At 56.9% G+C, this 115951-nt stretch overlaps 6 protein-coding genes and 1 long non-coding RNA gene across 14 annotated transcripts; 4 read left to right on the top strand and 3 right to left on the bottom strand.

The window, feature by feature from the left end:
- Positions 1 to 13770: 13770 nt before the first annotated feature.
- GADD45B (growth arrest and DNA damage inducible beta) lies at positions 13771 to 15898 on the bottom strand. 2 transcript variants are annotated; one of them, XM_045544215.1, is made up of 4 exons: positions 15592 to 15898; positions 15379 to 15480; positions 14768 to 14990; positions 13771 to 14340 (listed from the first exon to the last, which is right to left on the bottom strand). In XM_045544215.1, exons 1-4 carry the CDS (start codon positions 15633 to 15635, stop codon positions 14248 to 14250), a joined length of 462 nt encoding a protein of 153 aa, XP_045400171.1. In that variant the 5' UTR covers positions 15636 to 15898; the 3' UTR covers positions 13771 to 14247. The 2 variants fall into 2 exon arrangements, with proteins under 2 accessions (XP_045400171.1, XP_045400162.1); XM_045544206.1 differs by having other exon boundaries at positions 13771 to 14532; positions 15592 to 15891.
- A 12436-nt stretch (positions 15899 to 28334) lies between these two features.
- Positions 28335 to 48947, top strand: LMNB2 (lamin B2). The gene is made up of 12 exons (XM_045544184.1): positions 28335 to 28665; positions 35867 to 36003; positions 39936 to 40092; positions 40214 to 40339; positions 42467 to 42637; positions 42711 to 42836; positions 43145 to 43365; positions 43477 to 43756; positions 43847 to 43954; positions 44413 to 44532; positions 44702 to 44818; positions 45879 to 48947. The coding sequence occupies exons 1-12, from the start codon at positions 28393 to 28395 to the stop codon at positions 45918 to 45920; spliced, it is 1878 nt and encodes a 625-aa protein (XP_045400140.1). The 5' UTR covers positions 28335 to 28392; the 3' UTR covers positions 45921 to 48947.
- Positions 48948 to 49238: 291 nt separating this feature from the next.
- TIMM13 (translocase of inner mitochondrial membrane 13) lies at positions 49239 to 50271 on the top strand. Its single transcript, XM_045544194.1, has 3 exons — positions 49239 to 49483; positions 49561 to 49629; positions 49823 to 50271. Exons 1-3 carry the CDS (start codon positions 49364 to 49366, stop codon positions 49919 to 49921), a joined length of 288 nt encoding a protein of 95 aa, XP_045400150.1. The 5' UTR covers positions 49239 to 49363; the 3' UTR covers positions 49922 to 50271.
- A 490-nt stretch (positions 50272 to 50761) lies between these two features.
- TMPRSS9 (transmembrane serine protease 9) lies at positions 50762 to 74744 on the bottom strand. Of its 2 annotated transcripts, XM_045544162.1 has the most exons (18): positions 74603 to 74744; positions 70254 to 70381; positions 68859 to 68926; positions 68532 to 68707; positions 67695 to 67736; positions 66831 to 66944; positions 63923 to 64094; positions 62501 to 62775; positions 60961 to 61097; positions 60205 to 60523; positions 59315 to 59486; positions 58565 to 58836; positions 57795 to 57931; positions 55517 to 55904; positions 52892 to 53063; positions 51619 to 51884; positions 51405 to 51541; positions 50762 to 50941 (listed from the first exon to the last, which is right to left on the bottom strand). In XM_045544162.1, exons 1-18 carry the CDS (start codon positions 74742 to 74744, stop codon positions 50780 to 50782), a joined length of 3279 nt encoding a protein of 1092 aa, XP_045400118.1. In that variant the 3' UTR covers positions 50762 to 50779. The 2 variants fall into 2 exon arrangements, with proteins under 2 accessions (XP_045400118.1, XP_045400127.1); XM_045544171.1 differs by lacking the exon at positions 68859 to 68926 and having other exon boundaries at positions 68532 to 68673.
- A 12040-nt stretch (positions 74745 to 86784) lies between these two features.
- On the bottom strand, positions 86785 to 105013 carry SPPL2B (signal peptide peptidase like 2B). 6 transcript variants are annotated; one of them, XM_045544097.1, is made up of 15 exons: positions 104795 to 105013; positions 100135 to 100254; positions 98196 to 98378; positions 96984 to 97073; positions 96664 to 96803; positions 95877 to 96019; positions 95708 to 95804; positions 94913 to 95029; positions 93350 to 93431; positions 92701 to 92775; positions 92502 to 92564; positions 92322 to 92421; positions 91655 to 91732; positions 89755 to 89915; positions 86785 to 88606 (listed from the first exon to the last, which is right to left on the bottom strand). In XM_045544097.1, exons 1-15 carry the CDS (start codon positions 104945 to 104947, stop codon positions 88325 to 88327), a joined length of 1884 nt encoding a protein of 627 aa, XP_045400053.1. In that variant the 5' UTR covers positions 104948 to 105013; the 3' UTR covers positions 86785 to 88324. The 6 variants fall into 6 exon arrangements, with proteins under 6 accessions (XP_045400053.1, XP_045400062.1, XP_045400069.1 ...); XM_045544106.1 differs by having other exon boundaries at positions 95877 to 96016; XM_045544113.1 differs by having other exon boundaries at positions 98256 to 98378; positions 104795 to 104869.
- Positions 104967 to 110481, top strand: LSM7 (LSM7 homolog, U6 small nuclear RNA and mRNA degradation associated). Its single transcript, XM_045544140.1, has 4 exons — positions 104967 to 105017; positions 105104 to 105194; positions 108797 to 108868; positions 110202 to 110481. The coding sequence occupies exons 1-4, from the start codon at positions 105012 to 105014 to the stop codon at positions 110342 to 110344; spliced, it is 312 nt and encodes a 103-aa protein (XP_045400096.1). The 5' UTR covers positions 104967 to 105011; the 3' UTR covers positions 110345 to 110481.
- On the top strand, positions 105201 to 106341 carry LOC123633146. The gene is made up of 3 exons (XR_006733553.1): positions 105201 to 105335; positions 105445 to 105506; positions 105658 to 106341. It is a non-coding gene; the product is annotated as an uncharacterized LOC123633146 (long non-coding RNA).
- Positions 110482 to 115951: the final 5470 nt, after the last annotated feature.

Here is a 115951-nt window from a genome sequence, read left to right as displayed (position 1 = left end):
TGACACCCCTGAAAGGAGGTGAAAGGTCAGAGTCCTGGAGCCCCACCCTGCCCTGGAGACAGAATTCAGATGCGGGGTGTCACGGATTCCTAGAGACCGGAATGTCTGGCTCACCTGGGAACCTGGGAACGCCCTCGAGTGCCCCCTCCCCCCAAAACCAGGAAATACGGGGGGGGGTGTCATCCGTTTCTGGGTCTCCCCCAGGGGCTGCGTGTCCCCGTCTGCCCTCGCTGAGCAAGGCAATCCTTGGGTCAGAGGGGAGGAGGAGGAGAGGGAGGAGGAGGAGGAGAGGCGGGGCGGTCAGCCTGGGTGGAGGAATCCCCAACCCGGCTAAAAATAGCCGGAGAAATTATTCCAACACCTTCCCAAAATAGAAAGCAGCCTTTAGCCCAACAAAAGGCAAGGGCGGGCCAGGAGCTGCGGGTGGGGGTGGGGGTTAGAAAAGGTGGCGGGGTCCCCCTCCCCCTACAACAGCCGCTCCCGGGCCCCCACGGCCCTCGCCCAACAACAGTCCTCTAGGGCGGGCTGCGCGCAGAGGGGCAGGCGGGCTGCCCCTGTGCGTGGGGACCCTGGAAGGTGGCGCTGCCCTCGCCCTCCTCCCCAAGGTTCTGGCCCGAGGGCCGCTGACCTGGGAGGGCCCAAGCAGCCGGAGCTAAAAATAGCCCTCGCCTCCTCCCGGGCTATATTTAGAATCCACTGGCCTTGGCGTCAGCACAAAAGGCAGCCGGCGGGCACACCCCACCGGGCAGCCCGGGCGCTCTGGCTCAGGCCCGGGCACCGCCTCTGGCCACCGCAGGGGCCAGAGCTGGGGAAAGAGATCAACTGTGTGGACAGATCTGGCTTCAGCGCCCAACTTGCCGGGTGGCGCTGGGACACCCGCAGGCCCTCTTTGAGCCCGCTCGTGCAGAAAAGGGAGACTGGGGGTGGGGCCGCTGAAAAAAGGGGGTGCTTCCAGCTCCGCCCCCCGCACTCTGGGCCGGGAGATGAGAACTGAGCAACCGAGTATGTGCCAGGCAGTGCGCCGACCTCAGTTTCCCCGTCTGTGAAATGGGGACATCAAGAACAGCTGCATCATCATCACAGCGCTCAGCCCACAGCCGCGCACGCACTAAGCGTTCTGCAAGTGTTAACCCCAAATCAAAGTCGGTGTCACTCGCATTTCTCCAAGGCCCCCGCACCCCCGCCCAGGCCAGCTCCAGAAACGCAGGGGCTGATGTCATCCCGCAGGCCGGCGCCGCAGTCACGGGCGTTCCTGCGCCAGGGAATCCCGGCCCCCGCGCGGGGGCCCCAGTGGAAACCCATGACGCCAGCGCCGGCCGCAGCCGCAGGTCTTCCGGCCCGCGCCCGGGGAAGGGGGGGGCGAGGCGTCCTCCAGCTTGGCCGCCCCATCCCCACCCCCCACCGCGGCCCCGGGAGCGCGCGCGCGCGCGCGCGGCCTCTCTCCGCCCTCCGTGCTCGCACCCCACCCCACCTCCCACGCGTGCACACTCCACGGGCGCGGGATGCACGAGGCGCCGTGTGTGTGCAGAGTGGGGGCGTGCACGCGTTCACGAGCACGATCCCAAGTGGAACGCGTGGTGCCCAGGAGCGCACGGCGCTGGCTCTACGCAGAGGGTGGGCAACCGTGGCAATGTCAGGTGTTGGAGCGCAGGATGCGCCCTGGCCCGAAACCCTCCTCCCCTCCCCAGCCTGGACACGCATACTCGCTCCCGGTGCCCGTGGCCTCTGGGCGTGGGGCCCCGGCGATGACTGCGAGACTGTTCACCGTCTCCCCAGCAGTCTGGGAGCTATTATAATTACCGCCAGGACGAGACGCACTGGCTGGAAAGATGAACAAATCGCGGTGCGTCTGCAGCACCTCTGGGGCTGCAGGCCCCGCCGGCGTCTGGAACGGGGGCGTGGGGCGTGACGCGGCCCTGGGTGGAGGGCGGGACAGCTGGTGCTCAATGCGGCGTGGGGGAGCCCTGGGCGTTTGCGTGGGTCCTGGCGGGTCTGCGTGAGTGATGGCATCGTGTCTGCTTGTGTGCGCGCTCCTGTGACAGAGAGGGAGTCTGGCAGATAAATATAATGGATCTAATAATAGTCCCAACCCCATAAGGTTATGGGGACCCAGCAACCCCATTTCTCTTGGTATTATGCAAGAGAAATGAATACTTACGACCACACCAAGACCTGGAGGGGAATGCAGGGCAGGTTGACCTGTGTCTGATCACCTAGCACTGGCAGCATCCATAGGCGGGCAGGTAAACTGAAGTCGGTGCATAGGATGGAACACACCCTGTCCATAAAGGGGAACACACTAACCTTGGAAACGTGCTCAGACACAAAAGGCCACATAGTGTGCAATTGCATTCATTTGAAATGTCCCAAACAGGCAAATTCGTAGAGACAGAAAGCGTTTGCCAGGGCCTGGGGAATGGGTGCTGATAGGGACAAGTCTTCCTTTTGGGGTGATGAGAAAGTTCTGATATTAGACAGTGGTGATGGTTGCACAACCTTGTGGATGTACTAAAAACTATGGAATGGTGCACCTTAAAAAGTGAATTTTATGGCATGCGAATTATAGCTCAGTTTTTTTTTTTTAAAGGAACAAACTGCTGATTTACACAACATGGATAAGTTTCAAATGCGTTGTGCTGAGTGGCAGGAACAGGCTCAAAAGGCCACCTATGGTGTGATTCCATGCTGGTGACTTTCTGGAACAGGCAAAACTATAGGGGCAGAATAGATCAGTGGCTGCCCTGCTGGGGCCAGGGTCAGAGTGGGGGTGGGCCTAGGAGTGGGGAGAAAGGACTTGGGGCATAATGGAAATGCCTTTTATCTTGAATGTGTGAGGGTTGCATGCCTACATACATTTGTCAAGACTTATCAAATTGCACACCTAAAAACCATGAATTTGCTATTTGCGAATTAGACCTTAATAAACTTAGCTTTCAAAAATAAATGTAAGGTGATTTAAAAAATGCCTGGCACATAGCAAAAATAATAATAATTTTTTAAAATATGCCTGTAATCCCAGCACTTTGGGAGGCTGAGGTGAGAGGATCGCTTGAGGCCAGGAGTTCCAGACCAGCCTGGGCAACATAGCAAGATCCCATCTCTAAAAAAAATAAGAAAAATTAGTCAGGCATAGTGGTCATGTAGTCCCAGCTACTGGGAAGGCTGAGGCAGGAGGATCACTTGAGCCCAGGAGTTCCAGGCCCTCAAATACAGGATAACTGTTACAATTATTGCCATTGTTATTGTTATATGTGTGCAATGGAGTATCCAGGCCCCATAAAACTAGATCCCTAGTTTGAAGGCTTGGATACCTGGGACACCTGGAACCCTGGAGCTTCCCTCTCCTACACATACATATGCACATCCACTCAAAAAACCACACACCTACATACCCACAAACACACGTGCATACACTCAGGCACACAGAAACCCACACAAGCACATGTTCATGAAACATACATGTGCATATAAACACATGTGCACAAATTCACACAAGCACATGTGTGCATACACAAAGCACCCACAAACACACATGCACACACAAACATCCCACACATAAGTACCCACATACACACAATTATGCACCCACACACACACAAACACGCACACATGCATACTCATACATAAATATATGCGTGTGCACCTACACATATACAAACACACATAGAGACACACCTAAACATACACACAATCACACACACACACTGGCAGGGAAGAGGCCACAGCAGCGCCTAGGAGTCCCATCTGGAGGCTGCAGAAGGGCATCTGCAGCAGGAAGGGCAGATGAGCCTCTGGGTGTCTCAGATTGGGTCTCTGTCGCCAGGTGCTGAGCACAGGTCTGTCTGCCCAGGTGGGGGTCTCTGGGCCGTCCACCTCTTCTGTGTCTCTCTCCAGGACATAGGCCCCTCCTCCCCACAGGGCCTCCCCTCCTGCCTCCTCCCTTTGGCGGGGTCCCCACCTTCCTGCCTTTACGCTTGTGGCCTGGGTACCTACTGTTTCCGGCTGCAAGGGGAGGAGGACGAGGGTGCCCAGCCAGCGCATCTGTTTCTCACAATCTCCCTCCCCAGCGCAACAGGAAGACCCTCTCCTTTCTAGGCCTCAGTTTCCCCTGCTGTGAAATGGGTGGATGGTTTCTGAGAGTATCTGGGAGCCTCTTCACCAAGGCCCCCATCCTACACGGTTCTGACCCCATCAACCCCAGGTGCACACTTTCTGGAGTTTTCTGCAGGCAACAGCCTTAGCCCTAGGAGGGCCCAATGATGGAAAATGTTTGGCGAGTTGGGTTTAGGGATCACCACACTCCGAGGAACCCCTGCAAACCCAGGCATGGATGAATCCCCAGAGGCCTCAGGAGGGGAGGCCAGGAGAAGGTGGCTGGGGAGTAGAAGAGGAGGAAATTGCACGTACAAAAATGTGCACCTGTCCAGTCCACAGGGCCTCTGTGTGTCCACCTGGCTCATTTTCACATGTGAGGAAATAAAAGTGGACTCAGGTGCTTCCTGGTGGACCCACATGTGTACCCACAGGTGTGTGCAGGTGTGCATCTATTCCTACCCCTGTGTATGTGTCTAGAATGTCAGTTCCAAGGATCTTTTGGTCGCTTGAAGATGTACAAATGTCTGGTGCATAGTAGACACTCAGTCCGTATTTGCAAAAATAATGTGTTCATTTATTCATTCATTGGTTCATTCAACAAATATGTACCAAGCGCCAATGGTCAGGCGCTGGAGATGCACAGTGAGCAAAGTAGACAGATATCTCTGTCCTGTGGAGTTTGTGGGTGAACATGGACCCCCCAGGCCCTTGCTTGTGTCATGCAGTTAGTGTGCAACACACATGTGAGCCTGTGTGTGTGCACGTTTACATGTGGGGTACAAAATTTGCATCAGGGTGGCACACACATACATGCGCACACGTGTGTGCACACAGGTCCACCGGTGGCTCTTGTGCGGGCATGTGCAGGCTGGAGCCTGGCTTGTCCTTGGCATGGCCTGCTGGCCCCGCCCATCTCCCTGAGAGTGCCCGGGGCCAGGTGGCTCTGGGCGGGCCGGAAACCTCTCCCAGCTGCTGTGCCCAGTTTCAGGGAAGCCAAGGGCTGGCACCCTGCCCACGAAGACTGCCTGCCCTTGCACCTGCCCCCTGAGTTTCCAGGAAGGCCCTGAAGGCCCAGCCCCCAGCCCTGCTTGCCTGAATCCACTGCCCAGACCCCACACAGAAGAGGGGGTATGCAACCCCCTTTCCCTCCCACACCTCAGAGTCCCTCAAAGTGACGCAAGCAAGGCAGAGTCTCTCCCCCAGTGGGATAAACCGAGGCACACAAAAAGGGCTCTCGGAGAGGGACTGCACACAGGTGGGTGCCCTGCCCACTGCTGCCACCCCAAATCAGCACGTGCACACTTCCATAGATTGTGTGTTGGCACCTTGTGGATCTCTGCATACAGTGGGAGTTTGCAGGCTATGGGGATCTACACAGTGAGCGTTTGAACTTAGAAACGTTTGCATTTCCCTGATGACTACGCACAGCGCACGTCAGCTTGCAGATGTACAGATGTGCGCATAGTGGGGTCTTTACCCACAGTGGGTGCTTGCATAGATGGGGTGTTTGAAAGTAGGGGAGGTCTCCACTAATGGATGTTGGTGAGTGTGTGCCTGTCCACAGTGGGTGTTTGAAAGTGTGTCCGTGTCTGCGCACGGTGGGTGTTGTCTCGCGTGAGGGTATCTGTGCTCTCCCACAGGTGTTTGTATGTGGGTGGATGCCTGCACACAGTAGGTGCTGCAAGTATCAGGGTGTGTGCACACAGTAGACGTTACACGCAGGTGGGGCTCTGCACACAGTAGGCTTGCATGCAAGCAAGGGTCGCACACAGCAGGCATGTGCACGTAGGAGAGGGGCTGCCCGCAGTAGGCCTGGCTGCACCGTGTGGCTGAGCACGCACCCGGTCCCAGCGCCGCCGCGGCCCCGGCCTCCCCCAGCGCCTGGCCAGGCAGGTCAGGCGGCTCCACCGGGGCGTGGGGCGGGCGGCCGGGCAGGGAGGCTATTCCGGGCCCTGGCGCAGTGCCCGGGCCCTGCGCGCCTGGCCGCCCGGGAAGGCGCCGCTCACAAAAGGAGGGTCTGTGCAGACGCCCCGCCCTCGGCCCAGCCGCCCGCCGCCAGGGGCTGGGGGAGGGAGACGCCGCCGGAGCCGCCGCGGGCCGGACCCCCCTCTCCGCCCGGGCGGCCGCAGACACCGCGCCTGGCGGGCACCAGAGGGAGGCTGGCACCGCTGGGCACCGGAGGGGGTCGGCGGCCGGCGCTGGGGGCTCCTGAGCGCACAGGCTGCGCGTCCAGGGCACACGGGAAGAAGCCCTGGTGAGGGTCGGGGGGCCCCCAAGGTGGGGAAACCGGGGGGACAGGTCCATGCATTTCGCCCACTTGAGGATTTCGCTGTCTCTCGCACACCCGCCTCTGTCTCCAATTATCCAATTTAAGGAACGGGGAAGCCCGGACTCCGGGCCTGTCGGGGAGGGAAGGTGGGAGGGGCGTCTGGGTCCGGGTCAGCGCCCCTCTCCACCCCCAGAGTGTCTGGCGGGAGGGTGGGGCACAGAGAGGGCGTAATAAGGGTTCTCAAGGCAGCGCGTTCTGCTAAGCGCTTTGGTGCATGAGCTGGTTTCACCTCGCCACGTGGGAGGGCGACTCGCCTTTCCCTTTTATGGAGGGGGGGAAACTGAGTCACACTTTTGCTGAGCTGCCCCCGGCCAGTGATCGGCAGAGATTCAAACCCAAAGCTAGGCCCCCACCCCTCCCAGTACGGCCTGAACTCTGTCTTCCCCCTACCCCGACCCCATGGAACCGTGCTAGCTAGAGGCATTTATGGCGTGCCTGCTGTGTACGCGGCAGCACGAGCACCTCCTGGCTCGCGCAGGCTCGAGCTCCCACGTGTGTGTGCTCCTGCCTGGGGCGGGGGTGCCCACGTGTGCACTAGGGTCTCGCCTGCTGCACCCCGACGCCCCTCACCCTACCCCAGCCCAGCCCAGCCCAGCCCCGGGGCCTGAGAACAGCCGGCGTCCGGTGGAGGGGGTGGGGTGGGAATGAGGATGAAACAATGAAGGGAAAGAACAAGGGTGAGTCGCAAAAGGAAACCCCCCTGCCCCCTGTGCAGATGTGGCCTCGGAGGACCCTGAGCGCCTGTCTGCAGTCTCCCTGGCGCAGTGCCCTTGGGAGCAGGTCCTTGGGGTCATTCTGGGCCTCTGGAGGTCATCCCTGGTCTCTGTGCGTCCCTGAGGATCTGTAAAGCTGTTGCTCACATGGCCTACATGTCCGGGTGTGGTGGGACTCCGTGCCACTGGGTGGGGGCTGGGAAGGGGGGCACCCGTGTCACTGAGGCTCCCTCTCTGCACAGCTCAGGGACTATCCACTTCCTCCAATTGGACCCACGCTGGCCACTCGCTCACCTCCCCAAAGCCCCACTGGGTACTGCTGGGAAGGGGAAAGTCCAGCAGAGAGACCACACTCTTGCAAGAGAGGTCAGAGAGAAAAGACCAAGGCAGGAAGAGCCCCCCACCACCGCGGGGCACAGCAGGTGGAGGGGCTCCCCAGGGCCAAGGCTGGAGGTGGGGAACGGCTGAGAGTTCTGGGGGTCCGAGGGCCAGGACAGAGAGATGGGACCCTGGGAGAGAGGAGGAAAAGGGGTGACCCGATCCAGTGCAGACATCAGTGTGCCCTGGGACGTCATCCAACCTACCAAACCAAAAGTGTGCTGGGGCTGCCAATGCACCTCGAAGTGTAAGAGCCACTATTCAGAGGGCACCAGGGGCCTGGCCGAGGGTGGGCCACCCCAGAGGCAGCCTGAGACCATTCCCTACACCCCAATAGCTTCTCTCCACCTGGGAGCTTTGTATAATGGCAGAACCATACTCCAGTCCCTCCTGGGTGGGCAGGAAGTACCAGAGAGTCAGCACTCCCAGTTGGCCTATAAATACGTGCCCAGCTCCCTCTGTCACGCCATCAACATCTCTCCCAGTTCTCTGTGGGGTTCCACCCCAGATGCCCACAGTGGTCTTTCATCTCTCTCCTGTGTCACCTCCTGCCTCCTCCATTGTGGGTGCGAGTTCAGCCACGAGGGGAAGGGTCTATGTGCAAGTGCACATGCACCCACGTGTCTTGAGACCGCGTAGCACTGGGTATGTGTTTTGATTCATTCCATATTTACTGAGCCCCTACTGTGTGCTAGGGCCTGTGTTAGTGTTAGAAAAACAAGAGAATGAGGTGAAGAGAGGTGTGTTTGTATGTGTCTGTTGAACGTGAATGTGAGCTCTCAAGCATCTGCATGCATGGCTGAGAACATACATGGCTGGGTATTTCTGTGTGAGGGTGGTAGGGGTCGAATTGTGTCTCCCACAAAAGATGTTGAAGTCCCAATCTCAGTCTCTGGGAATGTGATCTCAAGTTAAGATGAGGTTGTTGGGGTGGGCCCTGATCTAATATGGCTAAGATCCTTGGGAAAAGAGGAAATTTGGAAACAGACATGCGCAGAGGGAAGACGATGTATGGGAGAGGACAGCTGTCTATAAGCCAAGCGACAAATATTTCAGGCCAGCAGAAACTAGGGAGAGTCCTAAAATAGATCCTTCAGGCCTCCCTCCCAGCTTCAGAAGGAACCAGCCCTGATGACCAACACCTTGAACTTGGTCTTGTGGTCTCCAGAACTGTGAACGAATAAATTTCTGTTGCTTACACCCCCTAGTGTGTGGTGTGTTGTTATGGCAACCCCAGGACACTCAATCAGTGGGTAAGTGTGGAATGAGGCTAGGAATGATGGCACGTGCTTGTGTGTGTGCATCCATGTGCATTTGCACATGTGTCTGTTTGCTACCCACGTGTGTTTGTGTGTGTGTATACATGTGGCCATCCATGCTGACAGCTTAGAATAAATAGATCATCCTTGGGTCACCAGCCAGGTCAGATGCTTCCGACTCAGAGGTTATGCCCTGGGGCCACCTTGGAGTGGGAGGTGAGCCATACGCAGAATCTGCAGGGCTGCCCTTCCAAATCAGAGTGAGGTGGGAGGGGTCTACGTACAATCAGGGGACCCCAGTTGGGCAGGGCTCACTGCAGGGACTCTCCATACATGTACATGCATTGCTGGGTTCCCACATAGCAGAACATGTTCTTGTGCCTGAACACACCACCGTGCACACCACCATGTGCAGATTCAGAGCCAAGTTCCAATGCACAGGTAAGTGGAGATGCAGATATTTGTGTGCAGGTAGGAAGGATTGCATGGGGTACAGCCACACCCTGACTCACGTAATAATAGCTAACTTTCTGGAAATGCCACACTGTTCTCAATGCTTTACGTAGTTTAATTAATTTAATGCTCATGACACCCCCGAGAGACAGGCACTGTCGTTAGGGTCCCCATTGCACAGATAAGGAAACTGAGCCCAAAGAGGCGAAGCCACTTGCCCAATGTCACACAGCCAGCCACCTCCATAGGGCCAGGTTCCAGCCTCCTGGAGCTGAGTGGTGTCACTATGCCTGGCCAGGACCCAGCACTTGGCAGGCCAATGTGTGTCCCTTAGGAACGAAACGGTCTGTCCTGGAGCCTGGACACAGAAGGTCATCGATGGGTCAATCTCTAATTGTACAGGACTGGATTGAGTCTTGATGCCACAAGCACTTATGAAGTGCCAGCTGTATCCCATGCTCTGAGCTGGCCACTCAGCTGGGGTCTGGAGGTTAGAAAAATAGACCCTCTCCCATCTCTCTGGGATTGTGCAGCTGAACACAAGATAGACGAGAAGCCAATAATGACAGAATTAAATATGTCATTACAAATGGGGACAGGTGCCAAGACAGGGAGGTGGGCAGAGCTAGCAGAGAGGCTTTGCTGGGTCCTCTGTGGAGGGCTTCCCAGAGGAGATGACATCAGAGATGAGAACAAAAAGGTGAGTAGACATTAACATGGGGAAAGGCAGAGAAGGAGTGATCTAGCACGTGGGCTGGCCGGGGGTTAGAGAGCTGAGTGTGCTAACAATGCGTGGGTCCAGGGTGTGTGTGCGATGCCCACCCATGTGGGGTGCTCACTAAATATGAATTGCGTGCACGCCTTTGAACGCCTGCCTGTGGGTCCTTGTCCGCACATGAGAGTACTAGTGTACTGCTAATGTCCCCTGGCACATTTGCTGGAGACTGCAGACACAGTGCGAACTGTAACTTGGGTGATCCTCCAAAACGGTACACAAGTGAAAGACACGAGACACAAAAGGCCACGTGGTTTATGACTCCATTGATATGAAATGTCTAGAACAGGCACATCCGCAGGGAAAGGAAGTGGAATTGTGGGTGCCAGGGGCTGGGGGAGGGGGGATGAGGAGTGACTGCTCAAGGGGATGGGGCTTCCTTTGGGGTGATGAAAATGTTCTGGAATTGGATAAAGGTGACGGTCGCACAACGCTGTAAATACACTAAAAACCACTGAGTTGAACACTGAGTTCACTTAGGGGGTGAATTTGATGGTATGTAGACTTTATCTCAACAATATATGTTATTAGGTTAATATATATTATAAGTGTATAAATATGCTAAAACAGTTCTAACATTGAATTATTCGGGCTTTGGTTTGGTTCCTGGCTCTGCAATCATCTAGCTGTGTGACCTTGGGCAAATCATCACACCTCTCTGAACCCTCTGCTCCCTTTCTGCAAAAAGCAGATAATAATGGTATCTACCTTGTAGGGGTTTTGCTGGGATTAAGAGAAATAACGGGGTGAAGGACTAGCCCAGTGCAAGGCCAGCTATTATATTATTTCTCCCCAACATCTCTGTTGTATTTGGGCTGTTTCACTCCCTGCTCCCCCAGCTGGCCCCCCAAGTGCCCCGTGACATATTCACAAGGCAGCCCCTGCTTCCCTGGAGTTCAGGGAAACAGCTGGAAATGCATAAACTATTGAGGTGTGGGGACAGGGAGGACATCTGCCTTTACACATCTAGCCTCATGCAAGAGATGACGTGTCCCTGCACATGTGACGTGAGTGTGTGTGTATATACGTGTGAGCATATGTCTCTGGGTGTGCGTAGAACTGTGCAGAGGGGGCGTGTGCGTGCGCGCGTGTCTCAGGCCCGTGGGTGCAGGTGCAAACAGAGGCACGAGTGTGGGCACCACAAGGTGAGCACGAACCCCAACCACATATGCCCAGCTGGGGAAGCCCGGCCATCTGCAACCAGAGGCTGCTGTTGCCAACTCACTCCTGCTCATCGTCGTCCAAGGAACACATACAGCATCTGGCACCCAGTCCTGAGGTTGGGAGCCCGGAGCAGGGCCTGTGCCAGCTGACGGAGCCTTGGTGACCTGTAACAATTTCTCTCTGCCCCAGTGTGAACTTGAGGTGGGGGAGGGGCAGAGCCTGGTGTGGCGCAACTTCTCCCCTCCTCCCAGCCTGAGTCTTCCCCAGTGGCTGGCCAGGCTGTGGCTCCTCCACTCTGAGCTTTGGTCTCTTCTTCTAGACAATGGGACAACAGTATCTTTGATACAGGGCTGTGGTCAAGTTTAAGGGCGTTTATAGTTTATCCCGAGGGAGGACTGAATATATTAAAGGCATAGCTGCTGTTACTCATCTAGTGAAACAGCAGCATTTGAGCTGATTCCTGTACATGCTCGGGCTGGGTCAGGTCGACCGACCGTGGAACACTCTTATTAATGACAGCAGCAACAACGACGACGGCGGCAGTAGTAATAATAATGGGAGAACTACTGTCAGAACACACAAACCACAGTCCTGCACGCTCACAGGGATGACGGTCCAGAGCGCTCTGGCTGCGGAGCTGAGTCAGAACAGCAAATCAGCAATGCTGACTCCGTTTTGATTTACAGTTTTGAAATTCTGTTCACCACAGATTTTTTTTTTTGCACTCATTTGCGTTTCAGAAATACTGATTGAAGACATTCTTTGGTCTTGCCGACGGGTTTTTAATTTTGCACAGTGTGCCTGGCTGCTGGATGCTAGCCCCTGCTCTGCAAATTCCTGGGGTGGCTGGGAGAGGGTGAAAGGTAACCCTGGAAATGCATGAAGCATAATAATAATGTTGATAATAATGGAGAACCTTCTTTTTAATTTTTTTTAAGAGATGGGGTCTCGCTATGTTGCCCAGGCTGGTCTCAAACTCCTGACCTCAAGGGATTCTCCGGCCTCGGCCTCCCAGAGCACTGGGATTACAGGCATGAGCCATTGCCAATGGCTAATTTTTTTTTATACTTTTTGTGTTGGAAATATTAATATAATGGAAGGAATTGAAAAATCCAAGGAACATAGTCAAAGGAATCTATATTTCAGTTAATCTCAACAATCTATTAATATGAGCCAGGTGGCATTATTATACCCACTTTTCAGAGGGAGAAAATGAGGTACGGACAGGTTAGGGTTTCGGCTGAGGGTCTCACCACTGGGGCCCCACCCATGCCCTGTTCCCCCTTGGGGCTTGGGGTCTTGCTCGCACTGTTCAGGGGGCACAGAGATGGGACCAGAGTCAGGATGGGGACAGATCCCCCACACGGAGCCCAGGGATCCCCCTTTACATCTCCCTCCTATCTTCTTACCCCTCCACCCTGCAGGTGTCCTGACTCCTCGGGTTCCCCCCTTACCTCCCCACCCCACCCCAACCCCCTGGGACTCCCTCCTCCCCCTCTGGGGGCTCCCACCTGTTCCCCTCCATTCTCCCCTCCTCCCAGCCCCAGGAGGGATCCCAGCCCCTCCCGCCTCTCCCTTTGGGACTTCCCCCTCCTGCTCCCCCATCCTCCTCCGCCCGGGCTCCCCCCAGCCCCGTGACTCCCAGGGAGCCGTCGGGGTTTTCCTTTCGCGCCCACGCGGGGCTCCGTGGAAAGGTCGTGGCCTGCGGGCAGGCCCCCCCCCGCCCCCCGTCGAGCTCCTCCCCAGCCCCCAGGCCCCGGGGGCTGCGGGACAGAGGGGAGACGCGGCTGCCGGGTACCAGGCCGGGGCGCGCCCACCCCGCAGACCCAGGCGGGAGGACTGAGGCCGGGCGGAAGGGTCGGGCCGCGCCCCCAGCCCGGGGCAGGGGGCGTCACCGCGCGGCGGCGGCGGGAGGACTAGGAGGTGGCCCGGCCGGGGCTCAGTTTCGGTTTAGAGCAAAGCGCAGCCGCGTGCCAAGCCCAGCTGGGCCGTGAGGCCGACTTCCTGGGGTATTTTTCTGCTTGTTGATTTTAGGTTAAGGAAAGAAAAAAAAAATCTTTTTTAGTGTAGGGAAGAGGCCCATCCTGGGAAGGAGAGCGCCAGGGGGGAAGGGAGGCCCCCTCCCTGGAGATCCCCAAAGGAGCTCTTCCTACCTGGCCCGAGCCCACCTCGCTGTGTGGCCCCGGGTGCCCCCTTGACCTCCGGACCTGGGCAGTTAGGGGCTGCAGCCAGCACCCCCCTCCTTTCCCCGGGGCGCGTCTATATGTGCCCAGAGCTGCTTGGGGTTGGCTCAGGTACAGCCCGTAACAGCGGTGGCACGGGGGCCAGGTTTCGTAATAAACCGGTCTCTTAACTGCTACAGGGCAGGAGGAGAAGGGGAAAAAAAAAAAAAGAGTCAAAGATTTGTTGGAGCTGGGTGGTGGCCCGCCTGCCGCGGAGAGAAGAGGCACTGTTTGTGCAAAGGGGCCTGGAACTGCTAACAGGGACTTAAGTCACACTTCCTGGTGAGCTGGAGGGGGGGGCCAGAGTGTCGCTGGAGCACAGGGGGTGTTGGGGGGGCGAGGGGAAGGCAGGGCGTTCTCAGAAGCAGAAAATAGACAAGAATCCAGAGGCTTCAAGATGTTTATTACAAGGCCATCATAGAAATAAAAATATATGTATCTCCAAGCTTCCCATCCCTCTTTCAGTGGTTGGAGTAACAAGTGCAAGTAACAAAATAGATTGTCTATGTCATTTGCAAACTGGGAGTTCGTGGGCACAAGCTACAGCAGCCCCAGCTCCCAAGTCCCAGAGTGTAGTCCTGTCGAGGGCGCACGCCCTCAGTCAGCCAAGTCTCTCGTCTTGCAGACGTCAGCTCCTGTCTCCAGGAGGGTGGGGGACGCCATCCATCTCACCCCACCCTCCAGGTGTGGAGTCCAAGACCCCCTGTGATGGGGGAGGCAGCAACTCCCCCACTCTGGCTTCTGCTCTGTCACAAGGCCTGAGCTCCAGGGTCCCATCTCCTGCTGGCCTGGGGGCCCGTCCTCCTCGCCTGGTGGCCACCGCTGCCGCCGTCCCTGGCACTGCTCCTGGCTCTCTGCCCTAGGGGTGGTCGCACACTCCCCTCTCCTCCTCCTCAGTCTCCAGTGACTCTGCCCCCGATGGTCTCATGGGTTGGGTTGTTTTGGGGTTGTTCTGGGGGGGAGGGGGATCAAATATTTATTTTATTTTATTTTGGCAGCAACTCAACAGGTTCTGATGCTGGAAGGGGCCTCAGCGTTCCTGGAGGGAGATGTAGGGGACCCATTGGTTGTTCCCCCTGCTTTCTTCGCAGTAACTAGCCACCTCCACCAAGCCGTGGCTCTTCCAGGTGTCCGTGTGAGGGTTCTGTGGGAGGGGGAAAGAAGGGGTTTAGTGGGCTCCTCCTTCTTCCCAGGCTCCTGTTTGGGGAAAACAGGCAGACTCAAAATAACTCGCTGGGTGAGGAGGCCCTGGCCGGGCTGCCCACGGGACATGCCAAGCGTGGCTGAGCGCTGAGCTGGTGCAGGGCAGGCCAGCCTGACTTTGTTGACAAACAACGACCCAGGTGCCCAGGGTGGGGCGGGGCAGAAGCCCAGCTCACCGTGACCAGGAGGCAGTGCAGGTCTCGGGCCTCGGTGGTGCCCTGGGTGTCGGCCGGCTCCCCCAACAGCTGTGCCAGGCGTTGCATGCCCGACACCCGCACGATGTTGATGTCGTTGTCGCAGCAGAAGGACTGGATGAGCGTGAAGTGGATTTGCAAGGCGATGTCGTCCTCCTCCTCCTCGTCAATAGCCAAGAGGCACAGGACCACGCTGTCTGGATCCCTGAGGGGTCAGAACGAGGGGGTGGGTCAGCTGGGGGCCGGGGACTGGCCACCGTGCATGCAAAAAGGGAGTGTGCAAGAGCAAAGAGGAAAACTGCACGGGTGCAGGGCATTGCCATTGCAGGCTGATGGAGGTGGGGGGAGGGGGAACATGGTTCAAACTCTTGAGGGGGAGAAGATAGGACCATAGAGAGAGAAAGCACTTGCAAAGAGTGCAGCCTTAAAATACTGCAGCCTCCCCACCCCCCAAAAATAGCCAAAAAGCCCTGATTACACAGTGGGGGCACTTGGGGAAGTCCCAGCCCCATGCAAGACGAGGGTGTAGGGGGAGCGTGCAGAGCGGAGGGGGATCCCCACCCGCGCCCAGCCGGAGAGGGGGTCTGACTCACACATTCATCAGCTTGGCCGACTCGTACACCCCCACTGTGAGGCGGTCCTGGCGCTGCGCGGCCACCAGCAGCTCCTCCACCGCGGCGGTCACCGTCTGCATCCTGAGGCCGGGAGAGAGGAGGCTCAGCGCCCGGCGGGCCACTCCGGTCCGCTCCCCGGGCCCATCCCAGCCTGGCCGACCTCAAGCGGCTGGGGGGGCCCCTGTTACTTACTTCTGTGCCGCGTTGTCGCACGCCACGAGCTCTTCCAGCGTCATGTTGCAGTTATAATCCACAGTGGACGCGGACCCCCTACAGTCCCCAAGGAGAAATTGCAAAATCCGAGCCAGACAGCCCAAAACCTTCCCACGGAGCCGGAGCGCTCGTCCAAGATCTTCAGAAGGCAGTAAAATTCTCCCCCAAAAAAAGACGTAAAAAAAAAAAAAAAAATCGCAAAGTCCTTAGGAACAGGGATTCCGGCAGCCGCAGACACAAACCCAAGCCGTCAGCTTCTAAGATCTGAGCCCCGGGCCGCCGGCGCCGCCTTTTATAGACTCCGAGGGCCGGGGCGTGCCCGTGGTGGGACCGTTCGTCTTTCCTATTGGTGAAAAAACAAAGGCGAGCGCAGCCGGCGCTGCGGTTGGCCGGCGGTGGGTAGGGGGCGGAGCGCCTCGCGGGTGCGCCCACGTGGGGGCGAGAGCCAGGAGGAGGGCGCGGGGGGTGGCCGCGAGTGCCAGAAAAGAAAAAAAAGCAGAAGTTTTTCTCCTGATTTCCCGGCAGCCGCGCCGCGGTTCAGAGCGCGCGCGGGATTTCCAGGGCGCGAGGCGGCTCGGACTTTCGGGGAGTTAGGGGGGCGCCTGGAATCCCCTCCCGGTCCCCGGAGAGTCCCGGGCTCGTGCTTTTCCCAAGCTCTGTTGGGGGGCTGCACTGGGAAGGGGTCCGGTTTGCAGCCAGGCCCCTCCCGGGGGTTGGTAGGGGGCGGGTGGGTGGGGTCTTTCCCGGCTGGGGCGACCCCAGACCCTCGGTTGACTTAACGTCTTCTGGCCTCTGTGTTCCCATCCGAATAATGGGGATGCCGCGCCAGCTCACTGGGTTGGAGAGCGCATTAAATACAATAAGGGGCATACCGGAAGCGCTCAATAAGTACCAGCTGTGCGCCTCGGGGGTCCCTAGTGGTGGGAACTGCAACGCCCTAGGAGCCCTGGGGAAGAGCCCGGACACCCCCTCCTCACCCCCCGCGAGTTCCAGGGGTGCGCGTGGGAGGCGCAGGTGGCGCAGCCTCCCCGGTGCGCCTGCTGTTAGCGCGCCCCCCGGTTTGATCATATGTGCTCCCCTGACCGTGGGGGGAAACCGAGGCCCGGGAGAAGGCACGGCAGGGAATGGCTCTGGCTGGCGCTGCACGCCGCCACCTCCGCCCCGTCTGCACTGGAGGTGCCACTTTTACTTCCTCCCTCGGGGTGGACGCCGGCGCGTGTCCAGTGCACGACGTGCGCCAGGCGCCCCCTCCTCGTACATTGGATTCTATGTGACCAAGGGCCTGTAAAGCAGGGGCGAGGCTTATGTGCATTATGCAAAAGGAGAAACTGAGGTTTGGAGAGGCCGCCACTGCCCAAAGCCACAGGCTGGTGCGTGCTGCGGCCACGCGTGTGCGCCAGGCAGGGCCGCCAGGCTCCCCCTCGCCGCCCCGGGACTGTCTCCCACGGTCGACTGGGGGCTCCCGGCTGACTCACATCTGCGTCCCCTCCTCCGCCAGCCCGGGACCTGGCTTTGGCCGCGCGGCTCGGATCCCTCGGCTCCCCGGCTCCCCCGGCTCCCCCGGCCGGCGGGTCCGGCTGACGCATCGCGCCGCCTCCGCGCCGCCCACCCGAGGGCGCGAAATGTTCCCCCCACGGCCCCGCTGCGAGGCGCGGCGGCGCCACCTGGTGGCCACACGAGGTCCCTGCGTCCACGGAGCCGGAAGGGCCGGACCTGCTGGGGCAACAGGGCTGGGGGGGGGTGCAATGTTTTATATACTTTTATTATACAATATTTTACACGTAAAATATACATTTCATATTTTATAGATGCAATTTCTTAAAAATAATTAAATCAACAACTTACTGTCTGGGCACCTTTTTACTGCTATGGTAAAATATACATACAATAGTTATGACTTCAACGCTTTTTAAGGGCACAGCTCAGTGGCATTAAGCACATTCACGTGGTTTTGCCGCCATCACCACCCTCCATCTCCAGAACTTTCTCATCTTCCCTAACTGACACTCTGTCCCCATGAAACACTCACTCCCCGCCCCCTCCCCAGCTCCTGGCACCCACCATCCTACTTCCTGTTTCTGTGGATCTGATGACTCTAGGGACCTCCTGTGAGTGCAGAACCTTCTGTGTCTGGCTTCTCTCACTGAGCACGATGTTCTCAAGGTTCATCTATGTGGTAGCCTGTGTCAGAGCTTCCTTCCTTTTTATTTTTTCCTTTCTCTAGAGACAGGGTCTCGCTCTGTCACCCAGGTTGGAGTACAGTGGCGTCATCACAGCTCACTGCAGCTTCCAACTCCTGGGCTCAAGAGATCCTCCTGCCTCAGCCTTCCGAGTAGCTGGGATGACAGGTGTGCACCACCAGCCTGGTCAAGCACACATTTCTTGAGAGCTTACACGGTACTAAGCATTTCCTCCTGCAATGCCCACGAAGCAGCACTTCTGCAACTGTTCTCATTTTTCAGAGGAAGGAATCAAGGCTCGGGAAGATAATGTTCTTAGCTCAAGGGCACAGAGCTCCGAGTTTTCTGGGGATAGTCCACAACACCTGGAGTCAGGACTGGGGAAAGGGGGTCACCAGGTGTTTGGGGTCTGGAGAGAGAAGGCCGGAGGATGGAGGGCCACATGGTTGAGGGCAGTCAGTCTGGGTGGAGACAAAGTCGGTGTTGATGGATGAGTGGTGTTTTCCTGGTGAAGACGGGAAACGCAATCCCAGGCAGAGGAAACAGCCTGGACAGGAGCCCAGCCTCTCAGGGAAGAGGTTATTATGGCTGCTATGACGGATGTGTGCGAGGAAGGACTTGGATGAATATTCTTTGAGCCTCCGCCTGCCCTCTTTAGCAAGAAGAGTGAGGTACAAAATTTAAGGGGGTGCCGAAAAAACTCAGTTGTCATGATAAGTCATATTTTCCTGGCCGGGCGTGGTAGCTCACGCCTGTAATCCTCACATTCTGGGAGGCCGATGCGGGCGGATCATTTGAGCTCAGGAGTTCGAGACTAGCCTGAGCAAGAGCGAGACTCTGTCTCTACTAAAAAAAAACAAAAATAGAAAGAAATTAGCTGGACAACTAAAAAATATATAGAAAAAATTAGCCGAGCATGGTGGTGCATGCCTGTAGTCCCAGCTACTCGGGAGACTGAGGCAGTAGGGCTGCTTAAGCCCAGGAGTTTAAGGTTACTGTGAGCAGGGCTGACACCATGGTACTCTAGCCCGGGCAACAGAGTGAGACTCTGTCTCAAAAAAAAAAAAAAAAAAACAAATTTCCTTTCTGATTTTTTATTGAGTTGTAATTCACATACCATAAAACTCCCCCTTTAAAAGTGTCTGATTCGGTGAGTTTTAGTAAGATCATGAGTTTGTGCAACCATCACCCCTAATCCGGAATGAGATAAATAATATTTTAATGCAGTCATTTAAATCAAAATGAATGCTGATGACTGGACCCAGTGGCTCGTGCCTGTAATCCCAGCACTCTCAGAGGCCAAGGTAGGAGGATCGCTTGAAGCCAGGAGTTTGAGACCAGCCTGGGCAACATAGTGAGACCCCGTCTCTACAACAAATAATTAAAAAGTTAGCCGGGTGTGGTGGTGTGCACCTGTAGTCCCAGCTACTCAGGAAGCTCAGGCAGGAGGATCTTTTAAGCCCAGGAGTTTGAGGCTGTAGTGAGCTATAATCTGTCCTGGGCGACAGAATGAGATGCCAAAAAACAAATTGGTGATGAACTAAATATTAACATTTTTCATTAAGACAGGATCAATAACAGTGTCATCTTGGAGCCTCAGCTGAGAAAACTAATCAGTACGAGTGATCCTGTCTTGATTTAAAATTTTGAAAATTTATCTAGCATGAATTTTTTTTGCATTCATTTAGATTTTTTTCAAAATTGTGTTAAAATATTTGTCATTGTGACTGAGTTTTGTGATGCCTCCTTAGCATTTTTCCTCCAACTCTTAGCACACTGCCTTTAACATCCCTCCTCCTCACCTGCCCCAGCACACCTGGGAGGCAAGGAGGTTGTTCCCATTGGACAAAGGAAGAAACCATGTCTGCAGAACATTGAGGGGTTAGGGTTAGGGTTAGGGGGTGGATCCAGGGTTCCTTCCCAGCATGGTGGCTGGGACTCTGCAGAATTAGGAGTTCCAGGAGTGGGGAGGGATGTTTGAGAGAGGTGGGTGCAGAGATAGAGGCCTCCTGACATTAGAGGAGGTGCTATGGACTGAATATGTGTGTCCCCTCCAAATCCATATGTTGAAACCCTAATCACCAATGGGGTGCTATTAGGAGGTGGGGCCTTTGGGAGGTGATTAGGTTTAGAGGAGGTTATGTGGGGTTCTTATGATGGGATTAGTGACTTTATAAGAAGAGAGGCTAGAGTTCACTCTCTGTCCACCCTGTGAGGACACAGTGAGAAGGCTGCCTTCTGCAAACCAGGAAGAGAGCCCTCATCTCGGGAACCAAACTGGCCAGCACCTTGGTGACAGACTTCCAGCCTCCAGAATTGTAGGACATAAATTCCTGTTGTTTGAGCCACCCGGTGTATGGGGTTCTGTTCTAGCAGCTGGAGCAGACTGAGACAGGAGCAGTGTGAGGGGCTGGGGTGGGAAAACAGGGGCAGATGGGGTCCCCCAAACAGTATGTGGGGAGGGATCGGGGGGTGGCCAAGGAGGCTTCAGACTACCTGGGTTTGAATCCCAGCTCCCCTCCTGACCAGCTGTGTGAGCTTGAGCATGTCATTCTCCCACTATTTGTGCCTCAGTTTCCCCCTCTGCAAAATGGACATAATAACATTATCTGGGATTGTTCTGAGTGTGAAATGAGTTAATTCTGGTCCACACTAGGAAGAGGGCTCTGTGTGGAGTAAGTGCCTTGGAACTGGGGCTGTCATCTGACTTTCACATGTACTGGTGCCGACTGGGTGCTGATTTGGTATTAGTCAGGGCAGTACACTGCTACTTCAGATGCAATGGTCAGGGCGGGACTCTCTGAGGAGGTGACATTTGAGCTGAGACCCTGAGTGGGACCTCGCCTGGCATATTGGAGGAATCTGAGGAGGAGGAGGCTGGGGTGGCAGAGTGAGGGGGGCAGAGCGGGGCAGAGATCAGAGAGGCGGGCCTCGGGGGCTGCAGGGAGGGGTCTGGGCTTGACTCCGGGCGCAGCCAGGAAGCCGTTGGCAAGGGCTGCACTCTGACATCATGCCTTTTTGCAAAGATGAACAAGACATGATTCCTGTCCCCAAGGAGAGGTTTCTGGATGGAGGTGAGTCATCATTTGAACTTCGAGACATTCGTAAGACAGGCAGGGGCTGGGAGGAGGTGGGAACAAGACACCAGGTGGCCCTGATGACCAGAGCAAAGGCCGGAAGGCTGAGGCACATCTGGGAAACACAGAGGACAGTGGAAGGGTGGGGGCGGGGGAGATGGTGTGTAGCAGGAGGGTGGGGTGTCTGGGACCGTGTCTGGCAGAGAAATATGGTTGGCAGGGAAGCTCTTCTCTGAGGTCAAGTTCGCCTCGGTCACATCCCACCTGCACCCCTCATGAGCTGTGTATCCTTGAGGTAGTGACTTGACCTCTCTGAAACTCCCTCTTTTCATGGGAAAATCAGGATGCAAAAAAGATGACCAAAAACAATGAGCTAGAGTGAGCTTGGCACTCATACACCTTCTCTGCTGCAGTTCCCTTCAAAGTCACTCGAAGCCATGCCCATTCTTCCCTGGACACCCGCACCCCTCCCGCCCCAGGTGGCTCTCCCCACAGCACCCAGCAGCTTCCAAAACCTAAGTTGGGCCAGGTTCCTCCTCTGTTCACCCTCCCAAAACAAAACAGCACCGGAAAACACTTCCTGTTGTTCTTTGAATGAGCCCGGGCGCATTCCTCCCTCCAGCTTCCTCAGCTCCTCTCCCTGAACACCTCTCCTCACCCCATGTCCTCACATCCCTGTCCCCGCCTCCCCGCAGGGCTTCCCCGGCCACCTCCCCAATTCCCACGAGTCACATCCCTTTCTTAGCTTTGTTTCTTTTTCCTTGGTACTGAACAGGATCTAACATACTACCTAGTTTACTTATTCACTCAAATTCTCATTTCTGTGCCCTTTGCTAGAATGTCAGCTCCACGGGGGCAAGAATTTTATCTTTCTGTTTTGCTTATTGCTGTAGTCCTAGTGCACAGTAAGTGGTTGGTAACTATGGGCTGGCTGCGTGCAGTGACCCCCACCAGCAGTCCCAGCTACTCGGGAGGCTGAGGCAGGAGGATTGCTTAAGCCCAGGAGTTCGAAGCTACAGTGAGCTGTGATGACGCCACTGCACTCCAGCCTAAGTGACAGAGTGAGACCCTGTCTCAAAAACATACAAAAAACCCAACACCCAAAACAACCCCCCATAACCAAAAATGACTCAATAAATAAATTAAATATAGGCTGATTCAATGAATGAATAGGTCCCTGACCACACTTTGAGGGGCTGAGCATTATGTTAAAGGATACATTTTAACAATAAATAGAAAGGAAGAAGCATGACTCTCATAGGATACAACGAATATATCAAAGATTGTATCCAACACATTAATGAATGAGGAAACTAGTTAGAATGTTACCCTCAGGTCAAAGAATTCAAAGAACCACATATTTTATAGGCCACTGGGATGTGAGAATGAATTTGCTTGGTAGATGCAAAATTATATCAGGCAATCTTTAGTTCTCCAGGAGATAATTTGTATCACTATGGGTGCCTGGAGTTTAAGCAACTGTGTGGTCAGTGGATACAGTCCCCACAAGACATGGCCATTACTTCAGACACCAGCTGCAAGTTTGGGGGTCCCCAGACCTCCCTCAGCTCAGACCAGCTGGCTACAAACCCAGGGGTCCCCACAGACATGCTCAGCCTTGATAATTAATTCTCTAGAAGCACTCAGCCCCCAGAAAAGGACTCCACGTACAATGACAGTTTTATGAGAGTAAAATGACACAAGTTACAATCCATGAGCAGAGAGAGCTGCAGAGCCCAGGAGGGACTCAGAAGCAGCGCTTCCAATTGCCAGTTCCTCCCGGAGTCCTGGGTGGGACGTGTGACAATGTGCACAGAGTCTTCCCAAGCACCAGGAAGCGTGCCTGAGCCTTCCGTGTCTAGCTTTTTATTGGGGCTCAATCACATACCACCGGCATGACTGGCCTTTGGTCTCCAGCCCTCCCGGAGGTCAGTACTGACACAGCATGGCCCCAGGCCCTGGTCACACGGCCTATTGTTAGACTGGACTGTCCAGAGGCCAGCACCTCCAGGCAAACAAAGATATGCAGATCCTGCAGGGCGTTCCAGGGGCCTAATGGTCACCTCCCAGCAGCTGAAGACCAGACCTCTCTTTGGGCGAGGTTACATTTCTTACTACACAATGGACAGGAATCATTTACACGTTCTGTGTTTTATACCTTGCACCCTTGTAAAAGAGCTCAAAGACAATGAGAGAGGCTGGGACCCTGAGAATCGGACAACACAGACAATGCTAGTGGGGTGGGCAGCTCCCAGCCTGCTCCAGTGATTTCCCCGTGATGGTTAATTTTATGTGTCAACATGACCGGGCCATGGCACTCTGTTCCTCGGGCTGGAGTACAGTGGTGCGATCACTACTCACTGCAGCCTCCAACTCCTGGGCTCAGGTCATCCCCCCACCTCAGCCTCCTGAGTAGCTGGGACTAGAGGTGGGCACCACAAAACCCAGCTCATTCTTAAAGACTTTTGTAGAGTTGGGGGTCTCGCTATGTTGCTCAAGCTGGGTTCAAACTGCCTGGCTCAAGCAATCCTCCTGCCTCGGCCTCTCAAAGTGCTGGGATTACAGGGGTGAGTCACATCGTGCCCAGCCTGGCATTCTCGTCCTGATGGAGACGCCCACCTGGCAAGGAACTGAAGGTGGCCTCAGCCAACAGCCAGCAGGAACTGAGGCCTTAGTACAACAGCCCACAATGATGTAGATCTTGCAAACATCCCCTTGAATGGGTTTGGAAACAGATTCTTCCCCAGTCGAGCCTTCAGGTGAGACCTCAGCTCTGGTCGAGAGCTTGACTGCAGTCTTGTGGGAAACCTTGATACAGGCCACCCAGATTCCAGACCCAGAAAAACTGTAAAATAATAAATGCTATTATTCATAACTATATATTTATTACATGTAATTATAAAACATAATAAATGATGTTTCAAACTTCTGCACATGAGGTCATTTGTCACGCACCAATAGCTAAGTAATCTACCTAGTTTTCCACTGAAAGGCACCTAGTACATTACTGGTATCCTTCAACGTTCTTTCATAGTTTTTCTCTACAGTTGATTCAGGGACAGGGTATGAGTGTCCTGGGGCTGCCATAACAAAGTGCCACAAACTGGGGGGTACTTAAAACAACAGAAGTACATTGTCTCCCAGTTCTAGAAGCCAAAAGTCTGAAATCAAGATGTCCGCAGGGCTGATTCCTTCCGGAGGTTCTAAGGAAGAATCTACTCCACGCTTCTCTCTGGTAGTTGCCAGCAGGCTTTGACTGCATTCGTTTTCACTGTTGCATAATATTTCACCATGTGAATCTATATCAAGGTACTGGTCTATTCTTATCTATGGATATTTGGGTTGTTTTCAGTTCTTATTTCCCTGTTATCACAAACAGTGAAGGTTTCAAAACCTAAATCAAACCCTCTCTCTTGTATGATAAGGAACTGAGATAGCCCCAGACAACAGTGGGCAGGGACCTGTGGCTCTCAGTCTAGCAGCCTGCAAGGAACTGAATCCTTCCAACAGTGTATGAGTGAGTTTGGAAGTAGGCACTGCCCAGGCTGACACTTTGGTGGCAGCTGTTGAAGCCTGAGCCAGGGGACCCCAGCCAGCTAAGCCACCTGTAGGTTCCTGACCCACAGAAACTGTGAGATAAGAAAAGTGAATTGTAAGCTACTACTATATTTCGGGGATGTTTGTTATGCAGCAATAGCTAATACACTGATGTTATATGACGTGTATTTCTTTGTTTTTCTCTTTTTTTGAACTTTTTGTTTGTTTGTTTGTTTGTTTGTTTTTTGAGACAGAGTCTCACTTTGTTGCCCGGGCTAGAGTGAGTGCCGTGGCGTCAGCCTAGCTCACAGCAACCTCAAACTCCTGGGCTTAAGCGATCCTACTGCCTCAGCCTCCTGAGTAGCTGGGACTACAGGCATGCACCACCATGCCTGGCTAATTTTTTCTATATATATTTTAGTTGGCCAGATAATTTCTTTCTATTTTTAGTAGAGACGGGGTCTCACTCTTGCTCAGGCTGGTCTCGAACTCCTGAGCTCAAACGATCCACCCGCCTCAGCCTCCCAGAGTGCTAGGATTACAGGTGTGAGCCACCACGCCCGGCCTGAACTTTTTTTTTTTGAGACAGACTCTCACTCTATTGCACAGGCTGGAGTGCAGTGGCATCAGCCTAGCTCACAGCAACCTCCAACTCTTGGGCTCAAGTGATCCTTCTGCCTCAGCCTCCCAAGTAGCTGGGATTACAGGTGCCACCACATCTGGCTAATCTTTCTATTTTTAGCAGAGACGGCTCTCGCTCTTGCTCAGGCTGGTCTCAAACTCCTGAGCTCAAGTGAGCCTTCCTCCTCGGCCTCCCAGAGTGCTGGGATAATAGGCGTGAGCCATCGCCCACAGGCAGTTCTCATCCATTGCCATATCCACTGTGTCCAGGAAACAGACTTTGCGCTGGCTGTTCCCTCTCCCTGGAATGCTTTTCCCTCCTTTTCCAAGAGCCCCACCTTATTGAAAAATGCAACCTCCTACCCCACACACTCCCCAGCCCCCTTGCCCCACTTTATTTTTCCTCTGTGCTTACCATCTCCTAGCACAACATATAACTCACTGTGCCTCTCCAGTGCCTGCCACAGAGCAGATGCCGCCAGTCCGTATCTGTTGATGTCACTACTATGTCCACTCATTTCACAGACAGCAGCCAGCCCCAGTGCCCTGCCTGCCTCCCAGATCTTTGCTGGGATTACAGGGCTCCAGTGCCAGGTCCCTGAATTCTGTCTGATCCTAGATTCCAGGTTTGGCCTCCAGGCTCCAGAATCCCGGATCCGGCCTCATAGTCTGGGCCAGGAGCCAGCGGCAGCCAGCCGTTGGGCTGAGATTTTTTAAAAATCTGGCGCCAAAATCCAGCGCTGGGCGAGGCTGGCGGCGCAGGGGTGGAGGGAGGGACTGTTGAGGACTGGGGCCTTCCCGGGCCTGCACAGCCCTCCAGGTCGGGGATGTCTCACCCTGCACCCCCTAACCCCAGAGCGGACAGCAATTAGCCATTAACTTTGTAGCGACCCAGGGCTCAGAGGGTCCTGCGTTCGGATCCCGCCTCTGCCACGCCCCTGCTCGGGTTGGGGGAGTGACGGGGTCCCCATTGGTCCCTAACCTCCCTGTGCCTCAGTTCCCCGTCCCGTCGCATGTCGTGCTTGGGGAGCCCGCGGAGTGGGTGGGCCAGCTTTGCGGGGTGTCCCGGACCCCTCGAGCTCCCCCCAGCCAGGGCAGTGGGGCGGGTAGGGAGATAGGGGTGGAGGTGACCCCGGCCGCAGCTGTTGCCGCCCCTCCGGCTGGGCGCCAAGATTTGAAAGTTGCCAGACGCCTCCCGAACTGCTTGCGCGGGGCGGGTGGGGGGAGCGTGGAGGCTGGGGGCAGTCCAGGGCCCCACCCACGGGAAGCGCAGGGTTTTCTGGGACTTGGAGTCCAGCCCCCGGGGGAACTCGCGGGGAGGGCTCCCGGTACCCCCGGCCCCTGCCCAGCGCCGAGACGTGGAGGGCGGAGAGTAGGTTCGAGACCCCAGTTTGCAGAGCGCAAGACTGAGGCCCAGGCCCATGCAGTCAGCACAGGAACGGCGCTCCTGGCGTGGGGAACAGCCTAGGCAAAGTCCTGGGGAGGCGGGGGCATCGGAGTGGGACATGGGTGGGACCTGCAGGGCCTCAGATGGCAGGTGAGTGGGGTTCAGGTCGGCCTGTGCCCAAGGCGGTGGTCAAGAGGAGCTGTGATGGGGGGGTGCAGATGGAGGGTGGGAAAGGGACCCCATGCCATCTCCAAACCTGTCATTCTTCTCCCCTCTGGCCCCCGACTCCTGTAGTATCATTTATTATATTTCATATTTTGCTTTAAAGCTTCTCATGTTTTACCAACTACCTTCATATTTTGTATTCCTGCCCTTATGAGGGAATGAAACAGTATCAGGGCCTTAGATAGGAGGTCACAGTCTAGCCAGGCACCCCAAGACTGGGGCCCATTTGGTAAGATGGGAGTGTTAGGCAGTGAATATTAGGTATCCAACGCAGATGGGCAGCAGGTGGACACTTTCCCCTCGGTCCTCAGTAAGTGCTCAGCGTGTGACTTGTCGGGGTCCCTGAGAGAGGCTGAGCTGAGCTCCCCAAGGGGTTAGGGTTAGGGTTAGCGGGAAGGAGGGGTTCTCCAGGCAGGAGCACCAAGCCAGTTCCAGGGCAAGAAGAACTGATTCTCCAAATGCGGGCAATTTTGCCCTCCAAGTGACATGTAGCAAAGTCTGGAGACATATTTGGCTGTCATAACTGGGTGGAGGGTGCTTACCCCCACACCCCACAACAGCGAGGAACCTGGTCCCCAAACATCATTAGCATAGAGTTGGGGAAGGCCATTGTTTTGGAGTAAGCTCCTGCACTAGTCCCCAACAGACCAGACCCAACCAGAATGGAGTCATTCCTGCTAGGTGATGGAACTAGCAGGAGAGATACATAATCAAACTGAACTTCAGAGGATGTAAGTTTTCCAAAAAACCCAGGATGGCTGGGTCAATGGCTTATGCCTGTAATCCCAGCACTTTGGGAGGCTGAGGCAGGAGGATTGCTTAAGGCCAGGAGTTCAAGACCAGCCTGAGCAACATAACAAGACCCTATCCCTACAAAACATAAGAAAAAAAGTGGCTCACGCCTGTAATCCTAGCACTGTGGGAGGTCAAGGTGGGAGCATTGCTCGAAATCAGGAGTTCGAGATCAGCCTGAGCAAGAGTGAGACCCCATCTCTACTAAAAAATAGAAACAAATTAGCTGGACAACTAAAAATATATAGAAAAAATTAGCTGGGCATGGTGGCCCATGCCTGTAGTCCCAGCTACTTGGCAGGCTGAGGCAGAAGGATTGCTTGAGCCCGGGAGTTTGAGGTTGCTGTGAGCTAGGCTGACACCATGGCACTCTAGTCCGGGCAACAGAGCCAGACTCTGTCTCAAAAGTAAATAAATAAATAAATAAATAAATTAGCCTGGCATGGTGCACAATCCTGTAGTCCCAGCTACTGGGGAGGCTGAAGCAGGAGGATGGCTTGAGCCCAGGAGTTGGAGGCTGCAGTGAGCTACGATGACGCCACTGCACTCCAGCCTGGGCGACAGTGCAAGACTCTATCTCTAAACAAACACCCTAGGAGATTCATAGCAACCAACTCAGAGGGCCCCAGCCAACGTAAGCAGCCATGATAAGGATGCTCCTCGTGCATTTAATCCTATGAGGAAAGTAACTAAACCAACCCTCCACCAATCTATTTTTTGTTTGTTTGAGTGGGGAAACTGAGGCATTAGACAGGAAAGCAATGCTGCCTCCTAGTGGCCGAGCCTGGAGTTTGCAGTCGCGCCACCGCGCCTCCCGCCAGACTTCTTAACCGGGCGGGAGCGGGCCAGAGACTACAACTCCCGGCGCGCCCCGCGGTCGGACTACAAGTCCTAGGCTGCCCCGCGGTGGCGGGTGGCGGGCGCGGCGCGGCGCCATCTTGCAGCCGGCGGCGCGGATTGAATGAGCCCGCCGAGCCCGGGCCGCCGTCGGGAGTCGCGCAGGCCGCGAGCCGCAGCCGCCACCGCCGCCATGGCCACGCCGCTGTCCGGCCGAGCGGGCGGGCCCGCCACGCCGCTGTCGCCCACGCGCCTGTCGCGGCTGCAGGAGAAGGAAGAGCTGCGGGAGCTGAACGACCGCCTGGCGCACTACATCGACCGCGTCCGCGCGCTCGAGCTCGAGAACGACCGGCTGCTGCTCAAGATCTCCGAGAAGGAGGAGGTGACCACGCGCGAGGTAGGGGCACGGGCCGGCTGGGCTCCCGGGGGCATTTGGGGGGCCCCGAGAGAGGGGTGAAGGCCGGGCAGGCCCCGCCCACCGCGGGGGACCCCTGAACAGGGGCTGCAGGCGGAGACGGGTCCCGTTCTCAGAGGGGTTCCTGGGCGGTTCCGAATGAGTGGTGCAGGCTAGGCAGGCCCCATCCTCTCGGGGGATTTCGGGGGCCCCCGAGTGAGGGGTGCAGACCCAGCAGGCCCCGCCCACCGCTGAGTCCACGATCTCGGGGGACTTCTGAGCAGGCGCTGCAGACGGGGCCGGTCCCGTACATTCTGGGGTCTTCGGGGGGCCTGCGAGTAAGGGGTGCACACTGGGCAGGTCTCTCCCACCGAAGGGTCTGCGATCCCGGAGGACCCCTGAGCAGGAGGTGCAGAAAGGGAGCCACGTACTCTCAGGCCTCCAAGAGGTTTCAGGCCCCCCCATCCCGAGTGAAGGGTGCAGACCGGGCAGGTCCTGCCCACCTAATGGTATGTGATCCTGGGGGACCCCTGAGTGGGGTGTAGAAGAGGACAAGCCCCATCTTCCCAAAAGCCCCCGAAATGTTTCAGGCCCCCCCCCAGCAAAGGGGTGCAGACAGAGCAGGGTGCAGACCGGGCAGGCTTTGCCCACTGAGGGGGTCCAAGGACTTATTAGCCCCCTGAGTGAGGGCTGCAGAGCAGGATCCTCAGAATTTTAGGGCTGCCTGCGCCAGGGGTGCAGACTGAGGTGCCCTACCCAAAGAGGGGTCCCCTAAGTATCAGGCTGCAGTCTCCTGTATACCTTGTTCCTAGTAGAGTTCCAAGAAGATTTGTGGGACCCCCCCGCGCCTGTGTGGGTGTGAGTCAGGGTATACCCCACCCCTAAGGGTTAAGGGGTTCACCAGGGATGAATCTGGGTGTTCTGGTATCGTGGGGGGAGTTGAGGGGGAGTCTTTGGTCTCCAAGGAGACTGGGGGGGCTCAGGCCCTCTGAGGGGGCTCTTGGGGCATTAGAGGGCATTATGGAGGGGCCCTGGGGTGAGTCACGTGGCCTCAGTTCTCCATGGAACTTTGGGGGCTCCCCCATGAATCCCTGAGAGATCAGCGACTGGGTGGGGGTTAGGCAGAAAGCTCCATCTTTGGGGAGCTGAAGGAGGGGTTCTGATGCGTTGAGGGGTCCCATGAGAAACTTCAGAGGCCCTTAGTTTGACCGTGGGGATACAGGCTGCCCCCAAGGGAAAATGAAGGAAGGGAGTGACATGAGGTCCAGGATCTACTGGAGGGTTTTGGGGTACCAGGTGGGCCTGGGACTTCCATGCAGACTGAGGGAGAAGGAGCCAGGAAAGCCCGCCTCCCAAGAGGATACGAGGGCCGGTGTCTTGGGGTCCTGGGTGGGACCTGTCCTGGGGTGGGGACTCCTGCCACCAGCTTCACTCCCAGGAGGCTTTTTCTCCCTCCCCCCCACCATGCCCAGTCCAAGGGCAGGTCTTCAGAATAAGGAGGCAGGGAGGAGCACCCCCACTTGGCTCCTGCCCTGCGTTGAGGTCCCTGGGTCCCAGTGTCCCCATGGGAGAGCCAGGCTCTACAGCTGGGCTTTACGGCTCTGAGCCTCCACATCTTCATCTAGGGAATGGGCCAAGTAGGGGCTTCAGGATAGAAGCCACTTACCCTCTGTGTGACCTTGGGCTAGCCACTTAACCTCTCTGGTCTCAGTGTTCTCACCCTTAAAGTGGGTGTGATTGTAATACCTGCCTCTTGGCGTTGTTTGCCACAAGGATTGTTTTGTAAGATAAGAGCGGTGAGATAAAGGACTATTCTGTTATCATGGTTTAATAGTGCCCCAGGGACAGAGAGCTCAAAGAAGGCAGCTGTACTTTCTGGGAAGTGGAAGGTCCCTGGCTGGTGGTGGTGTCCTAGATGTTGGGGTCCTTGCTTCATCAGTCTCTCAGAGCCTCGGTTTTGCCCCCTGTCCAGTGGGGGGAGGATTGTCCTGGCTGCAGGACGCAGCTGATTCCCGCCTGCTGGACCTGTGAGCACGTGGGGTCTGAGCTGGTTTCTTGCCGTCTTTGGGCTTCTGTTGTCCCACCTCCAAGTGGAACAGACAACTGCAGGGACTTTTGAGGGGGAGTCTGGTGAGCGCTTAGGAGGCACCAGCACAGCCCCACGGGCCCAGCGCCCTGCCTGAGGGACCCTGGGCCGGCCGCCTGTCTGGGCAGTGCTGGTGTTGTCCTTTGTTGCTGTGCTGGCTTAGGCTGGTTGGGATGTGGGGGAAAAGCGGGGGCCCTAGTGCCTGAGGTGTCATTGCCGCCTTGTCGCCCAGCCGTGTCTGCAGGGGGACAGCTGGGAGTTCGACCCAGTGCCAGTTGTCCAGGAACCAGCTGCTGGGGGTGAGGTAGTGAATGCCCACTCGCCAGTCAGTGGGGGGCGCTGAGAACCCGCTGGGGGAGAAGTGGGGGTGTCAAATGGGCTGTACAGAGGGGGGACCTGGATTGGCTGGGGGCTGCAGTGTGGGACCTTCTAGACAGGTGGGCCTTGTGGGGTTCAGGGGGCCTTGGGCTCAGGCTGGCAGAAAGGGGACAGGGGAGGGGGCTCTGACTAGGAGGGACCTCAGGTGTCTGGTGCCTTAGAGTGTGCGCTTGACCTGCACAGCAGTGGTCTCGCCTGGCTCGGTCCTGCCCCCAGGGGACATCTGACCTGGACTGGAGACATTTGTGGTTGTCAAAACTGGAGGGAGATACCACCTGCGTGGCGTGGGTGGAGGCCAGGGGTGCTCCCTGCTCCACATCCCAAGAAGAGAATTACCTGGCCCAGGTGTCATCAGTGTCAAGGTTGAGAAACCCTGCTGGGAGTGGAGGATCACCTTAGGAATTCTTTAAACATGTCTTTAATGCTTTATAAATGACGACAGGTGTGGTACAATTCAAGTTCTGGTGTAAAAGGTGAACCAGATCCCCCCACGCCCCCGTCTTGCACGTCAGTGCACATCTTGCCCACTTTTTTCCATGTCAGTTCTCTTCCTTTCACACTTACGCACAAAACCAGGACCCCGTGTAGATTCGGGACCTTTCCCATGTGACGTTAGTGGACGTCATTTTTGGCCACATGCAGATGTCACTGGAGGGTGTGGGGGGCTGGCCAGGTGGGTGTTTGTGGGAGAAGGATCCCTGGTTGCTGGGGTGGCGGTGGGAGCAGGAGGGAGAAGCAGGTACCCAGGGAGCCGCCCAGGGAGGTGTTAAGTTCCTGCAGGAGGAAACTTGGCTTTGGTTTCTCTTCCCTTCCCCCGCCCTGGGTGTCCGGTGGCTGCTCAGGGCTACCCAAGGTGGACTCAGGGAGCTCAGAGCCAGGGCTGGGCTGGGGGGCGCGTGGTAGAAGCAGGCGGCTTTTGGGGTGGCCCCAGGCTGGTGTCTGGGTTTTCCCTGCAGAGCTGTAGTTCTTAACCAGGGCAATTTTGTCCCCTGGTGACATCTTGCAGCCGAGTTGTGCCACGCTGTGTGTCTGGGATCCCAGGAAAAGGCCATCTCGGGTTATCTGAACCACCTCCCCACTGAGGCCAACACATGCTGACACATTTGTTGGGATTCTTCAAGCCCGACACTTGCACAGTGTCCCTGTCCCCCTCGCAGCCCTCACAAGTGCGGGCAGTGAGGTCCTGCCGGGCGTGCACCTGTTCCCTGGGCTGAAATGAAAGGGTCTTTGTGAGCCGCATCCCCGTCTGGACAGGAACCTTCAGCATCATCACAGTGCCGTAGACTGGGTGTTGTCGTTGGCAGATGTTTTCTGGAAAGGGCCTGGGAGTCTGTACATTGTTTTTGGCTTTGCAGACGGGGCAGTCTCCACTGCTCAACTCCACTGGCGCAGGGTGACGCTGCCTTAGGCAGTGGCTGTGTGCTGGTAAAACTTTATTTGTACATGCTGAGGTGTGATGTCCGTAGAATGTTACAAAAGATATATTACAAAATATCTCTTTCTTTTTCCTTTCCTCTTCCCGCAAAATATCTTTTTCTTTTTCCTTTCCTTTTCCCACCGGCCTTAAATATGTGAAAACCGAGGGGGGCTTGCAGCGTGGGCAAAAGCTGGCGGTGGTGGGAGCTGGCCCTGGGGCTAGAGTTTGCAGACCTGGCTGTAAACACCTGCCTCATTAAAAGAAAACGCTATGCTCCCAACTAATATCCATCATTTGTTCAGATTTCCTCAGGTTCCCCTGGTTTCATTTCCTGCCCCGGGGACCCACCCAAGGTCCTACTTGACAATGAGTGGTCACATCCCCTCAGGCTCCTCTGGGCTGTGACATTTTCCCAGACCTCCTTGTCTCTGATGCCCTGGACAGTGTGAGGGGGCTGCCCGGGTGTCCTGTAGAACGTCTCTCAGTTGGGTTTGTCTCGTGTTTTTCTCATGGTCAGCCTGGGGTGATGGGATGAGTAATACTTTAATGGAATATTTTTAAAAATCTAAATTAATGCCAAAACTCTGCAACGAACAAAATGTCGATACAGTCATGTGTGGAGTAATAGCAGGGATGTGCTTCGAGAAACGCATTGTTAGGTGACTGCGTTGTGTGAACATCATCACCCAGACCGAGGTGGCACAGCCGACTGCACACCTAGGCTAGTGGTGTGGCTTGTGGCTCTGAGGCACAGGTGACTGTAATGCAGTGGCGAGTATTTGTGTGTCTAAATGTATGTAAACCCAGAAAACGTACAGTAAAAACACAGTCTCATGATCTTATGGGGCCACCAGCCGGGCTCAGACTGGCTGTTAAATGTCAGCCCATCTGGATTTGTCTGGGATGTTCTGGTTTGAACACCGAGTCCCACATCGGGAGCCCCCGGAGTCCTGTGCATACTGGGACAGTTGGTCACCCTACCAAGTGGCGTGTCCTTGGCAGCTCCCAGCCCCCTCTGTTCAGGGCCATTGTCTGTAAAGGGGGAGGTGGCCCTCTTGGGTCCCCCAAGCACAGATGCTCCCTGTTCTGTAGGTTTGTAGGAGTGGTACAGTGTCCCAGGTGGGCCACACTGGGCCTCATTCTATCTGTCATCTTAGAGTCTGTCTGTCCTGTTGGCACCAGGTAGAGCTGTAGCAGTTAGTTACATCTCGTACAGTTCACCCAATTAAACTGTGTAATTGAGTGGTTTTCGTATATTCAGAGTAGTGCAGCCACCACCTCTAATTCTAGAACTTTTTCATCACACTGAAAAGAAGCCTCCTCCCATCAACTGTCACTCTCAGTCCCCCCAGTCCCTGATCTACTTTCTGTCTGTGGATCTGCCTGTTCTGGACTTTTCATATAAATGGAGTCTCACACTACATGTCCTTCTGTGTCTCTCACTGAGCACGATGTCCTCAAGGTCCATCCATGCTGTGTCCTGTGTCAGAGCCTCCTTCCTTCTCGTGGCTGAGTGATGTCCTGTTACATGGGTGGATGGTGTCGGGTTTATACTTTCATCTGTTGGTGCACACTCGGGTGATTCTGCCTTTTGGCTGTTGTGAGTGATGGTGCTGTGACCGTCCGTATACAGGTTTCAAACATACATGGACGTACGTTTCCGTTTCTCTTGGGCATATACCTAGGACCTACGGGGACTCCATGATTAACCTTTGGAGGAACCGCCAGCCTGTTTTCCACGGCAGCTGCACCATGTTACCTCCCCACCGGCCATGTGCCAGGGCTCTGGTTTCCCCACGTCCGCCCAGCACTTGTGCCTGTTTTGGTCAGTGCCCTAGTGGGTGTGAAGTGGTATCTCCCTGTGGTTCGGTTCCACATATTTTTAAACACATTAAGTGCATGGTCTTGTCGGGGCAGAGGGGAGGACAAGGAGGCCACAGAAATTTGAGCCGTGCTCCCAGCTGGCGTGTGCAGCCTGGGCAGCGACGGCACATGGGGAGGCCAGGCAGGTGGCAGCTGTGGTCGTGGTGGGGTTAGTAGGAATAGAGGCAGTCGAGTTTCAGGGGGCTGAGTGTGCATCCGAGTGCCCCCAGAGGGCCCTTGTTAGGGACAGGTTTAGGAGGGCCTGGCTCCAACTGCCAGCTGGGCTTTGAAGTTGGCCTGGTGAGCAGCAGGCTCTGGGAGGGGCTTTCCTCATCTGGTGGCCTGGAGGGCATCTGTCTCTTCTGTCTGCCCTGGCGGCCCCTGGTTTTTCCACGCCCCCCCTTCCCCCCAGCCTTGCTGGCTGGGCCAAGTCTCTGTGGGGACAGGTGGGGGTGGCTGGTGGAGTGGATAGCTGGGGACTGTGACCCCAGAGCACAATGGTGGGAGGCTGGGAGGGTTCTGCCCAGGAGCCTCCAGGTGATGCATCAGCCAGCGCCCAAGGGTTTCCACGTGCCTGCGGGCTGGGACACAGAGGGACATGTTCACCTCGTGGGCTGGAAAGGGAGGGTCTCAGGAAAGGAGGCTGAGCTGGGTCTCAGTGGGGAAGCCCGAGTTTGCCGTCCTGGTGGCAAGAGCTTGGTTGCAGGCAGAGCATCCACAGATGGCCACCCGGGAGCTCGGTGACAGCACCGTCCTCTTGCCTGAGGCACATCACCGTCCAAACAGTGGCTTTTGGAGGAGCAGTAACATTATATTAGACCAGTGGTCGTGACCATGGGACCCTGAGCTATGTCTGGGGACATCTGTGGTTGTTGAGACTGGGGGAGGGGTGCTCCCAGCACGGAACGGGTGGAGGCAGGGACGCTGCTCGGTTTGTGCGGTGCCCAGGATGCCCCACCCCAGAGAAGATGCAGCCCCAGTGTCCACGATGTGGGGAGTGGAGAGACCCTGGATTAACGTTCACACTGACTTTCTGATTGCAGGAATGGGGAGCGTGAAGGGTGTACATAATGAGCAGGCCTGCTGTAGCCATGGCAACAGCTGAGGGGCTGAGTGGCCGGTGGGGCCTCTGGCTGAGGGAGCAGGCGCCATGCGGGTGGGGTGGTGCTCCTGGACCCAGGGCCTGTGGGTCCCACACCTGGGAGCTCCCTGTGCCGGGGCTGGGGCTTGGGGAGGGCAGACAGATCGTCCCCGAGGGTCCCCTCAGAGGAGGGAGTTCCTGGGATTACCAGGACCCGGGGCCCCTCTGCCAGGTTTGTGCGAGGGTGCCATGGGGCTGCTCGGTATCACCGGCTGTCACCTTCTTGCTCTGTGCATTGAGCCTGGGGGGTCTGAGCGGTGCCAGCAGCTGGCCTGGGGGAAGGGTCTCCGTGGCCTTCACTTTGGCTGTGTCTCCCAAGGTGAGCGGCATCAAGGCGCTGTACGAGTCAGAGCTGGCTGACGCCCGGAGGGTCCTGGATGAGACAGCCCGAGAGCGCGCCCGGCTGCAGATTGAACTGGGGAAACTGAGGGCCGAGCTGGAGGAGGTCAACAAGAGGTGAGCGGTCTCCACTGGGCGGGTGCTGGGGCTGGTGTCCCCACGAGACACTGACTCTCGGCCTGGGCCTCCCCTGCCCTGTGTCCCCTGCAAGCAGCTGGCAAGTCACCTTGTTTCTGCTTCTGTGAACGTCATAGATGGTCACCATCCAGAACGCGGCAAACGTAGGTAGTTTCCTGGGGAGACCCGGCTGGGCTCCTCACGGCACAGGGGCACAGGGGCGCACGCACTGTCATTCAAACAGGCCATGCGCAGTGCACGGCAGTGAGATGCTTTTGACCTGAGGGGCCTTTGTGCACGTTTAACTGGTGTCACATGTTCTTTGGTGTTGTCCTCCTGCTGGGTGTCCCGGCATCCAGATGTGTGCCCAGGGCGTCATGGGTCACTTAGGCTGTTCCCTGCCACTTCCCTTTGGGTGACAGCTGTGTCCATTGTCAGGAGCCACTGCCTCCCTCAGCCTTTCCGAGAGACTCACCATGTCCTGGGCACAGGGTGCTGCAGGCAGGCAGTTCAGACAGAGTGACAACAGAGGCATGTTTATCTGCTGGCACCACAGGGGCCCAAGGGACACTGGGCTCAGCCTAGACTCAGGCTTCCCGCACCTGCCCGCGGACACCACCTGCCATTGCCTCCGGCCCAGCATCCACGCACCCTCAAGCACTTCTCCATCTGCCCTTTCCATCTCAGCAGGGCAGGGACGGGCGGGCGTTCCTACTGTCTCCTTGCTCTCCACAGGGCCCTGCACCCCTGCACTCCATGTCCCGCTGCCGCCAGGAGGGGCACGGGCATTCCTGGTGGAGGGTGCCCCAGAGCTGGCGGTGCCTCTGCCATCTAGTGTGGGGTGTGATGGGCAGCTGGTGGCCTGAGGAAGCCCTGCCAGGCGGCTTGGGATTCCATGTCATCCCCGTGTTGGAGTGTGGCAAACATAATGACTGGGACTGCCATGGATGGGTGGTGGGCAGTCCTCCATCTGCCCAGGCCGGCCTCTGTGGGGAGCTGGCTTCCTTTCTCCAAGAGAGGCCACCTGCGGGGCCAAGGCTCCAGCAGGGACCATTTGCTTCCAGATGGTAGCCATGAGCCGGGGACCCAGCGGCCAGGCACAAGTGAGGACATGTGGCCCGCTCTCGGTGTGTCCCATGCGGCGCCTCGTCCCGCAGGAGCAGCTGGGGCTGGCGGCCGGGCCTGAGTGGGCCATGGCTCCGGGCTGTCTGCCTCCCGCACCTGCCGTGGTTAGTAAGTAGCTTTATCGGCAGAGCCCAGGGACTGCGGGACTCTGGTGTAATTATACGACTCAAAGAGGATTTATGGGAGCTATAAAATATCAAAGCGGCCCTGTGCAGGCCTGGACAGAGACAGAGGCCACAGCGTGGGGGACGTTGCAGGCACCTCTGAGCCGTTCACTTAAGATAATGAATTTTACATTCTGTGAATTTTACCCAACTGTTAAAAACTTTTTAAAAAATACTACGTTTTGCTGACCTGGGCGTTGAGGATTCCTGATTCGCAGGTCTTTAGACAGCTGCCGTGCGGCCATAGTGCTGCCATCTTTCTCCACCTCGTTCCCGTAGCCCCAGACAGTCACCTTCCTGACAGGTTGCGTCTCGTGTTTTTCTTTTCCTAACAAATTCATCATCAGAACCCTGGGATGACAGAAGCGCGGGTGGCTCCCAGGGAGCAGATTCCGCCACACAGCCCCCAGGAGTGGCTGGCACTGGGTCAAGGAACCTGCTCAGCACCTTGAAGCTCTAAAGAAACAGGCGCTTAGGCCGACGAGAGCCAGCGCCCCTCCTTTCGGGTCTTGTGGTATAGTTCTGTGGAGCCCTGCGACTTAGACAGGGTTGTGTAGGAATTCCTGGGTTCCCTGGTGTCTCTGCTCCTGTCACCCTGGTTCTGAGCCAGTGTCATGCCTGCCTCACACCAGGGCCCGGTGCACTGCCGTCCCCTCTGCCTGGAAGGCTCCTCCAGGCTGCCCCTCAGGTCTCTGTCCCCAGGGTCACCTGCCAGCACACACACGGGCCTTGTCTTCCTTCCCTGCTCCGGTATCATTGTAATGCAGACTCCATCTGACTGGCAGCTGTGTTGCCATGGCCGCTACCCGGGAGGACACGTGGTGTGATGCAGGGTGTGGTTCCAGATGCATCCCTGGTCTGAGAACAGTGCTTTCCACTCGGCCGGCTCAGGCAGGATTTGTCAGACAGATGATTCCAGTTTCCCCCAAGCCCCTGTGAAAATCTACTCTGGGATGCAGGGTTTGCTGCCCTCTGTGAGCATGAGCCTCTGTGAGCATGACCTTGGGGCTGTCGTGGTCTGCACCCCGAGACCCTCAGTGGAGGTGCACGCCATGCCCGGACATAGGGCTTAGTGTCCCTCTTGGGACGTGATCGGCTTTGTGGCTGAAATCACTGGTTTTTACGCCGCCCCACCTCGCACAAGCTGATGCAGTATCTCCTGTGTTCTGAGAGCCCCCAGCCAGACAGGGGTCACAGTGCCACAGCAGCCGCCAGCCCTGCCCTGGTGGCAAATGCAGGGTGCCGATGGGGCGTTTGCAGTTTGCCTGTCACAGGATGTTTTTACTCTTCAGGAGCCTGATGCCTCGTTTGTCCAACCCCTGACCTGGGTCCCTCACTGGGAAACTTGTTTGCATAGGCGGATGCCCTCGTGGCTCCGGTCTGACACGTGTCCAGATGATGCCCGCCTGACCACCGCTGTGGCACTGGCAGGCTGACCGGGCAGCCCCTGCTTTTTCTGCTGGAAGATGCAAATTGAGCACGCCACTGTGACAGCAAGTTCAGACTTACTACAGATCCCGGGCAGGGAGGGCGCTGTGGTTGGGAGGGCTGTTCTCTGTCCCTGGTTCACGAGAGGCAGGAATGTAGATTCGACAGGGAGAGCGCGTGGGGCTAGCAGTATGTGAAGATATGGGAGTAGCATGTGGGTCATTTTGAGTTAGTGGGCAAATGCCCAAGTGGCCCGTGTAAAGGAAGTGGTGGCAGAAGTGGCAGCCCCAGCTCTTATCTCTGGCCTCGGGCTTGAGCCACCTGGATGTGGCGTCCACTGCTAATGCCAGCAGTGGGCTTTGCTGTGCTGCTCCCTCAGCCTGGGGGGATTCTGTCCCCAGGAGACATGGGGTGACATCTGAGACATGTAGTTGTCACAACATAGGGGGTGTTCCCGGCATGGGGTGGATGGAGACCAGGAACACTTCTCAGCACCCCGCAGGGCCCTGGATGGTCCCCCCCCAGAGAACAAGTGTCAGCAGTTGTGACCTTGAGAACCTGGGTGTCCCTGTATTGCTTGGGAGGGGCACAGTCAGTTCCTTGGGAGCAGGGAGTAAACGTTCAACCCCAAGATTAAGAATTACATTTACAAATGTTCAAGAGCCTAAAGTCCACACTGTTAACGTTTGTGTTAAAATGATCTGGATGTTTGCTATCTCAAATATTTAATATTGGAAGTAATTTGGTTTAATGGAATACCAGGTGAGCCACTTAAAAATGCTTAAGTTTCCAAACAAGACCAACTTTACGAAGACCAGGGTTTTCATTAACTTTAATGGAGTGTACATTAATTTTTTTAAAAACCCAAGTTCTCCCCAAATGATTGCTCCTGTGTCCAAAGTTGGCAGGGAAGGATGTGGACGCCCAGGCCTCGGAGTTGGTGTTGGGCACTTGCGTGTGTGGCCTGCGGGGCTCCCGCAGAGGTGGGGAGCACATGCCCCTGTGGCCCTGGCAGGCGGCTCTGTTCTCTGAGATCGGGTACGTCAGGGCCCTTGTAGCACTGAGTGCCCCAGGCTCAGAGTCCCTGGTGACCTTGTCCTTGGGCTTCCTGGTGCCTTTGCCAGCTTGCCCAGCACTGCCTGAGGCGTTCCCTGGGGCCAGTGGCCCTCATGTGCCCCCACCCCCACCCAGCTAACCTGGCCTCTTGACTTTCAGCGCCAAGAAGAGGGAGGGCGAGCTCACGGTGGCCCAGGGCCGCGTGAAGGACCTGGAGTCCCTGTTCCACCGGAGCGAGGCGGAGCTGGCCGCTGCCCTCAGTGACAAGCGCGGCCTAGAGAGCGACATGGCCGAGCTGCGGGCCCAGCTTGCCAAGGTAGGCCCTGGCAGCTCGTGGTGCCCTCACACTCCCAGCGTAGGTGGTGGCCATAGGACGTCCCAGCAGGCACGTGCAGCAGGCAGATTGTCACCTCCGCTTGCTGTCCTGTGTCTCTCAGGCAGAGGATGGTCACGCGGTGGCCAAAAAGCAGCTGGAGAAGGAGACACTGATGCGTGTGGACCTGGAGAACCGCTGCCAGAGCCTGCAGGAGGAGCTCGACTTCCGGAAGAACGTGTTTGAGGAGGTGAGTCGGCCCCGAGTCAGCTTGGCTCGGTGTGTCAGTGTCCTGGGGCTGCCAGAGCAAAGTGCCACACACCAGGCGGCTTAAAACAGCAGGATCCACTCGAGGCTCTGGGGTCGCGGGGCTGTGTGCCTGCTGGAGGGACCAGGAGGGTCCTTCCTGCCTGCCCAGCTTCGGGGGGGCTCCAGGTGTCCCTGGCTTGTGGCCTCATCACTCTGGTCTCTGCCTACGTCTCCACGTGGCCTCTTCTGTGTCCATCCTTTGTGTGTCTCTTATAGGGACACTTGTCCTTGGGTTCATGGCCCACCCAGATAGTCCGCAATGACCTAATTACATCTGCAAAGACCCTGTTTCCAAATGAGGTCACAGTTTCCGTGGGTCAGGATGGGGACACATGTTTTGGGGGTCGTCATTTGGCCACCACAAGGCCTCCCTGTCAGAGGCAGGGGTGAGGCCCAGCTGCTTCCTCACTCACCCTCCAACCTCATCTCTGGGCCTGCGGCTCCCTGGGTGGTGGTGTGGGAGCCCCTGCCCGGGAGACCCTCTGACCCCGTCTGTCACAGAGCCCATTGTGCTGTCGCTGCCAGAGCGGAATGCCTGGGGCCGGGCTGCTCCTGCGTGCACTGCCCGGGAAGAGCTGCCGGCAGGAGGATGTCCTCGCAGCTCAGGAGGGGGGCCCGGCTGCGGCCAGGCCCAGTGAACTCGGCCACCATGGGAGCTGGGCAGGAGTCCGCGAGGGGCGTTGCAGGGGAGCCCCTGAGCGGACCTGAGCCCAAGAGGGAACCTGGGGGCTCCCCTGTGAGGGGACCCATGAGGAGTCCCGTGAGTGAGCCAGTGAAGACACCGTGGAGGGAGCCTACGCGCAGACCCCTGAGCGCACCTGCCGGCACACCTGCGAGGGGGCCCAGACCCACAGGGGAACCAGTGAGGGGACCCGGACCCGAGCCTGAGCAGGGACCTGGGGAGAGACCCGAGAAGGAGCCCGAATCCGCGGGGGAGCCTGTGAGGGAGCCCGAATCCGCGGCGGAGCCTGTGGAGGCACCCAAGGGGGGACCACTGAAGACACCCGAGAGGAGAGCCTCGAAGACTCCCCTGATGGAGCTCATGCGGGGACCGCGGAGAAGTCCCGTGAAGAAGGGGTCCTTGAAGAAGCCTGCGAGGGGACCTGGGAAAAGGCCCCTGCAGCGACCCAGGAAGAAACCCGTGAAAAGGGGGTCCCTGAAGACCCCCCTGAGGAAGGGGCCCCCAAGGGGCGCGGTGAGCGGCGCCTCCTCGAGTGTGGCAGGGAGGGTGTGTGCTGCTCACAGGCTCGGGGCTGGGCCGCCAGCCTTGGTCATTTTGTTTGGAAAGGTGGCTGCGGCCCTTAGAAGCATTTCTGCTGTTCGTATGAACCAGTCACAGCGATAAGTGACTGATTTCTGTGCTGGAGTTTGGTGCAGTAAGAAGGGGACGTTCCCTTCCCATGAAGCGCGAGCTCCGGGTCAGGCCTCCGTGTGGCTCGTGGGCCTTGGGGCCGGGGCAGGGGTGGGCACCCTCAGTAATTCATTTTCTTAAATAATGGCTTTTATGAGCTCTAATTCCCACACCATAAAGTTCACCTTTTTAAAGTTACAATTTAGTGTTTGTCAGATCTCCACAGGGTTATGCACTGAATTGTACACTTTATTCCAGAACATTCCATCACCCCCAGAGCAAACCCTGTCCCCAGCCCCTGGCACCCACGAATCCACATCCCGTCTCTGTGGATCTGCCTGTTCATATAAATGGAGTCACACCCTGTGTGTCCTTCTGTGTCTGGCATCTCTCACTGAGCACAATGTCCTCAAGCTCCATCCACGCTGTGGCCTGTGTCAGAGCCTCGTCCCTTTTCCGGGCCGAGCGATGCTCCAGTGTGTGGAGGGACCGTGTTGGGTTTGTTCACTGTCCGTGGATGGGCATTTGGGTTGCATCAGTCTGTGGCAGTCAGAGCTGTGCTGCCGTGAGCATGTCGGTGGTGACTTGTGAATGGGGAACCGGGTGGCTGCCTGGAGGTCCTCAGTTGAGACATTGTGAAGCCCTCTGTCAGGCCTTGTCTTGGGGGTGTTCCCTGCCGCCCACCCCAGCAGCTGGGTCACCAGGCTCTGTCCCCAGGAGGTGCGGGAGACGCGGCGACGGCACGAGCGGCGCCTGGTGGAGGTGGACAGCAGCCGGCAGCAGGAGTACGACTTCAAGATGGCGCAGGCGCTGGAGGAGCTGCGCAGCCAGCATGACGAGCAAGTGCGGCTGTACCGGCAGGAGCTGGAGCAGACCTACCAGGCCAAGGTCAGGGGGCAGGCGCGGCGGGCGCTGGGGACCCCAGCCACCGCCTGCCCCTCACCTGCCCATCTCCCCACAGCTGGACAACGCCAAGCTGAGCTCCGACCAGAATGACAAGGCAGCCAGTGCCGCCCGTGAGGAGCTGAAGGAGGCCCGCATGCGTGTCGAGTCCCTCAGCTACCAGCTCTCCAGCCTCCAGAAGCAGGTGACGCACCAGAGACCCCCCCCACCTGCTGTCACCTCGAGTGTGTGGGCTCGGGGCTCTCCTGCCTCTTAGTGGTTAATGTAGCCCGCATGCCACCAGCGATGTCCCCTACTCTTCCTCCCATGTGCTGCTGGGCTCCCCGGCCCCCCAGGCTTGGTCTCCCTTGAGGGGCTGCCTCTCCCAAGGCCCACGTTTCCGGGCTCCGTCTCCCACCGTCCACGCCCTCGGCAGCCCCACAAGAGGCTGAGGATTGGCTGTGCGTCCATCACCTCTGGCCACCCTGACCAGGCCACCTGCCCCATCCCCAGGCGAGTGCTGCTGAGGACCGCATCCGGGAGCTGGAGGAGGCCGTGGCCGGGGAGCGGGACAAGTTCCGGAAGATGCTGGACGCCAAGGAGCAGGAGATGACAGAGATGCGGGACGTGATGCAGCAGCAACTGGCCGAGTACCAGGAGCTGCTGGACGTGAAGCTGGCCCTGGACATGGAGATCAGCGCCTACCGCAAGCTGCTGGAGGGCGAGGAGGAAAGGTGGGGCAGGGTGGGGCAGAGGGACAAGGCGACAGCCTTCCTGACCCTTCTGGACCCGATGCCATCAGGGCTCCCACCGCCAGCCACGCCCTTTCCTCCTCCTCCTCCAAGGCTGAAGCTGTCCCCCAGCCCGTCCTCGCGCATCACCATCTCGAGGGCCACCTCGAGCAGCAGTGGCAGCAGCGTGGCGCTGGCCGGGCGCCCGGGCCGCAGCAAGCGGAAGCGGCTGGAGGTGGAGGAGTCCCCGGGCAGCAGCTCGAGCGGCCTGGGCACAGGCAGCAGCAGCAGCAGCTTCCACCTGGCCCAGCAGGCCTCGGCCTCAGGCAGTGTCACCATTGAGGAGGTCGACCTGGAGGGCAAGTTCGTGCAGCTGAAGAACAACTCAGACAAGGTTCCAGGGTGCTGTGCCTGGGGCGGGGGAGGCCCCTGCCAGCATCCCTGTCCCTGCAGGCACGTGACAAGCATGTGCTGCCTTTTCCAGGATCAGTCTCTGGGGAACTGGAGGATCAAGAGGCAGATCTTGGAGGGGGACGAGATTGCCTACAAGTTCACACCCAAGTACATCCTGCGGGCCGGCCAGACAGTCACGGTAGGTGGAAGGGTAGGGGGTGAGGTGAGGGTGGCCGCTGGCAGGATGAGTTGGGTACAGGAGGGGCTGAGACTCAGGACATAGCCGGGGCTGTGCCACCTTGGTGGTCCAGTGCCGCCACAGTTGCACCACTGGGCCTTCCCAGAGCCTGAACAACATGCCTGGCGTCTGAGTTCAGGCCGTCCAGGCTGGCAGGCCTCTGTGTGAAGCGTGACAGTCACAGCCTGATAGGTCTCAGACCCCAGCTCAGCCCGTTTGCCGAGAGCACTTGGCCACTGTGAACCGTAGTCTCTTCTTCTGTACCCTGGGGACTGTCTTCCCTGGACAAGCCCAAGCCAGGCTAGAAGGGTTGAACACCCAAGGCATTTTAAAGGGAGCTGTGTGGTAGGGGGCCAGTCGCTGGCCCATGTCCCCAGAATAAGAGGTGGCATTGATGGGGAGTATTCTTGGGTCCCCAGGTGTGGGCAGCTGGTGCAGGGGTGGCCCACAGCCCCCCGTCGACCCTCGTGTGGAAGAGCCAGACCAGCTGGGGCGCCGGGGAGAGCTTCCGCACCGTCCTGGTCAATGCCGATGGAGAGGTGGGTGCAGGATTGGGCTGCAGCCTAGGGGCCTGTGGAGCCATGGCAGCTGTGGGCCTGATCCTAGGATGGTGTCCGCAGCCAGGCAGTGCCCCAACAGGAGCATCTAACGTGGGCTTGGAGTCTGGCACCGGGGGTGTTGAGTGTCGGTGGCTCTTGTCTTGCACAGGAAGTGGCCGTGAGGGCCGTGAAGCAGTCCTCGGTGGTGCGGGAGAATGAGAATGGGGAGGAGGAGGAGGAGGAGGAGGAGGCGGAGTTTGGCGAGGAGGATCTGTTCCACCAGCAGGTAGGGCCCATGCCCACTCGCAGCCAGGGCAGCATCAGGGCAGAGCGAACCAGGGTTACACACGTGTACGTGCACACACACGCCACGTGCGCACATGCTATGATTGCTGGACCTCTGGAGAGATGCTTGCTGGGCCCCAGGGGCTGGGCTCTGCTGAGCCCCAGCACGGGTGGGCTCAGGTGGGGAACTGTCCCTGCCCTCTGGGTCCTGCCATCGTGTGGATACAGGGACATCACAGACCTCAGGGTGCTGGCCTGGGGTCCCCTGGGAGGCGGGATATTGAAAAGCCAATTGTGGCCAGGCGCAGTGGCTCACGCCTGTAATCCTAGCTCTCTGGGAGGCCGAGGCGGGCGGATCGCTCGAGGTCAGGAGTTCGAGACCAGCCTGAGTGAGACCCCGTCTCTACTAAAAAATAGAAATAAAAAATTATCTGGACAACTAAAAATATATATAGAAAAAATTAGCTGGGCATGGTGGCGCATGCCTGTAGTCCCAGCTACTCTGGAGGCTGAGGCAGTAGGATCACTTAAGCCTGGGAATTTGAGGTTGCTGTGAGCTAGGCTGATGCCACGGCACTCACTCTAGCCGGGCAACAAAGTGAGACTCTGTCTCAAAAAAAAAAAAAAAAGAAAAGCCAATTGTGCCGCATAGTGGTGCTGGGTACAGCTCCCAGACACTCTGGGACCACACGCCCTCTAGTCTAAGACACCAGTCACCAAAGTGGCTTTGGAGGGAAAGGGAAAGAGTCTAGAAACCACACCTGTATTAAATGCACACATCATAGCACTCTTGATTTTTGGAACATAAAAAAGTGACACATGTAGCCCACAATCAGGATAATGGAGAAATGGAAGGTTCTGGAAATAGGGGCTGCTGTGGCAGAAGCTGCCGAGCCTGTCACCTTGTGAGCCGAGTCTCCTGTGGTGCTCGGCCCCCCAACCTGGTGCAGCCCCTCCCCGATAGGGAGAACTCGGTGGGGACAGCCAGCTGCGGGCCTGGCCAGGTGGGCCCCGTCCCTCCGGCTGGCCTGACCGCTGTCATCCTTCCATCTTTCCTGCAGGGGGACCCGAGGACCACCTCAAGAGGCTGTCACGTGATGTGAACTCAGCACTCCTCATTCACACATCTTTATTTGCCCAGAGCCACTGAAAACTATTTTTATATCATTGGCTTTCTTTAGTTCTTGATACATTTCTAGAGAATTTTTAAGCAAACTGCCAGGATGTGGGTGTGGGCCTCTGCTGATCTTTCCTATGGTGGGTGCCCTCGGACCCTCCCTGTCACCCACCCACCACTAGCCAGGAGATCTTTCTTAGTACTTTCCCCCCCCCCGATTTCACCATGTGGTTGAATCTGAGGCCCGGGGCTGGGAGGGGCCTGGCTGGGAGGCGGGAGGGCCGGTGGGGCTGCTTTGCTGCCTCTGCCTCTGTAGGCCAGGCTGGGAGGGGACAGGAGATGGCCCCTTGGGCCTTGCAGGGGGTAGAGAGCAGAAACTGCAGAAGAATTTAGTGGTTGTGGGTTTTATTTTTTTAAAGCTTTTTAAAAACCAAATTCAGAGTCCAGGTTCTGACCTGGCGGGGCAGGGGCTCGGCCTGCATCGTGGCTGCTGCCTTTTGGACAGCGGGAACCCACCACGCGACCAAGAGTCGGGTGCTGATGGTGCGGGATCGGCCTGGTCCCAGGACAGATGTATTCAGTATGTATTCAGGGAGTTGGTAGCGGTTCCTGCTCTGACGGCACGGGCGCAGGCTGGTGTCACTGACCCTTGATTCTATTTTCTGGGCCTTGAGTCTGGAGCTTTCTACAGTTTACTTCCTAACCCTGCAGGACCAACAGGGCAGGAGAAAGGACACACAAGAACAGTCCTACTCTAAGACTTGCTAGGATGATAAATGGGAAGGGGACGAGCTGAGGGGACACGATGGCTGACCCCGGAGCAGAGGCCTTGAGCTTCACAACTGCTGTCTGTGGTACTGCCAAGTCCTGACCCTTCCAGAGGAGAGTGATTTAGGGTAGGCCCGGCTCCCCGCCCCGCACCCTGGCTCCCTGTGTGGCTCTATGTGTAGTGTGGTCTCCTATATATACATACGCATATATTGGTATTGTAGTTTCTATCTGTAACTTTCTCGCTGATATTATGTTTCTCAGACAGACATGCCAACGCCAGCTGCCTCCCATCCCCGCTCAACCCCAGACCAGCTTCCTGGCCACCCAGTGCCCCCCCCCTTTGGCAATAGCTTCCTGTTTACGCCCCCCACATAGATACACAGAAGTTATTTTTTTAATGGATATTTATTTTTTTACATTGGTCAGTACACAGATTGCCGGGACCCCACTTCAGGGGCTCATACCAGGGCCTCAAGGGCAGGCTGGCCATCCCCCCAGGGGGAGGCGCTGGTGCGGGGAACCCCCACCCCCATGACAAACTTCCTTCAGAAAGTGCAGCTGAGTCTTAAAGACGCAACACTGAGCCACGTGCGCTGCCCAGCTTGGCTGGGCCTCGCGGTCATTGCAGGGCAGATGGCGCTGCTGAGTCCGCATGTCTTGCTTCCCTGGGGACTTGCTTTTGGTGAGGAGGGAATTGGAGGCCTGAGCCCCAGGCCAGGAAGGTGCCAGTGGCTGACAGCAAAACGGCTGCTGCTGCTGGACCTACACCTGCACCCAAGGGTGTCTGCCAGCTGCCCTTGCTTCCAGAAGTTCCCAGTTTTTTCTGTGGTGACTCTGCATTCCCTGGGCTGTGGCTCTTTCCCGGTGTGGAGGGAAGTGTGTTTTACCAAAGCAATTCCTTGTGAAAGGTCCAGACAGGATTAACTACTATGCTCTGAGTCAGACAGGTTTGTGGGGAGCTCTCCCTGCCCTGGCGTGTGCATCTTCCCCTATCCTACGGAGAGTGTATCCACCAGGGCTGGCAGGGCTCTGGCCACTGAGAAGCAGGAACGCTGGTTCCAGGTGCTACCCCCCCTTCCCCACCCTCACCAGCAGGAACTGCCCACACCTGACCAGCTGTCCTTCGTGCAAGCAGGGGTTTTGGAGGGTGGGTCTTGGTGGTCCTGACATGTAGGGGGTTTGGCGCTAGCTTCAGTCATATCCTTCTACGTATTTTGGGGCTCTGGGGGAGCAACACCATAACCTGGAGTTGGGTCTGTGATTTGCTGAAACAGACTTGCAGACTGGGCTTAGGGACAAAGGGAGAAGGCCCAGCAGGTTCAGGTGTCCAGAGAGACTGCCAGGCCCCTCCTGTGGCACAGCCCCCATCCCGGGGCCACAGACACCCTCCCCTGACCCCTGGGTGCACAGGTTACTCTGGGCAGAGTCTGACCAATTCCAAGCTGGTCTGGGTCTTTACCCCACATTTGCATTGAGTAGAGCTGGAAGTTGTCCAGGTGCTTAGGGTGCCCTTAGGTGGTGGGGGTGAGGGTGGGGAGTTAATTGGGTGGCCAGTTGGTGATTGGAGCTTAATGACGGTCACTGGTAATCAAGTATTTGGAAACAGCAGAATCCAATTTCACAAAGCTGGCCTGGGAAACGGAATTTGCACTTGTTCTCAAATAAGCTTATTAGCTGTGTGCCACTTAGAACGACGGACGCGGTGCAAATGGTCCCTCTGTGTGAGTCCCTATTGGGCGACTCCCAGCACAGTACTCTTCCTGAGGAGGCTTCAGTCTGGGGCATCCCTGGCCAGGGAAGCCCTCTGCTGCTGGAGCAACAGGCAGGGCTTCAGGGCACAGGCCTGGGTCAGCCCATTGAGCCCAGGAGCCCCGTTGTTGGAACCCAACTTGATCCTGCACCTGTTTTCACGGCAGGGGTGGCTTTGAGTTGGGTTTGTTTTTAACCTGCCTCTGGACAGCAGTTGTATTTATATTAAAGATCCGAGTGGGACTGACGGTCCCCATGGCATCGCCACTTCAGTGTTGTCATCCACGCATCCAACGGAGCATCACAGCACAACTTGCAGGTGGACTCGGACTGCCAACAACTGCGGGCTGGCAGAGACTTCCAGAGATTTCGTTGGTTTTTAAGAAGATGCATGCCAAATGTGTGGTCTTTTTTTCCCCCCAATGATTTGTAATATACATTTTATGACTGGAAATTTTTTTGTACAACACTCCAATAAACATTTTGGTTTTAAGTTCTGCCTCTGTCCCTAATGAGGCGGTCGTCTGGGACCCCAGCTGCCAGCAGTGCTTTGAGTCCTCGGGGCGTCAGTTCCAGTCGAGCCTCCCACACGGCCTCCCTCCGAGTCACGTGATGCGACCACTTCCCGGCTGCACGCGTCCGGCGCCTTGTGCGCACGCGCAGCAGGTCTTGCAGGCTGGGCTAGGAGTAGAGCCAGTGCTGTGTCCCGCTCTGCCCAAGGAGTCGCGACACTAAACAAGCTCTAGTCGGCATTGGCTGGCGCGCATGCGCGGAGTGTCCGCGCGCGGCCTTATGGGAGTTATAGTTGGGTCGCCCTGACTCCGTTTCCCGTCGTGCCCCGGTGGACCAGCTTCCGGTGCGGCTACGGGTCGGCGCGCGCAGCCTCGGCCCTGTTGACTTTGCGGAGCCATGGACGGCGGCTTCGGCTCGGATTTCGGGGGCTCGGGCAGTGGGAAGCTGGACCCAGGGCTCATCATGGAGCAGGTGAAGGTGCAGATCGCCGTGGCCAACGCACAGGAGCTGCTGCAGGTGCGGGGCGGCCGGGGGCGGGGGCCGGGGACGCTCCTGCGGAAAGGCGTCGCGGCTGAGGCCTCGTGTCTCCACAGAGGATGACGGACAAGTGTTTCCGGAAGTGCATCGGGAAGCCGGGGGGTTCCCTGGACAACTCGGAGCAGGTGAGCCCCCCGGGGAGGGGGTCGCGGGGTCGCGACCGGGCGGGCGGCGTCTGCGCGTGCGCGGGCTAACGGTGGGCGGGGAAGGGGCAGCTACGCGTGCGCGGTCTGCAGCCTGGGCGCGGGGCGCAGGGCGCGGACGGTCCCGGGGGTCGCGGGGCCCGGGCTGAGCCGCGCGCCCCTTCCCCACCCGCAGAAGTGCATCGCCATGTGCATGGACCGCTACATGGACGCCTGGAACACCGTGTCCCGCGCCTACAACTCGCGGCTGCAGCGGGAGCGGGCCAACATGTGAGCGGGACGCCCCCACCCCGACTGCGTCTCCACGGACGTGCTTGGCGAGGCGGGACCCGCACCGCACGTTGGTCCTGCCTGCCCTGGTTTATGGGGGTGGCACCGCTGCTGGGACAGATGGGACTGTGTCCCCCACGCCCGGCCCCTGCCGGCGAGTGCAGCCTGGGTCTGGGGACGCCGAGCCTTCCCAAAGTGGCACCTCCTTCAGGCCTGGGAGTCGCTGGTGTGCCCAGGTCAGCCTCACGCCCTGGGCAGGGAACCCTTGTTTGGACCTTGGAGTGGGGGGTGATCAGACCCCACCTGAGCTGTGATCTCTTGAGGACTGACTAATAAATTGCTGGGGCGAGGGCAGAGAGAGCCCTGTGCGTTTTCCCTCCTGAAGGATCTCTGGGAGGAGGTGTGGGTGTCCCCAGAGCCGCAGCCCAGACTAGGCCTCAGCCTCCCCTGGGGCGGGGGAGGGGGTGTCTGTGTCTCCCGTTAGTGCTGCTGTGTGGGTCAGGGGGATTGTGGTGTGCAACACAGAAGGGGGCCTTGGAGGTGAGGCTGCTGTGCCCCTGCCCCAAAGGCTAAGGGGACAACCCTGCCCCTGAGGCAGGGGCTTGCTCCATCCCACCTTCCATCTCTGGGCCCCGGGGAGGGAGGGCAAGTGGTCCTTGTGGGGCCATGGAGGTGCTGAGTCGGCAAGGTGGGGTGCAGGGGCTGTGTTTATTGGAGAAAGTATGCAGTCATACTGCACCCTGGTACCCACAGCCCCCCACTCCCTGCCCACCACCTGGACATCCAGCCAAGGAGGGCTGGGTGGTGGGTGGGTCCTGCTGCCTTCACATCTGGCGTCCGGGCCTGGGCAGCCACGTGGTGGTCACTCCTGAATGTTCTGCCCTATCCAGCCTCTCACAGCCGACACTCGGGTGTAGACACCTGGGAAGTGGGGCCGGCCACAGCCATAGCCCCAGCTGGTGACCCCAGTTAGCACCCACCGGCCAGAGGGCTCCCTGCAGGCCAGGGGTCCCCCAGCATCACCCTGAGAAGGGAGAGAAGAAACGGCACTCAGAGAAGGCCAGTGCCTCCCCCATAGCAGCCCTTGGGCCAACGGGGGCTGGCCTGAGCCTTGCACCCCAGATCACTGGCCACTACAGGGCTGACCCCCAACTGAATGACTTCCCCTGTGGGCCTCACTTTTATTATCTGGGAAGTGGGTTCAGTGCTAGGATGATCCTTCATGATGCTGTCGGGCATTTGTGGAAACCTCCTACGGGGTCCCCGAGTGGAACAGGGTCACATGCAGCCAATGCCAGCCTGTCTGCAAGGTTCAGGGGTAGGGTGAGTGGCTTGTGTGTGCCCAATAGACGGTTGTGTAGTGAAAATTCCTCCAGAACCAAAAGGTGCCCTGCTTGGTCCAGCCTTAGTGTGCAGTGGAGGCAGGTGCCTGCCCGTGGGCTTCGGAATCCCAGTCCTCCCCAGGTGGGACGTCCCGGGGCGCTCACCGAGCAGCTGTCCACGCCGCCCTGCGGGTAGCCGGCGCACAGCATGCGGCTGCTGATCTGCACCGGGTAGAAGCGGCGGCACGTCTGCTCGCTGAGGAGGCGCACGGCAGCCTTCTGCAGCTGACGCGCCATCGAGCCTGCGGGCGAGACGGGCCGGTGGGGGCGCACATTGGGGACCTGCCCGAGGATCCGCCCCGCGGCCCGGCGCGCCTACCTCCCTCGCGCACCGAGCCCCAGCCGGTGATGACGCAGCGCGCGCCGTCGGGGGCCCGCGGCGCTGGCTCAGGCAGGCAGATGGGCCGCACCAGGCTGCTGCGGCGCACGGGCCCCGCCAGCTCGAGCAGCGCCACGTCGTAGTCGAGCGTGTAGAGGTTGTAGAAGGGATGCTTGTAGATGCGCGCCACGCGCTCCACGTGCCCCTCGGCACCGCTCAGGAACGGCGTGCCCAGGAAGGCCGCCCACTGCTTGGGGTCTCCGTAGCTGCAGGGCGTGGGGACAAGCGTTGGCTGCATCTACGTGGCCCCGCCCTCTTGGGGCTTCCCTGGCACCTTGGGCAGGGTTCTCGGGCTGCTCATCTAGAGATGCGCTAAGGCGGCCTGGTGCGGTGGCTCACGCTTGTAATCCTAGCACTATGGGAGGCCGAGGCGGGCAGATCCTTTGAGCTCAGGAGTTCGAGACCAGCCTGAGCAAGAGTGAGACCCCGTCTCTACTAAAAATAGAAAAAAACTAACTGGACAACTAAAAATATATAAAAAAAATTATGCGGGCATGGTGGTGCTTGCCTGTAGTCCCAGCTACTCGGGAGGCTGAGGCAGGAGGATCGCTTGAGCCCAGGAGTTGGAGGTTACTGTGAGCTAGGCTGACGCCTCCACATCTAGCCCGGGCAACAGAGTGAGACTCTGTCTCAAAAAAAGAAAAAAAAGGAAATGCACCAAGGCCATCTGGGAGGGTGAGGGGAGGCTGGACCAGGAACGCACCCAGTCCCACCCGCAAACACTGAGGTGACACCAGGGGCTATATCCATGTTCACTAATATTAGTGCTCTCCAAGGGGGACTCTGATGGTCGTGAGGGCCCTGCCCCTGCCTGCCCACACTCTCTGACCCCGAGCCCCAAAAGGCATGGGTTGTGCACCCTGAGCTGGGTGTCTGCTCTGCAGGGCCTCTGGCCCTGTCAGGCCCTGGGGAAGGGGGCTGGAGTCAAGTCCCAGCCTGGAGGGCTGGGAAAGGAAGTGGCCCCATACCCCCCGACCCCCACAGCCTTGGCCAGGAGCTGAGAGAGCCTGCAGCCCCCCCAGGTGGAGGCCCCAGGGCTGGACCCTCCCCAGCCCTAGGCAGTGTGGGTGGGCAGGGGAGGGCTTGGGGCAGTGGGAGCTGGTGTTGGGGAGGACATTTCCGAAAAGGAGGGGAGGTACATTGAATTTTCGGGCCACAGTTTGGTCCCAGGTGAACTACAGAGATGGGCCAATGGTGTCTGGGGGGGACTCACACGTCGAAGCAGTGCGCTGCCGACAGCAGCCACCTCTCTGCCACTAGCACGGCCCCGCAGCGGTGCTCCCGGTGCCACAGCCACAAGCTCACCTGCCACGGCCATTCCCCGAGGCCCGCGGCACTGCCACCCACAATCCTGGTCATCGCTGCCGCTGGCGCCAGGCCACAGTCTGCAGGGAGCCAGGTGGGTGGGGAAGTGGACCCTAGGGCGCCTCCTCTGCGCAGCCCACCGGGCGTCACCCCTCAGAGCATCCCCGCATATGAACCCGGAGTGTGGGTGGGGGGACCTGCCCCTGGAAAACTGCAGAAAAGGACATTGGCCTGGCACTTGGTTCTATAAATGAGCCTTTTCTGGGATTTTTGAATCCGTTTGTTTGTTTCTTGTGACCTCAGCTTTGGGGCTGTCCCTCCTCCCTTGCGGGGGGCCAAGCCAGCATCCCCTCCTACCCCACCAGCTCTGGCATCTGTCAGTCCTCCGAGAGCGGGGTTCCCTCCACCGCAGGGCCCTGGCACACAGGCGCCTACTCCAGCTGATCTCTGGAGCCCTCCCACGGCCCGCCCTGGCCCTCTTTGCCTGGATCCTTGTTTTAGAGACAGGGTCGTGCTCTGTCACCCAGGCTGGAGTGCAGTGGCACTAACGTAGCTCACTGCAGCCTTGACCTCCTGGGTTCAAGTGATCCTCCCGCCTTGGCCACCCAAAGTGCTGGGATCATAGGCATGAGCCACTGCCCCACCTTGCCTGGATCCTTCCCTGATACCTCCTCTGGGCTGTGACACCTCCCCACCTTGGCAGGTCACCTCCTCCTAGGATGGTGCCAGGCACAAGGTATGTCCTCAGAACAACTGTAGAAAGATGAACGGTTTCCTGAGGTGCTCACAGCCCACTTTTACCACCCACGGAGTGGGCTCTGCTTCCCCCTGATAACTCCCACGGGTGACTTCCTCCTTGGGGGAGACCCCCCCCCCGCAAGCTGGCTTCCCTGCCTCAGCTACAAAGGCTCGGGAGGAAAAGAAGGGGCTCAGTGTCTCCACCTAGAAAGAGAGGAGGGGGCAGGTCCCTGCCAGCCCCAGTGTGCCCAGAGCCTCGCAGCCCTGGGCAGACGCCAGCCTCCTGGCACCATCCTGCCCTCACGCAGGACCAGGTGGCCTTGGAGAATCCGCCAGGAGCTACAGCCCCTGTCCTCAGAAACACTCGCCACCTCCACGCAGAACCTGCCTCTGTTTTGGGGGCTTCTCCACCTCTGTGGGGCCCCAAGTTAGGAGCTCCCAGGCTGACCTGTTGCAGAGTAAAACTCAGCTCAGTCTGGGAAGGTGAGAGCAGAGACCCAGCCGAGGGCAGCTGCAAGGTTAACGAGAAACACCCTTCTCCCAACGACACGCCACAGCTGCAAAACGTCAAAACCACCTTCTCTGAGCCGTCTCTGCTTTCACCTGGCGGAGAAGCCAGACCATCAGAAACTGCAGTTAGAAGTCGTGGCAGCGTGAGGCAGGAAGAGAATGTGCCTCTGTCCCCTGCTGCTGCCAAGCTCCCCATGGAGGGTTTCCGCACACGACGCCCCACGGCTTCCTGTGCTCGTAGTTCCCAAGGAGACGGGACCAGGCCCCATGTTAACCCCCCTGCACAGAGTCCTGCTCTGTCCCCGAGCCCCGCAATCCCCCTACTCTCCCTTTGTTCGGTGAACCCCACGGTTCCTGTGGGGCTCAGACTCCCCGCTCACAAAGGACCAATCACCCTGACATCGTCAGCTACGGGTCTGTGCCTGTGCCCGATGGGGCTTTTACCTTTGACCTCCAAATACAGCAGTTCCGTATAGTTCTGATTAATGTTTAATAAAAATCAACTCAGCATCGTAGCTGAGAATGGAAAGATGGCAAAGCCACCTTCGCTGTCAGTATCTCCCTCCGGGCCAGTTACTGCCGAGTCCCACTGGGCTCTAGCAAGTGCCCGCGGGCGGCCAGAGCCTGCAGGTGTCCCCTTCCCGGCCACCCTGAAGCCCCCTGCTCCTCCCCACACCCCACCGTGATCGCGGGAGTGTCTGTTTCCCGAGCCTCGCACCCCCTCTGCCGCCCCGCAGGCTTATGAACAGCGGGTGGAGTGAGTGGAGACCCTCCTCCCACCCCAGAGCCCTGAAACAGGAGACAGGGTCAAGGGACAGGGCGTTTGCACTAGACAAGGTGTGTCTGCCCAGTGTGCTTGTGTGCGTGACTCTCGGGGCCCATTAGGGCTGAACTGTGTCCCCCCAAATTCGTATGTCAAAGTCCTAACCAGCCCCCAGAGCCTCAGAATGTGACTGTATTTGGAGACAGGGTCTTTAAAGAGGGGATTAAGGTAAAATGAGATGCTTTGAGTCCTAATCCAGCAGGACTGGTGTCTGGATTAGGACACAGAGACTCACAGAGGGACGACCGTGTGAGGATGCAGGGAGAAGGTGGCCGTCTGCAGCCAAGGACAGAGGCCTCAGGAGGAACCAGCCCTGAGGGCACCTTGACCTCAGACTTCTGCCTCCAGGACGTGAGAGAATAAATGTCTTTTGATTAAGCAACCTGGTCTGTGGTTGTTATAGGACTCACGCAAGACCCCGCCACTCTCACACGCCCCTCCATTTCCCATTTTTCACGGTACCTGGTAGCTGGGAGCGCATGGTGGTCTCAGGGGCATCTGGCAGAGGCGTCTGTCCCCTAGCAGTGGTGCTCCTGATGGATACAGTTGCATTGGCAGGTTGGCTGGTGGCCCCGGGGGTGGGTCTGAGAGTGGTGATGCCAGGGACTGTGAGGCCTGCTGTCATGCTGGGGAGGTGGCTGGTGGTGGCCAGTGTCCTTGTAGTCAAGGGGAGAGACATGGGGACAGGGCTGGAGGATATGGTCTCCAGGATCCAGCCCTTCAGCCTGGTGATCCTCACGTACACACCAGGTTTCTTGGCCTGCGCACAGCCGATCCCCCAGCTCACAATCCCCGCCAAATAGAACACGCCGGGGGTTTCCTCGCAGGCCAGGGGGCCCCCAGAGTCACCCTAAAAAGGAAGGACCAAGTGCTGGTTGATCATTCGGATTCCCTCTCTGCAGGCCCTTCCGAGTCCCCGCTAGTGGGTGAGACCCGACGGGAGCGGGAGGACGCAGGTCAGGGACTCGGGAGGCCTGGCTGTGTGACCTCAAGCGAGTCACTTTTCTCTGAGCCTCCCTCGTTTTTCCTTCTGTTTTGGAGACGTAAAACAGTGTGGAAAACTCTAAAGAAAAAAATAATAGCCAGGGATAGGCCCACGGCCTGGCATTAACCACTGCTCATTAGCTGCCAGTCATGGGTCTGTATGTGTCAAAAGAATTACACCATAACATACAACTTTTCTTTAAAATTCTAGAATGTTAGAAACAAAGCATAGGCCATATAGCAGGTTGTGTTTTCTAAACATGGCCACAACAATGTCTCACATACAAGAAATGAGGCCTTGACACTCCTCCCATTGAGTGTGGGGAGGGTCTATGTCCCTCCCCTTGAACCTGGGCAGACCCCTGTGACTGCCTTCACCAACAGAGTTTGGGGGCAGGGATTTGACTTCCAAAGTTAGGTCGTAAAAATGCCATGTGTTTCCTCCTTGCTTCCATGGGGCTACTGGTTCTTAGAAACTGGCCGCCATATTGTGAAGAAGCCCAACTACCCAGGCGGACCCCATGGAGAGGCCGTGTACAGTGAGTAGCTGAGATCCTCCCGGGGCCAGCGCCAGGCGGCCAGTAGAGCTGCCTCCCCATCCTGCTGGCCATCAGCCATTGGGCACCCCAGTCTTTGAATCTTCCCAGTCAAGGCCTCATTGTGTGACATGAGCAAGCCAGCCCCCCCCCCCCCGCCCCATGCCCTGCCTCAATTTCCATCCCCTGAGATCTATGATCAGAATGAAATGGTGGTTTATTTACTGCTAAGCTTTGAGATGTCATGTGATGGCAGTAGGGACTGATACAGCCCTGTCACCTCCCCAAGGGTAAACACTGTAAGGATTTGCTGTGTTTTCTTCTAGGCCTTTTCCTCCACTATGTGTTTACATTTATATTTTTAGAAAATATATATTATTATTTTAAAATGTATATAAATACGTTACATGTAACATTTTGCAACTTCATTCAACATTGTTTTCAAGATAACAAGCTAACTGTTATGAATTGGCCATTTATGTATAGAATAAATAAATAGAATAATAGATATTTTTATTGTTAGATATAAAGAATAAATGTAACGAATACATAGGACAAAAAGAGTCTGTGCAAGGCACTGTTCCCACAGCAATCCTAGAACATAGGTATTGCTAGGATCTCCACTTTACATATGAGGATCAGAGGACCAGAGAGGTTGAGTAACTTGCCTAGGGTAACACAGCTAGTAAGAGTTTGAGTCAGGAGTTAAACCCCAGAGTCTGGTTCCTTAAACTGGACTGGTTAGTTAGATTCCCATTGCATTTTTACTTTTTCTTTTTTCCTTGTTTTTAGAGACAGGTTTCACTATGTTGCCCAGGCTGGTCACGAACTCAAGTCATTCTCCCACCTCGGCCTCCCAAAGTGCTGGAATTACAGGCGTGAGCCACGGCACCCAGCCAACTTTTCAGTTAATATATACTGTACATCTTTTAAAATTGATATGTGTGTATTTTGTATACATCTACCACACGCTTTTTAGCTGCTGCCTCATCTCCTGTCTTGACACTGAATTCCTTTAACCAATCTTCCATCAATGGACACCGGATAGTGGACATTCCAGGTTTTCCCTCCTCAAACTCCGCTGCACTGAGAATTCTTTTACCTCCGTGTTTGCATGCTCTGAGCACTGCAGAAACCTAGACCCAGATGTAGGCTTGCCAACGGAAGGGGCATTTTCATTTCGTCTAAACACCGCCCAATTTCCATCTTTGAATGCTGACCTGGCAGGAGTCGACTTTGCCTTCTAGGAACCCGGCGCAGAGCATGCGGTCTGTGAGGGAGAAGTTGTAGAGCGCACTGCACGCCTTCTGGTCTAGGATGCCCACGGACGCCTTCTGCAGAAGCTCAGGCTTCGTAGCTGCCGGGAAAGCAGAGCCCACAAGGCCACTTACACAAACCACGTTCCATTTAGCTGATAACACCCTGACGGCGAGGCCTGCCCTGTCCTACAGACAATGAGATGGAGGCTCACAGAGTTGCAGGAATCGTCTAAAGCCACAGGGGTGAGAGGCCAACCCCAGCTCCCCAACTCAGAGCCACTGTCCCCACTGAGTGACCTGTGGGAAGGCCATTCTGAGCTTTCAAAGGAAGTGTCAACTCTTGGGGTGGGGAGAGGTCTCTGGACAGCATAGCATGAGTCAGCAAACTTCTTCTATAAAGGGCCACAAAGTACATATTTTCAGCGTCCTGGGCCCGTAAGATTCCATCACGACTGTTCAACTCTGCTGTTGTAGCAGGAAAGCAGCCATGGACAACCAGTCAGTGAATGAGTGTGGCGTGTTCCAGTACAACTTTATTCATACAAACATGGCATGTTTTAATAAAACTTTATTCATACAAACAGGCCATGGGCTGCATTGCGCCCCTGGTGTAAGGGAAGGGTGAGCAGTTTGCAGGACCAAAGGCAAACGGATCTGCCGCAGAGGTCCCTACGCGGTCCAGCTGGTTTAGGGCCCAACTCTAAAGCCACCCCTCCCCTCGCAGGGCTCACCGTTTCCTTCCTGCGTGTTGCCCCACCCGGAGATCATGCACTTGCGGCCCACAGGGAACTTCTGGATGGCCAGGGGCAGGCAGACGGGCTGGATGTACTTGTTGAAGACCACGGGGCTGGCCAGCTCCAGGACGGCCAGGTCAAAGTCCAGGGTGCCAGGGTTGTACAGTGGGTGCAGCACCACCCTCCGAAGCCCGATCTTCACCGGGCTGCCGCCCAGGCCCAGGAGGGACACTGTGCCCAGGTGGGCCCGCACTTGCTCCACCTTGGTGCTGGGAGACAGGGGCCCTCAGATGTGCCACCCGCCACCCAGGGGGCCAGGCGGGGCTGCCCGGGCCAAGGGCCACCCCTCAGACCCTGGCTCCCAAGCTGGGGGACATTGGGCAAGCCAGGGAACCCGTGGGGCTTCATCGTCTACACCTGTGACAAACGTTCCCCCAGCTATATGAACTTAAAGACAAATATTACCCGTTTATCAGGCAAAACGGGGAGCCTCCTCCACTCCCCGGTGAGGCCCCCTGGAGCCTGGGCACTGCTCTCAGAGCCCCATGCTTCTCTTTGGGGGCTCCTGCTGTCTGGGTTGCAATCGGACATTCGGACACCCTCCCAGAGAGCCCCGAGGGAAGGGCTGCCCTGCCTGGGCCCACACGGCAGCCCCAGCACAACGGACACATCAGACAGAGCAGGTTTCTGACTACACAGCACAAGGAGGGGACATCGGGCAGCCCTGCTGGGGGAGGCGGGCCTTACTGGTTGAAGCAGTGGGCAGCAGACAGCAGCCAGCGGTCCCCCACCACCGTGGCTCCACAGAAGTGCCGGGAACCCTCCTTCAGGCTGACCTGCCAGGGCACCTCCCCGGACGCGGCTCCGAACCCGCCCACGATCCGCGTGGGCTTCTCCATCGCAGGTCTGGCCCCGCACTCTGCGAGGGAACGAGAGAGAAGGTCCGGGCATGTTGGCCACTTAGAACTCCCACGACCTGGGCCCCAGAAGGGATCTCTGGACTAAGGAATGAGTCTCCTGGCTCCAGCCCGGCTGGGGCAGGCAGAGATTCTGCCTCAATGTACAACCCGGGTACAGAACTTCGGAGAAGGGGCTTCTAGACACCATATTGTACGTCTGTTTAACTTTGTGGTTCCTATGGACCCAGGTCCATGCTGCAGTGAGACCTGATGTTGCACCACGTTTCATTTCAATTCCACCCCTACCCCAGTCTGCCCCAAATCCAGTAACCAAACTCTTCCCTCTCTGTGAGCCACTCCATGAGTGCTTCAAAGGACACCATCAAGAATGTGAAAAAAGGCCAGGTGTGGTGGTTCACGCCTGTAATCCCAGTGCTTTGGGAGACCAAGGTGGGAGGATGGCTTGAGCTCAGGAGTTGGAGGCTGCAGTGCACTGTGATGACACCACTGCACTCCAGCCTGGGCAACAGATAGAGACCCCCATCTAAAAACAAAAAAAAAATAAAAAATATAAATCTGAGGATGACCAATCCATGAACTTCCTATATGTCTGTGCTCATGGCAGACATCACTAATCAATCACCAATCTCTTTCCCACCAAAGAGGGAAAGCCAGTACCAACCAATCTGGCCCTGTACAGGGGTGGATGTTACTCCTACCTGTCTGCCTGGAAAATACCTTGTGGCTTAGGGGTGGTGACGGGGTCTCGAGGCACAGTGCTGGGGGCCGGCGAGGGTTTGGTGGGGGTGTTGACCACAGGGCTCTCAGGGATTGTGGGCCAGGCAGCATCAGGGGTGACAGGGGCAGGAGCCACTGTGGGGGCCAGAGGCAGGCTTGCCATGGTGGTTGCTTCCAGGATCCAGTCCCGCAGCCTGGTGACGCGGGCATAGACCCCCGGGCGCCGGGCTTCTGCACAGCCGATTCCCCAGCTCACGATGCCAGCCAGAAAGAACCTGCCAGAGTGCTCCTCGCAGACCAGGGGGCCTCCTGAGTCACCCTAGGGAACAGAGGCACAGCCTCGGGGTGGGCTGGGGCTCTCCGGCTGCGTCTGCTGGAACCTGCCTGAGTCCAGCCTGTCGCTTGCTCACAGCGACTTACAGCCCAGGGGCAAGAGACCACAGGGTTTCCATAGACCAACCAACACTTTCCCCCTACAGAGGGAGAAACTGAGGCCCGGGCATGGACTGGCGTCATTCATACAAGAGGTGTGGCGTGTGTACCAGGCCGGCTGCGGGGGACGATGTCCCTGCCCCCACGCAGGTCCTGGATTAGAGGGGGATTTACACAGGCACCCCACTGTGGGCAGCCTTTGTGGCGCCTGGCGACTGTCAGGACGGCAGAGGGGAGAGGGCAGTCAGGTTACAGCTTTGTAATATCCTCAAGGCACCACCCGGCGCTCAGTCCCAACTGCTTTAAAGTTCCCCTGGGGCTCACCTGGCAGGAGTCCACCTTCCCGTCCAGGTAGCCGGCACACACCATCCTGTCCGTGAGCGAGGGGCCGTACAGGCCGGCACACAGGGCCTGGTCCAGCAGCTCCACAGTGGCTTTCTGCAGCACCTCGGGCTTGACCACTGCTCCGGCAGGAAGAGAAGAGTGGGATGAGAGTGCCAGGGCCCCAGCAGCCACCCTGAGCCAGGAGGCTGAGGAACGGCTCCTCTCTGAGCCTCAGTTTGCCTAGCAGCAAGCATGGCTGCAGCAGCACCTGGCCCAGAAACTAGCAAAAGGTAAACACCCCACAGATGCCCCCGATAACATCTCAGGGGGTCTCAGCTGCCTCCTCCCAGAGTCTTAGGCCCCAAACTCCAGGACAATTTCAGATCTGCTCTCTCTGCATCATTCTTCTCAGTTCAACCTCCAAATACACCCAACACCCACCCACGTCTCTCTGCTGGGCCAGGTGGCCGTCGGTCCCAGCCTGGGTCATCACAGGCTGTTCTTACCCGCTTCTGCAGTTCCTCTGGTGCTGCCCTGCTAGATCCCTTCCCAACCTGGCAGCCAGTGCCACCCCTGCTGCATGTGGAGTCAGATCTTGCGGGCCTCTTTGCTATTCCTGCCACCCCAGGGCCTTTGCACCTGCTGTTCCTGCTGCCCGGCCTGCTTGTCCCCACAGAGTCTGCCCCACTTCCTCCTCCATCTCCTCTCTCCGGGAGACCACCCTGACCTCCCTGTTTAAAACTGCAGCCACTGGCCAGGTGCGGTGGCTCATGCCTGTAATCCTAGCACTCTGGGAGGCCAAGGCGGGAGGATCCCTCAAAGTCAGGAGTTCGAGACCAGCCTGAGCAAGAGCGAGACCCCGTCTCTACTAAAAATAGAAAGAAATTATATGGACAGCTAAAAATATATATAGAAAAAATTAGCCAGGCATGGTGGTGGATGCCTGTAGTCCCAGCTACTCGGGAGGCTGAGGCAGGAGGATCGCTCGAGCCCAGGAGTTTGAGGTCGCTGTGAGCTAGGCTGACGCCACGGCACTCTAGCCCCAGCAACAGAGTGAGACTCTGTCTCAAAAAAAAAAAAAAAAAAAGAGGCTTTACTGAATATATGTATTGTTGATTCATTAGCATAAGGCGCTATCCGTCCTGCCTGAGTGAAGCTTCTCTGACACACGGATTTTCTCACGGCCTCCTTGCACTGAGGACCACGAGGCGGTACGCTTGGGGGACATTCTAAACAGCAAAACACCAACTAAAAAAAACAAAAATTCAAGAAAGCTCGTGGCTCTCCATAGATCTGAAAAAGGACACTGTTGGCATAATGCACACATCGGGCGAGGCAAATTTTCCACCGTCCTGTGCACGTCGGTGAACTACCACAAAAATCCCACGCGTCTTGACGTTGGGGTTACAAATGAATTTTAGCAAGTGGTCAAATCCGAGAACACAGAATCCACGACTAATGAGATCAACTGTGCCTTGCCGCCCGCCTGCCTGGGGTAGGGGACGCTCATCTCCATGTCCTGGCCGGGGAAGATGCTTACGGAAGTCTTCCTTGAGGTAGCCCCAGCCCGAGATGAGACACTTCTTGCCGGGCGGGAAGACGTGCGTGGCGGCCGGGAGGCATGCGGGCTGGATGTCCCTGCTGAAGGGCAGAGGGCCACTCAGCTCCAGCACCGCCACATCAAAGTCGGCCGTGTCCGGGTTGTAGAGGGGGTGCTTGACGATCCGGGTCACCTGGGCACGCACGGTGTTGGCCTCCGAGCTGCTGAGGTAGGTCGTGCCCACGTAGGCCACCCACTCCGTCGGGTCTTGGAACCTGTGGGGGCAAACGCCAGCTTAGAGGCCACCGGGCGGGATACTCACCCCGGGCAAAAAATTTTACGGGGGGGTGCCAAAACTCTCAGTCGTCAAGATGAATCATGTGACGCCATATTTTGAAAAAATGAAGCAAATGCAAAAAGTGCCCATGATGAATAAAATATTGAGCAAATATCATTAGTCGTCAGAGAAACGGCAGATCAAAACCACCGCTTCACACCCATCAGGATGGCTGCACTCAGAACAGAAAACAAGTGTTGACAAGGACGTGGAGAAATTAGAGCCTCCGTGCACTGCTGGGGAGGATGTAGAATGGTGCAGCCGTTATGGAAGACAATCTGGTGTCTCCTCGAAAAAGTAAAGATAGAATTACCCCGGGACCCAGCAATGCCACTTCTGGAGATCTGCCCAGAGGAAGCTGGGGATACTTGCACGTCCGTGTGCACAGCAGCACGATGCGCAACAGCCAAAAGGCAAAGCAGCCCAGGTGCCCATCGAAGGAAGAATGGACACACATGACGTGGTCCATCCACATGGTGGAATATCACGCAGCCATGAAAAGGGATGAGGCTCTGACACAGGCCACAGCGTGGATGGACCTTGAGGACATCGTGCTCAGCGAGAGACACCAGACACAAAAGGACAAATCTTGTGTGATTCCACTCACAGGAGGTCCGTGGAGTCGTCAGATCCACAGAGACAGGAAGTAGAGTGGTGGGTGCCAGGGGCTGGGGAGGGGGCGGGGAGTGAGCGCTTCATGGGGACAGAGCTTCAGTTTGGGAAGTTGAGAAAGTTCTGGAGGTGGAGATTGGTGATGGCTGCACAACAATGTGAATGCACATACTGCCGCTGAACTATAATGGTTAAATGGTAAATTAAGTCACATATATTTTACCACAATTAAAAAGTTTTTTTAAAAAACAATGCATTCAGATTCAACAAAAAAGCAGAAAACAGAAAGCAAGGAAGAGAGAGGAGAGAAAGAGAAAGAAAAGAAAAAAGAGCTCCAAAGGGCCCATTCTAAGGAAACCCAGGAACAGTGAGGCCCCCGGAGTGCGAGAGAAAGTGCGGGAAAGACAGAGGTAATGGGTTTGGCACTGAGCCCGCAGGGATGTGGGGGTACGAGGCTGGGGGCAGGGGCTCACTCGTTGAAGCAGTGGGCGGCAGACACCAGCCATCTGGCACTGATGATGGTGGCCCCGCAGAAGTGCTCCTTGTTTTCTCGAAGGCTGACTTGCCAAGGGAACTCCCCCGGGGATGCTTCCATGCCACCCACGATCCTGCCGGCTGTCCTCCGGGCGGGCTGCAAGCCACAGTCTGCAAGGTAGAAGGTCACCAACCAGGACCCCAAGAAGGCAGGACCTCGGCCTGAGCTCCCTAGAACATCTGTCTAGAGTCCCCAAGTTCAAAGACATGCTCATGTGTCCCCCCACCACACTTGGCTTTTCTGACTGCTATGGGGTCTCCCTGTCCCAGGCTCGTGGGTCAAACACCCAAGGTCACATGCACCAGCTAGTGGCTGAGCAAGGTCTCCATCCAGGAACCTTTTCTCTGCCCCAGCATGAAAGCCGTGCGGCCTTCCCTCTGCCAATCGCACACTATCGTACTGTTGACGACAACATGCCAGGCACAGGGTGGGAGCTTCACAAACATGTCTGACTTGAATGTGGGCTGTACTGACTCATAAACCAGAGTTGAGTCCTCGCTTTCTCGCATTTCTACCTGCCTGATGGACAATTTCTTCCTCTTCCTCCTCACACCGAATACTCCTTCTGACATCTCAACTTCCACTAACATTGCCATGCAGTACAGGTTAACTCAGCAGGCCTGGATTGTCCAGACCCTGCACATCTCAAAGAAAGGTCTGGTCCTTGACCAAATCCTGGCAGGTAATCTCTAAGCCCTCGAAATCTGGCCTGAAAACAGTGTTTTTCTTTACCTGGGGGCTCGGACCACTCCAGAGAGTTTATACTGACGATAAGATTTGTGGTGGGGGCCTTGGGCCGTGTTGGCACCCAGAGGGGCTGGAGACTAAGTGTTGTGGGTTGAACTGTATCCCTTCCTCTGAAATCCTAACCCCCAGCACCTGTGAATGTGACTTTATTTGGAAATAGGGTCATTGCAGATGTAATTAGCCAAGATGAGGTTGTACGGGAGTAGCGTGGGCCCTGCCCCAATGACTGCTGTCCTTATAGACAGGGAATATTTGGACACACACACGCACACAAGGAGAAGGCCAAGGAATGCTGAAGATTGCCAAACACCACCAGAAGCTGGGGAGAGGCCTGGGACAGGGTCTCCCTTGTGGCCTCAGGAGGACCCAATCCTGCCGACACTTTGACCTTGGACTTCTGGCCTCCAGAACTGGGAGTCAATCAATTTCTCTTGTTTAAGTCACTCGGTCTTAGTACTTTGTCACAGCAGCCCAAGAAAACAAATACCCCTGGAGGTAGCTCTGCAGGCAGCAGGTGCCTCTACGACCAGCCCCCAGTAAAAGCCCTGGACACCTAGGCTCGGTGAGCTCTCTGGCTGGCAGCTGTTCGTGAGTGTGTGTAGTCACATAGCATTGCTGGGAGAACTAAGCACAGCCCCCCTGGGAGAGAACACATGCAAGTTCCCGCCTGGTTCCTCCTGGACTCCCCCCAATGTGCCTTTTTCCTTTGCTGACTTCCATCTCGTCCTTCTGCTGGGATTTCACTGTCGCTGGTATTCAAGACATCCCTTTCCCGGTAAGAAGCTATAACTGTGAGTACAACAGCTTTTCTGAGTCCTTCCAGTGAATTGTTGAACCCAAGGGTGACCTTTGGGACTCCCAACCAATTTTAATCAGCCTCCTACAGGTTGAGGACACCTTTATGCCTTTTTGTCATTGTCATTCTCCACATCCAGGTACTAGATTCTATGAATGTTCTTTTCACCAATTTGCAAGTTTCAAAATTATTTATACAAGAGTCCCCTTATCCTTGAGGGACACATTCCAAGACCCCTAGTGGATGCCTGAGACTGCAGATAGTACCAAACCCTATATATACTATGTTTTCTCCTGCACTACACAGCTATGATAAAGCGTAATTTATAAATTAGGCACAGTAAGAGATTAACAGCAATAACTTATAGCAAAAGAGAACAATTACAGCTGGGTGTGGTGGCACATGCCTGTAGTCACAACTGCTCAGGAGGCTGAGGAGGGAGGATCTCTTGAGCCCAGGAATTCGAGATCGGCCTGGGCAATATAGTGAGATCTTGTCTTATTAAAAAACTGAGGAAAGTGAACCTGTGGGTAAGGGAGCTACTGTACGTATGTGTTTGTATAGGACGCCACATCTATCTGCTTATTTAATCTACTTTTATGTTCTTTGGGAAAGTTGTATAATTATAGATAATTACTATTATAGGAATGACACATGTTTATAAGTTTAGACCTCAACATTTTATTTTTTTGTTGCTATTGATCGTGAAGGGAACTTTTTCCATTGTATCTTCTAATCTGTTATTACTGCATAGAATGATAGTTTATTTATGTATAGATATTTATCTTATACTTCCCTGATTATTGGACTATCTTATTTTTAATAGCTTTTTAGTCCATTTATTGATGTGTTTTAGATAGATAATTATTTCAACTGCAAATTATGGAAGTTTTCCCTCCTCCTTTCCAATATTTAAACTACTGTTCTTAGCCTATTACATGGGCTAGCATTGCTAGAAACACGTTGACTACTCTTACAACATTTTAATTGTCTACATCTGTTGCTCAAATCCCTTTGGCAACCCCCCATTATTCATATAACAGAGCTCTAGTCCCTGGTATTCAAGTCTTCCCACATTTTGGCCAGAACCTGTCTTCCACCTACTCACCCGAGGACTCTCCACTTCACACACTTGGGCTTTTCCTTTTCTGGGTCTTTTGCTCACGTTTTCCCTGTACCATGAGCACCTCTGCCCAGCTCTAGTAAACGCCAGGCCCATGTGCCCATGTGCATAGGGGGCAGAGCCCACAGCTGACCCTGTGAAGAGGCCATGGCCGAGACCAGGCCAGACAGGCAGACTGACCACAGTGCGCCTCATCAGATCCATCGGAGCAGTCTACTCTGTCGTCGCACTCCGGGTTCACTTTGGTCATGCACTGGCTGTTCTGGCAGGAAAAGGCGCTCCCTGGACAATGGCCTGAGGACAGGGAAGAGCCCAGCTCCCGACCTCGCTCTGTCTCTCCTGGCCACAGCGAGACCCCACCCTCCACTTGGAACCCCCAGAGTATGGAAAATATCCCTTATCTGTTTACTCATCTCTGAATATCTCAGAGCGTTTTGTCTTGCCATCAGTACAGAGAGTAACAACACAAAAACGTCGGTCAGCACCAAGGCCAGGGCTGCGCGACAGAAACACACGTGAGCCTCGTGTGTACTTCCAGACTTTTCAGTAACCACATTTTTTACAAAGGAAGAAAGAGTTTAAATTAAAATTTTAAAATTGTGGTAAGGCACACATAACATAAAATATATCATCTTAACCAAAAAGATACAATTTTAACCAAAGATGTGAGATGAGCATGTTTTGATGTGATAATTCAACTTTCAGGATTTTGTAATTGAGGATTTTTCTAAACTGATTTTTTTTTTTTTGGTAAACAAACCAAACATTATTGATTTGCTTTTTGACATTTCCTTTAACAATGGGCTTCCACCTCTTTAACAAAAGTTAATGTTTTCTCATGACCATACACAGCCATGTACACTTCAAAGTATCTCCTCTTTAAATTCTTGGCTCACACAGGACTGTGAATCTACCTCCTGCATAGGAAGCTGCAAAACCAGCATTTACAGTGTTCTGAGGGTTTCTGTTGCTTAGTTGAAAGAAGTCTTAGGAAACCTCTGCAGGTAATTACAACCAGAGAAAATGACAGAGAGAAAAACATACCTGACTTTAAGTCTCTTTCTGCTAATGGCCCCTCCTGGCTTCCTGCAGCAGAACAGAGTACACATAAGCTCATTCTGTGAGGGCGAAATTCCTTGAAAACACCTAACTGCATACTGCTGCCAGGGTAAAGCAGAAAGCTACACCATCCACCACAGAAGCCACTCAAATTCCGAATTAAATCAGCAGCCACAGGGGACTGGTGGCTCCCACATAGGACAATGCAGACGGGGAACATTTCCACCACCGAGGGAGGTTCTGTTAGCGCTGGAGCAGAGGCCGCCAAGACCCCAACCAGCATGTTGGGCGTGGCGGGGAGAGACTCACAACTGTCCTGCACAGAGAGGCCAAGGTGATGAATCTTTAACCTAACAACGGTCTGCACTGGCATCCGGCTCTCCCATCACAACCTGCCGTGCCGTACCACTTTAGAGCACAGCGTTGGCTCTTATTTCTACAGCATGGGTTGGCCAACTACAGCTGTGCGCCAAATCTGGCCCTCTTCTTATTATCAATAAAGTTTTTTCAGCACACAGCCACGCCCATTCTTTTATGTATTCCTGATGGCTGTTTTGGGGCTACTATTGCAGTGTTGGGTGGCTGTCACAGAAACCAAAGGCCCACAAAGATGAAAATAATAACACTTGGGTCCTGTAAGAAAAGAGGTGGCTGACCCCTGGTCTACGCCATGGAGGGGGAAGCAATGTGGGTGTTTTCTTTTCACGGGAAGGGGTGATGACTGAGAACCTAAAATGGAAAGCAACTTGCTCGAGCTCCCCTCCTGCAGCAGCCACCACCAGTTTCCTCCTGACGGTGTTTTGATCTGGATGGGCTGCTCACCCACAAGCTCGGCCGACACGATGGTGCCATAGGCTGCCAGGGGGATGTCATGTTCCCGCAGCCTTGCCCGGATCCCCTGCTGCAGTATCTCCTCCTCCAGGGCCAGGCTTAGTGGCTGCAGGGCTCGCAGCAGAAAGTGTAGCTGAAAATGCACCAGGACACTGGAGTTCCCATTCCTACAGGTAGGAGAAGAGGCCCTTGGAGAGGGAAGGGCTCCTCCCTATTGGAAATATGTCTGGAATTTTCTGGAATCTTCCAGAATCTTCTGGAATCCCCTAGAATCTCCCAGAACTAAGGTTCCTTCACCCAGTGGAGGCTCCAACTCACCTGTAACTCAGCACTGTGCAGCCCAGGCAACTCGCTTCTAACTCCGTCTTCTGAAAGCTACTTACAAACTGCAACAGAAACACCAGCAAACGCTGAGCTGTGCAGCGAAGGCACCCGCCACCACGGAGGCCTGTCATGCATCCGAGGGACCTGGAGAGGGGGTCGATGCCATGGGAAAGCATCTCCTTCTACACTCAATAAATGCAGAGTTCACAGAGCCGTGTAAATGACAGGAATGGGCATTTTGAAATTATTCCCATAAAAATATTGCTCCGTCAGCCGGACGAGGTGGCTCACGCCTGTAATCCTAGCACTCTGGGAGGCCAAGGCGGGAGGATCGCTCGAGATCAGGAGTTTGAGACCAGCCTGAGCAAGAGCGAGACCCCCGTCTCTACTAAAAATAGAAAGAAATTAGCTGGACAACTAAAAATATATAGAAAAATTATCCGGGCATGGTGGCGCATGCCTGTAGTCCCAGCTACTCGGGAGGCTGAGGCAGAAGGAACGCTTGAGCCCAGGAGTTTGAGGTTGCTGTGAGCTAGGCTTACGCCACGGCACTCTAGCCCGGGCAACAGAGTGAGACTCTGTCACACACACACACAAAAAAAAATTGCTCTGTCAACAGATGGATGGTTGCACAAAATAGGGTGTGTCCATACGACTGTATAAATCAGCCATAGCAATGGATAAATTCCACTTCTGGGGATAGACCCAAAAGAAATGACAGCAGGATTGAAGAGACACTTGCACACCCATGTTCACACCACCGGATTCACAATGGCCAAAGGCAGAAACAGCCGAAGTGTCCATCCAGGAAAAAAAGGACAAGCACGACATGGTCCATCCACACATGGAATGACACTCAGCCAGGAAGAGCACAATGTCCTTAAGGTCCATCCACGCTATGTCAGAGCCTCATCCCTTTTCGTGGCTGAGTGATTTTCCACGTGTGGACGGACTACATTGCATTTATCCATTTTTCATGGATGAATATTTGAGTTTTCACCTTTGGGCTATTATGACTCACGCTACTGGGGACATTCATGTAGAAGTGACTGTGTGGACACGTGTGTTCATTTCTCTTGGACAGATCCCTAGGAAGGGAATGTGTGTCACGTGATAACTATGTTTAGCCTTTTGAGGACCCGCCAGCCCGTTTTCCATGCAGCTGCACCATTTTCACTCCCACCAGCTGTGTGTGACGGCTTTGATTTCTCCACCGGAATAAAATGTAAAACCTCTACACGTAGCTTCCAAGTCCTGCAGGAGTCAGTCGCCTCCAGGTACAGCTCTACCGCACGTGCACCAGCCCCGCCACCCGGCCTCATCCTGTGCATGCCAGGGACCCGGCCACCCGCTTCACCTCCCCGGCCCCTAGATGCAAGCCGCCCTCACCAGCGCTTCCAGGGCGGGCGTCAGCACGCGGCGATAGTCCGAGGCCTCCTGCTGCAAGCTGTTGGCCCAGCGGATGCCCCGCAGCTCGGCTGTGTGGTCCACATCGACGCCCTGCATGGAGAGGAAGGCTGGGGACGACACCAGGCCCCGTGAGAGAGCCCACCCTTTGGGACTCTGGGCTCCGCTGAGCTGGCCACCACGGGCCACTGCAGGCTTCTGCCCTCTCTGCATCCGCACAGCCTGGGCAGGTCACTCCTGACAGGGTGGCTGGCGCCTCGTGGTTGTCCTGAACAGCTATCCTCAGTGCACCCTTTCAACTCCCCAAAGTGTCCTGGTTTGGTGATAAATTCTACAGCCACCCACCCAAAGGCCTCAGGTACAGCTGCCTCAGACGTCCCCAGATTTTCCTGGGGAACAGGAATTGTCCCTCTCACGCTCATCTCCCCTGAAGTGTCCAGCCCAGGGCCTGAGCCGACTTCAGGACATAGTGGCTGGAATGAGCTCAGGAGACCCTTGGTCCAGGAAGCGGGACCCCCAATACCTCAGGGCCATGAGCACAGCAAGGGGACATCGGGACCCTTGGGCCACAGCCCCTGGGGCCAGCCTCCAAAACCACACAGGTTTCTAACCATCGGGGACATTGTGCCCAAAGTACACCATAGCAAAGAATGATAGTCATACAACATTTCTAAATAAAGGCTACGACAACAGCCACATAAACGGTGAAAGCATGCATGCAGCTATTGAAAATGCGCACTGGATCGTTTGAGCTCAGGAGTTTGAGACCAGCATGAGCAAGAGTGAGACTCCGTCTCTACTAAAAATAGAAAGAAATTATATGGACAACTAAAAATATATATAGAAAAATTAGCCGGGCATGGTGGCACATGCCTGTAGTCCCAGCTACTAGGGAGGCTGAGGCAGGAGGATCACTTGAGCCCAGGAATTTGAGGTTGCTGTGAGCTAGGCTGACGCCACGGCACTGTAGCCTGGGCAACAAACAGAGTGAGACTCTGTCTCAAAAAAAAAGTGCGCACTGGCAAAAAAAAAGATCGTGATTACAAAATTTAAAAAATGAAAATAGCAACATCATAAACCATGAAAGCTGGGTCCTAATTTCATTTATCCTAAATGGGTAGATATTCTAGATGGATATTTAGATATCCATTTATTCAACAGATAGAATAAATATTCCAAAACAACTCTAAAAATGGTATATTTTCCTGTTCAAGAAACTATATAAAAATAAAGAAAAACAAGCACCCTGGCGTGGAGACAGAACTGCCCCGGCTGTGTCCCAACTCATTCCTTACGTTTTACTTTGAAATAACTGTAGACTCCCAGGAAGTTGTGGAACTATTCCAGAGAGGTCCCGTGTACCTGTCACCCAGCCTCTCCCAACATCTCCGACTGAAGTTTTGAGCTGTCTAGGAAGGGGCTGAATTTTCATTTTCATTAATTTTTTTTTTTATTTTAAGAGCTTCTTAAAGACTTCCCGTGGTTTCAGGGGTTCCTGCTGGAGGTTATACTTATCTGTTGTTCCCAGGATGTATCTGTGTTTATAGAATGCAGGTGTGAAACTCTGCCCGCTTCCTGCCTCTCAGTAGTGCACGGAAGCATCTGCATGCACACACACACACGCACGCACATGCATGCACACGTGCACACACATGCATGTACACATGTACACACATGCACACACCCACACATGTACATACATACACATGCGCACAGTGCACACATGCATGCGTACACACACGAACACGCTGCACACATGTACACATGTAAGTACACACGTGCATACACATGCACGTGCACACTGCACATATGCATGCACGCACACATGCACAAGCCCAAATTGTATTGTACTTGACACCCAGGGCCACTAGGGGGCCTCAGTCAAACATGTCAGGCTGTCAGATGTTCCAGAAGTTCCACAAAATTTTTTTAAAAATTAAGAGGACCCACATAGGATCACCAACTTACTGTTTTGCCACACAAGAGCATTTCCCCTTAAATTATCAGTTACTACTATCATGTCATGGAAGAAAGGTGATTTTAACATCCCCAAAGAGAACTGCAGGAAACCTATCATTGCAGAGTGAGCCTGTCCCAGATCTCCACTGTCCGACAGAACACTCTGCAACGATAGAATGTTCTAGATCAGCGCTGTCCAACATAGCCACGCTCGTGGCGCTGGGTAGCTGGAATATGGCCAGTGGGGCTGAGCAACTGAATTTTAGATGTGATTTTGTTTTACTAATGATTAAAATAGTTACACGGGCCAGGGGCTGCTGTCCCGGACAGCACTGCTGCAGACCAACACCGGAGGAATATTCTGCAGAATCCTCACTGCCGTATTAATTGTGATAGCTAAAATTGGAAATTGCTCTGTGTCTCTCAAGAGGAATTCCTATGTTCTATATATTAGCACTCAGAGGACGCTTAGACAAACAGTGGAATGAAAAAAGGCAAGTTCTGAAAAGTAGGTACACGCTCCCATTCATGCAATGAGTCCATGCAAAACAGTACTAAATACATTTCATTGAAACATATACATGCATGTAAACGTATGTCTTAAAACCACTCATGGCCAGGAACAGTGGCTCACGCCTGTCATCCCAGCACTTTGGGAGGCTGAGGCAGGCAGGAGGACTGCTTGGGGCCAGGAGTTTGAGACCAGCCTGGGCAACATAGCAAGACCCCATTTCTTTTCTTTCTTTCTTTCTTTTTTTTTTTTTTGAGACAGAGTCTCACTCTGTTGCCCAGGCTAGAATGAGTGCTGTGGCGTCACCCTAGCTCACAGCAACCTCAAACCCCTGAGCTCAAGCGATCCTTCTGCCTCAGCCTCCCGAGTAGCTGGGACTACAGGCATGAGCCACCATGCCCCGCTAATTTTTTTTTCTAGATGTATTTTTAGCTGTCCATATAATTTCTTTCTATTTTTAGTAGAGACGGGGTCTCGCTCTTGCTCAGGCTGGTCTCAAACTCCTGACCTCGAGCGATCCTCCCACCTTGGCCTCTCAGAGTGCTAGGATTACCGGCATGAGCCACCTCGCCCGGCCATAGCAAGACCCCATTCCTACAAAAAGTAGAAAAGTTAGCCGGGCTTGTTGGCACCCGTAGTCCCAGCTACTAGGGAGTCTGAGGGAAGAGGATCACTTCAGAGAAAAGAATGGAATGTAGGTTATGCTGCTCTGTGATGACTGGTTATATACTTTTAAAAAATACAAATTTTGGGGCTGAGTGCGGTGGCTCACGCCTGTAATCCTAGCACTCTGGGAGGCCGAGCCGGGTGGATCGCTCGAGATCAGGAGTTCGAGACCAGCCTGAGCAAGAGCGAGACCCCCGTCTCTACTAAAAATAGAAACAAATTATCTGGCCAACTAAAAATATATATAGAAAAAATTAGCCGGGCATGGTGGCGCATGCCTGTAGTCCCAGCTACTCGGGAGGCTGAGGCAGGAGGATTGCTTGAGCCCAGGAGTTTGAGGTTGCTGTGAGCTAGGCTGACGCCACGGCACTCACTCTAGCCGGGACAACAGAGCGAGACTCTGTCTCAAAAAAAAAAAAATACAAATTTTTGAATGGGTGTAATTTGCATACATGGTTCCAAACAATCAAACACTGCTAAAGTAAAGGGTATACGGTGGAAAGTCTCCCTCCTGCACCTCTTGCTCTATGCCCCAGTACTGGTCCCAGCGGCAACCAATTGATGAGACTCTGCAACTTCCAGAAAATATTTATGCACATAAGCAAATATTGGCACTGTTCCTCGCCCTTCCCTTTTTTAAACATAAGCATCTTGTAGATCATTCTATTCAAATATGAAAGGCGCTTCCTCTGTTTATTTATAAAAAGAAAACTGCAGCCCTTACATTGCACAGAGCTGTCAAAACTCTGTGGGTTGTAATGTGTAATAACAGGAATACGATGCCAGTATAAAAAACCCGCAAACAAACAGGACATTTGAGCAATTGTGAATTTTGGGTGGTGGGAATACAAGCGACTGCTCCTTTTTAAATGGTTTTTAGCACTTTTCCAATTTCTTGAGATTTAAAGCGAGTTTGTGTCTCTGTCTCTATTTCCCTCCATCTCACCCCAGTTGTGAAAACTTCCTTCCATTGGGAAGACGGAAATACGCAGTAACTTGCCCACCTGTCCCATCCCTGCCGAGGGGGTGACTCCTGTGTCCCAGGCACCTGACATAGCATCAGCCTTCACTGCCGTGCTGGGACGCTCCGCCCTTTGATCCTGAGATGGTCACAGAGACATCACGGACCCACTTCCAGGTGTCGTTGTGCAGGTCGCCTGGTTTTGCAAACCCAGCCAATCCCACAGCCACTTACCCAAAAGGACTCCCAGGGCGAGGACGACCATGATGGTGGCCACCAGTCCGGTGACAGCCACCCGGCAGCGTGCGGCATCCGGGGCGGGGACTTCCTTGGTTGCCCGGGGCACGAGCTGCAAGTCAGCCACAGTGGGCTCCATGGCTCGGGGACACCCGCACAGCGACCTAGATGCCAGCAACACAGGGCAGAAACACAGGGTCAGAGCTTGCCGGCGTCTGTCTTCCCCTGAGCAACGGTCACAGCAGTGCCCTTTCTAGGGCTACTAGAAAGAATGAGTTTCCTACGGCTGCTGTAACAAGTGACCACAAAGTTAGTGGCTTAAAGGGACACAGATTTATCTTCTTATAGTTCTGGAAATAAAAAGTCCTGAAATTAAGGCATGGCAGGGCAGGTCCCTCCTGGGCGCTCCAGGGAGAACTAGTCTCCGGCCTTTCCCAGCGTCTAGTGGCCGCCTATGTCCCTCGGCTCAGGGCCCTTCCTCCCCCTTCAGAGCCAGCAGCGCAGCATCTTCCAGTCTCTCTGCCTCCGACCCTCCCGCCTCCTCGTGGGAGGACCCTGTGCTGACACTGGGCCCCCGGGTCATCCAGGGTGACCTCTTGTTTCAAGGGCCTTAATTCAATCCGATCTGCAGAGCCTCTTCTAACCTAACCCTAACCCAAGATCCAGAGACTGGGACATGGACCTGTTTCGTGGCCGTTAGGCAGCCTGTCTTTATCCTTTGGCACTCGGGGAACGCACCACTCCCCTGACCCCCTGTCTACATCAAAGCCCCATTTCCACAGACTCAGAGCTGCATGGCTGCACCACTGGGTTTGAGCCTCTGTCGTGGCATAATTTTAATTTATCCGGGCCTCTCCCACTGGGCTCAGGGCTGTGGACCCTGCACAGCGCAGCCAGGCTGGAGGGACAGTGAGATGAATAGTGCTTCTATATTCGATGCGAAGTAGCAGCAGAGTCCTCTCTGTGGGCTGGCAGTGGTGATGACAAGACACTTTAGATAACACAGAGATCCTCAGAACCCCAGCGGGGTGGAGCTGGCAGAGGCTGCCCGGCTGAATGGGCACAGAGTGTGTGTGTGTGTGTGTATGTGTGTGTGTGTGTCCCTGAGCTCATACACTAAATGTCACTTTCCAGCTTTAATCGCAGAAGTGAATCTTGCTGTCTTTTGTTCCTAAAACATTTCATCAAGTGATTCTCAGAGATTCCCTGGGTCCCAGAAAGCGGCTCAGCTCAAGTGTGAGAATAAAGCCCTGAGTGTTGTGCGGCCTGGTCCCCACCGCCCCCGCATCTCCCCATTCCCTCTGGCTCCAGACGGTGGTGGCCAGGCATGGGGCGGCTGTTCCCAGCAGGGACACACACTCCCCTGCGAAGGGGATGTCCCGGCCAGGCCCCAGCATGGGGCTGTCAGAGTGAACAATAAACACCTGGCACACTTAGATACGTTTGTATTTCAGATAAACAACAACTTCTTTTTTCTGCTATAAATATTTCCCAAATACTGCACAAGAGAGACATACTGGTATTAATACTAAAATATATCCTAGAGGCAGGTTCTCCTGAGAAACAGGACCCAGTGGATGGCCACACACACACACACACACACACACACATTGAGATTTATTTTTAGGAACTGGCTCACACAATTGTGGGGCAGGAGTGTCCAGGGCAGGCTGGAGCCCCATGGAAGATCAGATGCTGTGGCTTCTGTCCCTTAGTCACCTAGAGGCAGAATTCCCTCTCGCTGGGGAGTGGCAATCTCTTCTGACAGCCTGAGCAAGAGCAAGACCCGTCTCTAGTAAAAATAGAAAAATCAGCCGGGCATGGTGGTGGTGCCTATAGTCCCTGCTACTCGGGAGGCTGAGGCAGGAGGATCGCTTGAGCCCGGGAGTTGGAGGCTGCAGTGAGCTGTGATGACACCACTGCACTCTGGTCTGGGCGACAGAGTGAGACCCTGTCTCTTAAAAAAAAAAAAAAAAAGGATAAGATGGTGAATTTTATGTTATATGTATTTTACCACAAGAAAGAAACCAGGACAGAGTTGAGAGGGAGAGAGAGGCACTGACACATTCCGGGGACTGCAACGTGAGAAGGAGAAACTGGCGGCCAATGACAATAAGCCCGAGAGCCGCAGGCACAACGGCCGCCCGCTGTAGGACACATTTGGCCTGTGTCCATGCAGAAATATCCAGAATTCGGAGAGCCAGGAGCGGGTATCTATGAACAAATGAGGAAACTCAAGAGAAGGCAGCCCCAGGCGGCCGCGCACCCGAGACGACTCCGGCTCCCCAGGCTCCCACGACAGCTGGGACAGACACACGCTGGTGCATCTCTGCCCTGGCATGACCCCATCGGGCCCTCGGAGGACCCCGGAGAAACCACATCCTGCAATTGGCAGGCCCAGCAGGGAGAAATCAGGCTCCAGCATCTCCCTTTGAACCAAGCGAATCTCAGAAAGAGCGGAGACTCTTCGGTCCAAAGATTGCGACTCTGTCTCTGGGCACCTTCCTAGAAAGGGCATTTTGCTTGGGTCCGATGGCCCCAGTATAAGGTCTCCAAAGACGTCCCCATCCTACTCTCCAGAACCTGTGCATAGGTCCCCTCACACGGCAGAAGGGACTCAGCAGATGGGACTGAGTTCCGGGCCCCAAGATGGGGAGAATACCCTGGGCTATCCCGGGGGCAGCCCTCGGGTCCTGGCCTGACCTTGGGACTGAGCCGGCCAAGTTCCAGGGAGAGGGGATGTGGTGTCGTCTGGGGACAGCAGTGGCCCCCCTGGGCCTGTCTGCTGTCTCTTCAGCGGCTCTCAGCGGCCTTCACTTTTCTTTCCTCATGAAAAAGGCATATTGAGGGAGGAGGGACCGGGTCGTGGCTAACTGCAAAGTCCTGGGCTAACGCAGAGAGCACGGGAGGTGCCAGCAAGGGTCCTGTGGCCCTGAGATCCGGTCACCAGAGGGCACCTGAGCCGACTGCTCCGTGATGTTGGCTTCTGTGGCTTTATAGATGTGGTCGGCAGAATGATGGGCCCCCAAGATGTCCATGTCCTGATCTCTGCAAGCTGTGAATGTGGCACCTCACATGGCGAAAGGGACTCTGCAGATGGACTGAGTTAAGGCCACTGATCCAGGGGCCCATTGTCAGCACGGTCCTCCCACGAGGAGGCAGGAGGGTCAGAGCTGCCCATCCACAATGTCACGTCCTCACGGCCACGTTCCGTGACACCCAGCAAAGTGGCTAAGCTCTCCAGGCCTCAGTTTCCCCAGTTTGTTGATCAGCTCTGTCCCTTCAGTCCTAATTTTCTATGGCATGTGCAGTAACAACGTCACTCTTGTCTTCCCAGCATCCCTTTCTTTGACAAAGGATCACCCCAATTTCCGGGTCCTTGGTGGGGTGGTCAATTGTGGTGCCCCGCCCACCTGGTCACCAGGTCTGCCAATCACAGTGTTCACCTCCTCTCTCCCCATCAGCACTTGGTCCACACTGGACCTGGACCTGCCAGTCACAGTACCCACTCCTCCATCCCCATCAGTGATTGGTCCACACTGGACCCAGACACACCAATCACAGTACCCACTCTTCCATCCCCATCAGTGGTTGGTCTACACTGGACCAAGACCAGCCAATCATAGTACCAACCCCTCCATCCCCTCAATGATTGGTCCACACTGGGCCCAGACACCCCAATCACAGTACCCACCCCTCCATCCCCATCAGGGATTGCTCCAAGGGGTTGCACAGGACTCAAGCAGGGCACCAATTTCTTGGGGACCTTGGGTTTCAACTGCATAAAATTGCCACTTTTAAGACCAAAAACCACAGACCAAGATCCGTGTCGTACGGTTGAGCTAACAGAAGCAGGGGGACGAAGCTTTCTTTCCAGGGGGCTCCTACGCGGCCACATGTGGGCCTGGGCCGTGGCCACCCTCCTGGCCGCCAACAGTGGTCGAGGGTGAGGTCAGCACCCTGAAGGAGGCTCAGGTGCTGCGGGGTGTGGGGCAGGCGGTGGCCGGGAAGGGCCCCGCGGACACCCCAGAGTGCTTCAGACCAGCTCCGCTCAGAGCCAGATCCCCCACCGGACTCTGCTTGGTCAGGGTCCAGGCTGAGCTTCTATTTCCTACGAGATTAAGAGTTATAGTTTGTGGACACACCGAAGCAGGTAGCAGTAACTTCTGCAAGGGCGGCCACTAAAGGGAAAAAAACAAGCGTTGGTCAGGACGTTAAGAAATTGGGCCTGTGATCCCAGCACTCTGGGAGGCCGAGGTGGGAGGATTGCTTGAGGTCAGGAGTTCTAGACCAGCCTGCGCAAAGCGAGACCATGTCTCTACTAAAAATAGAAAAATTAGCTGGGCGTGGTGGCACCTGTAGTCCCAGCTACCTTTTTCACAACATCGATGTTTCTAAATTGAAATAACCTGACCAAGATGTGAAGTCTATTTAGGGTAAAAAAACAAAAAAGGTGTCAGCCAAAACAAATTATTTTGGGTAAAGCAAAAACCAAACCTGCCTGTCTAGGTGGATCCTGCTCTGATCACCGTGATGCCATGGAGACAGCCCATACCAGACACATGGGCGCTTCAGTTCAGAGAGAGGCAAAGGGAGAGAAGGTTCTGGAACATCCTCCACACCGCTAATCTCGGACTACAAAATATCTCCTAGGCTGTGTTTTATTCTTATTTTTTGCAAAGATTGGGGGATGGGAGGAGACGAAACACAAAGGCTGAGTAGAGGGAGAGAAGATAACTGATTAAATGAAATGAGAGTGGACTCGAGAAGGCGACTGCTGGCTCCTGGGGTGACCTTGGGGCGAGACAAAGCCCTTGACAAGATGAGGCATCATTTAGTTTTTTGAAAGCAACAGAGGATAAGTTACCAGCTGAGGTTGAGAGATACATGAGAACACCCCAGACAAACCAAAAAGATGAACGTGTAGCTGGAAAGCAAGAAGAACAATCTGTAAAACTTCCAGAAGCTTCCACACTGTGCACCAAGCTACAGGGGAGAAAAAAGAAGGGTCTTTAGAACAAAAGCCTGGGCAGAGCACACAAGGCTAAATTGTGAACGATCCACACTGATGTCTCCAAATCCAGCTGGAACCAGCCTCTGGCCCCACAGAAGCCAGCACCGCGGCACCCTCAGGCCCAGGTGGGCGGTGGGCTGACCCTCCTCCCAACGCAACAGCCATGGGTTGACACTGAGCAGCTGACGCCCTTCTGGGGTGACCCATCACCCTGGTTCACCCAGGACTGTTCCACTTTTAACCTGGAAACGGACATCTGGTTGATCTACTCCCCTTCCGTCTTCCCCCTCATCGGGAAGTCCTTGCAGCCGTTTGGGGGTCCCCAGGAGGTGCCACCCAAGGACTCTGTGAGCAGAGCCAAGTCACCGTGAATGAGGCAGGAACAACATCTGTTTCCAGCCTCACGAGGAGGCCAGCCAGGGACAGTCTCGGTTTAGGGCCAACGTGTCCTTAATGCCACCCCGAGGCTTGCCAGAGCCTGTTTTCAAAAAAGGCAGCGTGAGCCTTGGGCTCAGAGCCTTCCAGGAGGACACCTGGGGCCAAGGGCTAGGGTAGGGTGAGGGGCCGCTGGCATGGGGGCAAAATTGAAAGGAGTGCCAACAACCTCAGTCATCAAGATACATCATATTGTCTCACAATACTCCCAAAGATCCATGACCAACAAAATGTGAACATGTGACATAAAGACAGGATGTGACCTTGCAGCTGTCTAACCCACACATCACTCACCTGCCCCTGACCTTAGAATGCTGGCACAGTGAGGTCTTTGTTTAAAATGTTGATCTTGGCCAGCCACGGTGGCACACGCCTGTGATCCCAACACTCTGGGAGGGTGAGGCGAGAGAATCACCTGAGGCCAGGAGTTTGAGACCAGCCTGGGCAACATAGCAAGACCCCATCTCTACAAAAAATAGAAAAATTAGCTGGGCGTGGTGGCTGCACCTGTAGTCCCAGCTACTAGGGAGGCTGAGGCAGGAGGATCGCTTGAGCCCAGGAGTTGGAGGCTGCAGTGAGCTACGATGACGCCACTGCACTCCAGCCTGGGAGACAGAGTGAGACCCTGTCTCAAAAAAAAAGAAAAAAATGGAGGCCGTCCTAGAGAAGGCTGCTGTGCCAAGCAACTGCAGGTGGCCTCTAGGAGCTAAGGTGGCTACTACCCCAGCAGCCAGCAAAAAGCCCAGCCTTCAGTCATCTGCCGAAAACCTGAATGAGCTCAGAGGCGGCTCCACCCCAGTTCGAGCCTTCCAATGAGAACGCGGCCCAGCCAGCTGTCTGATGCAGCCTTGTCAGACCCTGAGCGGAGAACCCAGCCAAGCCGTGTCCTGGCCCCCGACCCACAGAAAGCTGTGAGATGACAAACAGGGCATGTTTCAAGTTGCTAAATTGGTGGTAATTTGTAGAAAACAAATACAGTCACCAACAGGCTACTTAAACCTGACACGTACCAAACTGAGTCCCTGGCATCCTGCCTCCATCTCCCCCAAAACACCTGTTCCTCCCTTAGTCTCCTCCAGCCCAGACAGTGGCTCCATTTTCACGGTGGCTCAGATCAAACCCACCTGAGGTCATCCTTGGTGTCCCTGGCACAGCCCCCACCCAGTCCATCTGAAAACACTATCAGGCCACCTCCAAGATATCTCCAGAATTGGGCCACCACCATTGTCTCTAGCGTGGTCCAAGCATGACATTGTCCAGGCTCACAAAACTCGCTGCATCCATCCTCACCTCCCTGGGCCAATCTCTGACTGCCATTCCTAACATTAAGACCAAGAACGGAGAGGACTAGCCTAATGTTTACCTAGAGAGCAAGTTATTTCCCCTGCCCCTCTGGCCCTAAAATTCCAGCGAGTTATGATTTGATAACAAGAGCTGGTGCACCGTTCCTCAGGAGCTGTGATACTGGGAAAAACGCCTTTAATAAAAATAAGTAGATAAGCATTTTCTACATTATGGCCATTGCGCTAAACAATATCCATATGCAATATTTCATTTATTACCACAGCTCTCCTGTGACACCAACTGTATTTTGACTGAAGAGGAGACAGAGTCACAGAGGAGTTAGGCAACTTGCCTGAGGTTACGAGATGTCATGGTTTAAAAAATATGTCCACAAATTCTTTTCTCTCCTCCCTTAGTGGAATATACTTCACCACCCTTTGAGTGTGGGCTAGACTTAATGACTTGCTTCTAATGAGTAGAATGTACCAGAAGCAATGCAATAAGACTTCTGAGGGTAGGCTGCAGAAACACTGTGGTTTTCTTCTTTTCCCCCTTGGACCCCTCACTCTGGGAGAAGCCAGCGGCCATGTTGGGAGGAAGCCCAAGCAGCGCTGTGGAGAGGTCCAGGTGGGGAGGAACGAGGCCTCCCACCAACAGCCACATTAGGGCACCAACTCGGAAGTGGCTCCTCCAGCTGCAGTTGAGCCTTCAGATGAGACAGCCCCGGCCCATGTCTACTGCAACCTCACAAGAGACCTTGAGCTGGAACCATCCAGATAAATCACTCCCAAGTCTTTGACCCACAGAAACTGTGAGAAGATAAATATGTGTCATTTTAATCTGTTAAATGTAGGGACAATTTGTTACGCAGCAACCAGTCACTAATACACAGGACTCCAGGCCCCATAACCTTTCTGTCTCGTTCTCTGTTTTCCTTCCCAATAGCCACACACTCTACTCTTGGTGGCCCATTCTGTTCCCATCTCTCCCTTCTCCTGTTTAGTGCCTCAAACTTCCTCCTGTTCGCCATGAATCTTCTCTTTGGGTTTAGTGGCTGGTGCGGTCTAGTTGGTTAAAACCGTGGTTCAGTCTCTCAAAGGGGGAGCACGGCCTTGAGGTTCCTTTTTTCCCAGGCAGGGTCAACTTCAATGAAGCCCAAAGGTTCACCTCAGTTCCGTCCCTGAGCTTCTAAATTTCTTCTCCTTGATCTCAAGTCTTTAGCTGTCTTGCCCACCACCCGATGTCGTTCTTTCCTTCCCCCTAATTCAAGATGATGGCAGTTTTCAGACACTCCCGTCCCATTCAGCCACCTCTCTTTGGTCCCCCGGCGGCCAAAGCCTGTGTGTGGAACAGGCAGCCCTTGTTTCTCCCTGTCCCCTCGCCTCAGGCCCAAATCAAGCCGAAAAAACCTCCCCCTCCTCCGTGGCCCCAACTTCATGAAATAAATCACTCAGCAAGCCTACAGGAAATTTAATAACCTTGGTCTTTTTTTTTCTTTTTGTCTATGGACTTTTTGTTGGGTTTTCATGGGAAGAGGTGTTTGTGAGGAAACTATTTGCAGCAATGATATCTCGTGTTCTTTCGGCTTTATAATGTGCACAGAGGAAAGAGGAGTCAGCGACCGTGTGGGAGGGAAGATGCTGGTGAACATGAGAGATACTGAGGAAACAGATAAAAACGTGTAGATTTGAAAAATTAGTAAACTTCCAATCATTATGACTTATATCATGGAAGATGAATGCGGCTCCTAAATGCAACATGGGAGCCCAGGTCGGAAGGTAGAACAGAAAGGTTAGTGGGGGAAATGGGGAAGTCGGATAAAGTCTGCTAAGACAGTTGTACCCACAGCCAGTCCTCACTGCTCATCTCTGTCCTACGGGTGGCCTGAGATGTTAACATCCGGGGACTCTCTCTACTGTCTCTGGGACTGAAATTATTCTGAAAACTTTTTTTTTAATTAATAAAGGTAACATGGCTGGGCGCGGTGGCTCACACCTGTGATCCCAGCACTCTGGGAGGCCAAGAGGGAAGGATCGTTCAAGGCCAGGAGTTCCACACCAGCCTGAGAGCGAGAACACGTCTCTACTAAAAATAGAAAAATTAGCCAGGCGTGGCGGCACCTGCAGTCCCAGCTACTTGGGAGGCTGAGGCAGGAGGATCGCTTGAGCCCAGGAGTTGGACTCTGCAGTGAGCTGTGATGACACCACTGCACTCCAGCCTGGGCGACAGAGTGAGACCCTGTCTCAATAAATAAATAAATAAAGGTAACGTATAAAAAAACAACAAAGGGGGTCTCGTGCAGGTATCCACCAATCACGCAGAATGTGTTGTCCTCTGTGTTCATTTTGGAGCCACAAGTGTGAACATAAGTGGCTGGGGACAGCCTGCAGGGCAAGGCACAAGCTGGCATCCATGCCATGTGTTTGTGCCAGTGCAGAAGCAGCAAGTCAATGCCTTGGATGTGGACGGGGCTCACAGGCCTCAGGTAGTTCATCCAGCCCTCCCGGTAAGCCCAGCGGGTGGTGGGTGGGGTTCAGCATGAGTGTACCCATTTTACAGATGAGGAAACTGAGGCTTGGAGAAGCCATCTCCTCTCCCTGTTACATGCGCGGGACACACACAGAGCAATTCTTAGATCCCCCCTCATAGGCTGGGTGGCTTCTCTGTTATGAGACGGGCCCTGTCCTCCAGGTGGGGCAGGTGAGGCTAGAGGGCTGGGGGAAGAGGAGTGCCAAGAGCCCTAGATCCTGCCCTGGGGCAGGAAGGAGAGTGGCATCCACATCCAGGGGTTGGGTCCTGCCTCCCCAAGCACCAGCTACGCCATCCTGCAACAGCCACGCAGAGACGCATGCAGAATCACGAGCCCTCACTCCCCCGCGGCCACCCGTCTCCCTGCCGTGTGTCTGTCCTTCCTTGGCCTTGGTGGGAAAGAGCAGAAACCCAGGCCCACGCACTCTGACACTCGTGCGGCAGCTTCCCAACTTCTCCAGCGTCAGCGGGACTCCTGCGGCAACACCATCAGAGAAACACCTGCCCCTGCTGGCTTGTTCTGCCTCCAAAGCCCTTCACCAGTGGCCGTGACAAGATTCGAATTCTGACACCAAGGCTTTCCAGAAAGCTCGCGCACGGCGCACTAGTCCCCGGCCTTGATAAAAGGCCACACCAACACCGTTTGCCCAAGGACTCTCTGAGCTCCATGTTTTACACCCTAAACATTCAGATTCCTCAGAGAGGACTTTGGACAATTATCACACAAATGCCCATTAAGGACGGGACTCCAGGTGCGCTGCATGGTTCACTGGCTCAGATCCACACGCTGTCCTCAGAGGAGCACAAACATGTCTACTGTCTTTGGCGGGGACAAGGGGGGCTCACGTTGTCTCCTGGTCGGGGCTGCAACTCTCATCCCAGCGTCCAGATGTGCAAAGCAGGAAGGGGGAGTTCACAGGCACAACTTCACACGGCCATCCCCCAAATCACGCACGGTCTCACAATGCAGCCGCACACACGCTACGACACAACCACATGCACCTCACATACGACAGACACACAACCGTACACAACCCCACATACGCAGTCACACACTCACATCCACAATCACAACTACATATAGTCGCACACGCAGCCGAGCACACAGTCTCAACCACATACAGTGTGTGCAATCGCACACACAAGCACAATGACGCCATCATACACAGCCACGTGTGACCACATACAGCCCGCCAGGTGTGCAACACCAGCATCACAGATCTGCAGGGAGGTGGCCACCATCACACCACGTCCCCCGGCCCCCACAGGCCTCATGATCTCGGAGTCTCAAGGCAGCTGCTCACAGGGGCAGGGATGGCAGCTTGGTCTGCACGGGAGCTGGGTTCCCCAGTCTGCAGAGGACCCTCAGGATGCACCACTGAGGAGGTGCTGACCCCCCGCAGAGCCCTGCCTGGCTTTCCTGCCGCAGTTAATTGAAGTCATGAGAGCCCCCCCAGCAGGTGCCACCCCCAGCCCCAGTGTCAGGCCCTCTGACCTCACCCTCTTCAAATTGTCACCCCCCCCAAAAAAAAGTCCTCAACATGTGTTTACTCACAAGGAACGCAGAGGCTGAGACCTCCAGGCAGGAGGGTCTCACTGGGGAGGGAGGGGAGGGTTCTTGGGGGGGGGTCCTCCTTCCTAGGTCTTACCGAATCTCCTCCCTCCGATTCCTGCTGCGCTGCCCCCAGGAGGCTCCAGGCTGAGCTTGGGACTTGGTTTTAGCCAAGTTCACAGGTAGAAAAGAGTGGAAGGGTGTGGATGGGTAGGGGGGCCCCTCCGGGTGCTCCAGCAGCATCTACATATGCTGGCTGCGTCCACACAACCTGGACGGGTCTGCACAGCCCAGCCCAGTCACATCTACACAGCCCCAGCCCCAGGTCTCCACGAACCGAAGCGCAGGGCATGGAGAGCCCCCGACTCACCTGGGTCCGGGCGGGCGCAGAGGCTGCACCGCGGATCCTGCTGGACACAGAGCCACAGCAGTGCGGGGTAGGGGAGGGGCGGGGCGGGGCGGGGGAGCTCTCCCCTCCCCTTTCCTTCCCTTCTCCCTCCTCCTCTCCTCCTCCTCCCCTGCCCCCAGCTGAGCCCCTTCCCTGCCCTGCCCCCACCAGGGTCCTTTACCCCAGACCCCTGACCCCAACCCCCAACCCCACCCCATGGGAGTGGTCCAGGGCGGGGCTGGAGCCTTGAGGAGGAGCCGGCTGGTCTGCAAGAGTCCACATGTCTCTGGCCCCTCTGAGCTGTGCAGCCCTGGAGACCCACTTTCCTCCATGTAAAGGAGGGATCTGTGGGAGCCAAATGGCACTCGGAGTCCCCAACACAGCAATGGTACAGGACAGGCACAAACCCGTGTGTCTGTCGCCCACATTCCTACTGGCCCAGGCTGGGGAGCCTGAGAGGCCGAGACCACACCTTGCCACACAGCTGCTTACTAAGAAGGTCTTTACGTTTCTTATTTTTTTTTAGGGGTCTCACTATGTTGCCCAGGCTGGTCTCCAACTCCAGGCACAAGTGATCCTCCTGCCTCAGCCCCCCGAGTGCTGGGACTACGGGTGTGCACCAGAAGGGCCTTAACATTTCTAAAGTGTTGAAAAATATCAAAAGACAACTATTTTGAGACAGGTAAAAATGCTATAAAATTCCAATTTGGGTATCCACCAATACAGGTATGGTGGCCACAGCCACGCCCACTTTCACACATGGGCTGTGATGCTTTCCAGCGCGACAAGGGCAGAACTGAGAAGCGTGATGGGGACCCCATGGCCCACAAAGCCTGTCCTGAGAAGCGTGGGAGCAAGTAGACTGATCCACCCACGGTGGGGACCAGCCCCCTGCGGCAAAGCTGAGAACCTCCCCCACAACCCGGCTGCCGCATCCACGCCCCACGCCACGGAGGAGGGAGAGGCCGAGCCGCGGGTACCAAAAGCTGTGTTTAATTATGAGACTCAAATGGAAGCCAGGCAACACGTACAACAGAAACTTGAAGAAAACTGCCTCCGATTCCTCAACATCAGCCACACGTCCGACACCAGAGAGAGAAATCCCCACTCTCAGCCCCACATACAAAATGGCTTAAATTAAGGCGCAGTCCGACGGGCATGAGCAAGTCACCAGGCCCCCAGGCTGTCCTCGTCCTCGCAGTGGCGGTAGGGAGAGGTCCACTCGCGCCTGTTCCAGTTCACCCAGAGCTTTTTAAAAAACACACACAAAGGAGACGTTGACCTTTTGCTTTTTTTGAGAAAAAACCCATCATTTTTCCCTGGAAAGATGGGACTGAAGTCTCTGGTGCTGGTATTTTTCTGAATGGATCCCGGCTTGCCCGGAACACCTCCGTCTGGAACGGTGAGACCAAAGCGCCGGGCTGTCCCTCGGGGGTGGGGTCCCTGCCTTTGTTTTATGTGGACAGAAACCCCCTTCTGGACTCAGGTCTGGAGGCTTCATGGGCAGGGAGGGTGGTGCTGGGCTCCTGGCACCGGTGCAGGCGGCCGCAGGGACGCCGCTACGCAAGTGACCACGTGGCGACAGAGGACGCCGGGGCCTGGTGGCCGGCTGTGGCTCGGTTGGTCCCACCACAGGCACCGGTGCCCTGGGCGCCAGAGAACCCCGTCAGTGAGGTAGAAGACCCAGCGCCAGCTCCAGGACATGCCGGCACATTCCGGAGGCCCCTTGCTGTTGAGATGAAAAGCCGCTGCCTGCTTGACGCGGGGGCTGGGCTGGCGGGCACTGGCACGGGAGGGTTGGGAAGCTGCTCGCAAAGGCCAGGACGCAGGGACAACCACAGCAAAACGAAGGCATGGAAGACGAAGTTGAGCGCCGTGCACGGCCAGGCCCCCTCCCTGGCTCCAGGGACCCCGCGCCCGCCCCATCAGAAGGGCAGCCTGAGACTCACACCCTTCGATGCGACACTACCAGAACCAGAAGTCGTGACTTTATTAAAACCAGAAGTGCGTGTGTGGTGCCTCTGGGCCAGGAAGGACCAGCCTGTCCAATCCCTGCAGGCCGTCCGCGGCCCCGACCCTCCTCACGGGCTGTCCCAGCCCAGTGTCTGCTCCCAGTGGCAGGAACCTCGGTCTCAGGTCTGCGCCAGCGGGTATGAGAGCGAATCTGTGCGGGCTGTGGCCAGAGGGAAAGTGGCACCTTCGGGGGCAGAAGCGGCTCCTCCCCCGCCAAGAGCAGGGCCCTGGGGAAGCGGCAGGGAAGCACCAGATGTGGACGCGCCTGGGGCCTGCAGAGTCTGCTGCCGCCAAAGAGGGACCGCAAAGGACGGGGCCAGGAAGACCCCGCTGCCCAGCGCTTGCAGCAGCCACGTGAGCTGAGCGCAAGGCGTGAGGGGCCCGCGAGGACCTCAGGATGACATGAGCACCATGGGGCGGGGCGGCCGGGCGGGTGCAGTCCGCGGGCATCTTGCGTCTGTACTTGTCCTGCGGGTGTGGCGGGTGAGTCCTGCTCCCTCTCCCCTAGGCCAAGGCGCCAGGCTGAGCCTCAGGGTCAGGCTGGGCCAGGTCCCGGCCCACGGGTTCGGGGGTGCTGCTACCCGGGCTCCCGGGCTCCTGGGTGGTGGCTGTGGCCCCCATCTCCTCAGACGTGACAGGTTCCAGGGGCTGCTCGGCGGGTGGGGGAGACTTGGCCAGTTCTTCTTCGGGAGGCTGCGGGGACGGGGACAGGGGTGCGTCCGAGTCCTTGGGAGGCTGCGGGCTGTCGGCAGGGGCTGGGGCCCAAGGAGGCTGAGGTAGGTCTTTCTGCAAGAGAAGGGACACTGGTGAGGGGACAGTAGGGCACCCGACACCCACAGCCCCCAAGGGGACAGAACGAGCCACTTGTCCCCAAAGGGCCTGGACCCAGGCTCAGGGCAAGCAGGAAGGCGTCCCAGGGAGAGAGACGGCGCCCTGGCCACAGGGCTAAGGAGGGAAGTCCGAGGTCTCCTGAGGCAGGGAGCTGACATGGCCACATGGCCGTGAAGAAAGCTCAGACTCCAGCGCCCCTCAGTGCTCAGGTGCCTGGCCTGTCCCTCCTCCCTCTGGTCCCCTGGCTTCTTCCGAGCCTTCTAGAACTGACCCACTCACTCTTGTGGCCAAGGCAACACCCACCAGAAAGGAGACCCTGGCCTCGGTGGCCAGCGAGGGCCAGAGGCCCAACCGCAGCGCCTGCGAGCTCCAGCATGGCACCAGGGTCTCTGCCCGCCCCAGCGCTCTCCCACCCACACGGGAGGGACTGGCTTCGCTTCCGCGGAAACAGCAGAGCAGCACCCACATGACCAGCACCGCTGAGAATGAGCCATTTCCCACAGAGGGAGCTTCATTCACAGGACCATTTATCCGGATGCCAGAGGGTCTGAACAGGTCCCTGTTGCTGCCGCAGCTGCTCCCAGTGTCTGGGGGGCAGGCGCACGTGGGAGGTGTGCCATCGTCCCTGTTAGGTTAACGCTCTGTCATGTAGCAAGCGCCCACCCCTTCCCTCCTGGGTTTTGAAAAACCAAAAGCCACGCAGCCCTGAGCCCCTCCCTGCGTTGGCACATTTCAACCCAGACACCCCGTCATGGGGACACAGTTCCCACACGTGAAGGCCGAGCCAGGGCCACCCTCCTCCCCACCTGTGGTGCTGCATTCACAATGGCAGGCGCAGTGGGGCGTCACTGTGCTCGGGGAGCAGCCTTTGGTGAGCAAACCTACACCCGACAGGCAGCGTGCACCCTCAGATCACCCCCAGCGCGGGAGCCGCACGCACTTGGCGCCCAAAGCAAAACCTTCCAGGCAAGGGGAGACCCGACCATGGAACCCGCCAGGCGCGGGGCTTAGTTAAATACTAGGAGGTCTTACTCAACTTTAACCCTAGTTAGGGCTTATTAGTTATTATTTCTCGCAGACAGTCATAGCAAACTGGTATTCACCGCAAAGCCGCTGCCCGTCCAGAACACGCCCAGCTCCCGGCGCCACAGCGCCACAGTGAAGCTCGTCAACAGCGTGCAGGGCACCAGGTAGAGCAGGGCAGGCTGGCCACGCTGCATGAGGGCCAGGGCCATGAATGTCACCAGGAGGCCAATGCCATAGGCTGGAGGGAGAGAGGGGTGTCACCTTGAGCCTGGTGGGAAGAACCAACAGGGGAGGATGGAGGGGACGCGGGGTGGGAGAGGTGGGCCGTGGGGTCATACACATCCTCAGGCACATGGATCCTTCTCAAACCTCCAGGGACACATGCCTACCCCACCCCCGCCTCAGTAGGTCAGAGGGGTCGGGGGTCATGGAGGTGACAAAAGGGCTGCAGAGAGGGTGTGGTGTGAGGAAGGGGACAGGGAGGAGGCAGCTCTGGGGCAGCAGCCGCAGTCGCAGGAAGAGTCTGGATCTCAGAAGAGGCCAGAGAAGGAGCCAGGAGCTGGGGCCAAGGAGCTGGGTTTATGCACCTTTAGTCAGAAAAACAGTATTACGGAAACATAGTTACGTAGCTAGAAAACCCAGCCTCTGGCCACAGAAAAGGATGCCCCTGTTCTTGATCACGTAAAAGGAAGGACTCAGGGAAGCATTTAGGGGAACAAGGGCACGGTGCCCACAAGCTGCTCTCACAGGCCAGAAAGATGCTGCCAACTTGCGTGTGTGTGCACAAGTCCACACACATGTGCACAGCCAGTGTTCCAGGACCCCTTGGTGACCGAACTCCACAGATGCCCAAGTCCCTGACACAAGTGGCACAGGGTTTGCACGTAACCTGCACACGTCCTCCCGTGTGCTGTCACCTCTGGGTTTCCTGTGAGAGCTAATGCAATGCTGGTGCTGTGTGAATAGCTGCTACACTGATCGTTCAGGTAATGATGACAAGAAAACAGATCTGTCCGTGCTCAGTATGGGGACATTTGGACTCTGAATTTTTTCCTGTGTATTTTGATCCACGTTTGGTTGACTCGTGGATACAGAGGGCGGACTGCATACAAGTACCTATGAAGTCGGTGAGTGTCTAATACGTGAAATGTGAAGAAATGTTAACAGTCAATAAATCTGAGAGCAGGACATACAGGGCTTCTTTGTACTAACCTTGCAAGTGTCAATTTGAAATCAGCTCAAAACAAAAAGTGACAAGAAAATAAATTTTCTACTAGAACACTTTCTCCAAGGAAAAAGGGCTGACAAGTTGTGGTTCAGCAGAGAGGAAAATCTCTGCAGTTGCGTTTTTAAGGATAAAGACTGTAAAACCTCGAGGGAGGACCAAGGTCTATACGACAGGCAGGGAAGACCCGGGGACGTGCGGGGATGTGCGCGCCACTGCGGGAGCCAGGGCAGAGATGCAGACTGAGGGTGGAGGCGCAGCGGAAGGAGGGGTCCAGCGTGTGCTCCCAAGGCCTGGCTCTCCCGCAGTGTGCATGTGAGCACATGTGCACCGCGCAGGAGAAAGCATGTGGTGTGAGAGCCGCTGGGCAGGGCAAACTGCTTTGGAAAAGTTACAGACAACCTGGCCCCCACAGAAACGGCTCTTCTGTGTGAATGGGTTGGTAACCAAAGAACAAGCAGAAGCCGAGGCAAACAAGGAGACAAGAAGAAAAGCAGCAGGAAGAAAGGGAAGAGAACAGAAGCCATAAACTGAGAAAAAAGGTGGAGATGCCGGCACAAGGCCGCGCCACCGAAAAGCCCAGCTTCTAGAGCAGCTAGGGCTAGGGTCAGAGTCAGGGCTAGGGTTAGAGTTAGGGTCAGAGTCAGGGTTAGAGGTAGGACAGAGGCTGAGTACGGGATGTGGGGGTTGCAGTTGGAGCTCCCAGCCCTCAGGCATGGCCTGGGCCCCAAGGGCATGTGTGGGTTACATACCGATAGTGCATGCCACGAAGTACACCCGGGAGGACTGCACCTGGATGTCAAACCTGTGGCAGTAGGCCACAAGCAGCCCTAGGGGGAGGAGGGCATAGACTCACCCGGTTGCCAAAGGGCACCCGGTCTGCCCCCAGAGCCTCGGGACAGCTGTTTCCCTGGGAAGAACCAGGCTGTCTCTGAACGCCTGCCGGGCACACGGCCATCACTGTCATTTCACAGGAGGCCATACCACTAGCTTCGGTGGAGCTGGGATGGTGCCACCCGATACTCTGTGGGTGAACTGAGACAGTGAGTGAGCACGAACCCCACAGTGATCTTGGGGGTGCGGGGCTGGCAAGGACACACTCTGCCTTCTGCAGCAGGGGGTTCCCCACAGGCAACAACGCAGCCGTGACCAGGATGGCCAATGAGCTCCCTGGGCCACCCAGATCCTGGGAACCCAACCAAGGCCCCCCCACCAAGGCACCAGCCCCTGCCGCCCACCCCTGCCAAATCTCGAGCCCTGGGCTCACCTCTACCCCGGCCCGTCACTCCCAAAGGCTGACCTGGGCGGCCCAGGGGCCAGGCTTGGGCTCAGGTAGGCCCTGCCCCACAGGAAGGCTGGCTCAGTGCCCGCTGGGGCCCGTCTGGAGCACGGACCCCTGTGCCCCACCAGCCTTGATACCTGGCACCAAAATGTCTCCAAAGCCCAGCAGGGAGAAGGGCCTGTCACACAGGGCCAGAGGCGAGGAGTTCAGTCTGGGCACCTTCAGGACCATGGGCAGCTGCAGAGAAGGAAGGAGATGCCTCCTCCAGGACTGGCCGCGCCAGGGAACTCCCTGCCCCGTGCGGCCGAGGGACGTACCTTCTCGTGGGTGGCCGAGTCCGAGGGCCCGGTGGCCACCTCCACCATGATGCTGTTCCCACTCTGCACAAGACAGGCCTCACGGTGGGTAGGGGCTCTGGGTCATCGCAGAGCCCCTACCCCGGCGGTGACACAGCCGTGCCTTCTGGGTGGGGTGGGGAACAGGGAGAGGGGCAGCGCAGGACGGCAGGGTGCCTACCTTCGTCAAGAAGGGCGTGATGAACACGAAGAAGACGTCGTAGAGGAAGAGCACCAGCAGTAGCAGCGTGCAGGCCTGGGGAAGCCACGGCCTGAGAGGGGCAGCGCCCGCCCAGGGCACACCCCACAACTGGGACACGCCCCAATGTACCACCAAGGACTCACCCCAAAGGCCCCGCCTGGGACACGCCCCCACCCAGGACACACCCCCACAGAACACGCCCCACTCCCAGGACACGCCCCCAATGTACCACCAAGGACTCACCCCAAAGGCCCCACCCGGGACACACCCCCGCCACCCTCTTCATTTTTCTGAGTCCTTCACAGGAAAATCTGAGCAAAGCAAGTTCAGTCCCCGGGGTAACAAGAGGGAAAGTGGTTTGGAAGCAACTTCAGATCAAGGTTCAAGGACAACACAAGTGAAGAGGGCGGTCCCCGTCCAGTGAGCACCAGCTAACATCTCTGTTTCCTAAAACTCAAGGGAAGCCCTCTCCCGACAGCCCAGCCGATGACCCGCCCGCCAACCCCTGCTCAGCTGGGGTGAGCAGCCCCTGGAGGTCAAGCTGCTTCCTGTCACTCCCTTCAGTGAGAAATTAACCCTGGGTGCCATCGCTGGGCCCATACCCCGCAGCTCAGGCCCCACCACTCACTTTGAACGTGGGAAGTCGGATGGTTTTCAGCATATAGAGGCAGAAGGCGATGCCCAGGGCATCCTGCAGAATCCAGGCCCACCTAGAAGGCAACGCTGTGTCACTGCCAGGGCAGGGGCTCCGCAATGACCCGGGACTCTGGACCCCAGCCTCATCTTCCACCAACCAGCCACAACCCTCAGGGTCCCTCGCTCCTTGGCCACCTCAGCCACCAACTATCCAAGCCACCATCCGCCCTGCCCAGAGCAGGACACTGAGGAAGGCAGGGAGGAACGAGACCCCTGGGAGGGGCCCCTCGTCACATGGGAACAGAGCCGGGCTGCTGACACCCTACACCGAGGGACAGACACAGGGCTGAGTACGGCTGCAGCTTCACAGATGACAGACCATGGGCAGGGGCGGGCAGGAGGTGCATGTGCTGGAGGGACTGGGCTCTGTCTCAGCTACCTATTCAAGTAAAACCTGCACCCACCATCACACGGAATCTCTGGGTGGACAGGCGGGTGCCCAGGGGGCAAAACACAAAAAATCTTCCTCAAGAGACCATGGCCCCCACAGCCTTCCAGCCTCAACCAGCTCTCTCCTCATTCCCCTTCCCACCAGCCCACCTCCTGGATTATGGCTCTGCTTGCCACTAGCTGGGCAAGTCACCTCTGGTGTTCCTCGGAGCCTCCAAGAATCAAATGCTTCATTTGAAAGGGGGATAAAAATATCTCCCGGGCAGCGCGATTGTCAAGAACAAAGAGGCTTCCGAAAGCCAGTTTCAGAGGGCCACGCACTGCACGCTCCCAGATTCAGCCGGAAACCGCAGCCTGTTCTAATTTCATGCAATACAGAGAGTTTCCTGGCTCAGATTTAACTGAAAGAGTTCATTTTCCCTTTGTGTACAAAGGACTCAAAATATTTTCACGTTTTCCTTCTGCCAGTCAAATCTGTTGTGGCTCTGATCGGCGCTGAAGCCAAGAGCATTTGGCTGCCTCAGGAAAGGCTCAGAGAAAGCACTAGATGGTGCCAGCGACAGCGGCGGAGCCAGGCAGGAACAGGCGGCTCTGTCCTCCTTGGCCACGGTGCCAGGAGCGCTACCTCACTGGGGAGGCCGGCCGGAGGCACCCACAAGCCGGTGACACGTGGCAAGTTAGTGCTGTGGGAGTGGCGCCCGCCCCTCCTCCTGCCACTGCTGGGAGGCCGTGGCAGGTGGGACAGGAGGATCAGGTGTCAGCGGAGCCTGGGCCCTGAGCCTTAGGGCCTGCAGTGAAGACGGCGCAAGGACAGTGGCTCTGGGTAGTGTCTCCCAGCCCTGCCCAGGCGTACTTGGAGGGCCGGGCACCGGGCCAGGGGGGTCGAGGCCTCTCCTACCCAGATTCCAATCGGGCCGCATGGCACCCAGACAAACCCAGTGAAACTGGACTCGGGCAGCAGGCGGGGGCCTTTCATCCTGTTCCAGGCTGCCCTGAGTGGCCTCCAGGGAAGGGGAGTCCGGGCCTCCCGGAGCATCTGAGGACAGGCGTGGGAGGGGGTGGTGGCCCGCAGCCCAGCAGGGGCCGGGGAGGGGACGGCACTTACTGGTCCTCGTTGCGGAAGATGCCCCACACCACACTGATGGCCAGGCAGAAGAGTGCCAGGAGCAGCATGCGGGCCTGAGGGCGCTTGTGGAAGTAGGGCAGGCTGTTGTCTGGCACCCTGGTGGGGGCAGGGAGGTCAGAGAGCCGACCCCCACCACCAAGCAGCCCACCACCCCCACCCCGCTGCCGCTCTGCTGAGGCCCCCAGAGCCGCCCCATGACCCAGCCCTGCCCTTCCCTCCTTAGACACAAGACACCCGCGTCACAGAGCAAAGCCAGGGACGGGGCAGGCACGGGGCTCTTGGGCTGGCTGCACCCAGAACCCCCATCCTCGCAGGACTCCTCTCCGAGGCCCTGCCTGTTCCGCCCTCCCTACCCCCTCTTCCGGGACAGGCCCAGCTCCCCAGACACTAACTAAAGACCCTCCAGTAGCCCCCCATGTACCCTGCAAGAGCCAGACCAAGCCCCAGGGCTGCAGCCAGCTGGGGGCCCTGAGCAGGGCTGGCCCAGAGACCCCTCGGAGCCCAGAGAGGCCCAAGTCAGCCTAGGGCACCCCATCCCCCACATCTTCTAACACACTTGGCCCCTGCGGGGGGAGGGGGGGAGTCCGTTAATAGCTTCGCCAGACAGCATGTGAGGAGGGGAGGGGACCTGAGAACTGGGCACCCACCCCGACTGGAGGACAGGCTGGCCCGAGGCCCTCAGCAGGCAGAACCGGAGCTCCAGGGGCTGGGAGACAGGAGAGGCCCAGTGCTGGAGGGCGGGGTGCGGACGGCTGCCTGTGGGGACAGGCTCACCTGCACTTGCAGAACGGCAGCCTCCGCACGAAGGGCGCCAGGCAGCTGTACAGGCCGGTGGCGGAGGCCAGGCAGAAGATCCCGATGACAACGTAGACTGTGGGGACGCAGCCATGAGGCGGGAGTTCCCCAGCCGCCACCCGCCCCCACCCCCGGAGGCCAGGCGCACCGAGGTGGTCGTAGAAGTAGTAGAGCAGCACCAGCATGGAGCAGCACATGACCACGAACACGCAGGTCATGACCGGCGTCACATCCACCGCCTCGTCCTCCTGCTTCTCCAGCCCGTCATCCCGCTTATGCTTCATATACCTTCTTGGGAGATACCGCAGGGTCACAGGGCGCCTGGGAGGGCACAACCCTGGGGCACAGGCAGAAACCCAGGACCAGGGAGGGACGTGGAGCCACTGACCCCAAACATCCCCAGGGCGGAGAAAGAGACAACACTGCTGAGGGTGCCAGGGCCAACATCCATGGGGACGGCCCGTGGGCAGCCACTTGGCCAGGCCAGAGACTGGCGCGGCCCATGTGCCCTGCGGGAACGACCCCCAGATACAGGTGGCTCATCAGGAAGAGGCAGCTGGCAGGAGCCACTGCCCCACTGCCACACGCCACATTGGCCAAATCACTCCACTCCCCCCACACGTCCCTGGCATCCACCTCAACGGGGGCATCCAAAGCCAGGTCCTGCTCCAAGGACCTCACAAGGACTAAGACAGCTGCTCAAAGTCCTTTGGGAAGGGCTGCAGGGAGGGGAGCCCCGACCCACCTGAGGGCCAAAGCTTCAGTGATTGTTTTTGACAGGAAGACAGCTGAACGTTCTCTCCCCCAGCCCCACCCCACCCACGCTGAGGGCGCGACCCAGCCCTTGACTGTCCTCGGGACCCCTCCCAGCTGCCCCACTGCCAGCCTCAGAGCCGCTCGCCTGTCACACGTGCAGGCAAAGCATGTGGACTCACTTCTTCACGTCCCGGCTCCCGGCCCAGTGGCCCCCGATGGCAACGGTGCCCACAGCCATGATGAAGATGACCACCATGTTGTAGTCCAGCACTGGCTCGTTGGGGGCGTACAGCGCCACTCGCACCGCACGGCCGAAACGCTGCCTCAGAGAACACACCAGGTCTGAGTGTCGGGGCTGGGGACCTCGCCCTGCAGGGGCCGAGCCCTCACCCACCACTCCCGACTTCACTGACTTGGGCAAGAACGCCCCGGCAGCTGTCCCAAGGCCCCTGCCCACCCTCCCCCGGGGCCTCCGGCCTGAGCGGGCGGCAGAGCCTACCCTGAAAATGTCCAGCATGTCTTTGTAGCTGAGCAGGGCCACCGGAATGCCGATCTCATCATACTGCGTCTTGTTGCCCCCCGGGGGTACCTGGGCCGAGGAGGGAGGGACTGTCACCTCCAGCACGGTGGCAGGGGCTGAACTGCTCACAGCAGTGGACAGGCTCCAAGCCCTGTCCCCACCTGCCTCCTCTCCGGGGACCCTTGCTTGGAGCTCAGGTGCAGGCAGGGTGAGCCCACACGTCCTACCACTGTACCTGACAGCCTCCAGCCTCCAGCAGGACTACAGGGCAGTGAGGCCCAAGGGCACTGAGACCCGTCCCCACTTAGACGAAGGGCCTCAGGCTTAAAAAGAGCCACCAGCCCTTCCCCTGGGTGCGTGGCTCACTGGCTGCCCAGACACGTCCCCACAGAGGACCTGTGGATCCCAGGCGTGGCCCAGCCTCACCATCACCCAGTGCGCACCCAAGCCTCCCTGAGTCCAGCGCCCGCTGAGGGCTTCCCTCCTGACTGCGCAGCCCCCTGGGGGGAGAAGGCACGCTGCCCCGCCCAGGCCCGCACTGCCATAAGCCCCACCCCATGCCAGGCCCCTGGGATAGCTGGGCCCAGGCCAGGATGCCAGCAAGGACCAGCGCAGGCACAGGCAAGACTGTAAGGGAATTCCCAAGCCTGCCCCTTCCCACTCCAAAACTGCACTTCAGAGGAGGCCATGCACTGGCCCAGCCCCAGCTGCAGCCGCCCTGACAGGGCCCAGCTGCAGCCACAGCCCCACTGTGCAGAAGGGAAACTGAGGCTGGGCTTTGGGCCACCTGGCCGAGACCACAGACGTAAGCCCCCACTGCCAGGCCTGGGCTTGGCCAGTCTACAGGCCAGGGCACCAGAACGCTAGGGGAGAGGCCAGCTTGGGGGCCGTGCCACCCACTCCTCAGAGCCGCCCCAAGTCCACACTGAGGCTGCTGGAGGGTGGGGTCTCCAGCTACCCCCAAGGACTGTTCTTGGACTGGCCCCTCCAGGACCACGTGTGAGGTTCCACGGCCCCAGTAGCCATGAACACTGGCCCCGCCACTGGTCCCCTGACTCCTCCCCACCGCCAGCTCTCGGGCTCCTTCGCACAGGAGGGCCTGCCACAGTGAGAAGCCCCCCGGGGCCCTGGTGAGGCAGGCAGGGACCAAGGCGCGCTGGCCCAGTCCCCTGTTCTCAGGGGCCGCCATACCAGCTTCTCCTTACTGACGACCAGCAGCCCGCGTGCCCCACTGCCCTGCGCCAGCCTCACTTTCTCGTAGAAGGTGCAGTTGCCACGAGCCACCAGCGGGATCTGGTTGCTGAAGCCGTGGGCCGGGAGGTCGGTGGGAGAACAGAGCAGGGAGGCCGTCCAGTTGCGCAGCTGCAGGAGAGACTGGGGGGGACACCACTGCTAGAAGAGCTGGAACGCCCCCTGGAACCATGCTGTCAGGAACAACTGCCTGGACCACTCGCCACCCACCCCCACGATCCCCTGACGCCCGGACCCAAGCTCCCCACGTGGTCTCAGCTCACCCGTGACGACAGGCAGTGGGGCTGGGCAGGGCTGCCCTAAGCAGTCTCCCACCAGCAGGCCCTGTGGCTGGACAGCGCAGGGCTCATCTGAGAGGGCTCGGGCAAGGTCTGCAGGGCCACTGGGGGGCGCTAGTGGCCCAAGGCTCAGTGTCCGTTAGAAAGACTTGGCTCTCCAGGTCTGCCAAGCGGTCCTTAAGCAGGAAGCTCCAGCAGCCCAGGGAGAGGTGCCCACATGTCTGTCCAGTTGGAGGCTGAGACGCCCCAGGTCCAGTAGCCCCCATGGGACAGAGCTGGGCTGAAGCCCACGTCTGCCATCCCAAGCCTGAGGCCCCACGCTCTGGGCCTATGACCTGCTGTACCCCAGAACCTGCCCAGAAGGCCAGTCGCTGCCCATCCCGCTGCCAAGCGGGGAGCAGGGCCAGTGCCTCTTGGGCCCCAGGGTCAGGGGAGGTGCAGCCTGGCTTGGGACGTGTCCATCCCCCTGCTGGCTTCTCTGTCAGTGCCCACACAACACGTACTGACGGGAGGCCCATGTCCAGCCTCACAAGGTCCTAACCAGACTAGAGCTTCCTCTGAACATCTGAGATGCCTGGTGCAGGGTCCCCAGCTGTGGTGGTGTCACCATTCATCCAGCAAGACCAAGGAGGTCCCCACCTTGTGCTGGAGAGGGGTCCCCAAGTGGAGAAAGCAAGGCCCCTGCCAGGGAGAGGTGAGCACATGCACACGCACACACAAGGCACCTGTACATACACACACATGCTCTCACACACAGCACACGTAATAAGCACACATAGGTACACAAGCATGCACACACTTAAAGGCACACATGCACACACAAGACACCTTGCATACATACACTCACAGCACACATGAACAAGCACAAACATGTACACATGCATGCACACAGGCAAACACAGGTGCACGAATACACACATGCACTCGGACGTAAGTGAGCACAGGCACACAAACATACATATCCACATACACGTAGACATACACAAACGTGCACACAGGCACTCACACGAGCTCACACTCACACGAGCTCACACACACACACACACACAGGCTGTGAAGAGCAGACAGGAAGTGGGGAGGTGGCGGTGTGGAGGACACGCCTCTCAGGCCCACGGGAGGGTGGAGGAGGTGGAGGCAGAGGGAGCGGCAGTCTCTGAGGTGAGACATCGTTCGATCGGCATCGACCAGCCATCTGCAGACACTCCCCTGCCAGAGCTTCCCAGCACCCTCCTGGTTGAGGAGTGGCAGCCACACCTCGGAGGGAAGCGGGTGAGGGATGTGGTCTCGTGCCCAGTGCCCCGCCTGCCCTCTGTCACTCCTCACAGGACCTCCTGGTCTTTGCCCGCGCTACAAGGACCCTGGCACAGAGCAGCACGTGCCCGTGCCCAGACACCCCTCTGGACAGCTTTTGTCTACGACCAGGAAAACTGAGGCTGGGGGCTGGGGCCCATCTCAGGACCCCCCAGACCTCAGCAGTCCTGGTGGCAAGTGGCCACCTCTTAACTCTGACCAGACGGCACTCTGTTTCCTAACTCAGGTCTCCCCCGGCAGCTCCCTGCAAGACGGGTCCCTAGAGAGCCCCGAGCCTGGCAGGCACTCACCGCTTTGCCGAGGTCGTGCGGCAGGTGGGCCCACTGCGGGTTGTAGAGGATGCAGTAGTCTTTGCCTTTGGGGCCCCCGGCCTCAGAGATCACGTGCACCATGCCGTACTCGCAGGCCACCTGCAGTGACAAGGTGGTTGTCAGAGAAGCTGGGGAGACACAGAGGCTGGACAGCCCACAAGAAACAGGGCCCAGGCAACCACACCCACAAGGTGGTTTGGGATGTTTCCCTCCCTTCTACGGGACAGGCAGGGTATGACCGCACACAGTCATGTGGCAAAAACACAGAGAAGCATGCCTTCCCCAGGGAGACCCGGGCTCGTGACCACAGGGGTATCAGGTCACCTCTCTGTGGCTCCTGAGTTTCCACATCAATAAACTGGGATTGCACCACCGCAGCCCGGGAAGAACCCTCAGAAGGAGGGACAGAGCGAGCCAGCATATCTGTCCCCAGGCCCTGGGCCATCACTCGCAGCCGGGGGACAATGGTCTGGACCACAAGGCAAGGCCAGAGGCCTGGATGAGCTTCCAGCAGGCAGGTATGGAGATGGCCTTTGACCCACAGGCCTGCGTGAAAACTATCCATTGATGTCCCAGGGCTCACTGGGGCCCCAGTCACATGACCAGTCCACCAGGGCACTGGCCAGGGGGATCCCCAGGCCAGCACTCCTCATCTTCCCTCAAAAGCACAGCAGTTAGCAGGCAGCTGAAGGGGCCACAGGTCCTAAGTGGCTGGGCGAGAGGTGCACCTCCTCCAGGCAGGCTGAGGTCATGCCCATACCAGCAGGACAGATAGCTGTCCCCACTCCTGCTCCCTGCAAGACCCCAGCAGGCAGATTCCAGCTCCCAGATGGGACAGGGCAAGCAGGGCTGGCCCGTCCACCACACGGTCCTGCCTCTTGGTTCACGTTTTGAAGGAGTGGGGAGAAGGTGCCATCTCAGGGATGCCTGTCACCGAGGGGACTCACAGGGTGGGGGCCCAGTCTCGGTGGCTCTGCCACACTGCGCACCCCAGGCCCGCAGAGGGAGGAGGGGTCCCGGGAGAGAAGCCTTGTGCTGGGGACCGATGAGGCCCACGCAGCCCAGCCACTGCCTGCCCATGTGCCCTGGGCCCGTCAGCCCCTCCGGAGAGCCCAGCCCAGCCCCCAGCACCCATCTGCACACTTCAGGCTCCTGTGGCCCCCTCAGAGACCCCCTGCTCCTTCCCTGGGCTGTAAACTTCCTGGGGCAGAGAGAGAACCACACCCCCTGTCGTCTCCAGGGGGACCTGTCACAGAAGCAGTCAAGAAAACAAACCAGCTACGGCCTTGACAATGAACACTTTGGAATGGCAAGGCCAGCATCTCGGGGTCCACACCGCGACAGCCCAGCCCCCACCACAGCAGTGGCTTTGCTGAGTCAGAGGCTGGGGAGGGGAGCTCTGATGTGGCCCAGGGCCTGGTGAGAGCCCACGGCGCCCAGTCCCCACAGCCTGGGGCTAAGACCCCACACCCAACGCCTGGCACAACAAGCCCAGGCGCTAGTCTGCCCCACTAGCAGCCAAGGCCTGTGGGTCCCCAGCCCCATCCTCCCGTCAGCCAGCACCAGCTCTGGGGCTCTGCTGGCTGCGTCATCTTGAGAGGGCCAGGCTCCGGGACCCGCTGTCTAATGAGAACACAACTGTGTCCTCCTGCCGAGGAGCTGAGGGAAGCAGGTTCACAGAGCACTGAGCAGGAGCCAGGTGAATGGAGCCCGAGTCAACAGAGCTCTCAGAAGGCAAAGGCAGGAGGGTGGCCTGAGGCAGACCAGGGTCTCAGAGCACAAGGCTGAAGCAGTTTCCTTCCCCCACCTGCCCCTACCCCTGCCCACCTCCCAATTGGAGGCAGAGCTCGGAGCCCCTTCTTCCAGGCTCTTCCCACCAGACTGCCTGCCCCTGAGGACACCCCCCAGTCTGGCCCTGGTGCCAGGCCCAGAGCATGCCCCTTTCAACACGGCCACCCAGCATTCAGAGGCCTCTGGCGCCTGCTCCAGGAGGGAGTTTATGGGCTGCGGCAAGGGCCAGGAATCTACAGTCCAGAGACAGAACCCGGCCCACCTTCTCCGTTTGTAAATAAAGTTTTATTAGAACATTCCTGGGCGGAGGGTCTCCGGCCCTGGAGTCACAACAGTTGAGTAATTGCAACAGAGACCACGTGGCCTGCAAAGCCCAAGATATTTACTGCCTGGCCCTTTCCAGAAAACACTTGCCAAGCCCTGTTCCACGGGATCAGGGTTTTTGGTGAAAAGTGTCTTTTGTATAAAGTGGGAATTGACATAACTGCTTCTCTGTAAAAAGGGCCTTTAAAAGCACAAAAGCGTATTCACGGATCTTCCTTCCCACAATTTGCAAAACTGGTTTTCCCTCAAAAATATGCCTGCCTGTGCCTTTACCCGAAGCCAGAGAACTCTCGCTCTGCGTACAGTTTCCTCGCCTGCTGAGTCAAAGGAACCAGGAGAGGTTCTTCCAAACGACACAGTTGTAAGAGGGCTTTTAGTTCTAGTAGGGCCTACTGGCACCGGGAGGACCACTGAGGACAGGCTGGAGTGCAGGCAGCCACCTCAGAACCGTCCACAGTTAACAGACCTTAGCTCTGATCTGCCGAGTGACAGCTCCGTCACTGCGAGGGGCCTGTACCAAGGGTAGTAACTGGAGGAGGGGGGTGTCCCTAGGGAGGTCAGACCCCTTGCCAGTGGTCACAAAAGGGTAGCAAGTGAGTTTAGGATTGTTACCAAGCAGCCTCCTGCCCAGAGAAGAGCCAATCCCACGCTTGGGAGCACAGACTCAAATTTCCACCTCCATGAACCACACCCCCAGGGGATGCAGCATCTCCAAGAGTGTGTTTACCACTGACATTCTGGGAAGGGCAGGCGCACCCGCTCTCCGCAATCCCTCAGACACTTCTTGGGCTCCCCTCGCCCAAGATAAAGTCCAAGCACCCCAGCGCCATGAGCCTTCCACCACCTGCTTAAATCTGCCCAGCCCATCTCAGCCTCCAGCCCTGGGGGCCACAGGCTCTGCCGTGCCCTTTATCCTCTGTCTGGAGCCACTCCTGCTGTCACCGACTGGGGCTACTGCCCCTGCCCTCCAGCTCTGAGGGGGAAACCCCAGCCTCCCTCCAGGGCCTGCCTGAAGGGCCTCCTTTGTGGTGACAGCTTTCTTGGGGGTAAACTCTCCCTTTAAGCTTCGTTCCACCCTACCTGCCAGCCGCAGCCACCCCACACAGATGGCCAGCTCTCACACCTCCCAGCCCCAGCTCCAGTTGCTCCCGTTGTCTCCAACACCCTCCTCTCCCACCTGCCCTGGCAAACTCCTTCCCACCCTTCAGAAAACCCCTTGGTCCCACTGCTTCTGAAAATCGTTTCCAGGCAAACTGAGCCCCCTCCACAGTGTTCCCATAGTTCTTCTTCCATCTCTTGGTTTCCCCGCCTTCCAAATGTCTGGAGAGCTCAAAGTCCCTGTCCTCAGACTGCTCACAGACGGTGAGTCAACAGAAGGCTCACACACCAATGAGGGCAGTACAGGAGGCTGGCAGAGGGGCTGGGGAGAGAGAGGGACAGCCCAGCACAGGGCATTCCAGGGTAACAGAAAAGACCATAGAGCGAAGCGCCTGCAATGAACTGTATATGTCCCAGGCAGCCAGAAAGGGAGGTCAGCTTCCCAAGCAGCCAGATCACAAGGGGACGGCTCTCACCTGGATTCCACAAGCTCTGACACACTTTGCAAAGGGTCAGTCCCGCTGTGTTGAGAATGGACTAGGGATGTCGGGGACAAAAGCAGCCACAGGCAGAGGGACTGGAGAGCCCCTGTACGAGTCAGGACTACAGGGAGGAGTCAAGGGTCACATTTGTAGGGATACTAGAGGCACCATTCCCTAAGCCGAGTAACCCAGGAAAAAGGGAGGACTTGGAAATAAAAGATGTACTTATGCCTGTATATATCTCATGGCTATCTCATGGACTGTGCCCCACTGGAACCCATACCCTTGATGTTAAAGAACACACAACTGATACAGCGCACGCAGGTCCTCGACCTCGACACCCTGCGCATCACCTTCTGAATCCACTCCACACTCTTCTGCAGACGGACAAGTAACCCTCAAAGCAAGGAGCTCCCTAGCCCAAGGTCACGGAGTGAAAGACGGAGTGGGGATCCGACCTTGCTCCCGGGCTGGGCTCTCGGCTGCTGGCAGCTGGGGACGCGCGGGATGCCTCCGGGACCCTCACCGAAACCTCCAGGGTCAGGGCTCGCCAGCTAGCTCCGTGCCATTCCCTCTAAGGGGAGAGGGAGGCTCGGAGAGCAGTGGGCAGTCACCTACCCAAGGCCACGAAAGGGGCGTCCCCGGAGGCGGCTGGAGACCCAGAAACGGACAAACAGAACCCCGGGAGGGAGGAGGCCACAAACTTCAGACCCGGTGCGGAGAGAGTGGCGCTGCAGCGGGGGAGGGTTCCCGAGACGAGGAAGGGACAAGAGCCCGGGACGGGCCCGCAAGGTCACTGCCGGGCCCCGGTCGCTAGAGGACCGCGGATCCCTGAGGCTGACCCCCTCACAAGCCGGGCCGGGCGGGGTCCTGCGCAGGGCCCAGGAGCCGAGGACCCGGGGAGACTCAGGCTGCGGGCCCGGCGCGGCCGGTGCAGCGCTCACCTGGGCCGCGAGAAGCAGAAAGGCCGCCGCGAGCCGCGCCAGCACCCCCTCCACCGCCGTCACCGCCGCCATGTCGGCCGGTGCCAGCCGCAGCCGTCGGCGGACGTTTCCCAGCAACGCCCCGGGGCACCGATCCGCGCATGCGCTGCGCATGCGCGTGGGCAGGGGTCAAAGGACGCGAGGGTGGCGCCTGCGCACACTGGCACGGCGCGGCAAGATGGCTGTGAGCGCGCGGCGGCGGGGCCGGGAGCTGGGTGGCGTGGGTCCGGGCCGCCGCTCCCCGCCTCACGCGCTCTGCTTTCCCCGCAGGACAAAGAGAAGAAGAAGAAGGAGAGCATCTTGGACCTGTCCAAGTACATCGACAAGACGATCCGCGTGAAGTTCCAGGGAGGCCGTGAAGGTGAGCTCCCTGCCGCCGGCGCTTTCTCTTAACAACTTCGAATAAATAAACGCGGCAGAGCGACGACGGGCACGGATGCCGAGGCGCTGCTCTAAGTCGGGCTACCTCGTGCAGTCTGGGAACTGGTAGCCCATTTTGCAGGTGGGGAAACTGAGGCACGGAGCGGGGAACAAATGTAACCCAAAGTCACAGTGGGGCAGCTGGGGTTGGGATTCACGGCTTTGCATCTCATGAGGTTCTGTCTCTCCAGCGTTTCCTCCCAGGAGCAGCCCAAGCTCGTTAACGATCTCCCGGCTTATGTTCCTCCTCCCTGTAAGCCAAAGTCTCTCCCCTTCTGCATTGTGGATATTTGGGGCTGGATTATTCTCTGGGGTGGGGCCCTCCTGGGCACTGCAGGGTGCTAAGCAGTGTTCCTGGCTTCCACCCACCCCATGCCAGGAACCCCCTTTTTTCCCTCCCACAGTGTGACAACCAGAACTGTCGCTGGGGGCAGAAGTGCATCTGTTGAGAACCACAGCCTCATGAACCTGTTAAAAACAAATGGAATCTCCTTGCTCCCTGCTGAAATCCTCTAGGGCTCCCCGTTTTTCCAGAGTAAAGTCCAAACCTCCTGAACCTCTGAGTAAGGCATCAAGCTCTTGACTGCCACAGGCTACAAAGGCATATGCTTCCCTCTGCCTGTCATTCTCTTGCCAGGTGAACTCCCAGAGTCACCTTTCTGTTCAGCTCCAGGTACTTGCTCTGGGAAGCCTTCCTCGCCCCTCCATCCCAGGTCGGGCCCCTTCGTCTTATCCTCCTGGTAGCACTTGTCACAGTTTGCAATTTCATTAACATGATGCCTAACTTTGCATCTGACTCTTCCATAGACTCTAGTGAGGAGAGTGTGAGCTCTCAGAGGGCAACAACCAGGTTGGTGCTGCATATTCACGTGGGTAGTGCGGTCTGGGGGTGAGAGCAGCAGCTGGACAGCCTGACCCCTGGGTTCTTGCTCTGGACAGCCCAGGTTAGAACCCCAGCTCTTCCGCTCTTGACTTTGGGCAAATAGCTACTCCCTCTGAGCCTCAGTTTCCTCATTTGTCAAATGAGGCTGGTCACTCAAACTTCTTCACCAGGTGGTAGTGAGAGTTAAAGGGTTAAAGGCATATGTAGCATAACTGAGGTATTTCCTAGCAGGTAGTAAGCCCTTGATCAGTATCTCACTTACTCAACAGCTTCTTTGATCTTCGATTTCTTTTTCTCATAAGATGGGGATCCAAACCCCTTCCTCCCTGAGACGTGGACAGTTGGGTGGCATCAGAGTCGTCGATGGTACCCAAAAGTCCAGGTACCTGGCATGAGAATTTGAATCTGAACAAATGTTCAATCTATGCCATGCCAGCTCCAGAACAGATGAGTAAGATGCCACCCTTGCCTTTCAAGGTGCCTTCGTTTGTTTTCTACCCTGTGTAGCAAATTACCTCCAGTTTAGTTGCCCAAACACAAATCTTGAAGAACGTGTGGGTCAGGAGCCGGAGTACCTCAAACTCCAGGTCTCATGACATCGTAATAGAGGGGTGTCTCTGGGGCCCATCATGTCAGGCTCAGCGTCCTCCACACCCCCTGGCTGTTGGCAGAACTCAGTTCCTTTTGGGTGTAGGACTGGGGTCCCCATTGTCTTGCTGGTGTTGGCTGGGATGCTCTCAGCTTCTGAGGGCTGCCTGCCTTGGGACTCTCCACAGAGGGCAGTTTGCTCCTGCAGTGGTGTAGGTTGAGCAAACGTGTCAGATTCAAATTATTCAGGCCAGAGGGACAATCTCTTCTCTCAGAAAGTGTTCTATCCTTGAAGGGCCCACCTGGTTAGGTCAGGCTCACCCAGGATTGCCCCTCCCTTTAGATTAGCTCAAAGCCAAGCTGATGTGGGCACCTTAACTCCAGCTACAAAGCTCCTTCATCTTTGTCACATAACCTAAGCATGGGGGTGACATCGCATCCGAGTCACAGGTCCCTTCCCACACTCAGGGGAGAGGAGTGTATGCCCAGCTCACCAGGGTGGAGGAACATTGCCTGCCTGCCTGGGGCTCACGTCCCCTCGAGGAGGGCAGACTCAGGTCACTGCGCACCTGGCCGGTGTCCAGTGCCTGAATGTGTGTTGCACCTGACTCCCCGCCATCCCGTGAGACTGTGACCTTCATTTTGCAAGGGAGGGACCCGAGCACAGACTGAGGAAGCCACAGAGCCAGGGACTCAAACGTAGGCAGCTGGATGGAAATCCACAGGGCCAGGCAGGCTTCTCTGGAAAGGACCAGACAGTGAACATTTTCAGCTTTGCAGCCCAGATGGTCTCTGTGACAACTACTCAGCTCTGCTGTTGCAGCAGGAAAACAGCCACAAACAATACCTAACCGGGTGAGCGTGGCTGTGTGCCAATAAAACTTATTTACAAAATCTGACAGTGGAGCAGATTTGACCTGAGGGACATCGTTACAGACCCCACCACACACACCACGGCACGGGGCTGCCCTCGGTGTGGGCAGTACAGCCACAGATGGACGCCTGCTCCCTGCCTTTCAGGGAGACGGGCAGATGGAGTAATGACCCAGGGTACCACTTCCATAGGGCGAACCAGGAGAGGGGCCTGAAAGAGGAGAGGAGTTGGGAGGCTGGGGGCAGATGGTAGCAGGAAGATGCATCAGTGAGCACAGAGGCAGGAACCGCCCCCTCGGGGAGCCGTGGCTGAGATGAACCTGCAGAGGAAGCACAGGGGGGTTCCAGGCAGAGACAGTGTGCGGTCCTGCAGGGCCACCCGGCTGACCCTTTCCCAGGGGCGGTCACCAGACACCGTAGAGCAAGAAGATGACAGAGATCAGGCACCATGTTGTGCAGCTGGCACCTCTATCTAATTCCAGAACATTCCATCAGCCCAAAAGGAAACCCCGTCCCATCAGTAGTCGCTCCCCTTCCACCCCCAGCCCCTGGTGACCACGAATCCACGTCCCCATCTCTGTGGGTCTGCCTGTACTGGACATTTCATATAAATGGAGTCACACACTGTGTGTCCTTCTGTGTCTGGCGTCTCTCACTGAGCACAATGTCCTTAAGGTCCATCCACGCTGGGGCCTGTGTCAGAGCCTCGTCTCCTTTCCTGGCTGAGTGATATTCCAGTGAGTGGCCGGACCCTTGCCTACTGTGGTGCTGCTCGTGAGCTGAGAATGGTTTTTACAATTTTTAAACAGTTGAGAAAGAATCAAAAGAAGGCTAGCTCATGACATGAAAATTATGTGAAATTCACATTTCGGCATCCATAAATAAAGTTTTCTGGCCACCACCAGGCCTGTGCATGTTGTCTGCAGCTGCTTCCATGCCACGCAGAGCTGAGCGGTTGTGACTGACCCCCTGCGGCCCACACAGTCTTAACGTATCTGCCATTGGTGCTCTGCAGAAAGTATTTGCAGACGTGCTGTGGCAGGGACGGCCTGGAGGCAGCTGTCTTCAGGGCCCTCTGTCTCCCTTCCCTGGAGAGGTTGTGGCCCCCACTGCGTCATGCTGGGCAATGCTGGGGTGGGCGCCTATCCCCAGGCAAATCTCATGCCTTCCTGTTTCTCTCCCCCTGTGGTTTTTCCAAGCCAGTGGAATCCTGAAAGGGTTCGACCCGCTCCTCAACCTCGTGCTTGACGGGACCATCGAGTACATGCGAGGTGAGCTGGGCCTTTTTTTTTTTTTAATCTCTTTATCAAACCCGAGACACCCCCCTGAATTGAGGGCACTAAGCCTTGCAGATTAGACAGCTGACAGGCTAGCTTGGTCTCCGCGGGTCAACAGAGCTCGAAAGACCATCATCGCCTTAGGGACCTGAGAGATGTGCGAGTATTTTGCCGGTCACTCCCTGGTCCCCTCCCGGGGGAGCCCTCCCACATGTCATCTGGTCTCTCCTCCCTATGAAGCCCCCAAGTCCCTTATGGCCAGGCAGTCCCCAGCAGCCAGCAAGCCCTCACCTCAGCCCAACTGAGGTATTTGGGGGACGCCAAGACCTTGCAGGGGGTGGGGGTTCTTGCCCCTCCGGGGCCCAACGGTAAGGGCAGACAAGATTCACTCTCATGCAAAGATAAACAGCTTAACCCACCACGGCAGCCTCCAGGGCTGTACAAGAAGTGGGAGTTCAGCCTCGGCTGCCAACCCCTCCGGGGCTTGTTGCTTTTCCCTATCTTTGTTTCTTCCTGCCCGGGTCTGTCCCCGTTCCTGGCGTGGCCTTGTGGTTGGGATCCCAGTGCGGCCTCCGTGGGCAGGGGCTTTCCTGGCCCATAGAAGGACATCCCCTGCTTCGGGGTGCTGTTGCGGAGAAACGGGCTACGGCCCAGCACTGGTGCCTCAGGAGTGGAGGCCGCGACTCTGCCCTTTGCTGCGGAGCCTGTTTGATCTGTGGTTTCGTCCCCAGAACCACCCGTTCACACGGGCGCTAAAACCATCCTCTCAGGCAGGTGAGGGAGAGGTGGGTACAGAGCAGTTGTCCCAAGAGACCCCGTAGTGGCAGAGCCGGATCTCAGGCTGGGTCTTTGATTTCCAAAGCTGGACCCCGGGTTCTCCCGTCCCCCAACACCATGGGACGGTGGGAATGAAGAGTTTTGACTTCCTGTGACCTGGAGTGCCCAGTCACTTCCCTGGGCGTCCTCTCGCCGCACCCAGGAACCAGGGACCCAGGCTGCTCTGTCCCACCTGCCCGGCCGACAGCTAGTCCCAGGCCCTGGTGCCCCACTTAGCGCGGAGAGCAGGGTAACCGCTGTCCTCTGTTCTGGCGTTCGTGGAGCAGGGCAGGTGCGGCTGCTCTTTCTGGAGCCCCCGCTGGGCCCGACGGTCTGTGGCTCATCCCAAGAGAAAGGCCGCGTGTTGGGCTTGGAGTGGGGGTGGGCGGGGCTCGTCCCCACTGCAGTCCTGGGTCTTGGCCAGCACCTGTGGGATGCAGGTGGGGACATTGTCTGGAGGCCCTTCAGCCGGGACCTCTGGGACCTCCTCAGCCTCTGTCTGTCCCACCAGACCCCGATGACCAGTACAAGCTGACGGAGGACACGCGGCAGCTGGGCCTGGTGGTGTGCAGGGGCACATCCGTGGTGCTCATCTGCCCGCAGGACGGCATGGAGGCCATCCCCAACCCCTTCATCCAGCAGCAGGACACCTAGCGGGCGGCGCAGCGGGCCGAGCACGGTCTCCGCGACTCGGCTGCCGCCCCCACAGCACCCACTGCCGCTGGAACGGAAGGTCTTTCCTTTTTGTGTAGGTTGAACTTTTGTTTTCTTAATAAAATTGCAAACCTCAAGTGCCCAGCCCCAGGGTCTTGCTGCTTCAGCCTTGACCTTCCAGGGAAACCTGGGGCCCCCAGATCTGCTTTCGGCTCCTGGAGTTTGTTGAGCGCTGGCCGTGGTCCCAGCGGGGCACAGACAGCAGTTCTGAGGTAACCAAGGTGGGCCCGGGCCGGGGGATGGGGACAGGCGAGTCGGGAGCCTCACTCCTCTGAGGGGCTCCAGGGAGCCCCCGGCCTGGCCCCTGAGATGACGGCGGCCTGTGCGCGTCGGGAGGCCGGACCCCCGCAGCCTGCACCTGGTAACACCTGTCCCCTCAGTGCCTCCTCCACCTACGACCGCACCCGTCACCTGAAGCCCAGGTCCCTGCCCCGTAAAGCGTGTCCTGTCTGGGCGGACCGGCCAGCCCTGGCATTGGCTTCTCGGCCTGGCTCCTGCGATCCTGCCGGGCTCGGCCGCCTCCCCGCGTCACACAACCCGCTCACGTTCAGCCCCACCGGCCCACCTGACAGCCTCCCACCTGCACCAGGACCCCACACACTCTCCAGGTGACCGGCTCGGATCACTGAACACCTCTAAATGCCCTTCCTGACAGGCGGGTCATTCCCTCCATTGTTGTCCTTGTCCGGACTCTGTCCCCATGCTGAGCGCAGGGCGTGTCTGCCTGGTCATCACTCAGGAGGCTGAGAGTGACACAGGACCAGGGCATCCCTGGTGACCCAACCAGGGGGCCGGGAGTGAGCTTGATAGGGTCCTCCTGGCAGGAGCACTGACCCCTCAGTCCCAGCCACAGATGTGGGAGCTGCCTCAGGGCGGGCAGGGCTCAGCCTTGAGCTGGAAGGGCTCCCCCCACCCACCCCCATCCCTGTTGCCTGCAAAGAAACCTGAACCAGCCAGCTTCCAGGCTTACGGCGGGATCTGGGCCCCAGGGACGCGGCTTTGCTGTGGCCCAGGCAGCATTAGCCCCCTAAGCTGGGGAATTAGTTGTCAATCCTGCAGCCAAGCCCATCCCTCCGCCCACCGGCCATCTGGCCCGGCCCTGCCCCACCGCTGCCTACCAGAGGCCTCCAGAAGCCCCAGCCAGGGCAGGGTGGGCAAAGGCAGAACCTGGGTGTCCCAGACCCCCAGAGGCCTGAGCCCCCAGGCTGGGAGGAAGACCCAAGGACTTAGAGGCTAATGAGGCCTCATAAGAGCCCCCAGGGCCAGCAGAGGCGAAGCATGAGGAAGTTTGGCCCCCCAGTCTCAAGGACAAGGAAGCAAGGCTTGTCTTGGCACCCCTGCCCCACCATTGCACCCCTCAAAACAGCCCCCTTTGCCCCAGACTGCTCTCTGCCCACTCTGTCACCTCCCAGCGAGCAGGTGAAGGCAAAAGCCACCCTCTGCAGCCACAGAGTCCCAGACTCAAATCTCTTCCCACCACTTGCTGTGTAACTTAGGATAAGTGTCCCAACCTCTCTGAAATCCAACTCCATCTCTCTTAGGTTTAGATAAGGCATTGAGTATCCGCTCTGTGGTCGGGTGCTAAACTTTGTGTTCAGGCCCAAAGACAGTGCCTTGGGGGCCCAGGAGAGGGACTGGGTCTGACCACGAGAGTATGGCAGAAGCGATGTGGGAATTTAGAGCCCAGTTCACAAGGGGAGGGGCCTTGTGGCTTCCACGTGTGCTCTCTTGGAACGCTGCCCCAAGGCGGCCATGACTCAGGAAGCCAGAGTGGCCTGCTTGGCTGAGATGCTGCCATGGAGACCAGCTGCCCAGGGGCCTCAGACTTTGCAGCCCAGGTGACCTGCAGGTGTCTGAGGTCTCATGGGGTAGCCCAGGGGAGACCAGCCTGGGAACTGCAGCTGACCCACAGCACCATGAGAAGTAATAAGCTGCTGCTTTGTGCCTCTATGTCTTGGGTTTGGGGGTGTTTGTTACACAGCGATACAAACAGAAACCTGCTGTGGCAAATCGCAGAGTGAAAACGCAAGGTTAGCACTACGGTCGGAATACTACCACTTAGTTAAGGTAACCATTTTTAAAAACGTCTTATATCTCTGTATGTTTAAATGCTGGGTGCGGTGGCTCACACCTATTGTAATCCCAGCACTTTGGGAGGCCGAAGCAGGAGGGTGCCTTGGGGTCAGGAGTTTGAGACCGGCCTGGGCAACATAGTGAGACCCCCCTGTCTCTACTAAAAATAGGAATATTAGCCGGTCATGGTGGCACACACCTGTAGTCCCAGCTACTCGGGAGGCTGAGGCAGGAGGATCGCTTGAGCCCAGGAGTTGGAGGCTGCAGTGAGCTATGATGACACCACTGTACTCCAGCCTGGGCGACAGAGCAAGACCCTGTCTCTAAAAAAAAGAAAAAAAGTGATCTGGAAGGATCCGTGCTGACCTGAGATTTAGATGGTGGTCAAAGGGGGATTCCAGTCTGTTCACAAGGTTTGAATATTTTAAAAGGAGAAATTTAATATTTAATATCTTACATTTAGTATCACTTTCAAAATTGAATATTTTACAAAGAGTCAGAGAAGACAAAGCCAGAAACGGAGACGCAGAGAGATTTAGAGACAAGGAGAGGCAGAAACAGAGGCGGTGACAGAGAAGGAAGCGGGAGAGAAATGAGGACACTGCGGACACTGGATCCCCGGGCCCCCACCCTCACCCCAGTATAAATCCCTGGCCCCAGCGGTCCTGCCGCCGCCCGCCATGCGGTCCGCACACGGCCCACTGACCCCAGCTGGGATCCCGCCGTTTGAACTCCCTGCCCGCGGCCAGCGCAGATCCTGGGTCACGCCGCGGGGGCTGCGGCCCTCGGACCAGGCGCCTGCCCTGCTGCACGTGCCCCTGGTCACCACGGCCCTCGGCTTCCGAGTGCTGGCCGAGAGGCCTCGGGTCTTGTCCTCAGAGGCTCCCCTCTGGGAGGCATCTCCAGGAGCCCCGCCAGACAGGGCAGGCCCCAGCTCGACCCCAGACCCAGCAGGGACCCCCAGGACACCACCTCACAGCAGGTTCCGGAGGCTCCCGAAGGTGGACAAGATCTTGACCTTGCTGACGGTCAGCCCTGCACCTCCCTGAGGTTCATGGGAGTCTCCCAAGACCCTCTTTTAGGTCCTGGTGTTATCTGAGGCCCAGAGAGGTAAAGCAACTAGCACAGGGTCACACAACCAGGATTCTAACCAGGCGGGGGGCAGCCTTCAGCACCATCTTCCCCCACCCCGCACACCCTTCCTCTGCACCCGGCCCCAGGCTCCTCACCTCGTGGGTGCGGAAACCCAGCCCCTAAGTGTATGACAGGGACAAAGAGGGGAGGGAATGAACTCACCCTGGCCCCTGGAGCTGAGAATGGCCATCTCGGCCTCACACTCGATCCCCTCCTCCCTCCAGCTGCCAAGGGGAGGCCTCCCTGCAGCCCCAGAGCGCCCACCCAGGGACCCAGAGGACGCTGTGTAGCGAGTGACCTCCTACCATGGAGGACCCCACGCCTCAGCCACTGGGGAATGAGTTTCGGGGCTCGGTTTCCTGCCTGGACTCAGACAAACACGTGGGTGTGAAAGGAAGGTTTGTAAACGGAGGGCTGTGTGGGTGGGGAGGGGTCCTAGAACTCGGCGGGGGACTTCCCAGGGTGACAGAGCTGGGACACCCCAGGGATCCAGCCCCATTGCCCAGGCTGGAGCCCCCAGGATCTCACCATGTCCCTCCCAGCTCCACGCCGCCCAGAGCCCTCACTGCCTCTGGGGGTCCCACTGCCCCACCTGCCTGTTAGACCAGGAGCTTCCTGGGGGCGGCCTGGGTCTGTGTCGCAGGAAGCGTTTGCCTTGAATGGGTGAACTGGGGCCCTCCTACATTTTCTGCCTCCCTTCGGGACTGGGGCCAGCAAACCTCTACCCACCACCTGCCCACCCTGTCCGTGGCTGGCCGCGCTCACAGAGCCAGCAGGTGTCAGGATTCACCCAGGGATGAGGGCCCCACAGCCACTGGGCTTCCCGTAAGCTCAGCCGGCAAAATGCGCAAGAGCAGGTCTGGGGACAGGGGACAGGCAGGTGGCAGGCAGAGGGCCAGGAAGCAGAGCCTGAGACACAGGTGGCCTGGGGTCCCAATCTTGTTGCTGGAAAAGGCATCTGAGTTCCCTACCTCTCCATGCCCCTGGCTCTGCCCCAGCACCAGAAAGAAACCCCAAAATTGACATGTCCCAAGCCACTGCTCCCCCTCCACTGGGTGCCTCCCAGCTTCCTGCATCAGAGAAAACAGCCCTATATTCAGGCCCCAAACCTTGAGATACCCCTCCCCACCAGCCCTGACACCCCCTCCATCGGCAAATGCGGAAAACTCCACCTTCAGAATGACCCAGAAACTGTTAAGGAACACACAGCACTGATCTCCCCAAACTTTTTCAGAGACCAGAGGAGCAGGAAACATTTCCCAACTCGTGTTACAAGCCCTGAGTAACCAAACACTGACAAAGACATTACAGAAAAGAAAATCACCGGCCAACATCCCTCATGAATATAGATGCAAAAATCCTCGATAAAATAGTAACGACCTGAATGCAGCAGTCTATAAAAAGCCGGAGACATTGTGACCACCAGGTGGGGCTTATCCCAGGAACGCAAGGTTGGTTTAATACCCAAAACCCAATGCAATTAGCTATAATCACAGCATAAAGGAAGAAAACCTCAGGAGATGGGGAAAATTCAACCCCTCCCTTAGACAAAAATTCAACCCCCATTCAGATTAAAAACTTGGGGCCCAGTGCAGTGGCTCATGCCCATAATCCTAACACTTCGGGAGGCCGAGGTGGGAGGATCACTTGAGCCCAGCAGTTTGAGGTTGCTGTGAGCTAGGCTGACAGCACAGCACTCCAGCCTGGGTGACACAGTGAGATGCAGTCTCAAAAAAAAAAAAAAAAAGGAAAAAAAAGTTAATACAAACAAGAGGTCTCTTCAGAATCCAATGGAGACTATTAATTTCTATGTATATCAGAGGAGAGATTTTTTTTTAAATGGGGGATGGATGACCCCCATTCTTGCTCTGGGGGTCACTTATTGGGGGAACAGTTTTAGCAGCTCCTGACTTCTGTGCCTAGAATCCTCCCACAGGGCCACACATCCAATGCTAATCCTTCTCCTCCTAGCCTGGAACCCTCTATGGCTCCCACCTTCCCTTAAGATGATGTCTGAGCACCCCTTCTGCATTTTCCACCCTTGTTGCTCTACTCTGTGCAGGTTTCCAAACACACGGTGCCCTGCATGCCCTCTGCCACCCTCTTTGGCCTACAGAACTCGTCCTTCAGGGCCCAGCTCTGTTGTGAAGTTCGCCTTGCAGCCTCAATTTGGTGCCCGTTTGTGTCCCCAACCTGTCACAGTGGGGACGGTTTGGGGGGAGCCCGGTGTCCCCAGCTCCTTGCTCTATGCACGTGCTGAGCAACTGTTGGTTGACTCAGTAAATAACAACAGCTCATCTTTCACAGTTGTGGGTCAGGCAGTCTCGTAAACATGATATG

This window comes from Lemur catta, chromosome 1 (assembly GCF_020740605.2).
Source record: "Lemur catta isolate mLemCat1 chromosome 1, mLemCat1.pri, whole genome shotgun sequence".
Taxonomy (NCBI): domain Eukaryota; kingdom Metazoa; phylum Chordata; class Mammalia; order Primates; family Lemuridae; genus Lemur; species Lemur catta.
This window is presented reverse-complemented; position numbering and strand designations above follow the sequence as displayed.

Bases quoted from the DNA above. Each gene is read 5' to 3' on its own strand.
- GADD45B (XM_045544206.1), bottom strand. From the start codon at position 15,635: ATGACGCTGGAAGAGCTCGTGGCGTGCGACAACGCGGCACAGAA. The intron at 15,481-15,591 runs GTAAGTAACAGG...TCCCGGCCTCAG, and splicing joins TGCGACAACGCGGCACAGAA to GATGCAGACGGTGACCGCCG. The intron at 14,991-15,378 runs GTGAGTCAGACC...CTGACCCCTCAG, and splicing joins TCGGCCAAGCTGATGAATGT to GGATCCAGACAGCGTGGTCC.
- TIMM13 (XM_045544194.1), top strand. From the start codon at position 49,364: ATGGACGGCGGCTTCGGCTCGGATTTCGGGGGCTCGGGCAGTGGGAAG. The intron at 49,484-49,560 runs GTGCGGGGCGGC...GTGTCTCCACAG, and splicing joins ACGCACAGGAGCTGCTGCAG to AGGATGACGGACAAGTGTTT. The intron at 49,630-49,822 runs GTGAGCCCCCCG...CCCCACCCGCAG, and splicing joins CCCTGGACAACTCGGAGCAG to AAGTGCATCGCCATGTGCAT.
- LMNB2 (XM_045544184.1), top strand. From the start codon at position 28,393: ATGAGCCCGCCGAGCCCGGGCCGCCGTCGGGAGTCGCGCAGGCCGCGA. The intron at 43,955-44,412 runs GTAGGTGGAAGG...TTGGGTCCCCAG, and splicing joins GGGCCGGCCAGACAGTCACG to GTGTGGGCAGCTGGTGCAGG. The intron at 44,819-45,878 runs GTAGGGCCCATG...TCTTTCCTGCAG, and splicing joins AGGATCTGTTCCACCAGCAG to GGGGACCCGAGGACCACCTC.
- LSM7 (XM_045544140.1), top strand. The intron at 105,195-108,796 runs GTGAGCTCCCTG...GGTTTTTCCAAG, and splicing joins GTTCCAGGGAGGCCGTGAAG to CCAGTGGAATCCTGAAAGGG. The intron at 108,869-110,201 runs GTGAGCTGGGCC...CTGTCCCACCAG, and splicing joins GACCATCGAGTACATGCGAG to ACCCCGATGACCAGTACAAG.
- SPPL2B (XM_045544097.1), bottom strand. From the start codon at position 104,947: ATGCGCAGCGCATGCGCGGATCGGTGCCCCGGGGCGTTGCTGGGAAAC. The intron at 95,030-95,707 runs GTGAGCCTGTCC...TGCCCCCACCAG, and splicing joins CTGCCGTTCTGCAAGTGCAG to GGTGCCAGACAACAGCCTGC. The intron at 91,733-92,321 runs GTATCAAGGCTG...TCCTCCCCCTAG, and splicing joins TGGAGACATTTTGGTGCCAG to GGCTGCTTGTGGCCTACTGC.
- TMPRSS9 (XM_045544162.1), bottom strand. From the start codon at position 74,744: ATGGAGCCCACTGTGGCTGACTTGCAGCTCGTGCCCCGGGCAACCAAG. The intron at 68,708-68,858 runs GTGAGTTGGAGC...TCCTACCTGTAG, and splicing joins TGCACAGTGCTGAGTTACAG to GAATGGGAACTCCAGTGTCC. The intron at 61,098-62,500 runs GTAAGCATCTTC...CTGCCGGAGCAG, and splicing joins CTACCTCAAGGAAGACTTCC to TGGTCAAGCCCGAGGTGCTG.